This window comes from Lepeophtheirus salmonis, chromosome 6 (genome assembly GCF_016086655.4).
Source record: "Lepeophtheirus salmonis chromosome 6, UVic_Lsal_1.4, whole genome shotgun sequence".
In the NCBI taxonomy this organism is placed as follows: domain Eukaryota; kingdom Metazoa; phylum Arthropoda; class Copepoda; order Siphonostomatoida; family Caligidae; genus Lepeophtheirus; species Lepeophtheirus salmonis.
In genome coordinates this window covers 53,028,766-53,172,944 of record NC_052136.2, presented here as the reverse complement: position 1 = coordinate 53,172,944, position 144,179 = coordinate 53,028,766, and the positions used below count along the sequence as shown (strand labels likewise).

Here is a 144,179-nt window from a genome sequence, read left to right as displayed (position 1 = left end):
ATATGGAGTTACTTGTGGTTGTATGTTTATTTTCCATCGAGTTGACTCTAAGTAAATCAGAAAGAGTAGTAAAATAAAATATAAATAGTCAAAGTATGGTTTTTAAAGACTTACCGCTCACCTTGGTGATGTCAAACACCGATTACACATTTTTTTTTTTTTTTAAGATAACACTTTTTTCCAAAATATAAAATAATTTGTTTTATTTTATGGTACATTAAAAAATACTTAGAATGTCCCACTTTTCAATGTTTCCAAATATGCCAAAATGATATAGGTTTTTATTTATTTGTTTTTTTCGTTTAACACTTCCTTAACATACGTTTCATTAAAAAATAAAATATTATTATTTTTATACTTATTTATATTTCTTAATTGATTTAAAATATGCTAAACTTGTGTTAAGATAAAATTTATATTTTCCGTCACAAGACCAATATAAATAAAACAGACTTTCTTCTTCAAGTCAACTTGAATTTTGAAAAAAACAAAACTTTATGGGTTGAGAGGTACTATAAAGTACTCATTTTATTACTTTCTGTTTAGTATTTCATACTTCCTTTCTTGTTCTTATTTTCTTGTATGTTCTTTAGTGTATTAAAGTACTGTGGTTTACGTAGTATAAATAGTCTCGTATTGTGTAAATAATATAGAGTATGGTTTTGTATTATAAAGAATACATATGATCTTATAAACAGTGTAGTCTTCTTCCTCCAGGCTATTTCATCTTCTCATTTGTCTCTCGGTCATCCTGGATCTCTCCACCTTATAAATAAGTTTTACTCTCTCGTTCGTCAAGACGCAACACTGGCGACGTGGATGGGATCAGGATCACATGACCTCCCTGCTGTGGGATTGTCGGCGAAGCTAGCCCTGTTGGAGTTGGGTAGCCCTTTTTGTCGATAGGGAGAACGCTCGTTCGTCTGCGGAAGGCGGAGCAATATGGACTGTGCCTCTGTTTGGGCCTCGTGAAGGAAGGAAGACAACCTTGGTCACTTACAAGAAGTGAAGTGTGTGTCCGGGTCAGGGACCACATAATTAAAAGTGGATTTAGTCCTACGCAATTTTGGTTCTCTGCTGTTCCTACTCTCCCGTTCACATCATTGGTAAATGGATGTGGAACGGTCTCTCCTCTGGATCATCCCGAGTTGGATGAGGGTACATCGAGCAAGATGTCTCCCAGGGACGAGCAGGGTGCTCGTGTCTCTGAAACTTTGTTAAGGGTTAAGGTTATTTCTCCCAGGGACGAGCAGGGTGCTCGGGTCCTTAAAACCTCAATAAGGGTGAACGGTATGTCTCCCAGGGACGAGTAGGGTGCTCGGGTCCTTAAAACCTCAATAAGGGTGAACGGTATGTCTCCCAGGGACGAGCAGGGTGCTCGGGTCCTTAAAACCTCAATAAAGGTGAACAGCTTGTCTCCCAGGGACGAACAGGGTGCTCAGGTCCTTAAAACCTCTAAGAGGAGTATTGTCCTCCTTTCTCCGGTGCGCGTGCTGAGAGCACGGCACGTCTATGGAGATAAAAATTTTATGTGCAAGAACATGGACATGGATGGAGCGGATCAATAGGCTGCTGTTCATGGAGAGGAACCTGTTTAAGCACCGCCATGAATTTGGTGCTTGGGGGTGATGTTATGTATTTCATACTTCCTTTCTTGTTCTTATTTTCTTGTATGTTCTTTAGTGTATTAAAGTACTGTGTTTTACGTAGTATAAATAGTCTCGTATTTTGTAAATAAAATAGAGTATGGTTTTGTATAATAAAGAATACATATGATCTTATAAACAGTGTAGTCTTATTCCTCCACGCCATTTCATCTTCTCATTTGTCTCTCGGTCATCCTGGATCTCTCCACCTTATAAATAAGTTTGTGTCTCTCCCTCGTCAAGACGCAACACTTTCAAAAAGAAAATGGACAAATATCACGGCCAAAATGAGTTTAATAAATCAAATGAAGTTTTTAAACTTCAAGTCCACATTCTCAGGTATCTCAAATTATTAAAAAAAAATTGAATACAAATTTTATAATTGAATAAAATATGTCTATGAAATATTGGTGTGTATTTATTTATGATGTAAAAAAAATAGACATATTTCTCTTTTTTTGATAGTTTTGTGAAAGATTATTTTTTTGTTAACTCACCGTATATTTGAAAAAATATTTGTAAATTACATAATAAATGTCAGAAAAATATAACAAAGTAAGGCAGCCTAACAAAATTATCCTGTTTAAAACTCTGAATAATTTTGTACAAAACGATAAGATATCGTACTGAGAGTGACTTATGAAACTTTATCAGATCTCTATCAAATTTACGAGTAAAATGTTATCCTGTGGCATTTTAATAATATATTGAGCAGCTGCAGCAAGACTACAGAATCTTTTTTTTTCTTTTTACAGTCAAATAACCACTGGTTGAGTTTCATATTAATTTTTTGATTATAGACCAAGATGTTAATATTATTATATTTAGATCAGCCATTATAATTGAACCGATATAAAACATCATGGATGACTGGTCAAAATTTTAAATTCCATTATTTACTTTTTTACATAAATTTGAACATGGATTTTCTTGGTTAATTTGATTAAATAAAGCAGAGGCAGGATTTTTTACCTTACTGTTTAATAAAAAAACATAAATTTACCACCATGTTTTGTAACATATGCTCATGGTCAATTTTAATAAGTGGGGTCGGGGGAGGGGGCGACTGTTAAAAATGCAGACAACCCCCCAAAAATTACTTTTTCACCCATGAATGTGTATTTTTTTAATCTATTTTCAAAGTAATAAGAAGAAACTCGGGAATGTCCAAAGCATTAAAGCCTTTTTATGCTTTAAGCAATAGCTAAATAACATTTTAAGTTTAAAAAGTCTAGTTTTAAGGTCATATAAAAGGTCAAAGGTTACAAAAAAGCTCAACTTCTTCTTATTTTAGTGTGTGCATTGGGGTGTTTTTTTAGGGTCACCTGGTGATTCGATCTTCTGTGGTATTTTAATGAAAAACTATGTATTTAAAGTTTCAGTCTTCACATTGTGTTTTTTGATCTCGATAACAGTCATTTGAAAGTGACTCCTTTTAATGGCATTCTCTATTTGTAAAGTAATTTAGAAGTTTGAAGTTGAAAGTTATTTTGCTCAATTTTCAGAAGTTTGAATTTTAAAGTTATTTTACTCAATTTTCAGAAGTTTGAATTTTTAAGTTAAAGTTCCCTTTCTCAAATGATATATACGAATATAATAATTTTATAAAAAAAATTAGCCCAATTCTTTTCACCTGATATTTTTTTCCAGAGTGCTTAAAAGATCATTTTGCATCGGAAAAATTGACACTAAAATTTAATTTGCTAAATTTTCATGACTTAACCCACCCCTTCGTAGTTTTAGCGAGAGTGGGACCTGGGGCAAAGATTATCTGTAAATAGTTAGCCAATTATTCCCAATTATTGAATGATTATTCAACAATTTTTGAAATTTTTTCACTGCTGATGAAAAAATAATTCAAATTCAACCAAACTTGTAAAAAACCTCAGCAAGGAGGTGACCAGAGCCGGCTCCCAAATGGGACCGGTTCTACCCCAGGATAACAGCTAGGAATATTTCATACCACCCAACAGCCACCAAGGAACTCTCGCCCCACATCGAGGATGGCCTAGCGGCATTCGCAGGCTAGGTTCTAGTTGATGTGTTCCTAACGGCAAGACTAGTGAGAGGAACAGGACTGGAGTAGGCGTAGAACCCTCGAGGGTCGGAATCACCACCGTCGAGGAATGCACCAAACCCAGATCCTGAGCCTATATCACCAGCTTCAGAGATGTCTGAGTCACAAAGTAACCGGGCCCATCAGTAGGTCGAGGTTTTGGCCCTCTTCCCGACTGTTCCCATCGTATAATAGACTCCCGCGAACAAGTAGCAGAACGACCTAAAGGGATTACCTAAGAAGATCGTGCCACATAGGCCGTGTTAGTTAGGTAACGCCGTGATATATATATATTACTAGCTAAGGATTACCCGGTGTTAACAAAATGTTCCGGAAATTGAAAATATTTCACTAAACAGATAGAATCTAAAATTTTATGTCCAAAATTTATCGTTTTGTAGCATTTCTTTTAAAAATATTGGAAATTGCATTTTGATGAAAAAATGGAAGGAAAGAGAGAAAAAATGAAAAAAAAATTGAACTTTTTTTTTGCATCTGAAATAAACCAAATTTTCACCGTTGTTTTTTACCATAACTTTTTTCATATGGAATAAATTTAGAAAACGTAGTTGTTCGTATAGTTGTTGTTTGAAAACCCTATCTCTTTTTGATAAATAACTCAACCCCCTATCTAGTCTCTATGAGCTGCAAAAAAACGGCTTTTGTGTTTTGGGCATTGTCTAAGCACGTCCGAGCTTAAAAAGAGGGACCCTTGCAAAATTTCAGTACCGAGTTTCAACGGTGTGGGAACGTATAAAGGACATCTACACACGCATACATAATCTCTCTTTTTTATATAGATGGAATATAAATGATGTAAATCTTTAATTCACCTTTTTTTTAAATAAGATTAATACTTTTTGTTTTTATAACGGTCTTTATTATAACAAAAATAGATCATTTTTGTCTCAGTAGATATGTTGTGTACTAGATACAAAATGTAAAAGCAAATTGTAGAAGTTTCAATTACTTTATCTTAAAATGCATTATTTAATTTCAACATTGGTCATTCAATGTACGAACTATATTTTAATATAATCATTTCATTTTGATAGCTACAAACTACATGGTTATTATGTACCGAGTGGTCCATTAAAATCTGAACACTTTGAATTTTAAAATTCAACAAAAGTTAATGTATTATAGAATTTCAAAAACGATAGTACTATAGATAGATGTATGTTCATTTAAATTCATCGATCACTCTCAACTGTAATTTTCTTGACTTGAACGTAAGCTGGAAAACTCTAGCTAGTTTATCTTGTTATCAGTTATTTATGCTTTAATAAATTGAAATATGAATTAATTTGAATTTCTCAACCTTTATTAATTTTTGAATTGGTAAGGGTTTAGATTTTAATATACTAACCAAGTATTTATGAGTAATGTGGGCATTTGAAATTTATAATGCGCAACAGTTTACTTATATTTTAGTAATTGTTATAAAAATATTGAAATATTAAACTATTAATTAATTGACAATTCAGGGAATTATTGCATTATCTTCACTCCAAGTACTCTAAATCTTTAATTTAATGTTTATATTTAATTTTGAAAAGTTTAAAATTTTCAAGCATAGTACCCACATGCAGGATTGGGAAGATCCCCCAATTCCCTACCCTAAAACCGACTTTGTATATGCTACTTCCTTTCTGGGAATAGACAAAGTCTCTAATTTTGTTATGTAAACTTTATGCTGATTTCAGTTTTGAATAAGTTAGAATTTTAATTCTAATGAAAAATAAGGCTTTGTTTCATCAACTACATAAAAAACTATAAAGAAATAAATAACATTTGTGGCTTATAGTTGTTTTATTATTTATTAACCCTCTACTATCACCTGATAAATCTCCTAAATAAGCATAGTCAACAACGAATATATAAATATTGTATGTATATATATAGTCTTGATGATGGCATTAAATCATGAAGACCACCCAGTTAGACCTAGATGGTGATGATTTTAAAACCTAATTTGTATGTATTTTCATGACAGATTTGTATTATATTTATGACAAAGAGACAGATTGAATTATTGTAAAACAGAGAATATAGCATATGTTGTATTCTTAATCATATTTAAAAAGTGTAGTATCGACGTCACAGCAATAATATGAATGTAGTTTATTTTCCAAATTTTTTACACTATTACTTAATGAAATAATATTCAAGATAATGAAAGTTTGTTATCCTTCTTTGAAAAAAAGTATTATATTTCAATTTTATTCTCAATGTATTTATATAAAATATCACCTTTGATTGTTATAACATTACACAATTTTTCTTTTATCTCATATGTGACACGTCAACTCAAAAACAAGCTGGGAATACTTTTCTTATAAAATAAACTTAAATTACATATTTTGAATTTTTTGTTTTCAAATGTGCTGCAAGTTGAGTTTAAAGGTGACTGGGTCACAACAATAAAAAAACAATATAATAATTTTTATAGTTAGAGTACGATATCGGTGCCAAATAGAGCCTCTTAACTAATGGCAATTAATCGAAATTGGGTGCTTTTTCTGGAATTGGCATCAGGGAAAATAATGTTTTATTTCCAATTCTTATATATTGTTATTTATTACATTTTAAGTTATGAAAAAAAAAAATAGGCAATATATCCGTCAAGAAAGAAAGGATCTAGGAAAAATCGCCTTTATAAAATTTACCTTAGGAAAGTTTGCCATAGGAGTTTTCGCCCTGGGGCAATTCGCCCTGAAAAAAGCTGGCCAGGCTGAGGAAGTGCCTTTTTTTATTTAATATAAATATTATCTATATATTATTAAATGCGAATATCTGTGTGTAATGGTGTGTTTTTCTGGCAGTCATCCCCAAACCAAGCCAATGGATTTTTTGAAATTTTGTATGTAGGTATTTAAGGCTAAAAAAATGGCTTTGGTAATAATTTTTTGGCTTTGAAGGTCATGGCAACCCTAAAATTGCATTTTTATACAAACGATTTTTTTGACAAACAAACGACTAGTTTATATTAAAACAAAACTAAAGACTGTTAAATTCTAGAAAGTTTTTTCCAGTATGTAGGTATGTATCATTTCACACTTTTTTTAAAGAAATTTAGTAAGTTTAGAGAAGTGAGAACAAGACAAAGGAGTTTTGACAATAATATGAAAGATGAACGAACAACAGTCCAATTTCTTTATTTTTTCTTCTATAAATCTTAGAATCTCCTTTATAAAAGTGTTCAAAATTCATAACAACAGAATAATACCTTATTTATTTCTTTAATATGAACCAAAAAAGTTTAATAATAAATTTTAATTTTGTAATGTTCGGACAACGGTGGTCTCTATCTTCTTTTAAAAAATGTGTGCAAAGTTAAAAAAAAACATGCAGCGAGAATAACTCTTTATTTTTTCTTTCATATAAAGCAGATGAGCTAAGAAATAAATCGTAATTCCTTCATTTCCAGGCAACACCGTGCACACTAACTCTAATTTACATTAAATAAGTAACACTATTTATTTTGTGAATGGTAATTTTTAGAAATTTACAGGAAATTACTGGTTTTTAACTATTATTAAAAATATTAAAGAATCTACATTGGGATTTTTTTTACAAGAATTGCATCAGAATCGGTAACAGGATTTTCTTTTAATCGTTGTATCGCTACTCTAAACCCAAATGAAGCCCTAAAATTAATTCCAATATTCCTGGATATATCATGTTTTCCTAGAAGTTTGAAGAAAAAGCACATAAATGACCAAAGTGTTAAGATGTCTTCATTCTAAGGGATATACTGACATATTACAGGTGGTGCCCAACTAACCCCCATCTTTCATATCTCTATTGATCATATCATTTACACATGCACAACAGCTGTTAAATATAGAAAATGCCGACTCAAAACATTTCCTCCCATCACTTTGACGCCCTCTCAAGCGTGACATTCAGATGTGGCGCAATTAGTGCATAAGAAATTTATGCACACATCTCAACAAATTACATATTTTATGTTCCATAGCAATATTGATTTCATTTTTTTTTTTTTTTTTTGATATAGTAATTGCTCGAGGTTGAAATTAGAACAAATAAATACTTTATTGTTTACCTATTAATATTTGGATTTATTTGTTTCTTTTTTTTAATACATTAACATAATCATGGAAGTTTCTGCACTTAATCTCGATTAATTTCTGCATAACAAATACCAAGCAAATTTATTTTACTACTCATCTAAACATACTAAAAAAAATACATGTCAAATACACTACGAGACAGCATTTTTGCTCCCGGCTAAAACACTATTTTATTACTGTTATCAGCAATAATATACGAAAATGACCATTAAAATTTTAACTTGCAGAAGGTTTGGCCTTGAGAGTCTTTTTTATAGTCACATTTTGGGGGTATAATTTGGCTTGAGAGACATTTTTTTTTTTTGCATACTCCAAGCAGCTGACGTCTCCAGGACAACCGTCTACGCTGTCAGCAAGTACGAAATGTTGGAGAGGAAGAAATACTCTGCCAAAAAGGCCAAACTGGTACCAGAGGAGTTAAAGAAAACAGGCCAGTCTAATCTACTTAAGTTGATGAGGGTCCATGCAAGAGATGTCGGAGTTTCACACCAGATTATCCAGAGAACTATCAAAAAAAGTGGGTAGAAAGAGCCTTGTGAGAGGGAGAGGCCACTTTTGACACCAGCAATGAAATATACCTATCTCCTCCGTTGCAAGACTCTTTTTAATGAGTCTTTTGAATTCTGTTGAACTCTTTTTTATCACTTTTGGCCCCCTAGCAACCCTGATGCCAAACCCCTACATCTTTTGGGTGCGTGTAGAGGGGAAGGCCTGCAGTGTCCTTCATCCAAACACCTAGACCACAAAATCACTGTCAGCCAGTACTGGGATTACATGACAGAGGAATTTGGTAAAATTACATTCTTAATAAATAAATTATATCCTTTTAAAGTTCCAACACTTTAGATTTTAATGGACCTTGGTAGCTAAAATTTAGGAAATTAAAAAGATATTTCTGATAAAAAAAAAGTAGGATTTAGATTGATCTTTTCAGTTTAACTTTTAACTTTCTTAAAGAATATTTGTAAAATAAGCAATGTAAGGTTATGCGAAAAGTTTCAAAATTAAATATAATTAAGTTGATTATTTGACTAGTTGTAATAAGTTATCAATATCTTAGAGTTAGGAAGATTAACCACAATATAAATATGTTTCCTATTCAATATATTTGATTAGTATTTATCGATTAAATGTAAGTAATCAAATCGACTTATTTTTATTTAATTTCTTAACTTTGCCTGCCTCTAAAATAAAAATCATTAATAATCCGATTTGACACAGAAAAACAAATTACATATTTCTCATTTGCACATCAATAAGTTATTGAACTAAAAAGATTCTTAAAAAATTGAAATATAATTTTTTTGGGTAATTAAACGAAGAATTTATATTTGTGAAGTAAAAAAATAGGATAATTTGTTAATATTTATCCTTTTCTTGATTTTTTTGAATATAATTAATGTACTAGATGCATATAACTAAAGAGGTGTCAGTCTCCAAATTTTGACCCCTGGGTTCATCTTAAATCTACAAGGAGCGTCTGAAATGGACAAAAATGTTGTCCCATAGCTCAATCTTTACAAAACGACATCATCATCAATAAATCTTCAATAATTATTTTAAAGAATAATAAATACTTTCATTAGGCCATAATTACGAATATTGACAACCTCTTATAGAGTTTGAAAGATACTCAAAGTTTTGCTAAACAGATTAAATTGGTGAACTGAGATACTTAATTATAATTGGTATTACAAAGCATGACGACTTCCAAAGGGCGCTCTTAAATTTGGGATATTTTTTCTACAACCCATAACAAGGACGGAACGTGATATAGGACCACTTTTAAGTACCATATTAAGGACAGATAACAAAAGGATCAAATCCCAAACTTCCCTCACATATATTGTAAATTATATTTATGGTTTTGCACTAAAAAGTTTTTTTATTATAATAATGACCGAGTCAATATTATGAAAAAATACGCATACATAAAAATAAAAATGATGATTAATAAGGATTTGCGGCATTTTCCAGAAAAAGTCACAAAAATTATGAGTTATTATTGTTGGATTGTATGTCACTTGAAATGAAATTCATGCATATATGTTTTAGCAATTTTTGTATAATTTCAAAACTCGTATAAGCAGATGGTAGGATATAATTGGAAAAATAATAAAGCATAATTATAGGAACTACAAAGTTCAAATCGAGAATATATTGGAGAAACAGGATATTTATACGCATATTTCATGAAGAGAGGGGGATTACTGTATATTTACGTATATGATACGTGTAAATTAACATTATGTTTAATTCATGGTTTGTATAGTTTCATTCAACAATGCACTTTTTTCGCTCGTAAAAATGTCTAATTTTGTGCCTACAAACTACGATGTGCAGACATCATTGATTTTCTGTTACCAATTGAAGAAAAACGCTTCTCAATCCCATCAAATGCTTGTGAAATCTTACGATGGACATGTTCTAAGCAGAGCACAGTACTTTAGGTGTTTTGAAAAAATCCAAAGAAGTGATTTTGACATGAGAAATGAAGAGCGCGGCTGGCCACCGAAAAAGTTTGAAGACACCGAATTACATGCATTGCTCCATGAAGATTATGGTCAAACGTAGAACAGCTCGCAAGACAATTGGGTGTTGACCATGAACCATGCTATTCACCAAAATGCCCAAAAATATGAAGCCAGGCAACACAAGGTAATTTTCCTTGATGACAACGCACCACCGTATCGCTCTATAGTCACCTGCCAGCTTGTTGAATCGTGTAACTGGGAACCTCTTGCTCATGTGGCTTACTCACCAGACCTGGCCCTTCTAGTTATCACTTCTTTGCACCGATGGGCCACACACTCAATGACTTACGCTTCGATTCTCACGCTGAAGCCAAAAAATAGATCAATAGCTGGTTTGCAGCAAAAAAACGAACAATTTTTTTGGAAAAGCATCCATAAATTGCATCAAAGATTGGAAAAATGTGTGGCTAGCGAAGTTGCATACCATGAAAATTAAATTTGTAATCATTTTTTCACAATAAACGTTCAAAATTAAAGAAAAAGAAGTCTTATTTCATAGACGCATACCTGATAGAATGTACAATTGAATATAGATCATGATAAGAAGATATCTTTGCATTTTCATTTATAATATATTGAATATCATTATAATTACCAAATAATTATGTTATCATTTTAATTTGATCTACCAAATTTATAGGTTTATAATGTAATAACAGCAGTACTTGGAATTGCTGGAGTAAGGGTCGGCTAAAGGACAAATATTTCTTTAATGATAAACGAGAAAACTCCCCAATAAATCCTCATTTTTATTCAATACTTAGATCAAGTGTTCTGTCCTCAAGAACAATGATAAGAGTTAACAATTTATTATGTTGGTATGACTGATGAGTACTTTAATCTTTAGAGTGCAAAAATTACACCATTAACATATTGAACATCTAAAAATTCGGTTAGTGCATTAGTCTGATCCTTAGTAATTTAAATTCTTCTGATTGGATAATTATCCATCTCATTTTTGAATTACAACTTGAACAATTTACTTATACAAGTTACAGCTTATACACGACATAGCTATAACCGCATTGACGTTATTTGAAGTACATTCTCCATTATTTATTATTTTTTATATATAAATACTTTTTATGAGTTATTGCATACGAAAAACAAATGAGAAGATTTTTCTTTTGTAGTAGACAGTGATGTGTATTGATGATAGAAAAATACATGTTTAAAGTACATTCCAAACTCATTCAAACAAACCTACCTGATTATGTTAATTGAAGTTCTTCCCGTGACAGTGAATCCACTGTACATAAAACTTGTTATTTATATTGCATAATATTCGACGTAATGTTGGATACTTAGTTGTTGATATAAATAGCTTCATGACTTGAAGTTATTACTCAAGAAATTTCTAAATAAAAAAATTATAATCACTCATTCACGCAACCTAAATCTACAAATAGAATATCTCTTTCCTTCGAGTTTGTTTAGTTATTACATGATTAAATTATCATAAGGAATCTTCATCTATTGGCTAAAAAAATGAGGACGTGACTTAACTATATTATAGAAAAAGGGGTTTTATTAAAATACCCGTGTTTGGTTGTTCATGATATTATCAAGATAATTTATTCACATAAGAATGAAGTCACGTGAAAAAAACTTCCTCAAAAAAAAATGAAATGTTTCAAAAATGAAAAAAATCTTTTGGTATTTTTTTCATTCTTACAATGTAGTCGTGGATGTCTCCAAATAAACACTTCCAGAATTCATAGGATACGTAAAAATGCAATACTTTAGAGGTATTACGTATTATCTGAAAGTTTTGTAAAAGAAGTAATGTATAGAAACGATAAAGGAAATATAACTTTCTAAAATTTTACTTAGATTATTTTTAAACTCACAACTATCTTTACAAGCTTAAGGAATTCTCCAAAAAAGTAGTTCTAAATGAATTTGATTTTATACTAACTTATAATTATATAATTTATAAGTAATTTTAATACTGCTAAAATTTGTATGGTTTTTTCTATATACGAGGGTGGTCAGAAAAGTTTCCAACCTCAAATTGAATATGGTAGCACTCGTAAATAAAACTTTTTTTAGCATCTGTTGACAGTTACTCCAAAAAAATTCAGCAATTTTGGAATCGCAGTTGCTATGTAACAGCCGTTTGACTGAGTTAATATGAGTATGTCTGTGAAGATGGACAAAATCGAGTATCTAGCTGTCACTAAATATTTGTTTCTTAAAGTGTAACCTTTTAATAAATTTAAACAGTGCCAAACATGTAAAGGCTTGTTTTTTGTTCAAATTTGACGCGTCAACTTGGAGTAATTGACCCAAAACAAAAATTGTATCGTTAACAATTATTTTGTGGAGACAAAACTCGAGTAATATTTTTATGGATTACAGAAATGGAAACATCGCTGGGACAAGTGTGTAAAGTTACAAGGAAACTATGTATGCTGAAAAATATAAATAAAATACAGATAAAATGTCATGCATTTTTGTTAGGTTGGAAACTTTTCAGCCCGCCCACGTATTTCCATTTATACCAATGTATGTAAAAAAAGTTCTATTAATTAATTATTGTCAAATTGTTGCTTATAGATAGTTGACAAAAGATATTTATTTATTTATGGTTTCATGGAGAGGCTAATTATCTAATTGGATACTTATGTAACAATAATATAATTTTTAAAGTAGGTATATAAAATATAATATTAAAATCACATTTCGGTAATATAAACTCTATTTTTTTAAATGTGAATAAAGTGCAAAAAAAATAAAAAATACAGTAATACGAATGAGGTTTATATCATCTCTTTGGTATTTTTGTGAAGCAATAAATACATTTTACTACTTTGTTGTTATAAAATATGGCTTAGTATAAAAAGGAAAAATGTAAATTTTTCGCAGATCCTAGGAGGTACAATGCAACATATGACATAAAAAATCTTTTGCAGAAACTCTTAAATATCGACTTTAAATTTGGAGTAATTTATGAGAGAGGTTGCATTATTTCTCTATTATAATACTTAGCTCAGACTAATGTTACTCAAAAATATATACAAGCTCTTATAGCCATACCTAACTGGTTTTTTGCTGCTTAAAAATTTAACATACAGTAAAAGCTCTTTTTGATGAAAGTTTATTTATACCTATGATATACATCACAAACTTCAAAGTAACTTCTTTTTTTTTATATAGAAAATAATTATTTTTTTATTTGTTTATGTACATTTTTAGAAATAATGGTATTATAAAATAATTAAACAACATCGGCCATAATGTAATGCAAATTTGGTATTGATATTTAAAAGTATTAAACGAACATTATGTAAAAAAAAATTTCTTCAAATATCTACCAAAATCTCGAGGCTCACAAAGAAGTAATCATTGAAAAGAAACCATTGCCTTAATAAGCTTAATAAATGCAGTTATTTTATTTACTATTTTAACATTGTCTATGATTATAAACTACTTTGAAATTGTTGGGGGTTTTTTCAATTGTATTTTTATGTGCCTAGTTAAGATTTAAATTGCTCTGTTAACATTAATTTCATTTATATCATTATTTTACAAATGTATGTCTTATTTTGACAACAAAATTATTTGTTATGGGTCTATCTTCACACGTTACAAAAGGAAAATCCAGGGACGTCCGCAGGGAGTGGGATGGAGGGGTTGTAGCCCACAAAAAATTAAGATTTTGTTGTTTTTTTAATAAATTTAATATTGGAAATTTGTTTTTTGAATTTTTTTACAAAAAAAATAAATATTTTTTTTGAAAATAGCTGTAGATTTTTAAAGTTTTTTTCAAAAAATTTAATTCTTGGAGAATATCTATGGATTTTTTTTTTCAAAAAATTTTAATATTTGAAATTTTTTGGATTTTTGAATTTTTATTCAAAAAAAGTTATTTATTTTGTGAACAACTGTGGATTTCTTAAATTTGTTACAAAAATTTAATTTTTTGTCAATAGGTTTTTTCCCCAAAAAATCCAAAAATTAAGTCTCGTGTGGTACGATTACGTCAGTTTGGGAGCCACTGGCCTAGATCAAAGGTTTTTATACCTTTATGGTGTACATATTTATTGGACAACTACAAGGAGGAAAAGTATTTTGTTTCTAAAAAATATTTTCTTATTTAGCATATTTTGTTTTTATATAGATACATTTTAATGTCACATATATACATTTATACAGAAATACACAATACTTAAGTATTTGTATTACATTCCTTGACCACCAACGACAGTTTATTTCATTCCAAAAAGAGTTGGACTAGAAGAGGCATATAATGTTTTTGTAAGATCAAAATTACATCATTAATTCACGACTCTTTTATACTCAATGTTGAACTAATGCATAAATGAGAAATGATAATAAACTAGTTTTATATGTTGCATCATTAATAAAAAAAATCGTATTTTTCTACGTAGGGGCATTCAATTTAATCAACGAACATTTCTTTTAGACACTATACTACTTATAATTTTAAAAATGTTTTATGAAACTAATGGTTTGAAAGGATTATTAAACAAAAGTCAGGGTCTCTCAGCCTATTTTTAGGAAAAAGTAATTTCATATTTCCCCCCAGTTTTTTTACCTATGTATACCTTGTTCATTATTGGGGACATCAGATCATTTGATAAGGGAATTTAAATATGGGAGTGTATATTACAAATGCTGTTGGGACAGTATTATGCTTTTCTGGTTTAGTCTTGAATTATTGTGCTGTAAACTTATTCCAACAATTAGGATCGATAAAACTACGACTTTTTCTTATATCTACCATGATCATAACAGTAGAATAATTTCGTGAATACTTTGGACGGGAGTCGTAGTGTGCAAATTCGTATTGGCGCTTTTCTTCTTGCACATCGATGAACTCAGTATAGATTGAATTCAAACCATAATTGAATTATGTATTACTAAATAATTATGATCCTTATTGAAACTTAACTATTTGTTACCTAATAATAAGTCTTAATATTATATTACAATAATTATCATTTGATTTTGTGATGATTTTATCGATCCTAATTGTTAGAATAAGTTTACAGGTTACTGTAATATTACAAAAATAGTAAATAAGTAATAACTAAAAAATTAATGTGTTTATTATCAATAATGTAATTTAAATTAAGTAATAACTCGGAAAAGTCCAGATCCTTCCGCTTCACTTCGCGTCTTCTCTTCCTCAACTAACTGTATTCTTTCCTTCACTTCGCGTATAAAATTTATTTATTTATTAATAAAAGGTTGCGAGCGTTGTATTTCAACTATCCTCTGTCGCTGTCTCCAACTTCGAGATAGAAAGAGAAAGTATGACGTGTGGGCCAACTTATACAAGATACCCAATTTATGTTTTTTTATATATCAATATATACAATACAATATATGATATGAATATGGATCAAATAAAAAGATTGTTTTTTTGTTGACACATTTCATGTATATATTTGTAATCGTCTCTAAAAAAATAAGATTTCTCTGGTATTTGTTAGGTTGCACAAAAATAGTATTTATAGAACTTAATCATGTCTTCAAAAATGTATTTGGTCGTAAGTAATAAAGTATTGGTTTTTCCTTAGATGGGATATTGAGCAAAAAATGAGGCCTGTTCATGCTTCCTGTTCATTTTAGAGGGATGAAAGAGGAAAAAATTTGAAAAATGAACGGAACTTTTTGAATGGCGTTCATTTAGAAGCATTATTTTCTTCCCAAAAGACATATTTTACCTAGCACCGAAGCACAATCCAAATGGCAAAACAATGACCCAGTGATTTTTTTGCTTCCATATTTAATTGGTTACAATTACATTTTTTGTCCATTAGGGGCACTAATGGTATAATAACTTAATCTATACTGGCTAGATTTCTTCCATTTGATTTTAAGCACAACTCTGGTGAGTGAAAAAATTTCTTAATGACGTCATTCATCTTGTATTGTTTACTATATGAAAATGTCGCTGAAATGAACGACACTGAAAAAAAGCTCGCCCAAAAATTAATTGTTAAAATGAACGTTGCTAAGATAACACTCGCCTAAATTAAGGTTGCTCACATGAAGAGAAATGATTTTTTTTTTTCATTTAAAATATCATTAGCGCAAGGAAAAATTATAATTATATTTAAATTAATATATATGTATTTATATTATGATGTATTTTTTAAATTAATTTACACAAAATATTGGCGAGATTTCTTCTTTTAGAGGGAGATCTTAACACGCCTACTCCTTATTAATTTATGAACAAAAAAGAAGAAAGAGTACAAGCATCAACCGTTTTTCCTTTTCACTTCACAATACTTAGTTTTTTCTCTACACATATCCCTTCATTATATATAACATATTTCACGAGGAAAAAAGAAAAACTAACGTTGATCTGTAGTACTTCAAGAGTGTCATCTAGTGAAAAAATTAGTAACTTAGTAATTTCTAACAAAAAAAAATGAATGGAAATATATTATCCAAGATAGCCGGAAATCATGGATATAAGAAGGTATAAGACTGAACTGTTATAATAAAGTTCCATCATTTAAAAAATTTTGCAACTTCATTTAGTGTAATTTATTATCGATTTATTATTTTTCTAGGAAGCTATTATAATTAAATAAGTAAATGTGGAATTTCTCGTGAATTTTTCGTTGATATAAATCTCAGGGTAAGTGATATCCTGTGGTAAACCCCCTATTACCTTCAAAAATTATCTATTTTAAAGTTGTTTTTTTTTTAAAGAAGAAAAATTGTCATAAATGATGATACAAGAATTTTCTCAGGTGGGCTATGAGTATAAGTCAATAAGTAAGACACTATGTATGTGTATGATTTATGACATTTATTTTAACAAAAATGCACATAAAATAAATTAGATCAATGAATACTTAAATAACATGCCTTACTTTGTGGATCTCACATCCAATTTTGGAAGGTACATTCATTGTAGAGATGACTTTTTGCATCAAGGTCTGCGACAATGACTTCTAATTTCGTGGAACATCGCTCAGTGTTCAATGACAATTTTCAGTTACGTTAGTTCAATTAATAGTTTTTTTCAATATTTGATTCCTTAGATTTAGTTTTGCTGTTGCATTCTTCTTATTTTTATGTACATTATCATTAACCTCTGGAACAAAATTTCTGGGCATCAATTAAATATTTAACTTATAATGAGATGCATGTATTAGTGAAAGTGATTATCATCATCACATTCTGAGTCCAGAATGTCAAAAGAATGTGATCTGCTAACATTTTAATAAAAATTTTTGTAATATTGTTTTTAAACATTTTGAAGAAGTGATGCCTTTTAAAATTGGCTTATTTTTTTAATTTCCAAAAATATTTCAAATGCATAAGTACAAATAGGAAATATCATGTCAAATGGAGGAGTTAGTCCACCACAATCAAATTAATTGAAAAGAGTCTGCGTTCTTCACCACCTTCATAGGTACACAAATTTAAATTATTTCCCCCCTCCTTGATATGTAAAGATATTTTTACATGATCTTCTTTAATATATTAATCATTCAATATAAAATTCAAAAACACAATACGAAATTGAAGTAAGCTTGTTTATTTAGGAATGCATTGTAATTTTGATTACAATTGTTGGTAATAATATGCAAATAAGCGGTGAAATGGAAGCTCATTATTTTTGTACCTAAAATTAAAAAATCGTAAATACTAAAGCAGAAGAGTACTCTAAATTTTTAAATCTCTTACCAAATTTGAATTGAAAATTTAAGATCGACTTAGATACTAAATCCCACAGTTACACTCACAAATGTCAAATTGTAGAATATTCATTTAATAAAAATTTTCATTTTTTTCTTTGGCTAAACGAAGTCAATCAAGCTTCATGTAAAGTTATTATGAGAAAGATACTGTGCCAATCATCTCAAAGTTCGTATTGTCATTTAAAAAATCTCTTTAAGGACCCGAGATAAAGAAAGATAAGTTTGGGAATTGATTTAGAGTAATAAATGGAAAAATTTCGAAACTTGGATGGAATTACACCTTTTCTTAATATTTTTTTAAAACTAAGTTAGGATCTTTACGACAATTTTTTTTAGTATCCTCAGACTCAAGTTTATTATCAGAGGAAATAAAATGACGTTCACAGAGGGCAAAATATTTTGAAGGTTCCGAATTTTGGTTTGGTACGGCTTTAATCCAAAGCTTTCTTAATGACTTATCCTTAATAAACATATAAAAATATAGTTATATTATGTTTGCAGGCCAGTTTTGATACTATCGACTTAGTTGCTCTGTATTTACAACAAAAACCTGGTGCAACACGTATTTTTCCCATGATTATATACTGAAATAAACCAAACATTGTATTTTAAGTTAAAATATGACGCTTCCTACTTAATGCTATGTTACTCATTATAATTTAATATTTATAAATTTATATATTGTTACTTGTATATTGAATCTCTTTAAGACATTGGGTGATTTATAAGTTGTAAGAGCCTTTCTATTATTGGTTGGATAAGATATTATTGATTAGATTATAACAAAAAATGATAAATCGTTCAAAAATTATGTTAATAGGTAATAACCATCATTGTTAGTAGAAGTGGAGTAAATTTAATTGTATACATAAAATATAAAAAAAGGTAAGTAATACTTTAGCATATAACTATTTTGGCTCAGGAACTTTTCATCTAAACTATTTTGCCTTAGTAAATTTGTCTTAAAGCCATTTGACCTAAGGGATATTTCGCCTTAAAATATAAATAAATTATCATAGAATTATGGACAAAATTTAAATACATAAATACTATCGAAATTTCACAATTTAATAAGTTCAAACCCGAGATAAAACTGGACTACGGTTCGAACAGTATAAGTTCTAATCACTACTCCATTATTAATTATCATTAAACATGTTAGCTTGTTCTTACCAGAAAAGGCTCATGGATTGACCAACAAGTATAATATGAGGCAAGAGCTTAATTCATTATTTTTCCAACCGGAAACAAAAATATAATGAATTTTATAAAAATAAAATATTAAATTTTTTGATTAAAAATTTAAAGGGAACATCAATTTTAACCAAAAGTTAAAACAATAACAAGGTATTAATCTCATTTAGTTCTATTTTAAGGCAAAATATCCTTGAAGCAAAAAGGAGTTAACGCAAATTGTCCTGAGGTGAAATAGTTTAAGGAAAGAGTACCGGCCCCTTATTAAAAGCTTGAATTTTAAATAATGTCTCCATCTTAAAGATATATTTATCTCTTTGGTTTTCGTTACATACATTGTACCACTGTTTTAAAACAAGGCATATCATTAAACTAAACGAACACCAAACAGATAAATATATCTTTAAGAGTTAAATAATGTCTCCATCTTAAAGATATATTTATCTGTTTGGCGTTGTTGTCTACTTTGTACTATTTTTTTAAGCAAAACATATCATTAAACAAACGTATATAAAATTAGTTCTAAATAAAATACTTAAATTTTTATTTATGGTCTAAAGAAAGGGTAACTCTCAACAGTTTTTGGGTGTTAGAAAAAATGAAAAAAAGAAGTTACTTCATAGGCCACACTAATGAATCATTGGGTTTAGTTTTAATTTAACAGTAAATTATATAAATACTATCAAAAGGTTACCAGGCGTTGCTCGGACTAAAGAAGTAGCAGAAAATGACACTGACGATGGTTAAAATAATTGAAAAAATATTCAGAAAATATTGCTATATACTAATAATTATAATATGAATGTAATTTAGGTTTATCTGTGAGTATATAATACAAACGCTTTTTGGATAGTTGTGCATGGCTGGTTCAGTCTTGAATTATTGAGTATGGAGTTCTCAAAGGAAGAAAATTCACCATGTTTTACATTTTTACTACCTGAAAGGGGAAAACTCGCAAAAATCGATTTAAAAATTGGCGATGTATACAAAGTATTTACTCTTTCCGTTCGTATTGTAGAACAGTAGTTCGGACAATTCCCCCAACCCACACAATTCTGCCTTCTAATGTAAACAACTCAACTGTTTGAGGCTGGCGATCGAACGGAACCGGCCAGCATTGGTGAAGAGAAGACAACAACAGGCCGCACACATCTTTTCTGACGCAACAGAAGTTCCAGAAGCCTATGTCGGAAGTTATTTTGTGTCCAACTTAAATTCCTGGCAAGAAACTAAGTAAATACCACCTGTTCCTGTCTATGTCAAATTCGTTTGGGGGTACAAATTTGGCTTCAATAGAAGCCTATGAAAATTGGTTGTGCAAGTTTTTTGCCAAAAGGAACAATAGGTTCTACGACATGGCCATTATAGAGTTGGATCTCGTTGTCAACAGTGATATCATATAGAACAGGATAAACTTGGATTTTTCTTTTTGATTTTAATACGGATAATAAAGTATCGAAATAAAGCGAAAAATACTAAATTACTTTTTCCCAACCTATTATTACAATCAACAATTTAATTTCAAATATATTGACTTGACTATTGTTGATAAAATAATTACATGGTGGACAAGGGAAACGGCATTCATTATATTTTAATTAACCTAAATATTAGTTATTCAACACAAGTTTCTTTGGAATATAAAAAAAAATTATAAGCTAAAAGTTAATTTTATTATAATATTTTCTATGTGGCGAATTAACAGGTTAAAGCAACAAAAGGAGGACTCTTAATTAATGTTTATTTTCTCATTACTATGAAAATTTTAAGTGATTATTTTTTGATATTATCATTATACCTTCCTTTTTACATATACAAACTGTACTAGTCATTTAATCATTTCACCATCATAAGCAAGTAACAAGCAAAAATGCAGCGCATCCTAGATTTTCTAGATGCTGGAGTTGATGTGATGAAGATAAGGGACATTTTTTAGTGGTCTAGGAGCTTAGTTTATAAATTGGCCGAGATGAAAAACCTCTCCAGGATATGGGGAAGAGGAAGGCATAATTTAAAGAGGTATACGAAGTTCTGGTTAAGCTTGGAGAAAAATATAAAGGAGGATCCCACTAACTCGATGAATCCCTCGCCAACAACTTATCTGGGGCTCCTTAGACCATCAAGAGGGCTAAGAAGCACAACTTGGGATAAAAGAATCCCACACCCCCTTCTGACAGGGGGCATGAAAGCCAGGAGGCTCGAGAGGTAAAAAAAAATCCTCACATGGATCAAGGCAAATGGGTAAACTGGGAAAAATTACTTGGACTAGAAGATTTTGACAGTTGATCAATTCCACAACCTCAGGAACAACGACTGGCTTGCAGAAACATATGAAGATATTTATGGGATTTATCACACCAAATATACTGCCCAAACAATGATCCTCGGTGTAGTTGCCTCTGATGGATAGAAGATACATCCGTTCTTTTTCAAGGCAGGACAGAAAATCGGCCTAGAGGCCTGCTATAAGGGGCTTTGTACACCATCTTGCCATGACTGAAGACCAATTATCCGTAGGGTAACTACGTGATGTAGGACGGTGCTCCCTCTTACATGTCCACCAAGTGTCAAAAGTTATGTGCAGATAATACGGCTCGATTCTGGTCCAAAGGGATATAGCCCACTTCTTGACCTCATAGTTTATGGATGAACCACTAAGTCTTTGTTATTTATTTCATCTGTAATTTTTTTTAAACCAAATCATCAAAAACAGTTTTTTCAAGTAGCTTTTGCTATGTCATGCTATAAGGCTTTAAATAGTATTATATTGTACATTGAAGAAAAAACATACGAAGATTTTTAGAATGTTATTTTTTTTCACTATTAACGTTTTGCAATAAGTGAGGTTGCGCGGCAATTCCAATTATTGCGATAGATTTATAATGACTTAAATCTACAGAGACCTTGAAGTAAAAAGGAGTCGTGTACATCTATCAAGAATGGGGTTTCTTATCTCTAACTCTGATTGTCTAAAGTTCAAAGTAAAGAAACTAAAAAGGGAGAAGAGACAAGATGGTTGAGATAAAAAGTAAACAAAAACTATACATATATGTATTAATTTTATTCAAGATTTTTGTCATTATGATTCAGATCCAATAAACTATATTTTTAATTAATATTTTATGTTTCTAGCTCAATCTAAAGAAAAATATATAACATTTTCCCAAACGTTGACATCTATTAAATTACATTAGATTAATCTTAGTCAAAAGATGTGATAACAATGTACTGTGTAAGACATGACAATAACGCATATACCCAAAAAATTTAGACAAATCAGAACTAAAGAGAAGAAAAAACTTTCTTGATTTATATACATGACTTTTCTTTCCCTTATAGTCTCTTTAGTTTAAACTATATTAAATATGTTCAGTAAATTTTTTTGTACAATTTGTAACTTGTAAAAGCAAATTGTACAAATTAAATTTCAACATCTGTTAATTGATTTATCAAAATTAGTTATATATAATATATTTTTGAGTAATATATTACAGTTATTTTCATGAAAATAATAAATTATTGCAGCGTTAAATATCGACCATTTTTATCCATGGACTATTTAATTATTGCAGTCTTCATTACACGTGTAATATATTCATCATATAAAATGATTTGCCTCATTATATTTTTTTATACTGACACAATATACATATTAACAATAAGTAACTAATATTTTATGATTTCTAAAAAAAAATTACTACCATTAATTAAACATCATTATACATATTATTTAAGAATTGATGTTTTTTTAAGGTTTTTTTTTTTTTGTTTGTTTTTTTTTTTTTTTTTTGAAAATAAAAGTTTTCATAAATACAATTTGTATATTTTATATAGAATATGCATCTGTAAATATAAAAATACAAAGTCTTTATGTCAATCAAAGAAAAGTTAGTGAGCATTTTGATGTGTATATTGTAAAAATATATTTGATTCAAAAATTATAAAAATTATTTTCTTATATTTTATTAGAAATTATTGAAAGTAATCATTGTACGAATAAATGTGTACGTCGATTTTAACTAAACAGATGAAAATCTACAATAAGTAAAAAGAGTTGTATGAAAGATAACCTAGAACGTGTGCGACATTTTTTCGAGTTGGCCATATGAAAAATATTTTTCTTTTTTTCGAATGCTGTTATCTTCTTATCGAAAAGAGAAAATCTATGTATAAAGTATCTACGTGTGAGTGTGTGATCAAGAAATACATAGAGGAACATTAATGATTATTAAGAAGTGATTAAAAGCAGTATTTTATAGAATAGGTAAAAATAATAGAATCCGAAAATGAACATGGTACGAGGTTTCTTTTGAAATTTCCATGCAAAGTACAAGACTTTCGCGTATCGAGGCTATGTTTAGTTATTAGCATCTCTTTGAAGAACACACACAAAACTTTCAGCCAGATTAGTCTATTTCTAACGGTTTGGCATTCGTTTGAATCGAGGATTAGAGTGAATTAAAAAGAATTTTAGGTGTTGATTAAACATTACTTTATGAAAGACAAAGAAAGTCTCAGGAGACTAAAAAGAAGCTTCATAAACATTTTGGGGAACTCTGCACCTTTGATTAGAACAGTTTTTAAGTGGTTTCAGAGTGGGCATATGTGCACAAGTGATGCTGAACGTGTTGGAGGCCTTGTTGAGGTTACTACTCCAGAAATCATTGACAAAATCTATGATATGGCGATGAATGACAGAACAGTGAAGGGGATTGAGATTGCTAATGCTGTGAGCCCCTTGAGTTAGTACCTGATTTTCATTAATTTTGCGACCACAATTGCTAGGCTGTGATTGAGTGCATTGTCGTGATGGAAAATGACTTTTTTTGGGCTAATCGTGGGGATTTTTCTTCCAGCTTGGTTTTCAAACGGTCCATGAATAATATGCATTTGTATTAGTGTTTCCCTTTTCCTGATAGACGATGAGTATTATTCCTTGGGAATGAATCCGAAAGACAGTTACCATAATCTTTCTGGGCAATTTCTTAGATTCAAACAAATGTTAAATAAAAAGAAATAGACCGAACTGGGCCGGATATTTGTTGTGGTAACCTCCCCGGACCTCTTCTTTTGTTCCCACTGGCCAGTGGTCGTTCTTGCTGTTATAGAATTGATTAACTGTGAAAATTTTATGTCCATAAATTTTTTACAATTAAACAATTTGCCTTAATCCATGTGAGGATTTTCTTGCACCTCTCGAGCCTCAATCAGAAGGTAAAGTGGTGTTTTTGGGAAAGAAACTAATCCAAAGTTGCTCTTTATAGCCCTCTTGATGGACCTAGATATCCACAGAGAAGTCGTTGGCGAAGCGATTCATCGACTGAGTGGGATCCTCCTTTATATTCTCCTCAAAACTTAGCGAGAACTTCGTATCCCTCTTTAAATTATGGACCTCACTTACTGATATCCTGGGGAGGTCCTCGTTATTTTATTTTTTTTCATCTCGGCCAACTTAAAAACTACGTTCCTAGAACACTTAACAATGTCCAGCATTCAGCATCTAGGAGATCTGAGATGCGCTGTCTTTTTGCTTGCTCATGATGAAATGTCTTCATAATTAGTATAGTGTGCATATGTAAAAAACATGGCGGAAACAAAATATTAAAAAATAATCAGTTAACCTTTTAACAACAATGAGAAAATAAACATTAATTGCCAGTCCCCGTTTTGCTCTCCTACTGTCTCATGGTGACGTCATAGTCTTGTAACCTTACAATTTTATTTATAGCTATTTAACTTAGTCTGAATTAGTTGGGACAATGGTCCTTGGCCCATATGGTTCCCGTGCCACTAGTAAGCTTTCTTAGGACTCAAAGTAAAATTAAAGATCAACTTAGATTTTTTAGTTATTCGTATACAGTTCGTATAAAAAAAATTACAACGCTATTAATATACATTCGTTGGGAAATTTATACAAGTTGCTAAATACAGAGCCAATATTGGCTCCACACCTGTGTAAGTTATTCGTCTTTTAGAAGTCTTGTCTCAAAATATACTATCTCCTCTCATTCGTTATCATTCAAATGTTTTAAGTTGTACATATGAAGATAAATACTACATATACTCACTGAAGTAACAAAATATTTCGTTATGGATCTCATAAATTCATTATGTGTCGTCTTAAAAGGGAGAGAAGAAGGATGGCTATAAATTTTCAGCTAATTAGGAGAAAGAAAAATTTGAAGGAAAAAAAATCTAGAAACATTCCTTTGTGAGCATTTTTATTTTATGATTATCATTTTTAAATGATTTTTTTTCAATCAAGGATGAAATTTTCCATGATGGGACAACTAATAAGTGATTGTATGTCCCATGAGAACTATTGATTCAATGGGATGGCTACAATTTTTAATCTTCCTTAATAAATTAATTTTATATGTGATAAATTAGTTACATGTGGATGAAGAAATTTGAAAGAAAGAGAAGTTATGTAGGTCCAACATAACCCATCACAAGCCCCCTATGTTAAACTAATTGCATGAGAAGCGTTTAGGTCTCCCTATGAGTTGGAAAAGACGCATAGTGTCTACTCTGAGCGGGATAAATGACGATAAATTTTACCGTGCAGTTACAAATTTCCACAGATTATAATATGTCAGGCACTACCAGGACTTTTGAAAACTCTATAATAACACACTTTTTTCCATGTATATCCTTCCATATTTTGTATCTATCAACATAAAAGGGTTGAAAAATATGAAAGAAAAATACGTTCAAGGTCTCGTTCTTTTTGGAATTTCAAAGAAGAAGAATCGAACTGTTGCGGTAAAAAGGGGTTAATTCTTAATTTTTAAGCCCTCTTTACAGCTGATAACAGCCTATCCCCCTATTCGGGAAGATGAGTTCAGAGGTATCATCTTGGCAATTTCCGCCCGCTATGTCTCTCTCGCAATGAAAAATTCTTAAATCCGTTTGTGAGTCATGGAATTTTGCAGGGAAGAAATTATGTAACTTACATTGACTTCACGTAATAATAAAAATATTTTAAAAGTGTGTTGAAAAATTTTAACAAATATTTATCGTGATTGTTAATTTGATTATTATTAATTTTTTTTTTCATGATTGATTTTTAGAAAATTAAGAATATTAGTTCAAATTCCACACTGCAGTTATAAGAATAAACTATAGGGGTTATTTATATCATTGTTATGTAATTGCTCTGGCTTATATATATTTGCATGATCTGAATAATAATAAAAAACAAATCAAGAATGTTAAAAAAAAAACTGATTCCTTAAGGCCCAAATCCTAAATTTGGTACGTATAAGGGTAATAACTGAGTTAAGGACTGGTTTGCATATGACTGGCCCTGATACATAGGATAAATATGCGTGGTTTTTTTTTTTTTTTTTTTTGGGGGTTCACTCCTTTCCGATAACTTAAATTTAACTTCGAATTATTTTTTTAATAAATAATGAGTCTTTTTTATGTGAGAAATTTCAAATTACCTATTTTTTGCAAAAAAAAAAAAAAATCTAATTTTTCTGAAATTACTTCTTTCAGAAAAATAATAATGTGACCCTGCATGGCCGCCTTAAAGAAAGTGGGGGCCCACTTCATGGTTGAATATCCCTAAGGTCAACTGTAAGAGTAACACTACTTTTTTTTTTTACATTTAAAAGTATGGACTAAAAGTTTAAAAAAATTTACGACCTGGACAAGTAACCTGGATGAATGGGACTTTATGTACCTATAAGGTACAAAGAAATGGACCACCAGGGCTATTATATTTATAGATATACAATGTAAAGTAATAACTATATTGAGACACCAAGCAATTGTTCTACTTCCACCTGATGAATATGTGTCGTATATATTCATAGTCCTTGAACTCTTTCTAGTCAACAAAAGCATTTTTTTTCTACTAAAGTTATTTTTTAAGTGAGTGCCACTTAAATGGAAGTAAGACATTTAGGATTTTATGATTTTTTTAAATGGAAACTTGGTGGATGTGTGTATGTTTTTATGTACTCAATTAAATCAACGGTCACTAGGTATACCATTAGTATTATTGAGACGTAAATATGAGATAACAACTTCATAATATTTGATAGGCTTGAATTAAATAAATAAACCAATTTGTTTTTATTATTTTGGTTTTTTGAAGATACTAAAGAATTTATTATCTATAAAATAATGTAGCGATCAAGTTACATTAACTAAATGATACCTTAGCTTACAGGCACCTGAAAATAAGTAAAAGAGTTTTGTTTTAATATTAAGATTGGAATTGTACATTATTGAATCGTGATTCGATACGTTAAGTATGATTTTACGGTATAGTAAGGTAAACTAGTAAAAAAAAAAATTTAGAATATACTTTATGTTAAAAGATGATAACGATTATTCGAAGTATTTTTTAGTTAGTTAGCTCTTACTTGATCTGAATTTTCTACAATTCTTTTTTATTGTATAAAATGTAATTCTTTTATTTTTTAACCACCAATTCGTAAATCAATTACGATCATGTACAGAGTTGGAAACCAAAGCCTGCAGTAGCATGACTAAATTATAAAAAAATAAACTTAGGATGTTTATGGAATCAAGAAAAGAACACTCAAAACCAGTTTGTGATGTGTTTAAATAATATATGTATTTACCTAAATTTTTTATTCAATATGCCCTTTTTTACAAGTAATAGCAGCCTCAACACAACGATAAACAGATTCGCAGCTTTTGAAGATGAAGGTCGTGTGCATGGCATATCACACCATTATGATGTACAGCTTGGAGCGAATCAAAATTTATATGACGGACATTCTCTACCAAGACACTCCAAACTGCAGAGTCCAAGGGTTTGAGGCCAGGACTAGAGAAGAGTTATATGGAGGAAGGGTAGAAGTCAACCATATTGGTGCTGTAGAATTTAGGTTCTTCTTGAGTGTAGACATCTATTTTAACACCATTCCCATTCTTAATGTTGTAGGAAGTACGGCTGGAGATGTCAATGGTTTTTACCACCTTTTTGGCACTGACGCCGACGTGGAGGAGATCACACACTTGTGTGTTATGATCTTGCTCCGACATTGTTACATCTAGAGATTTGGGATGAAAACAAAACTTTTTTTTGTTCTAGCTGTTATTTGGCAGTGTAAGGAAGCTTAGTTATTAAACATAACGTAAATAAATCCATAATTAAATGTTACTGAAAGTTTTTGATTGTCAATCTGTACATTACAGTGAAGAGTCAGTGTTGAACCGTGGAGCACACTGTATCCTGAATTTGCTGTATCATCATAGTCCTATTCATACACAAGCAAATTTTTGAATGGTCGCGTATATTTTTCCCAAATATATAAAATTGTATTATGTGTTCAAAATTATATAAAAAGTTTTAACATGAAAGGAAGGAGCGCTTTTTTATTGGGAAAACTTTGTATATTTGTTTCCCGATATCATAAAAAAAAGATGAATTGACGCAACCATATTACTTTTAAGGTATTACGACAATAATCTTCAACATTTAGAGCTACAAAAAAGAGACACTTAACATAATTTTAGGATAAAAATAATTTAATTTCAATAAATAAATAGTTATGTTAATAGCGAAAACTATACGATATACTTGTCTATTGAGCTAATTTTTTTTCTTTTTTTTTTAGGAATAATATGAAATGGCTATTCTTTTTTCTTTTTGTAATTTGACACTTTTTGACTGAAATTCTACAATATTTAGCAGAATTGTTCATGACTTTTTATCTCCTTGCAGTCACGGGGGTATGTGTAAAAATATGTGATTTCTCCAATCTTGATTCAATTACACCATACTAAATTAAAAGTGCTCATTTAATTCATTTTGTCACTTTAAGAAAAAATGAATTTTTTAGCAATTGGGTTACTTTGGAAATATGATTACATTTTTTTTCTTAATACAAAATTTATAATTACTCTTGCAAATAAATAGGTATATAATCAATGATGTTACCCCCCCCTCCCTCCCCCGCTTCCATGAAATGTCATGAAATGTGATAGTCTAAAAATAGTAACTCGCAATTTTTGTTTATTTAGAAAGGGAAAAAAATAAAAAATGAAAACGACAAAAGCCAGGAAAATGGACTGGAAAGAGTAAGAAAAGATAAATAAAAAATAAAATAAGTATAACTTTAAAATAAAAAACCTCATGAACTGAGTTATGTAACAAAATGGTCTTTTATTATTTTTTGGCAAAATTGGACGGCCCAATCTATTTTTAATTGAAAAAAAGAAATGATATCAAAACCGGGGAAAAGGAAAATGTTAGTAGGATAATTGGGTAAAAATATTCATTGAATCCCCCAAAGAAAAATCCTAGCAGCAACCCTGATCGAAGTTTTAGGATTTTAAAACATAAAATGATTTTCTATAAAAGCTCCGAAAATGATTTTACATTTATGACACCATAATAATAAATAGGTTATGGAGATTTTGTTGATCCGATCTTGTGTATGTACATTCATATAAAAATACATTCAAAACAAGTGAGAGACTCAGGAAGCATGATCTTCATCATCCCTTGCGCCAAAATGCCCCAAGCAAGAAAAAAAAATGGAAGAAGACAAAATAACAACACACTTATTTAGAATGTTTCTCGGCTAAAAATATGTACAAAGACTAGGTAATCAATCAGTCCCATCTCAATCTTTATTTATTATATTTTGCACGCCCATGGGGCAAGACCTGGGTGGTCCTACTCCAGAAAATTATACAGTAAGTCAGATACATAGATACAACAGTAAAAATCAATTTTTCCACTCTCTTTCTCTCTGTATCGGATAATGTATCTTACTCTCAGTCAGTCAGTCATATCTACCTATTATGTTGTAGTATGTATGTATTTAAAGGAGGGCGTTGCGTTTTTTAGAATTAAGGAAAAGTTGAGGGATCAACAGGGTGAGACAAAAGGTTTTGTGTGCAAATGCAATTAGTCAATTAAGCTGTGGTAGGTCCTGTTTTTCTAGTTATTTTGCTATTAAGGAGATGATTGTTTATGGCGTAGCGTAGAAATCTCTACTTAGTGTTTTAATGGGTAAGTATGTATAATCCTATGTTCTATTCTTTTTGGGGTTGTGTTGGCTCGAAAAATTATCCACTTGCTTCGACTCAGGGCCATCACATAGCGTTTTCTTTTTAAAGTAAAATCTAACAAATTAACTTTATTTTAGAAGGGAAAAATTTATACAAATTTATTTATTATTTTCAAATCATAAAAAAATGTTATATTTTGAAAATATCCATTGATTTTTTAATTGGGAAAAAAAAATCCCCAAAAATTTAATATTTGAAACTTCTTTTTTTTTAAATTTAATTTTTAAAATTATAATTTTTTTTTTTTGGACAGCTTTGGTTTCTTGTAATTGTATTCATAAAATTTATTTTTTTGGAATAGTTTTGTATTTTGAAATTGTTTCTGGAAAAAAATTAAAACTGTTAATTTTTTTGTGAAGATATTTTTGGAATTATCAAAAAAAAATCCAAACCCCCCTTAAAATATAATACTCCAATGGTCCTTTCATAACCTCAGTCTATAGATGAAGTCCTTTTCATCAATGATAAACTAAAGCAATATATTTTTTTTAAACTGTCAAATTATAGTATAAAATTATTCAAAATTAATATACATAAATTAATTATTTGTTTTTTTTTTCTTTATTTTTCTTCTAATTTATAAACTCACCCTGATAAAAGTCACACAACACTATTTTTTATAATAAAAAAAGAGAAACTCATTAGAATATTATGATCCTAGTAAAAATATATATTTTATTACAATACATTGTAAAGATGGATTTGGTCATTTTTTTTTTTTTCTTTTTTTCGTAAAGACTATAATACCCCCAATTAACCAAGGGAGGTATACTCCAACAACCTTTTTAGATGCTTTTATCTTTTGAGTGTGTCCTTCTATACTATGAGTATAATGAACATTTGTAAGATAAACTTTGTTCTTTTTTTAAAAGCGATAGTTTCGTTGCCTTGTAAAGGATCGCGTTATGGGGGGAGTTGGAAACATTATATAGATATCTACCTATATCTATCTACCGAAAGATAGATAAAAAACCCTCAAAATGACTATGTACGTATAAGGTACGTATTGTTATTCTTTGACTCCTGGATATGGGTTTTTCTTATTTAATGTAGAGTATTATATGTAAATGTACCTAAATGTAGAATTCATGTTAATTTGTAGTTATTTAACATTTTCTTAATAAATAATGTATTTTCTTCAAGCAGCTTGATTATTTATTTAAGCTTGTTTCAAATACAGTACAAGGCAAAAAAAAGTTGATTTCAGTTGATTTATAATTTTATAACAAACCTCTAGAACTTTCTAGGAATATATTTTATATGAGATAATAATTTCATTGCTCTCTTTTCACTCAACTCTGTTTAAAAAAATTATAATTAGTATGAATTTCTACTGGCCAATAATTTGTGTAAACTTACAAATAAATAAAAATGCTGAGAAAGTGTCAGTTACTGATCAAAAATTAATCTAAGATTATCCTATTAAATGTTATTATGCAGAACTGTTGTAATCGAGTCCGGAGTAGAATCATTTTTTAATGGACTTGAACTTAGCTTGGACTGGATTCCATGAGGACTTAGTGCCATATGGACTCAGAATCTCAATCACTTGGTCTTGTAGCTTTTAAATAGCTCTCATTGTAACACTAATGTTTAGTGAATAATTGAAATGTGCCTGAATTTACATATTTTTCAAATAGGTACATAGGTCCAACTTAGGTATTCAAGGTAAATGGTTTTCCCCCTTTTTACCTCATATACCGCGCCACTAGAGACTAACTAAAGCATATCTATATTTTTAACATAGTTGTAATCAAAATAAAATTTTAAATATGTAATTGAACATAATAATAGCTACTTATAGCTGTAGTTCTTGAGTCTGGACTTGGACTCAGAAGTTGTGCCTGCCCAACATTGTTTTTTCTAGTAGCTATAGGCAAATATCCATTTAAAAAATATTATAGTTCTTAAAACTTGTTAAACGGCATCATATATATATAAATTGTACAAGTTTCCACTAAAAAATTATATGAACAATTTCAAATGAAAGATTTAGACTGGTTGAGATATGGACAACACTAAAATTGAATATTCCATGGATAGTCTATATACTATTGATGTAATGTTTGTAAATTACTAACTGATCAGTATTCTGGGGCACATTGTGAAGTTTAAATACCCACAGTTATATTACTCATAAATACATAATAATCTTATAGTCTTAATAGATAAAAATGAAAAGATAGGATAAATTAATAGTTGGTAATTAAAATGACTAATGTTGTAATTAAATAATCTATCTAACACCTATATATCATCAGTATCAACGTGTTGTAGCCTGAATAAATTATAATTGATATTTGAACTATGAATTTAGAAAATAAAATATGCAATATCGTAAACACAATGTAGAATTGTAACTTTCCCTGCTTAGTTATTTATGTACAATCTGGCAAGACAGTTCCATAATCATATATATATCGAAGGACAAACACTTTGACTATAATTTTTCTTTTCCAGTTTACTATCGTGAGATGACATTTTGTAATGTTCCTTTAGTTAGTCAGATGGAATTGCATTGATTAAGTATAAGTAAACATTACATTATTATAAATACTCCATCTTACTAGAAAATAGTATTTGAAGCCCATATGGATAATGTATATTTCCTATTCTAGGAGCAACCCACATTGAGTTAAAGTAAAAAAATTATCCTAAAGGTGTTGTCCACTGAGCTACTTCGCTTCGTTATATGACATTTTGAGTTGTTCTTCTTAATCATTATTATCTTTCTACATGTACAAAGTTCCCCCTAAAGATCAATAGTTTAAATTATAAAATCAAATCTATACAAACAGAGTCTTCACAAGTTAAAAAAGATATCAAAGGTTCCAAAGTTATTACAAGGATGGGTTAACAAGGTGAGTACTTGAGGATGCATGCCGAAAGTTAAGGCAATTTATTTAAGAGTTATGATATTACTAGCAAGGGTTTGCCCGGTGTTGTTCGGACCAAAGAGGGAGCGGTAAATCACAATAACAATGGTCAATAAAATTTCCTTAATGTTCAACCCCCTTTGGTGTGGGCAAGTGTTAGGGTTTTCTATAATACATTATATATAGCACCTGTATATTATATTAAATGTATGAATTTAAAAAAAAAGTGTTATACACATCAAGTAACATATATGCGTGAAAAAATTGGTATAGATGAGAAGTCCATCATTTATTTTAGTCAAATAATTGCCAAATCGAAATTCCCGACGACAATTACAAAAATATGTTTTACACTAAATTTGCAATAAAAAAGTAGTGGTAGCATTTATTGGCATTGTAAAGAGGAACACAAACCCACATATAATATACATAAGGGAAACATGTTTTAATAAACTACTGTTACGTGCAATAATTTATAATGTACATTAAAATTATACAAGTTTTAAGAAAATATGCTTTAAAATTATTGTACAGTGTGGGGATAAAATCATTTTTTGGGCTGGCAGAGTCCTCATTTGCCGCCTCTAGTCACGACACTGTGGCCAAACCTTTTTTTCAAGCTATTTCCAAATGGATTATTTATTTTAAGAAATATTAATATTATTCGCAATGAAGATTAATCCAATGTCTCAATATGCAAATATACATTACACATGAATACAAGGTGGCATATTTTTTTTTTTTTGTAAAAATATACGTACATATAAATCATGCATCAAAAAAATAATGTGCTTATTAAGATGTTAAATGAGATATATCTAGAAATTTTGTATGTGTATGTATAAACAGACAAACAGTTCCCATGAATAAATTATTTAAATTAATGATCATATATGTATACATTGCTATGTACTTATCATAAATTATTGTTTAATATAGAACAGAAACGTTGGTAACTTTTTCATATTAATATTATACTTATATTCATATATATATATATATAAATAAATAACAGTAGGCTAACATATTTTTTACGGTCTTTCTCATTCAACGTGATGGAGTAATTATAATTATGTACTTGGAGGTTTCTAAAATGGAAGGTAGGGGGGTTACAGGAATACACCATGAAGTAATATCTAGTAGCATCGTTAAATATCTTGATTAGGGTGAAGCTTGTGTTTTGAAAAAGACACATTCTCCGACTGAAAGACTTTACCATCTCATTTTTCAGAATAAAAAATATTAATAAAATATTTTCTTCTTTTTTTCCGTTATTATGTTAACATTCTAAATTTTCATCTCACGTTCAATTTTTTCCAACCTAAATACTATAATAGTTAGGCTGTTAGGGTTTCGTATATAATGGAATTAGGCGGGAAAAAAATGAATGTTAGGACGGTTAGTTTGTCAACTTTTTTCGAATTTTGATTATGGCTATTTCGAAAAAGTTTTCGTATTGTATGGAGATAACCTATACCTATTTGCATTGCCCTATAATGTCATCTTTAGGTAGCACATCTAATTCAAAGTTTGAAAGGAGGCAAATTTATTTATTTTGTCGATGAAGATTAAAATACAGAATTAACTGCATTGGTTAATTATGATAGACATTGTTCCAACCTATAAAATATATTCATAAAGTTTTTTCTAACGATACCCTATAGAGCAAAGAGAGAGACATTAATATAAGGAAGTTTTGACCTTTCCTTACTGAAAATGTAAAAAAAAAAATAATGCACGTTATTTTTTATAAGTTAAAACAATGTTAATCAAAATTATCTTATGCAAAATAACTAAAAATGTCATTTCAGTTTATATATTCACTAAGTAATATATGTTTTTGCCTTTTTTCATAATTTGATCGACATGTGCAACCTAAAGATGACCTCGTAAGACAATGCAATTTTGCATAAATAATTTTCGTAACATATGACAACTTTTCTGCACTAGTTGTAGTCAAAATTTGAAAAAGTTGAAAATCCAACTGCTATAATGAACCTTCCTTGTAGGTCCACAAAAGATGGGAAGAAAAGTGACGATCCGGAGAAACCTGCTTTGCATTTTAAAAAAGCTGATAAGAGAAATGGGAAAATAAACGATATACATTGGGGTGGTAAAATATCAAATAACCCTAAATCTCATGGGGAATAAAATGAAGAAAGTAAACTTTTGGAGTTTATTCCATAATACTCTTCTGAGAAAGTCAGTCCATTCTTAAAATCTGGTTTTTTTTAAGTGTACAAAGATAAACACTATCATACCGAAAGAATCATTCTTAAAATTTTACTGTGTTAATTTTTTGTTTTAAATGAAATAGTCGTTTGTTAGTCAAAAAAAAGTTTTTAGAAAAATGCTATTATAAGGACAGCATGGCCTTAAAGGGCAAAAAAAAATTGTTACCAGAATCCTTTCTTTAGCTTTATGAAATATCATAAAGAAATTCCGGATAATTCATCAATTATTTTGGCTGTAATTCAAGGCTCACGCACTTTAGCTTACGTATAAGTCGAGAAAATAAGAGTTGAACAAAATCAACAAATTTCTTTTCGCGCACTTCAAGCAGTTGGTCGTCTACAGGACCGCCGTCTACGGTGTCAGCAAATCCAAAACGTTGGAGTGGAAGATGGGCTCTGTCAAAAAAAGGGCCAAACTAAATCCAGAGAAGTTAAAGAAAATTGCCATGGCCAATCCCCACTAGTCCATCTGTGCACATGCAAAAGATCTTGGTGTTTCACATCAGACTGTGGGTGGAAAGAGTCTTGTAGGGTAGAGAGACCATTTGGACACCAGCAATGAAATAAATCCTATGCAAGACTCTTTTGAATGAATCTTTCGAACTCTTTCTAGACACTTTGGCCTCCCTAAAGCCTGATGCTAAGCCCCTCAACTACACAATTTGGGTGCATTTTGTGGAGAAGGCCGGTAGTGCCCGTGATCCAAACACCGAGGCCCTCAAAGGCACTGTCTGTAAGCACTAGGACGCAATGTCAGAGGACTAGATCCTCAGCGGGTGTCAACCCTCCACCGCAGTCTGAAACCCATCATTGCCCCTAAGGGTGGCTACATTAATGATTAAGAGAGCTTAGACACTCATCTATTTTTAGTATTAATTTTGTTGAAATTCTATTGTTCATTAATAAATTATATCTGGTTGAATTTTAAAATTCAAAGTGTACAGATTTTAATGAATCACTCGGTACAAATTACAAAAAGGGCAGATCTTTTTTGTACAAAGTTGGGACATCAGCCTCACCCTAACCCTTATATGTACCCTATTACTATCAATCGATTCTCAAGGCTACTCAAAAGAAGAAGAGAAAGACCTAGAAATCCGATTCATAACTCAATCATTGTGTAATGAGATTCTGCCTTTGAGTAAGATAGTACCAAATGCAAAAAAAAAAGCCCCAAAAAAACACTTGAAATGAAAATTATGTAGGTGTTGGAGAGGAAATAACAATAAAAAAAAGAAAAAGAACTACAAAGAGCGTCTTCAGATTTTTGTTTTGTTTCATTATTAAAGAACCACTTAGCCCTTATTTAACCTCATTATCTAAATGTTGTTTAAGTGGATGAAGTCATCTGTTGAATGACTTTTTTGTTAGAAAACGTGAGACTCATAATTTGTTCGTTTTTTGGTGGGTTAGAGGTTATAATTGGATATAAGATATCGGACCAAGATGTGTAAGAAAATGAATGACTTGTATGAATCAATTTATGTATGTAAATAACCTTTCAAATACACTTTTTTTTAATTCTAATTGACTTAACTTTATTTATAATTCTGGCAAAAAATAAAACATTTTAAATTAATAAAATACAGTTCCATTATATATCTGACAGGGGTAAAAAAATAATAGGAAAAACAAAACAAACCGACCCTAAAAATCACAGGGTTTTTTTTTTTTTTTTTTAATAAAAATATTTAAAAGTCCAAATTAACGACCATTGTCGGAGAAATTTGCCAAAACATAAAGTACTTTCTCGATTACAGCTTCCAAATTTGTTGGAATGGGTGTTATATTGCATCTGGCAGAAAAAATTATTGTATGCACTTAGCTGATGATGTCTTCCCCTTTAAAAGCCTTAGGAAGATTAAAATCCCTGGTTTTTGAGGTCATGACTTCATATACACTTCTTAAAGTAACTACACCTTCATCTTCATTCTATGTATCAATCCCGAGCCGTGGCTATAATTTATCTTTAGGGTTTACTTTTTGACAAAACTTTTAAAATGTCTTTTATAAAAGACATCTTTTGAATTGCCTTTCTTTTTAAATACAAGTCTTTTCATGACCTTTTTTTTCATAAAATACATTTAATCTTGAATTAGGTCCTTCGTTTATTAAGAAACATTGTTTTACACAAGATATTATATTTTTGTGTACATCATATCAAATTTTTCGACTGTTATCCCATTTTTCCCGAGTGGCACAATACAAAATTGGGAGTGTATATAATCGGGCCTAAGCTAAACACTAGTTTTATCAAGCAATAACTTCAAGCAGAACTCGTACTTCTGTGGCAATAAATCAAGACTCTAAATTGTCTCTTAAGTATAAATCTCATAAAAATTACTCATTAAAAACTCATATAATTATGAAAATACTTTTTTAAAGTGAATTTCACTTGAAATGTTAATAAAAATAAATTATTAAACTTTTTATTCATAGTTTTCCTAATTCTCAAGAAATAATAAAAGTTTTGTCTTTTTGTTCTAAATTATAAGCACATATGTATACATACTCGTATATACGAGTGCAAAAACTGCATTTGTGGCACCTCAACGCATAAACACTCTTGTAGAAAAATCAAGAAAGTGAGACATTCTCATATAGTTTTGTACTTCATAAATACTATAAAAGTTCCATTACGTTGGTCTTTGATATATTTTGGTCAAATATGAGGTTTTTAGACTTGCTCTTATTTTACTGGCGTAAAGTTCATCATGATAACTTCACTTTGATCAAAGCTATAGATTAATTAGGAACTAATCAATAATCACCAACTTTGCCAAAAAAAATTAAGCACTGTCAAATTGCCAACTAAAAAAAATACTAATAACTTACACTCAGTAACTATACTCAAAAAAACAATATGAGCAAATACAAAAAATGAGCCTTTATTAATTGCATTTGTATGAGAATGGACGATAGCATACATAACAAAAGTAAAGAGAGACTTTTCAAGAGAATTGTGCAAGTTACAGTTAGTGCAGAATGGGCAATCTGTATCTGCCCTGTCTGACAGCTAGAAAGTAACTAAATGAGGGACTGTGAAGGGCTATGGCTGTGTTGCCAATGAGATTTTGCAATGTAATAAGTATTAATTCTATTTACAGGACATGTTTTCACTTTGTTCCGCCAACTAATCAGTATTTGCGTATCGGATCATTTCTAATGAATGTTCACTTTGAGGAAAATTAATTTTTAAGAAACTTTATCGTAAATATAAATATTATTAATTGTGATTCATGAAGTGCATATTCCAATTTTTATCAATATAAAAATTGAATTATTTTTATGTTAATTAAATAATAATTATTATTATATTATCTCCTTTTGAATATATTTACAATTTGTATTAAAATAAATGAAGAATATTACGTTAAATATTTTTTTCCCACTAAATAATTTCTTGTTTGAATATATTTCATACAGAATAACTTTTAAAAGTTTCTACTAAATATTATTAAACATGGAATTTGGATTAGTGTTTCTGAATTTAGTCGAGAAAATGACACTTAAACGTGATCTACAAATTTCCTCTCGTACAATCTTACCAGTTGGGCGTCTACAAAGCCACTGTCTACGCCGTCAGCACCTCCGAAACATTGGAAAGGAAGAAGGGCTCTTTCAAAAAGGCCAAAATAGACCCTTAGGAGTTAATGAAAATAGGTCAAGTTTATCCTCTCAAGTCGACGAGTGACCGTGCAAGATATCTCGAGTTTCACATCAGACTTTTCAGAGAGCTATCAAAAAGTTGAAGGAAAAAGAGCGTTTTGAGGGTGGAAAGGCTACGTTTGACTCCAGAAATGAAATAAAATCATATTTTCTATCGCAAGACTATTTTGCATGAGTCTTTTTAGCTTTTTTTTATATACCTTTGGCCACCCTACAGCCCAGATGCCTAGCCTCTCGACTCCAACATTTGTATTGTGTCTAGGAAAATGCCTGCAGTTTCCGTCATCCAGACACCGAGCCCTCCAAAAACACTGCCAGCAAGCACTGGGACGCCATGCACGAGGACTACATCCGCATCAGGTGCCAACCCTTCCACTACCTGGAAACCATCATTGCCGCTAAAAGTGGCTAAATTAATTACTAAGATAGCTCAGAAACACATTTAATTTATAGCATTTATTTTGATAAAATTATATTGTTAATTAATAAATTATATGTTATTGAATTTTAAAATTCAATGTGTTCAGATTTTATTGGACCACTTGGGAGATGTTGAAAAAGTTATTATTTAAAAAAGTACGATTTATGCTTTTCAGGTTATAAAGGTCATATTTATGTGTCTTGACTTCAAAAAAAATCAGGAACACACCATTTTAATTCAAGAACCAAAATAAAAAATAAAAATTTGCCAAGTGTAATTTCAGTGACCCGTTCACCTCACATAAAATAATTAATATTCCTAGTCTAGGCCGTTCCAATATAATTTATCTTGTTATTTTCTTTTAATTATGATCGGGAATTTTTGTGAGGCCATTGAAGGATTAATGCAAGAAATTTGTATGAAAATTTACACCTTACTTTTATGTTGATTCCCCACATATGTATAGAATATTATTTAAATAATTTTAGGTATATTTCAAGTTTTGAAACACTGTAAGCAGTTATTTAATTCACAGTTAGTTTGACTACATATTTAACATTGAAAAACGTGGGAAAGTTTATATGTACCTATGTCTGGCCATTAAAGGCCAACAACTCTTGAGATTTATCATAATTTCCCACACGTGTAATATTTTTTCTATGTGTATTGAAACTTAAGACTCTTGACAAACTTGCAAACCCCCGTGTTCGTCTTTTACTATTGTTTTTCTTTTAGCTTTATAAAGAAGGAAAATAAGTTCAATTTTATTTGTTTGTAAAATAAAACTTTTTCCCATTATGAGTATTCCATTCCTATAATTAAATTTGATTTAATAGAATTAGAGAATTAGAATAATAATATGTATGATGTGATGATTTGAACAATTATTATTTTTTTTTACATAAAGTAATTATGGTGCTATTAACATCAACAAGGAAAATTGGAATCATGGGTAGAGTTGTAAATCGTAAGTTTTTTATGCATGTAAAAAACTAAAATCAACTAGTTAAATTCTGATACTTTGAAGAACGTTTTATAGGAGAGCACCTTAGCTGTCATGACTTTTTATTCGTTAGGTTTGCTGCAAGGAAAAAATAAGAACAAGTTCTACTCAGTACAGGACATACTCAGAAATTACTCCGTTGTGAATCCATCATGCATAAACATTTACACTCCTGGTTACACTTTCTACTTGAATGTTCCCTCCTCAAGAATTAAAGAATAACAGTTTTAGAAAATTAAAAAACACTCTTCAGGTGGCCAACAACATCAACAAAAAACTTGCAGGTTAAAAAATGCTTAGAATTTTCAGTTCTTATCATACGTCTAGAAGACGGAACATCATCCCATTTTGAACAAACCATACAATATTTGGGCAATTACGTTATTTTTACATACTCCTGAATGTGGGACCAAAAGTTTTGTTGTCAAAGATTTCTTTTTTAAGTGCAGTGGTGACTAAATTATTACATTCAATAACATATTAAAAATAATGTAATTAGAAATGAAATGAAACGAAATAATCATAGTCATTTTGGAAATTACATTATTATAGCTTCATTTTCCTAAAAGGTTTCTTATGCAATCAACATCTATGTGAAATAATAACCCTATGTGTGTTTTTTAAGACAATGACTTTATTTATTTTTAATATAAATGCTGAATCATTTTCAACACAAAATATTCAAAATACGTGTATGGTATTTATTTTATGTAGAAAACATTTAAATTTCCAGCCAAATGGAGAATAAATATGTTCAAAAGTGTACATATTATAAAACATTTATATATACCTCAGTATTTGATTGTGTTTTCATTCGACGTCTGCATTGTTGATTTCAGCCATCTTGGAGTGCAAAATAACAACGTTTTAGATTAATAAACTTTCCTTTTTTCATTAATTTGAATGCCGTGTATTTGGATGTAAAATGTGACAAAAAAATATGTGTTTATAAATATTTTCTAAATGAATGCTTATTTACATAAAGTTAATAAATTAGCCATTGAATTTGTAAGGATAAGATGATTTTGCCAATTTTCCTATTTTTTTCATCCTTAATGGATCCAAAACAGATATATATTTTTTGAACCTTGACCTTTTCTAGGGATTTTCAGTGTCTCTTAATTAGACTGATTTTAATAACACTGTTTTTCTTTAAGATAAAGTATTAATCAATATAGTTGCTAAGTGTTTTATTATTTTTAAAGCCATTTGATGAAGTAAATATTAAAATTTCTTGAAAATTAGACTGTTAAATTTTGTAAAAAATATCTGTCCCCATTTGGAGATTCTGTTTTTATTTCAAAATCCCAAACTTGGATGGTAGATCCTGGGTCTACGCCTTTGAGGTGATTAGGTATCATATTTATGATTCCCTCCAATACTATTCTACGTTGAAGAGGATCGTCCGACGGTAAGAACATTTTATGAAGACATTAACGTTTTAAATTAAGGAATTTTCCCCCCATTTTTACATTATGTTAAGCTATAACACTTATTTATGTTTTGTTTTCTTTGTAACGCAATTATCCCTTACATTTTATATTGTTTTAATTCTATATGTACATTACGAGCAATATAAATAAATACCTCATTAAAAAAATGTACTTTAAGTTTTATTTCAAGGCTTTATAACAAGTGTTATAATCATCTGATTTAAGCAAAGTATGTTCTGTTCTATTTGATAACTTGTTTCCAACAAGAATCCCAATTTATAATTTCCTATTCGTGGAAGTTCATGTCCCATTGGCAAAAAACTCCTGAAACCAATTTTCATTGGCCTCTATTGAGGCCAAATTTCTACCCCCAAGAGCATTGGCCACAGAAAGGAGCAGGTGGTAGTCACTTGGTGCCAGGTCCAGACTGTAGTGTGGATGCATAAACACTTCCAATCTGAGTTAATCCTTAGGTGCGTCTTCAAATATGTCTGATGCCTGGCGTTGTCTTGATGAAGTTTTCTTGTCTCCTATTCACCACTTGTTTTCGACGACAGCTTCAAACAGTCAAGTTGTTTACATAAGAGGGCCGAATTGAGCGCTTGACCATAGAGGAGCAGTGCATAGTAGATTATTCCCTACCAATCCCACAAAGCACACACACCACCATATTCCTAGTAGTCTTTCCTGGCTTGGCCACGGTCTGGGCTGTTTTGTTGGCTTTCCGATAACAATTTTAGTCGCTTGACGTTGATGTAAGTGATCCATTTTTCAGTGACAATCTGCTTCAGAAATGACGCATTTTTCCTTTAGATAGTAAAAATGTAAAATATAGTGAATTTCTTCCTTTAATACCTCCATACTGGACGCACGATAAGTCACGACTTAACAGGTCAAGCACAATACCGTAGAAAATCGTTTGTGGTATATACTCACACCTTTACAGTACTGTATCGTATGATCCGATGTGACCAATAATAAACAAAATACACAGAGGCAAAACAGGACGTAAAAAAATTAATACGAAATTATTTTTCTCCAATATAATATTAAAATCGAATTTGATTGTAAAAAATCAATAAAAGGTTTATAAAAAAAATTATAAAAATATTTCCCAATGGTTTTTCTTTTTGTGTAATACAATCCGATTTTCATCTTGACTCTTATCCCTTCCTATAAAAGAGATAGAAAAAGGTCCAAAAATAACTGTTAGTCGGCCAATTACGTCACACTTCCCCAATGTATTCATTATTCTCTATTTAGTAATAGATACATGTTCACATATTAAGATGCAATAGTTTGGTTTCATAAAATCAACATTCAGGATACAATTAAGGAGCAAGAGTAGACAAATAGACAGCTGATGGGATATACAATCATTTTATACTTTCATATTTATAGAATAGCACCGTGATAAATAATGCCTAATTTACATAATCATTAACTATAAATAATATTTTGCTTTCAAAAGATTAACTCGATCTATTTCTGGAGAAGTATTGACTTGATTACCATTTTATTTTTTAGGAACAAATCACTCAAAATACAGAATGAAATAATAATCATTCTTTGAAAATGAAGGAAACATAGAAAATATAAAATATAGCATTTTTGGAAATGTTTATATTAGTAAAAATATATAAAAACATCATTTGCTTGTATAATACTAAGAACCTTCTATTTTCAGAAATTTACAAATTTGAAGTTTACCAAAACAATGCACTCCCCTTTTTTTATATTACATATCAAAGTATGTAGGTAATTAAATAATGAAAAAACTTTAATACGTGTGGGATTTATTAAAGTAAATTTTGAAATAACTAAATGCATAAAATTGCAAAAAAAAAAAAAATAATAATAATTAATGAAATTTGTATACTCATACTAAATACATTTCCTTATCTAAAACCTTCCATTAGACTGTAATATTAAGGTATATCAAATTTTCTAACCCTCTTCTACGCTTTAGATAATTAATTGACAGTTATAAAATATGAAATTAAATAAGTATTCAATATGTACACTGATGCTTATATTATCATATGTAACAACTACTAAGAGTAAATGAAGTTATATTTTTTTTAAACATAAATTTAACATTGGGGGAGTAGATACTTCAGAAAAGTAGTCGTGTTCGGATTTAACAGTAAGTAAAGGTCTGTTTAACTTTTCTTTTTTTTTTCAATGTAATACTAGTTTCTAATGAGTTTTATATTCAAAAATTATTTTCTTCTTTTTAAAAAAAAAATCAATAAATGCAAGATATGTGAACAAACATTAGATATGAACGATAAAAAGTTTAGATAAACACAACAAACGGAGATTATATCTAAAATGTCTATCTATCGATATAATCGAATGAAAAATACCATGAAGAATTCAAAAATATGATGAATAATTTGTCAACTGCAAATATTCATAAACATTTTGTTTGTGAGTGTCATGTATAAAGAGGGAACATTGTTATACAAAAAGAATAACAAAATCATTTTATTTGCATATATAGATACAATAAGAGGGTGTTGTGTCCAATATCCTCCTACCCGAGACAAGTCGTTGACTTTGAAAGAACTATACCACTAATGCCTAAAGTACATATTGAGCACTTTGGGCCTAATAATGGCATTTATAAATTTGGGGGTCTACATATTAAGGCAAGTCTCGAAATTACGCATAACGCAAATTTTTCATCAATAGTTCTAATAATAAATTAATACTTTGTATATTTATGCATAAATATTATTAGCGTTGATTAAAATTATTTATATGCTTATTTTATTTGTGATGTGTTTTTAATGCCTGTATTTTTTTTGTTTTTCCTTAAAATTGATTTATTGGAGAAGAAAACGAGAAGACATGTACTTTCCCAATTTTTTTTCTTCCCAGGTTTTGATCTACCTCAAACATTTAAATGTTGTTCATGCAGATTTTCAAACCAGGTTGGGTGATGCATTGACTATATATATCATCATCAGGGATGATCAAACCATACGATGAAAATTGAAGAAAGAGATCTGTTATCTTACTATAAGAGCTGGTGAGAATACGCTGTTACGTGCAGTTCAGATAACGTTTAGTCGTTTATCCTACTTTATTGGCTATCACAATAAAGTTATTAAAACAATTCATTTATGTTTTCATACCTGGTGGAAAAGGAGCACTGTGTAGACTCTCAAATACATTTAAAATTACTAGATTTAAGAAAGGGGTCTACGGGGGGAAAAAATGTGGACAAGTGGTATATGGGCTAAAAATATTTGAGAACCTCTGATCTCTACGAATAGAAAAAATGTTCTTGATTTTATCTTAGAAAAAAAAAGTTATTGATCTCATTACTTTGATTTTGGTATTGACACTTAGACAAAAACTTGAAACCTTTGAGACAAAAAAACAACTTTTAAAATTTGTTATCGAGACTAAGACTGATTTTAAGAACCATATTAATATAGTAGAGTGTCTTGTTTTGAGAGGGATATGTTATCTTGTCTGCACAAAAAAAAAATGCTTTTTAATTAATATAATATATATTTAAAAAGCTATGAAGGACTAATTTTTTATAACTTTTCATGCCATTTGAAATTTGAAAGATAATATTTTCAGTAGAAATTTACTATTTCAAAGAGCTGTATCATTTTCAAGGATATAAGGTCCAATTTTTTCATGTGACTTAATTTTCCAAAAAAGGATTTGTCCAATCTGGCTAATAACAATATTATTTTTAATATACAACTTCTAAAGAACAAAGGATTTGATCGTTAAGAATTTTCTGATCACCTTTTTTATCAATTTTTGGTATATCGGTATTGTAGTTCCGTAGTGCATTTAAAACGGAACGGTGTACTAAATAGGTATTGAAACTGGAACATACAGTGGCATTACGCCTTTGAAATATTTTACTGTCAAGAACGTCATCAGCAAATATATGAGCTAGACTATGCCTTTTATAAAAAGTAAAACAAATCGTCATTTATGTAAAAGAAGCAAGAATATCTTATACAAAGTACTGCAACCCCTTCTGTAATTGAACTGCAGATTGCCCTGTTTTATATTCCATAAAGTACCATAATATTGATATCAATTTTCGAATCGAAATCAGTACAAAAATACGTATTGGTATAACTATAACATTAGTTAACAAGAAGTTGTTGTTGAAGAGAAAAAATTGCCTCGTTGTATAGACACAATAGTATTATCCCTAGAGAAAAAATAATCCAACATAAATTCAACATGGAGACATAACTCATTCTTGTTTTGAAAGGCTACATTAGTTACGGAGTTTGTATGTTTGTATTTAAGGGAAAAGTGATTTTCAAAACATTTTACAATGTCCACATATGTACCCTGCTAATCTTTAGCATTGTTCACTTCTATCATGAATTGAACAATAAAGAGATGATTTCCTGTCTATATAATTTGTTCTGAACTACATCAACAAATAATAAATAGATCTTTTGAATATTTTAAACAAATTGACATTCTGTTATCAAAACATGAAGAAAAATGATTTAATAGTATATAAAAAAGGATATTTGAATCAATAGAATCTTATTTTGAATGTGTGTTTTTGTTTTTTTGTAAATATAAATGATCTTATAATAAGCTTCGGATTTGTAATTCTCTTAATTACAAAATACTTACTTTTTAAATATTTTTTCCTGACTTAAAAGGATAATTTATATCTTATGGATGTTAATATACATACTTGTTCCGTCAACATAAAAATATTATTGAATAACTATCAAAAAGCTGAAAAAAAATCATAAATACAGAGTATAATATTTCATAATGATATTTTGGTCAATAATTAGCTTTATATTCCGATTTATGGGGTAATTTCAAATACACCATAGTTTTAACTAAAGTTTAAAACATTTATTTGGTTTTTGTGACTTTTTTTTATTACCCGTACGGTATTTTGAATCAAATTTATCCTATTATATATTTAATTATATCAGATAATTTTTGATAACTTATGAAAAATTTAAAAAAAAAAGGTTAAGGATTAATCCAAATATTTATTAATAGAAATAAAATATAACTAGTTAAGGAATAAATGTACCAAGTGGTCCATTAAAATCTGAACACTTTGAGTTTTAAACTTTAATAAGATATAATTTATTAACTTACAATAATATTTCAACAAAATTAATACTATAACTCGATGTGTGTCTGAGCTCTCTTGATCATTAATGTAGCCATCCTTAGCGTAAATAATGGCTTCTAGGCGGCGACGGAAAGCCTGACACCCTTGAAGATATATTCCTCTGTCATGGCGCCCAGTGCTGGCGGACAGCTGCTTTGAGGGCCTCGGTATCAAAGATGCAGTCCTTCCCCTCGCTCATGCAACCAAAAGGTGTAGTTGAGGGGGTTGATATCAGTGCTGTAGGTGGCCAAAACTCTCAAAAAAGAGTTCAGAATAACGCATATGACTCATTCAAAACTAATTCAAAAGAGTCTTGCAACGGAGGAGATGGGTTTCTTTCATTGCTGGTATAAAAAGTGGCCTCTCTACAATCACAGAGCTCTTTCCACCCACTTTTTGGATAGCTCTCTAAACAGTCCGCTGTGAACACCTGAGATTTCCTGCATGGGCTTAAGGGGATTGGCCTGGGATGCTTTCTTTAACTCCCCTTGGTCAAGTTTGGCCCTTTTGGCAGAGCCATTCAACCTCTTTAACATTTCAAACTTGCTGACGGCGTAGACGGTGGTCCTGGAGATGCCCAAATGCTTTGAGTTGGTAAATAGAAATTAGTCAATCACGTTCAAGTGTCATTTCTCAACTTGTAGAGAGCTCAGATTCGTTTTGTTTATAACTAATTGTTCATGTCTTAATATTAAATTTTATTATTAAATTAGTAAGTGTTCAGATTTCAATGTACCACCTGTATTGTCATGACTCCATTTCTAGGAAAATTGTTCTATCTTACTTTAGTGTTAATGTGAGACAGGGATTTTTATGCTTTTTGAACAGTGCTCCCCTATTCCAGAATTAGTACATTGATGCTTCAATCCCCAAACTCAAATAACAATGATAAATGTAAATTTACTAGTTGATTATCTCTATCAGCACACCCTGAATATGATATAATATTTTTGTTTTTTTTTACTTTACTTGATCTTAATAAGGCCTGACCAGTAAAAAAAATTATCCTTCAAAAGTCATGTTTGAGATATATTAACATATTCTACTGTAAATAGAATTAAATTAGTTATTTTTTTCACTGCGATTATTTTGTGACATTTGTCTTTTTTTTTCTTTTCTTTTTTGTAAATTTAGCTTTTTTCAAAGTTCAACATGGTGTTGTTTTTATTATGTTATTCAATCTATGACGTCCGTCAAAACGTTCTGTGAAACCTGCTAGGGTCAAGGATTTAAGAAAAAAATTCAGAATACTGTTTTGCATCCCTTTATGTGACTAATTTGGGTAGATAAATTCTCGGACCAAGTCCTAGAGTCTAGCCTGTTAGCTGTATGTTAGATATTTAATATATATGAACTATTGTTGAGAGTCGGTGTAAGCACGAATTTTTTCCAGTTTTGGTCTTAAGTCTTAGTGCGATTTGTACTGATATTTTGGTCCAGACGGCGAACTCAAACTGTAGTCGCAAATTAAATAGTTTTCAAATTGTTGCCCGATTTTTACAGCCTCAATATATCGACTAGTCATAGAACGATTCCCCAAAAAACAATGCCGATCCGACTCTTTAAATTTTTAATAATGTTTAAAAAATACCATTTTGCTATGAATGACTATTTATTCAAATAGAGTTTTTTCTAGTGATTACAGTTGAAGTGTAACAATGATTAATTGATAAACACTGGATGTCATTGTTATAGAAATATATATATTTATCCATGAATGGAGATCCAATTATTATAAATTAGTAAACAAAAATCAATTATTAAGCTTTTATATATCTAGAGAATTAGTGCTGAGTTAAAAGATAACTTTTACATGTTTATGCAAGTTTCATCTACATATAACTCTAAGGATTGACAAATCACAAATGAACACCAACAGGATAATATTCAATGAAATGTTATGCTAGTTTTAAAAGGTAGCTTACCCTTAAATACCAACTGGGTGATTTTGACTCATTTTTTAAATTCGATTGGTCCCGGGCACCCATATTTTTGTAACTTTGTTCGTACCTCAAGCTTAAAAAAAATTTCATTTTATTTCCTTAGTCTAATATTATATTATACATATATAAAATCCCAAAACATATCCAATTTGTCCAATAGACGAATATAAAGCTTATACACTTACCTATATAAAAACTTTAAACCTATTATGGAATTAGTAGAGTAATAGAAGTATCTACATTTTAAAAGGAACAAGGGTTAACTTATTCAAACTTTGTTCAAATTAGCTACTAAAGCTCATTCCAATGTTGCTTCCCCAATAAGTAATTAACTACTAACAGGGTAAAAAGGAACATCTATTTACTTAATTTATTTTTATTTTGGATATGAATCCGTTTATCTAGATATACATTAAATAATCGACTTTATTTCTTATTATCTTTTGCTCAGGAAGACACTTTGCAATGAAACCCATATTTTGTGATAAAGGCGGAAAAAGATGCCAAAGAGTAAATATGTGTCCTATAGATCCAGGTGGCATTAAAAGTGAAGTAAATTATCAGATATATTAAGTTATAAATGTGGTATGTGCGATAGGTTCATCAAGAAAAAAAATTAATGTTAAAATCTAGAAAATTCTACTTTTTTATATATGAAATATGTTACAATATACTTTTGTTCTTTTAAGCAAGAAAGAACTTATTTAACTAGTATATATATATACATATATATTGGGATAATTTCATGAGAAATTTTCACTATACAACTTCATTTATATAGCAAAAAAAAGTTTCATCGAACATGCGCTTTCAAATGAAAATATAACAAAAGTACAAAAAATACTATATAAATGAAGTTATAATTTTTATAAATCACACCGTTACTCCTAATTCCATGGGGTGTTTACTTTTTTTTTCTTCAATTATAAGGGTTTTACTTTTATATGACTAATTTTTTTGCAAAAATCATCGATCTATTTTCCTTAAAATTTAAAGGTCATGGATTAAATTTTTTTATGACATAAATTTAAAAAAATATACCTTAGGTTTTGGTAAGCTAACTGTTAGATTTTTAATGATGTTATTATACATGTCAAGCATGGATTTGATTTATGAGACATCATTAAACCAAATATTCAATAAAATTATAATTTCTTTATCTTTATCATAACTCAGAGTAGTATCGAGTTACAGATCCAAAGTTATATATCAGATCTATCTAATTTCAACAATACTATGAAAATTTATCAGGGATTGACCCATATATACGAGTATAACATGTTAATTTGTTTTCAATAATGTAAAATAGTTTGTATAGAAAGCCTTGTTCTGCAGTTAACTATTGATTTGACGGCAATTTTTCAATATAAATATTTAAAAAAATCATAAATATGAGAAAGCTTTATCGATGTTGCAGGAATTGTTTTATAAAATATAAATTTTCAAAAACATTTTTCATTTGTTGAGACGTAGTGCTCCATATTTGACTTTTTGATTTGAGAAATAGATTTTAGTAAGAAATTCCATTTTTTATACACAATTTATTTACAGGGAGATTTATAAAATACGCAAAAATCATATACAATCTAAGGAATGTCTTTAATTGACATTATTATCAAGATGATTGTCTATTTGAATGTTCTCTCTATGTATAAGGTTTTATGTAAGATTGGTTTTTGCGATTCTTATATTTTCAAGAATAAGAAAAAAAGTAGAAAATATATCTACAAAAATGAATCATATTGTATTTTTTTTTTGTCAAAAGAAGCGGTACATACATCACGGCCTTACCAACCCTGTATTTTGTTGTCAGTTGACAATTTTTTTGCTTCGTTTCCCCTTATTAGTGTTTGTAATGTTGATTGGTTACATTCAAATTAGCTCTTACTAAGTAGCGAACATTTACAAATTACATATTATTTAATGTTAATTCTATAGTTGGGAAGATTTGGCTAACTATCAACTGATTTTGGTCCTTTTTCTTTTTGGATAAAAGATTGCGAGATCATGAAGATCTTAGGGTGCTCCCAGAGTATTTTTTATAAGATTAAAAGCATATTGGCTTCATGTCAGCCCATTGACAAGTCTCCTGGCAGCGGTAAAAGCCAGAAAATCTGGATCCTGAAGGACATGGACACCGCGATTACCAGAAGTCCCCTTCAAGTCGATGAGGTATCATGCCAAGGCTTTCAATGTCAGTGAATGGACTGTGAGAAGGTATGTAAAGGATTGGGGCAAGACCTCGTATGTACCACGGCATCAACAATTGCCTTCAACAGCAACATAGGCCAGCTGTGTCTAGAGACGCCAGAAATTTTTAAGTTGGTTAAAGCATAATCGTCAGTTAGCCGTCTTGCTCCCCAGACTGTTCCCCTTTCGTGTATGCCATTTAAGATGTAGCCGAGAAGAGAGCATGTGATACCCCTCACCAAAATTTGAATGACCTTAAACCTCCTGCGTGCAGTAGTGGGTGCGCATGTCAGATGCCTACGACAAGAAGTGCTACTGCACCTTTATTGCATGGTTGGAGTCCTAGGTAGCAGCCAAGGGAAATCTTGTTGAAAAATTGAAAGATATATCAATATAAAGAAGTCTTTGATAAAGCCTTAATGTTGTACTTATTTTCATTCTTGTAAAAGTTTAGCATATTTATTTGTTAACAAAAAGTCCACCATTTTAACTTTCACACTGTAGAACGCTAATAAGTGGCAAGTGTGTTAGGGTTGAGTGATTAAATATGCATTGTAAACTTTCATGTCAGTTTGGGATACCGAATGCTGTTGTGATTTAACAATCCTAACTATACCTAAAACCAGTTATGGAAAAGTTAAATGGCTTATAATGTTTGTTTTTTGCTCAACGACATTTTAAGAAATATTCCTTATAACCGTTGGTCTTTCAGAATCTATTCAAGAAGAATCTCCACATAAAAAGATCGTTGTTGTTGTTGAAAATTGTTTTTCTTTAGAAAAAAGAAAGTAGCATTTTAGACGGGTTTACCTTCCTTAGACAATGGAACATTCTAAAGATTCATTAAATCAAAATTTGACAATACTTTTGTACGTTTACATAACTCAATTTGACCTCCTTTGGAGGTATTTTCTTTACCCATACACACATACAAATATTAAGTAGGTAGATAAGTATAAAAAAATAAAGACATGTGCATTGTAAGTCAACTGAACCATCTAGATATTCTTTTTTATAGTTGTCTTTTCCATACTCATAAATGTAATATGATAAATATGTATATTTGTAGGGTTTTATGAATAGGCGTGTCCTTACAATTATCATAAATTACCATGAGTAAAATGTCAAAGAAAGGACGAATGATGATAGTGAAATCGATTTTTCAAGTGTTTGTCATGAAGTAAAAAAAATATTTCAAATAGAGGTGGGAAAGTTATTAGTAATAATAGAACGTCGTATTTTTTGAGCTAATGGAATGAATAGGATTTATAAATATACCTCCTCTATATACAGTGAATACAATTCTAATTCAAAATTTGTTTTATCTAAATCTATTAAATAGGAAAAAATTAGATTTCAAACGAAAATGCATTGACATTTGTACAAGGTAAGGAATAAGTTCGTGAAGATATGTTGATTGTTATTTTTTATAAACTCAATATACATTTCATAATTAGAATAGACTTATGTGAAAATGATCAAATTATAATATAAATTAATTTAAAAAAACTTTACTTCTAAATAGCCCCCTTTGACGGAATTACATTGAAGGATGAAGAAGCACTTGGGCAGAGGCAGCACGGATAGTTTTTTCAGAGATTTTGGCTCCTTCCTGAATGAGAGCACGCTTCAGAGTGTCTTTAGTGGGGGAGGTGGGGTACGAGCCCTGCCCTGAAGGATTCATCATATAGAAAAGTCCATAGGATTCAGATCAGAACTGCTAAGAGGCCACATATTATCTTCCCAAGAGCCCTTGAAATTTGCTTATCACCCGTCTAGCGCACTTTTTGCTTTGTGAAAGGGTACCTTGTTTGACTGATTATGTAAAGGGCGTCATTATATGTGTCCTGAAGCCAGGGAACGATATTGTTAACCAATATGGCAATGTAGACGTGTTGGTTGATCTTTACACCCTCCTCCGTGAAAATGAGGGCCATCTTTTCCCTGTCTGACATAATACCGACCCTGACACTAGGCTGCTTCTGGTGCGTGATGATCACGCAGTGCTCCTTAGGGAAGCTGTCAATTGTCTTGACTAAAAAGATAAAAGATTTTCAGCAGAAGGGTGTACAAAAAACTCCAAACTGTTACGGAAACGTATTCTGCAGATAAATGTATATACAAGACCATTTCAATCCATGCTGTCTGAATCAAAAGGTGGATCTCCATGTTACGAAATAATATTTTATTGTTTTAATATGTAAATGGTGTACCATTTGTACCATAACAAATTTGGAACTGATTGAAACTGTACTAAAAGAAATAAAGCTGTACTTTAAGTGTATCCCTAAATTTAAGTCATTAATCCGATTCAAAAAATTAGCTTAAGTAACATATAATCAGGGGAATTTGCAGGATTATATATATATATATATTTTTTTTTTAGGGTTGGGGGGCGGGGCTTTATTTGTTTATTTTTTTGTCTTTTAAAATCCAAAAAATAAATTTCAAAAATCAACAGTTGTTCACAAAAATTAAATTTTTGGGGAAAAAAATTCAAATATTTTTTTTTTTTTTTTTGAAAATTACATTAAATTTCAAATATTAAATTTTACTGTAAAAAGCAAGAATTCCTTCATTTGGAAGGGAGCTACAATCCCTCCAGCTCACCCTCTGTTGACGCTTCTGATAATATATAACAGTATTAGTCTATTTTTAACTTAATATAACTTGTTCTATTAGATTAATTAATTATGAGAAAAAAATATTCAAGAAGTACAATTTATTAGTACATTTTTTAATGTCTCTAATTTCCAAAAATAGCTTGTTGTATTAGATTTGATTATTCATTTTCGTAAATATGGTAGACTGAAATAAATATTTTATGTACTCAACTTTTGGTAAATTCTGTCATATAACAACAGTATATTGAGAACTGAGGATTCAACTGATACAAATAAGACAGAATCATGGTTTAAATTAATACTCACTCATACAAATCTACTAAGGTGGAGTTAATAACCGTCCTTTTTTCGGGATAGGTTCTTTCTTTACATCTTGCCAAAGGAGTTCAAGTACTTTCTTATAAATTCATAAAGTGTCCGATTTTATATAATTAGTATTTCTTTGGACAATATTTCAATATTTTTTTGAATATTCCTTTAATTGGTTAAATGGAGTTGCACCCATAAAGTATAAGTAAACATTTTGGGTATTACATTTACTCCATCTAATAACCTAACCTAGGAATCCAGTGTGAAATCCATATACATAAAGTATATTTCTTTTTCTAAGAATGACCGGGGCGCGAACCTACGCACATTGAGTTCATGAGAATAATTTCTCCCGAGCGTGTTGTCTATGAGTTGTCAATTCCATTATTTATTTATTTGTTAAAAAGAATAGAAGGGATACTAAAACTCTTTGCAATAGAAAGAAATTCTAATATAGAAGAAATTGTATTTTGTTTCTATATTACCATCCAATTTTTTTTTTTTTTTTTTTTTTTTTTTTAATATACAGTCTGTTGAACTATGAAGATTCGATATAATTCGTCTCTTATTACTATAAAGTTAGGTATTATGTACATAGAACATATATTATTTAGTTATAAAACTTTTTATTTTAACTAAAGAAGCAAACATGAAATATATTGTTCAGGTTATAAGGCATATTTGAGTGAACTTTTAATCAGTGAATGGGCCCATGCTCTGAATAAAATTTAAAATAAATTTTTTCAAACATCAGTTTGGGGAAAAAATAAAATTATTCTATATTTTTTTTTTAATCAAGTAGTCTTATGGGCTTCAGAATATATAGTCTGATAGTATAGAATTTGAAATTTATTTTTTAAACAAACATTCAAAATCCAAAATTTATAACAAAGGGCTCATTTAAAAAAAAATACACTTGTAAATCGTTACATGATCTCATTTGTAAAAGGCACACCACTCTTTCAATAATTCAAGTTACATAAATTAAGGATTAAGGAAAATGTGTTTCCTTTTTTTGGAAGTCAAAATATGTTCACCATACTTCTGGAATGTTCAACATGTTAACCATTCAATATTTTAGCAGACTCTCTGCTCCCTCAAGTTATAATTGAAATTGCTATAGCTTAATTAACTTTGATAGACAATTATGATAAATAAAATCTACTCCAAAAGAAATGAGATTAAAAAGTTTTAATTACTCAACTAGTAAAACAAAAAAATAACCAGTGATAGTTTTGATAGTACCTATACCCTTAATTAGTGTTTTTGTGATTGATGTGGTATCACATTGAAATGTTATAGTTTCCATGATTTTTTTGAAAATTAATGATATTTATTGTTAAAAAGTATTTATCGTTTTTTTTTCTTAGAAAATAGATCAAAATCAAAGATTTTTGAGGTTTTGGTTGGAAAATATTTTTTTTGTTTTTGTGTTACAATTAATTGACTGAATTTTCTTGTTGAAGGTTAAAAAAACATTTTCTCTGAAAAATATCTCCAAAATTAGATTTATTTTATTTATTTTTTAAACGCGGGTTTATGACTCTTTTGACGAGCCAATAAGTTTGCAACGCTAAAAGGTCATAAGTAAGATATTCGATTTTTTTTTCTGTTAAATGATCCATTGAGTATATATTTTTAATTACATCCATTTAGCTTTGGAGTCCAAAAATTTTCAAACTTCTGAAATCGAAGGTATTAAATGGCATTATAGAGTAAATTTATCAGGATAATGGCAACGTATCTGAATTTTTATAAATATAACGAAAATTTAGACGTAGTTGACCACTTGTGTGATTATATTTACTTTGGTTTTCAGGCAAAATCTGAAGAAAAAATATCGGAAGATGAATGGATTATTGATTTTTCAAAATTGTTAATAATTTTTATGAGTGTTCCACCCAAGAATTTGTTCCAATAGGCTTGTACACAATTATAAAGTGAAGATTAGATCCTCATTGAAAGCCGTCGTAAACATATATTTTCTAAAAAACTATCCATATCAATTTTTTTTCACAGTAAAAAGTGACTTCTAGCTAATGACATCAGTGGTAGAGCATCTGAGAATGAGTCAACTAAACGATGATAACAAATTAGATTAAATGTAACATAGACATTAAAAGACATATGACGTAAATAAAAATAAAAATAGCACTGTCATTATTTTTAAGGTTTTTAGTTAGATTACACCCTCAATATTTATACTTTTGATTTAACAGAGTGATATGTTAAATTTCTAACATTTTCATAATTAAATAGTTTCATCAACATATTAGAAGTGGCTATACATACAACATTCCAACAATTCATAAACTGAGATTCTATACTATATGTTTATTTTAGTGTATAAGACTTAAATAAATTTTTTTGTTCTTAGATTCCATCAGTTTCAAATGGATCTCACATGACAATAACAACAATGGGTGCACATTTTAGATATGCATCTAAAAACAGACAGAAATGTTGATTGCAGACCCTTTTTTCCAAAAAAAATAATACGATATATTATTGTTACACGACACTTGGTAATCCTTTCCTTTTTTTAATCTATACTTTTCATCTCTTTTTAGAGAGAAAAAGAGTCAATTGTTTTTCATTTGTTTCAATATATTTTTTCTGTCTTTCCTTGCTGTATATTTTTAAATAATAGGATTTTTTTTTGTTCGTAGGGGATATGATAAGATAAAACGTATATTAAAGTATATTTAACTTCAAAAAATGAAATGCGATTCTTTCGTGCAATGATTACAATTTTTTTATTATTATCATTTAATGAGCAATTAAGATAGAGCTTCTAACAAATAATTAATTGCTGAATTGCGTATTAAAGTGTATCAGCAACACAACATTTTATTTATTTTGAAAGTTGCCTATTGGAAAAATGTGACTTTAGAAAAAAAAAAAATCCAGGACATTCTGTTTAACTTTTAACATTCCAAATGCCTTCAATGGACAAGGTGCATCAATATATATAACCTTCTTTCTTGAAAAGGAAATAAAACAAGATTTATAAATTAAAAAATTATAGTTTTGTTTTATAATGATAGTAAAAAAGTAAAGCTTTGTTTAACACTGTTTTAAAAATCATATTGCAATAGTGAATGTTCCCTTTGTTAAATAAACCTAACATTGGTATTTGAATAACCGGTGATTCATTCTTTTTTTGTTTTTTTTTTCACTTGTCATTCAGAGATTTAGTAGAAAAATATTTTATACAATATGTAAAATGCATAATTTGGATTGATGAGCAACCATGATATGAGGCAAAATTTAAACTAGAAATAAATAAATGTCCTAAGGCTAAATGATTTAAGGTCTAATTACCTTATAACATTACTCGCATAGAGGGCGCTGTTATTTTTATTAAATTGAAAATTAAGAAGAAATACCCTTTTTAATTTATTTATGCTCCCCGCCCAAGCTACAGACTCTCATACTACATTGTGGATGATATTTTTTTTATAGTTTGCTCATGTCCAATTAACTAATTTTTATAAATCACAACCAATATAAACTCGGAAGCTAAATTGCAATCTGTTTAATTTTAGCAAACAACTTGTCAAACCATTTTTAGACAATATTTATTTTTCATGCACGTACCTCACTACTCCAACGCATGTTAGCAACTGACTGTATTTCCCAGAAAACTTTAAAATATCGTCTCTCGAATAAAATCACACCCACTGAGCTACTACGCCTGTAGCCTGATTGCCACCTATGATAATAAGAAGATGCTGTAAAAATGAGAAAATCGTTTACCCTGTCTGATACAACTAGATTTTGATTCAAATACATATAGAAAAATTGTAAAAAGAAAGCTACAAGCTTTGGGGGACTTTACAGAAAATGGACAAGGTTTACTTTCATCTAGTCTTGCCGGTTTTTTAATTCATTAAAAGTTGTATTCATCTTTCTATACGTCTTGACATATTTTCTACCTAGAAGAGTATTCTCTTATATATTTATACTTTTTATCCAGCTTTTAATGGACCCTTTTATGTCCTTTTATATATACAAAAATTTGTTAACAATTTTTATATTCATTAAATCATGTTAATATATTATGGTGAAATATAACAAGTTTCTTCAAAATAAAAATGAACCTTTAACATACATTAAATATAATTAAAGTAAAGTCGTTTCGTGGTCATTTTGGCAAATGTATACTATTCTTCATCACCGTGAAGATAAATTATCATATTTTTTTTGAATAAATCATGGAAATTTTCCCAAGAAATAGTGATCTCACATATAATTTAAATTATATCGATTTTCAGAGTCCAAAAGGTAAAACAAAGTTAAAATAACTATAAAAAGTTGCCACAATTGGGCTTTTAATAGTTGAGTAAGTACAAAAAAACATTTAATCTAATTTTTCTATTTAGAAAAAATTGTTGATTACACTTTTTTTATTTAAAAATATTTAATCATGTTTTTAGTAAAATAAAACATGAGTAATAATCAACAACTTGTGTCGATTATCAATTAATGAACTATTTAATATATTAATTGTACCTTAGTTAATACTATAAAAAAATCAACACTAGAAATTAAGGAATCATAATTATAAGTCGTATTTTTAAGAGTTTAATTGACAGTTTTTGTATTAATGAGTAATAAAAGTGAAGAGAAACATCAAAATACATGCGCGTAATACACGGTACCGATAGATAATATTTATTTATTGGTAGCATGTTTGGAATTAAAATATTCCTATCATGAGGCGAGTTAGAGAAAGATTGTAGGATATTGTTACAAACTGTATGTTTTATCTATACTACTTAATAAAATAAAAATTCTGTAACTGGATTCAAATCTATAATTTTTAATATTAAGATGACTAGAAAAACCATACTTTAAAGCATTTTAATTCAAATTATCGTCATAATTATAACAATAATCTGTCCTATATTTAAGTAATTCAGCACTTCGTAAACACTTGTCGCTAAAATTGCCTCCATAAAGTCTGCCTTGGGACTTTATGGAGAAAATGATTTGATTGGTTGGCATCATAAAGTCCAAAGTCGGCTACCAAATCAAATACTAATACGACTATTCAGTACATTAATAATATATTGGCTTATGTATCTAAAGTTTTGCTGAATTAAATTAAGTTTTAACTAATAAAAATATATTAATAAAGCAAGGCTTGTCTGGATGTTTAAGGTTTAGCAACGGAAGTGCTTAGCTAAAAGCTCAGCATATAATATTAAAAGAAAAAATTAAGAGATGAGTAAATATGTCTTTAAGGCTGTAAATTTTAAGCATTTTTCGTAAAACATTTTTTTTTTTTTTTTTTTTTTTTTTTTTTTTTGCGGCAACCTAAAAATATAGTATTTTTTTTTACTCTCTCAAAGTGTTTTAATTATTGTTTGATACTTGTGGAGAGAATTTATCATTATTGAGTAACTACGTGTGAATCTGCTTATGAAAGGGGAATCATCTTTATTAATATAACTAATAACTAGTGATGGGACGATTAATCAGAATCAGGAATCAGAGAATCGGGTGGCTTTTTTTTGGAATTGGCATTGGGAAAATAACTATTAATTAGTTTTTTTAATTGATGAAAAAAAATATCCCACCCCCAACCAAATTAAGGTATTTTCGGGTTTTATACAAGAAAATTTTATTTTATTTTCCAAATTTTTTTCTAAAAAATTTGATTTTGTTTGAATATCTATGGATTTTTGAAATTTTTCGTCGAAAAATTGAATATTTGAAGGTTTTTTTCAAAAAATTTATATTAAAAATGTATTATTTTAAATTTTTTTCAAAAAAAAATTCTTTAGAGAACAAATAAGTATTTTCGAATTTTTTTTCTAAGAAATTTAATATTTGATTTTTTTTTTTTTTTTTTGTGAACAGCTGTAGATTTTGGAATTATATCTCCAAAAATTTAATTTCTGTGAATCGATGACGATTTTGAAATTTTTTTGAGAATATCTATGAGTATTTGAAATTATTTTTATAAAAAAATTCATTTTTTATGAATAGTTGTATTTACATTATTACAATGTTTATTATTTTAACTAATAACCACCGCTAATTAATAATATATTTAAGTTACACTGCAGAAAAATGAAAAGTTTCGTGATTAAATTTGCTTATGCAATTTTTGCGTTGAAAAGTATAATTACAATTTACAGCCCTAATAAATTATGAAATTTAATGTATCAATATGTGTTTGCAGTTTATGATAAATATTTTAACATATGTACGTGAATAGTTATATAATCTTTTGACGACGCTTCATTTCGTTTATTGTCATTCGCAACTTCCCACGGTCATTTCATGGTTATTTCTTATAGGAACTCGTTTCCAAATTTACCCTACTCAATAAAAAGAAAAATTGTGGCTCACAATGATGGAAAATAATCTTCTTTCATTTATTTATTTTGTGTGTAAAATATAAGAATCATCGTTTTGAACATTGTGTAAGTCTATAGATATATATTTAACAGAATTGTCATCGCTCTGATTGTTATCAATCTCGTATACGTACCTTTATTGTGTAGGTACTCATTTTCAAATTCAATTCCTCAAAAAAAAATACAAAAATAAGACGTAAATTTTATGATGATGACTGTCGGAACTTCTTCAAAAGACCTATCATTTGAATAATTGAATTGGAAACTTTTATTCCTTAAAAAGGTGTCGTTTTTAAATACATTATACATATTGTTGTCAAAAAAAAAAGAAGGAAAAGAAATGTGATCTTTTGAATGAGCTTGGAAAATGCCGAGATTGTTATAAATTAGCACCTTCAAGCATGTCAGTCCAATAATTAGATCCTTATACAAAAAAAAGAAAGAAAAGAAGAAGAATCGTTAACTATGTAGTTAGTTTGTTATTTATGGAGGAACCATTCACACAATATGGAATGATCGTTTGAGTCCTTGGATTGATTAATGTGTGAAAATATACAACTGTGCTTTTTCGTGTTTTGTACAACAATTAGTCAATGAGTGAAATAACAATGTTTTTTGGGGGAGGGGTTCTTTGTTGTCTAATAAGATGTATCGGTGGCCTAGGAAACCCGGTGGCCCGGATATAATAACATTAAAAGTGTTCTCCCACATGAATATCAAAAGAGATTTGACTCGGATTTCAATTCTTCAATATAGTCCCATAACCAGACCTTTATCAAAGGAGGGGTATAATCAAATGATACAGGACCGTTGGAAGCTCTCAAACGTGAGGGGCAAAAAAGTAAAAAAAAACGGCGAAAATGAGACTTTGTCCAGAAAAACTTAACCTTATTTTGGTTCTGTGTTTGGACCAAATAAATAAATCTCTGCAATATGATTGAAATATATAAGTATTTAGCTCAAGTACAAATTTGATTAAAGTTTGGGAAAGTGACATAAACTGTACATTTCAAATTATTGTTTTTTGAACCTTTTTTTCCTCGCAATATCTATTTTAGGTTGAGGTACAATGGTTAGTAAATACTAAATATCAATACCATTCTTTAGAAAATAATTTTTTTTTTTTAGAAAAGACAATTTATTTAACAATTATATTACTGCAGACAAAGGTATGCAAACACGTTTATGTTTTTTATTATTAATAATTAATTATAGTTCGTGATTCATTTTAAGAACATAGATGGTCCTTAATTAAATATTGAAACAAGCAAAAGTTGTTTGAAATCTCCACAGTTTTATTTTTCATCAATAAAAAATTGATGACTTTTTCAAGATGATATATTGTGACCCCATTGAGATTATTCGGATCTACAAAGTGGAGTTAAATAGATTTATAATTGTCCAATCTTTCATTATTAATTGATTAAACATTTGGTTCATCAATAATAATAAAAAAATAGGTTAAAAAAAAAAAAGATATTTCCTATTTTAAGGATTCCTTTCCAAAAATTAACGACTTTATTCTAATTTTGATACACCCAAATTTGGTTTAATGCCCGGAGACATATTTAAAAGAAAACGATTGTTAAACTCAATAATCTGTATTGTTCTAGCAATTCTGTAGTTTTAAAGGAATAAAATTTAAATTATCTTTATATTTTAGTTAGAACCTACAAAAATCGTTTTGTTAGGACCACGCCCCCTTAAACACCCCCAACTTGTAGTTACAAAACTGCTTCAAATTTTTGATTTAACCTAGATCCTTACATCCTTGTTATGACAAATACTTAAGCAACTAGAAATTTTTAAAAATCTTAATTGAATAAAAATATGATCTTTTTTTTCGATACCGAATAGCCTGGCCCTTGACACGTAAAGTTTACACATTTTAATGTTTCAACAATTGGGTAACAGAGTACAAGTTATAAAATTATGGAAACTCGTAGACATACAAACAATGAGCAAAGAGACCTAGTGCTGTGTCGGTCCTTATTTATTCAGTCCCATCTAGTCCATTATTAAGACGGGTCCCATGAGTTCTTGGGACAGGTCCTTAAAACCATCGGTTCTTCGAACTGCCAGTACAAGAACTTATTTTTAAAAAATAAGTTAAGTGACGTCATCAAGTACCAAGCTTTATAAGCAAAGATGAACATCCAGTTTAGAATGGACATCTTAAAAAAAGACACCGAAAATCAACATGATAACCCTGACAATATGAAGCATGTTTTGGAGGCAAGAAAGAGCGTGACGTTTCAATAGATCAGCTACAATCGGATATGACAAGAGAAGAAGGACAAAAGGATTTAAACATTTGGCAGAATTAAATTGATGTCGATCCCCAATTCTACTCTCAGTCCAATAAGAATTTATAACCCCGCCACAAATCCTCAGGGTTACACTCTGTCTTTTATGAGCACGCACCAACGTTCAAACAGGTTTTGAATATAATTGAATATATTTAGGAAAATATTTTCACTACTCATGAATTAAATAATAATGAAAACTGCTAAAAAAAAAAGAAAATTCCTTCTATATATTACCATTTACAAATTAACGGGCTAGCTAAAAAACACAGCGGATTTAGATCATTGTTTATAAGTTTTTAGGACTAATATGCAGGACTGTATGGGACTCGACCGAGACTTAAATGGACGGGACTGCAGTCTTCAGTTCTAAATAAGGACTGAAGCAACACTAACGATACCTACCTCTAAGGTTATAGATCATTAATCCTTTGGGTTTTTTTATCTATATTAATGAGTCCTATTAGGGAGACGCTCTGTGGTTAGAGATAAAACGGATTTTATGCGTGTGTGGGTATCTACCCTAAGGGTTACGAGCTAGAAGGGTAACTCGTATTATTTTTTAAATATAATTATTATCTGTGAAGAACCTTTGTACTAGGGTTTCCTTTTGTTGGTGGACATTAGATCAAGGTACAAATTATTTTAAGGAACGCCCAGTTTGTGGATAACACCAGATAACTAAATTTCTGCTCAAAAAAACACCATATTGCAACGGAACTAAACATTTTACAACCAAATACTATTTTGCAATAAAAATGAATTACTTAAATGCAGAAACAATTTAAACACAAAGGTGAAATTTCTTTTATAATATGATGGTTTCTTAACCTTTGTATTTTCACAAGATTAGGTAATGGCAATTAATATATATATATATACATATTTGAAATTTGTAAAAAAAAAAAATTCTAAGAATAAGTTAATTTTCACGTAGCTAACTGATTTTTTCTTGCTTAAAAGTGGTCTCAAACTTATAAAAATGGTTAAAATACACTAAAAATTCAAATCGAAAATTTCCAAAAATAAGATTTAATACTGAATATAAAAGATTTTTTTTTTTTGTTGTTGTTGACTTGTGTGATTCAATTAAAAATTAAAAATGTTATTTGATTATAATTAACTCAAATGAATACTTTATTATTATTTTTTATAGGTATACAAGTACATATTTGTATAAACTGGTACAAAAATTAAAAAACTTCTTGTGAAATGATATTTTCGTAAATAATATATAATTAAAATAGACAACATTATATAAAAAACTTCTAGTATATTTCATGTTTCATGTTTCTAACACTGAATTATAGATGATGAATTTTTTGAATTATTTGCTTTGAAGTGAAAAAGAAGAAGTCTCACAGTTACAACTTACGAGCACAAATACTACATTTGTACCTAGGTATATCATCATCCTGCCTTTGATGTCTACAATTAACGTAACAAATGTGTTCTTCATTCATAAATGTATCTTTACAATTGAATTATGGGGAAATTACTGGAATCTCCACAAATACTCATTCTAATGTTGGCTTACAACATTTTATCCTAGCCGTGTGTGTGTGTATTAATAATTACCAGGTGGAAATTTGAAATTTCCACAATGGTATTATATTGATTTGAGAGTTTATGTGTGAGATAATTAAAACTGACTTTAATCGAATAGGTAGCCATGTATCTCAAGCCCCTGCTGCTTTTTGATCTTTTTTTTTTTTTGGACAAGAAATTTCATCGCAGCGAGATTCAAGGCTTAGCATATTGACTCTTCTTTATGCGGTTCATACTCAAACAGAGGCAGCCAGACTGATGGAGATGGCTTTTAATACCATCAACGATGTTAAGAAGAGCTTAGACTAGAACGGGACCATAGAGAGAAGGAGGGTTCCGGAAAAGTACCAATCATTAATGTGGGGCCCTCATAGACACATCCAAGGCCATGTACATCAACATTTTCAAGGCCAATCTGCTCCCCTGGTTACGGCCACAATTCTAAAATTAGTCAGACCTTCTTAGCTAACAACATCGCCTTCTAGGACAGAGAATGTGGTCACCATACAGTCCGTATGTTAATCCCCTCGACTTTCGTTTCTGGCTGCACATCGACAGGAGGTCATGATGCAACTTTCCACCGAACGTTGATGCAATGAAGGTTTCCGTCGACGAGAAGTGGGGTGCCATGGATCCTAACTTCATTTGCAATACATGTAACTCTATTCGCAAGAGGCTTGTCGCCATCTCTGAGGCTAATAACGGCTGAATATAATAAATAAATTTGACATTGGCTATGTATCAGAAAAAAGTTTACTCGAGATATTTGTTAAAAATACAACTAAAAATGGCAGGATATTACATTTTTTTACTCCGAGTGTGTAAGTTTTACGTTTCCACTCGGTATATTATAAATTGTGGACCTCAATTAAATATTAAATTGAGATGATCAAATTTTCCAAATCCTTGCGAGCGTAAATAAAAAGAAGCATAGGTTGGTAAGTTTCAGAGACGACAATAGGTGTGGATTTTAAATCATCAGCATTTTTTAGTGTAAGTTTTTGTTGTTATTAGAAACCTCAAAAATATTTTTTTTATTTTCTCAATCTGCTATTTTTATTCTTTCATTCTTGTAGAGAGAACATCTACGTGTAAAGAGAAAACCATGAACTACAGAGAGTAACATATAGGATTTTGGGGGGTTATAAGAGTAAGTCCTTGTTGAACTCAAAGTAGAATTAAGGATCAAGAACATAGTAATTCCTGCGAATACCGGTCCATTAAAATCTAAACACTTTGAATTTTAAACATCAACTAGATATAATGTATTAATTAACAATAGAATTTAAACGAAATATTATAGATAGATGTGGCCTGGCAACGGCTGCAGATGTCGTCTCTGTCATGGCGTCCCTGTGCTGGCTGGCTAGCAGTGGATTCAGTGTTTGGAAGACAGCCAATGCAGGCCTTCCCCTTGACATTCACAAAAAATGTGTAGTCGATGGGGTTATCATTAGGGGTGTAGGGGGGGGGGAGTGTAAAAAAAAACAGTTCAAAAGACTAATTCAATAGAGTTTTCCGAAAGGAAAATATGTGTCTCTTTCATTGCTGATGTTAAAATGGCCTCTCCACCCTCACACTGTTCTTCCCACTGACTTTTTTGATAGTTATCATCGAGATCTCTTGTATGGGCCCTCATCTACTTGAAGGGCTCGCCTGAACTCTTTTATTTAATTCTTATGGGTTCAGTTTGGCCTTTTCGACATAGCCTTTCTTCCTATCCAACGTTTCTAACTTGTCAGCGGCGTAGACGCTTGTCCTGAAGACACCCAACTGCTGGGAATGTGCGAATGGAAATTAGTCAATCCCTTTTAAGTGGTATTTTCTCGCCTTGTATGTAAGCTAAAGAGCTCAGATTTGTTTTGTTGCGTAATTAATTGTTTATACTTTAATATATTGATATATGAATTAATTTCAATGACTTAAAGTTAATTAATGAGGTAGTGTTCATATTTCAATAGACCATCTGGTATCCTTACTAGATACGGAGTGGAACTTGTGTATGCTTCTTTCTTTTCATAGCTGGTTGTAGCTTATCTAATTAATGAACCGCCATGTCAGCTACTCTACTCTTCTCCAAATATTCTTAAAATGGTCAAGATAACCATGATAACTTTCGTTTTATTTGTTTTCTACATACCCAAAATGGCATACAATTTACAACCCTCCACAATATATTTGCTGACAGAGATGACAATATAAATTCAAGTGATCCTTGCTTACTAATAGGTTCAAATTTTCAAAATAGGAAGGAATAATGAATAAAACACTGATATTTTCCAGATGACCAATATACATAGACCATTTTCCAAATGTATGTTCAAAAGGATTCCGACGATTTTCACATATATCAGACGTAGCAAAACAAAAGTTAGTCATTTTTTATTGTGGGACAAAACAAGACCAGATTGTTCCTAACCAAGCTTGCAGAGAATTCGTTCCATTATTTAAATATTATAGCAATCTCAGTCAAATAAAAGATTTCCAGATCAAACCTACCGCAACACTCAAAAGTCATTATTTGTCTTTAAAAAAAGTGTATCATTACTTCATAAAAATTATATTAAACAATTGCAAAAAAAAACGAAAATTTAAATTTAAATACTCAGTAAACACGCAGAGTAATAAGGCATAAAAGACCAAAGTCTCTAAGGAACAAGCACAACTAAATATGCAATTATATAATGTACATAATTAAATTATTTTGCTATACATTTAATAGTAGCATCAATTAAGTTCAATTTTGATAATTTATTATTTAATAGTAAAACCTCAAATTAGATAGATCAACGAGAGTTTTTAACTATAATATTACATGTAGCTTTAATAAAAAAACAATTTTGGTTTAGTAGTATTTTCCATTCCTTTCATCAGAGCATAAAAGGCAATCAATCTCATTAGCCTATGGTAATGATTAATTTTTTTTTCAAAATTAAAATTTAGTTTCGAATTAAATTTTGGAAACAAATGAATTTCGTGTGGGCCCCTTCTGCTAAACTTTGAGCAAGGGGTGTCGATGACGCCCTTTAAACCCGACATTGACTATATATATACCTCCTTACCACTTTTAAAACGTTCCATTCCACCCATTTAACAGTGGTTACTAAAAGTTGGGATGTTCGTCAAAAATTATGGATTATTTTGAAGTGACATCAAAAAAATTTCTATAAAAATACTTTCTATTCATAGATGAAAATATTATTTTGTAAAAAAAGTTGTTTATCTAAAAAATGATCGTGTCCTAACATAGTGAGTGATTCCCAAGCTTTTCATTACTCCCAAGTGCTTAGACATAAGTCATTTTAATTATATTTTACTCGATTATAAAATTAGACCTACTTTATGATCTTATTTATAAACGATATCCTTTTGAGGACGATTTATTTTTAGAAAAAAATATTTCTTACTAACCCAGCGGAGTTCCAGTTGGGTATCAGCAGGGTTGTCTGCTGGGGAAGGGCCGTAGCCCCCCACATGAATGATTTTTGTATTGGACCATAAAATTATCGCTTTGAAAGGAAAAATTTAATGAGAAAACAGGAGTTAAAAATTTATTTTAGGATTTCATTTCGAAAAATAAAGGTATTTTTGAACAAATAATATAGCGGATTATATTACAGATACATCCAAGATTGTTGTTGGAACGATCAAAGAACTCAATTCGAGTAGAGTAAGAACATAAAAATACGAGTAAAGAACCTGAAATTACAAAACTTCTTGAGTCAAGGCAATATTACGCTTACATAATATATGTAGAAACACAACAAAAATTGTACTATCCAGAATACGTCATGTCCAGAATTAATTCAAACAAAGAAAAAAAAGTACATTTACATAAAACATAGTTGACGTGAGAGTTGAGGGTCCATAATAATAACTCTAAAGATAAGAGTATAATGTGTACTCCTATCCAAGAATATGCAAATGGAAAATGTTCCAAGAAAACAAGAAGAAACTCGTATTATTATTATCTGTATTATTAATATGATTCTGTGTTTGTATTATTATAATAATACTTAGTTATCGGGGCGTCCGCAAGGGGTGGGATGGAAGAGCTGTAGCCCCCTCCTCAAATAAGGAATTTTTGCTTTTTACTATATTTTTTTCCGTCATTTGGGCAAACTATGCAGTAGAGCAAAAAAGTTGATATTTAAAAAAAAATTCCAAAAAATGTTATTTTTGTTAACAGGATTTTTGATTTTTTTTTTTTTCAAAAATTTAATTTTTTCTCAATATCTGTGGATTTTTGAAATTAAATTAGAAAAAATTTAATATTTGAAATTTTTTGTGAGCAGTTGTGGATTTTTGATTTTGTCTTACAAAAAATTTAATATTCGAAATTTAATTTTTGAAATTTTCTTACAAAAAGTTATTTTTTGTAAATAAATTTGTAGATTTTTAAAAGAAATTTTAATACTTATGATTTTTTTCCAAAAAAAAAATATTTTTTTGTAAATATCTATGGATTTTTGATTTTTTTAGATAATTTTTGGATCTTTTTTCCAAAACATTCCAAAAACAAAATATAATCCTGCAGACGCCCCTGTGTATGTATGTAGAATACATCTAAGTATTTATTTATGCTAAGAATGTCTCACAATAAAGAATTGCACATATAAGGGATTTTCTCCCGGTATCTCTTTTTGCCGGGATTTTCCAAAATTTTACACCAACGAGAAATCCTGGAATTATTTATTTTATTAAATACATATATTGAATAATCACTCAGTTTATGTTGATATTTCATGTGTTTCATATTTGTATTAACAGCTACCTGGATTCTTGTGATGCCCAAGTTAACATTAATCCCGCGTGTGGGATAGTGTAATTCACAATTACACAGAAAATAAATTTAACATGATGTGATGAGTACTTTAGTCTCTAGAGTGCTCACTAACAAAAACCGATAATATATACAAAACGCATACAAGAGTCAATTTTTACATACCAGTGTTATATTTTATTCAAATCTTGACTTATACTTAATTATGAAATCCAGTGTAGAATGGGCATGTTAAAAAAGAGAGACCGAAAATATACATGAAATCCTGACCATTTGAAGAATTTTTGGAGGAAAGAAATAATAATGCATATGACGTTTCATAATATCAGCTAAAATCCCCTGTGACAAAAGTAGAAGGATAAAAGGATATAAACAATGACATTAGGTAGAATTACTCCAATTTCGATCCCCAATTCTACTCAGATTCTAAAAAATACTGACAATTATAACTCTGCAACAAATCCCCCCAGAGTTGCACTCTGACTTTTAAAGACACAAGAATACTCAATTAGATTGTGAATATAATTGAAATGTTCACAACTTAGGAATTAAATAATAATGAAAACTGCTAAGGAAAAGAAAATTCATTCTCTACACTACCGATTCCAAAATAACAGGCCAGCTAAAAAATACACGGGATTTTTATCTTTGCATATACTGAAAATGCATATGAATTACGATATACATCAGAGAGCAATAACAAAAACAAATACAGACTCTGCTCTTTGTATGCATGCACACGTCTGCAATATTTTCCAAAATACGACTATATAGTTATTTCTTAAATCATAAATTATTTTGATTTATTAATTAATTAATATAATTATCATGATAGAAATGAAGAATAAAAGAATTGATAATTTAGGAGCAAAATTAGCTTGAAATGTATTATTTCCCTTAAAGTACATCAAGAAATAAACATATAAATTACAGAGTATTTATCATTTACTAATGTAATCCTGTTATTTCCCGGGATTCCGAAATTTAAAAAAAATATTTCCGTGGAAATGAGAACCCCTTGTGCCTACTTATTGAACTATTCATCTCATTAAAGCTGCAAAATAGGGTATGGATCGTTAACAAAAAGAAGAGAGTCTAAAAATATAAAGCTTAATTGAGCCAAGGCATTTCAAATATAATGATTGAAAAAAAATAATCAAAATAACAAACTCAACATGAGATAAAATTCGACCAACTAATTTTATTTTAATTCAATTTCATACATCAATAATTTTTATTATTATTTTGATATCTTTATTAAATTAAATATTATTTAAAAGATGGAGATATCTGTAGATAAAATAATATAAGAGTAAGAATTTGCCTTCTTTTGGGAAAAGACTTGATTATTATGTGAGCAAAGCATTGCACTGTGTTCTAATAGAGAAAAATTGAACGATTAACGGCAAAATTCATTGAACGGGATTCATTTAGCTGTTCATTATTGTTCTCTAAAGACATATGTCTGCATAGGGAATTTTGAATAAATAATTTGGTCCGTAAGGCCGTTGAGTGTATCATGAATTACTTAATTAATTAGCTTTACAATCTCCATTAATGTCCAAGACGAATTTTGAGAAGGGGGAACATTGTTTACATTACGGGAAAAAACGATACAATAGCGTCATCTGTGGTACCTCATTAGTAACGATGGGATTTTTGTAAAGAAATAATTAAGTATAGCGATTAGACATAAAATACTATAAGCCTGCTAGCGAAAGCTGAAGTGCGTCCGCTACAAATGGACTACAAGAACTGAGGAATTACTATGAAGACATAACATAATTTCTAAGGCCATTCGTCCATTATTATTAAAAACACCAATTTATTGGATTCAAATAGTCGAATGTATACCTATATTTAAAAAGAGGCATGTGATAGGGTTAGTATCATAATTAAATAATCTTATAAAAACTGGGATTTAGGAATTTCACACGTCTGATTTTTTTATAGGTATATGTCTGACAATTTAAATTTAAGAATTTATTTTTTTCCCCATAAACTATATGACAAATTGTCGACAAATAGCCTTTTGAACTTCATTGGAATTTCAAAGTTCTTCAACCCCATTTATAGCAGGCGCTCTTAAAGCTTCGCTTACACGATTTTAGTATTACAATGCTTATAAAAGGAAAAAACGGTTTAACGTGTGCTTTTGCTACTTTTATGTCATTATTTATTCAGTCGAGGATGAGTTAACATCTCCCTTTAAAAGAAGAATTCTCGCATACCTTTGGTTTAAATGGTTTTTGAAATGCATAATAAATGAATGTATACGTTATTAAATATAATCAAATCTAAAAAGCTCTCTTCTCTAAAAACAAAGCTTTTCTCCCCTTCCCCCCGCCAAAAAAAAAGAATACAGGCAGCTGATATTATCAATGGTAAAGTTTAATAAAAACATATTTCTCGATCCTGCCTTCTCCTCGCACTCTTGCACAAATCTCATCCCTCCAGTCATTGGTGATATCTTTAGAGGAAAAAGTTTTTTTTTGCAACTAAAATTGGACAAACATTGATCTCGTAGCTATTGTTTTGTTTCAATAAATGAACGAATAAGGGGAAATAAATTTACTATTGAACGAAAAAATTTCTGAAATGAACGAATCAAAGGAAAACGTTAGAACGGTCTCAAGGCTCCTATGTATTCGGTGGCTCTTTAGCACAAAAACAAGCTGGAATAATTTCCTAAGAATGGAGTCTTGATTACATTTTTCCCAACTATCGTTCATTTCTACCAAAAAATTATTCTGATTTAATCTTTGGGAGACTATGCGATTGCTAATTTAGAATAGAAAAAATACTCGTCAGAATTAAATAATAAGAAATTGATAAATTTTACGTCATAGGATTACATATCAGTAGTTTGGCCATGTGTTACAACTTGAAATGATGTAGGAGATGCTTTTTATTCAAAGGTCTTCCATTACAAAAGACTAACGCAACCTCCTGCATTATAATGATCACGAAAAAAGAAGACAGAGTTTGTAATTTGTGGCTGAATGTACATATGTATTGAATTCATGAGGTATTCATAGCCCAGTTGGCCTATAAAGGTGAGAAATCCTCATCCCTTCTATATTTCTTCTTTTTCCCTTGTGTATGTAATGTTAATACAATGAAAACAGAATGGTAAAAAAGGAAAAAAAAGAAGAGCGTACGTGAGGGAAGAAAAGGAAGAAACATAAAAAGAAGAACGCTCCCATACGCAAGGAAGGAGGGTCCGTGATTGTTTCTACTACTGCTGTTGGGAGTGTGCTCCTTTTTCTTCTTCTTTTTTGAGTCAGTTTTGAATGCTGTTAACATGTTAGTTATTAGATATATCTCCATCAGATGAGGTCCCCCCTGTTATTTTTTTGTTTTGTGATTGTTTTTATATATATTATACATATGTAAATATACACAACGTAGTACTTAATAAATAACCAGTGATGAGTTCCTATAATCAATAATAATATTAATAGTTAAATATATTTTACCTTATTGACAAATTATCAATCAAGAAAATATCAGCAGAAGATGGTGTCTGTACAGCATAGTGCCTCACAAGTGGGTACATCTCATAAATCATACAAAAAGAGGAAAAAATCATCTTCCAAAGGTGGAAAACAGCAGTCACAACACCACCCATCCTTACAACCTCATGAATCTCTGGTTACGCGAACACCGTGGGTGGATGCGGCTCTGGCCTTGGATCGAATTCAAAAGGTAATGAATGCTTTTTGTCTCCAATTCTCAATTATCTTCTGTCAACGGACTTGTGAAATATTAATGAAAAATTGTGAAATAAATAAATAATTTTTTTTTGTCATTTTCCGAATTTCATTTACTATTAATTTCTTAGATTGCTTTTTTTTCTGATCGTTCAACTTCCTTCCCCGAGTTACTAATAGTATTTATTTACACATTAAATGACAAAAAGTAAAATAAATAAATAAGCATAGAAATTGAGTCATTTTAACAAAAAATAAATACGTTTTTATTTTTATTTTTGAAGCTGTAATGTCTAAATCTTTTTTTATTATAAAGATATAACCATTCCCGCCTCTTCTTTTCTTATTATTTTTTCTTATTAAATGCGTTTCTTACTACCTGGCTATATGTGTATATATCTCTACTCGTTTTTTTTTTTGGTACCCTCCCCATTTGTTGAGGAGAATAAGAATAATAATAATATCACAGACACTCTTAGGGGTTGAACTTCTCCTCTTCTTCACACCCTGTTTTCCATCCCAATGGAACCCTAACAATCCCTAATGGGTTCTTTTAACTCCAAATAATAAACATAAATGTGCTCTGTGTATGTTCCATGCATAGATTAGCAAAAAATGACCTTAGATAAACACTTGTCCGTATATATAACAACCGGTTTGACTATTAGAATAATTTGCTGTATCTATTCATTAAGTATCATACATGTGTATTATCTTAGTGATGATTAGGTATACCATGTCTCGGTTTGAGATCGAATTTTTGTTTCAGTTTGGTTCTATGTGATTTTTATAGACCAATTTGGACTAATATTTCGCTACAGACCGCAGTTTGAAACTGCAGACTGAAATTAAAATCATAGACCGAAATGTCATTATGCAAAAAAAAAAGATCACACAATCACCTTGAGATCAAGGCCAATCTAAAACGAAGTACTGAATTAGTTAAAATTATAACCGACTCCCAACACTAGTAGTTCCAATGTAAATGCAAATATATCTACTCTGTACAAAAGACAAATTAATTAATTATTTTAAAGGAAATTCACTAATTAGTATTTATATGATAAGGACACATTTTTTTAATAATAGATTATTTTTGTTGGTATTTTAAATATTTATGACAAATAGACTTCTTCCCATTTTTATTTGTTATTTTGATACTATTTTAATACAGTTGAATATTATTTTGAATACTTGCTTACATAGTTAATGCTTCTTAATATTGCTTCTAAGAAAGAAAATTTAATAGTTTAGATGTATATATATCATACTAATGTGTGTGTATTTTTTTTCAGGGTAAAGCCACCGGGAACAAGGGAGCCCTCTGGTTTCGCTCCAAGATACAAAAAGAACTCTATCAGCTCGGAAAATTTATTCAAAAACATCCAGGGAAAGTGCTTTTTGTGGGATTTTTAATTCTTTCAGCACTCTGTGTTGGCCTTAAAAGTGCTAAAGTTGAGAATCGTGTTGAGAAACTCTGGGTTGAAGGTAAAGAAATAATTCTTTTTTGTTTTGTTTTATTATTATTATTAAACTAAGGAGAAGGAGGTTATTATGATTAGTGTATATATTGTGATGAGGCTCTTCCGGTCGTAGTGGTATGTTGTAGTGGTTTACTGTTTTTCTTCTTCAATGAGTGTGGATATTATCCATCATTATTTTCTATAATAATAATAATTGACTCCTATAAACCATGCTATTATTATTATGTTTTTCATTCATCACATCCGGACCTGATTTTAGTGGGTTTATTCTAGTTATGTTGTTTTTCCTGGCTCCTCCAATCTCATGAGAGGCGGAGTAGTAGTTCCTTGGATCGTTTCTGAGTGCTAAATACAAAGACACACATATTTTTTGTGTTAGTAGTGAATTTCACTCTTTATACAAATTGCTTCGTCAAAGAAAATCTGTGTTTTTTTTCTCCTTTTGTTACTTTCCTCATAAAAGTTGCTATCAGCAGGACGTCTCAATTCTATGTATGTCTATAGTAGAGTTAGTAACTTAAAGAATTAGCAATTTTTTACCCTCTCCCCCCCCTCTTTTGAGAAAAGTATATTTTTAATGTTTCTTCAAACAATAACAACATTCCTTTCGTGGTTGCTCACATCTCTATTAACTCCACTTATCAGCAGAAGCGGCTCAAAAAAGTGATTTTTCTCTTCTTAAATGTTGGTACAAAGAAGGAATCCCCGCTAATAATCTTGAACCCTCGTTAAAAACAAAATTAAAATTCTACCAAAATTTGTTTTGTGTTTATTATTTTATTTAATAATCTCTACATGTTGTGACTTTTACCATTTGACAAATTTATTTATCGTTGTACGGAACATAAATATTAAATAGATAAATAGAACTTGTACGAGAGGTTATTATTTTACCTATGGGTAGAAGGCCTTAAGAATAGTAGTACACATCACCTACCTTCTACCAGAGTAGAAACTTCTTAAATACCTTGAGGATATGATAAAGATCTTAGTGCTGATGATATGTGCGACTATGTAGTTCTAACAACATTATAATATGTATAATGGAGATGTTAAAATACCTTTGTAGTTGTTCAATTCTTTGTTCTATATATTATTATATACATCTAATTTCCACAATAGGTATTTTTTGGCTCTGAGGACGCCATTTTTTGTATGGAAAAGTAATAAAATCATGTCAACAGTTTTGTATTTTTTTACTTGTGGAAATATCATAATTTATTTCACTTTTAGTGCTGAAACTAACGCCTGAGTGACTTCCCTCCACACTCCATAGATATATGGATGTATGTATATAAATATCTTCATCTTCATATCCGCTTAAAGTTTTTTTTTCTGTGTCTGGTGAATTATGTACATACTATGAGGGAAAAAACCCCGTCTTGTCGACACATAATGAGTTTTTTTCTCTCTCGTTCTTTTGACTAATAATCATGTCTTGTTCTATGAACTACTCGGAAAATGGAATGAATCTATTTATATACACACATACATAATTTAGGGAAGTTAATTTAGTAGATGGAAAAGTAGTAGTAAAGAATTTGAAATAAATAAATAACGTAGTAATTTTACAGATTTTAATTTAATTTATTCCATTTTGGAACATAGTTTCCTCCTTTTTGTTTTATTAATTTTTGGAGTAGAAGTAAATGGTTTGTTTGCATATTCAAGTTCTATATATAAGGGTATACTTATGTTGTTATGATATGCCTTGACCAAGAGATCTGACTTGATGAATGGGCAACCTATTTCTCTCTCTTCTTTGTTTTGACGATATTTATGAATGTTTTAAAACAAAGAATAAAGAGAGAAGTTACGATGTTTTTTTTTTGTATTCTTTAAACAGCAGCTCCACCAACACCATTTGCTGCTCCTTCTATCTCCTCCTTGTGTGGTCCAACTGAAAATTGAGACGTGAAATTATTATTACCAAAAGGAAAACAAAACGAAATAAGTGTCCGTTACGCTCTTGCTTTTTTGTTTTTGAATTAACAATAAATAAGAATTTATTTTTATATACATATAATATATTTATGTATACAGCAGAAACACTTATCTCTTAAACAAGAATAAGTTAGTATTCAAACACCATCCCCTCATCAACAGCCATAAAAACATACGTATAACTATAGGCAATTTTTTTTACAATTTTTTTAAATTATCAATGTAATATCCATTAACAGAATTCAATTATAATTATGATCTAATTACCTTAAATATATGATATTAAGCCCGTGAGCGTACGTGTATAGTCGTGATTAAGAAAGGGTATATTTCTGAACAATATCAATGATAAATTATAAAAATCTAGTTGTTTATTTTAATGTAAAGTACTTAAATACATCGGATAATTCTATGTGATATTAATGAGAAGCATCCCATACTGAAAATATGTTTACAAAGAAGTAGTCAGTTTTTTGTCTCCAATTCTTAGTATAATTATATTTCAAGCCTGAAATTTTGATTATTTTACTTATAATTAGTTGTAAATGACACTGTTTAATACATTTCTAGCAAAAAAATAATATTAAAGGGGTTTAATTTATTACTCGTAGTAAAATACGCATTTAGACATAAATTCCATTGCTACAAACCTTTTTTTTATATCAGAACACAGACCTACACAAACTATAATTAAAAAATGTAAAGTAAAAAACTGCTTATATTTTCATTAGAAAACTTGAAATCGATGTTTGCATCTTATAAAATTACAATTCCCCGACATTTATAAGTTTTGACAAGAAGTATTATTTCATACATTTCGATGATAATAGTGGAAGGTGTCGAGGTTATCGGATCAAAACTACGTTTGTTTGTTTTAAATGCAGTGTAGGGGCACATCCAAAATTCTTTGAAAGTTATCGCTTAGTGTTAACTAAATTCAAAATTGTTAAATAGATTAATTCAAAATATATGAAATACTATGTAAATAATCACTATTTGTAAAAGAAAAAATATTTTTTGACCTTTTCCTTTTGGTTTTTAATATGAAATATTGTTATGTTGATAATGCCGAACGCATATTCAAATATGGTATAATTATCTCGAATATATGGTGTCGTACAAACAATGAAAATGAAAAATGTAAATTAAGGGATTTACATAAGTATGTAAAAAATATTGAATGGATTCTTGAAGTATGTCACCCTACTGCTCTAATGGGTTGACTGACACAACCTCATATTCGTTCTTTTGCGTCATCCATCGTTTCTAATTGATTGATCAAAATTATTTTTCGATAGTGTTTAAACATATACTTATAAGTTATATACATTTTAAATCAACATTGCTTGGCATGACTTTTTTTTTTTTTACTTTGGGCGTCCTTAATTGCCAAGTTTTGTATATCTTTTTTCATATTTTATCAATTAAGAACTTTATTCTCCTCTGTGTCTTGATCCAAAAATAACAACCAAGTTTACTCTCTTGTGTGTTTTTTTCTTATTTTTTTTTTTCTTTGTAAATGTTCATCATCATGTCATGGTGATAAATCAGGAAGAATCTGTCAAAAATTGGATTATGCTACTATTTGATCGATTTTTTATTGTTGTGCTCCTTAAACCCTTGAGGGAGTTTCATTGTTAGTTTTTATAGCATGTACCTTCTTAAAAATATATTTTTAAAACAATTGGCAGTTTCTTATATCAAATTAGACATGTTTATAGTCATTAAAATACGCTAGAAGGTCACGATCATTGCAACAACATGATTAAATTATGACTCCACAATACTTTATTTGTTACTACTTCAAGATATTGTTTCACCTCTCTACCCCTTCAACACTTATATGTTCAAATACCTTAATTGATATATTCTAAAAGTTACCCCTAGTGGAGTTTTTTTTCTTTTTTGTTATTTAATTTCGCATTGCGTGTTATGAAGAGGTTTATAATTACCCCTCATATACATATTTACACCTTCATTTTACGTTACTGAAAATGATTTCTTGGAAAGGAAGAAAGGAGCGGTTGAATTTGTATTTTTTTATTGAGGAAAAATAAAAATTGAGGGTAGTAAATGATTTTAAAGACATATATTATTATTAACAGTCAAACTTTGTCTAACAGCCACTTGTTTTAAGTGTGTCACCACACTAAGTGGCCATATCTAGTTTTCAAATTTATAATTGTTACAAAATAGATAACATTTTTTAAGCGGTCACGTTTTCAGTTTATCTAGACTAACCGCTTAATACAGGTTTGAAGTTATAACCAAAAAATGAAATGAATGGAATACTTGTGATGAGAATAATGCAATAATTGAATGCTCCATAGATGGTCAATATATTAACGGTTACTAATTGATAATATGTATATATTATGCGGCACATTATCAGAGTTGAGCAATTTAATCTAACTTAAATTAGATAAGTTAAGTTAATTGTGTAAACAGTGTTATTTTAACTTAAACATAACAAGTTAATTTTTAATTTATCAAAATTAACTTTTAACTTGTTAATTTTTTAAACTGCATTATCCTAATTTTAACTTAACTTGATTAAGTTAATAAGTTAAATTAAATTTATTTTGTTATTCTGAGTTAAAATACTTTAAGTAACCATTAGTTCTCCGATAATTTAGTTAAACACTGTGATGACACTATCTGTTTTATTAAACTTTTTAACTGGGTCATTCCACATCAAATAGATAAAAAAGATATTTTCTCAGTGTCGTAGAAAATGTCGTTTTTATATTGTCTCCGATATTTTTGTAATTTTACATATAGTTTAAAATTAGATAGGAGCTCAAAAAAATGAAATTTTAGCTGTCTTTGACTTCCATTTTAGTAGTAAGTTGAATTTGTATTTTTTTTCTTGATTGTTCCATTGGGAGTGCAGAAAATTTCAGGCAGAGAGACTGACAGAATAATCTTTATTATAAATCCTTGATAAAACTCTCAATGAAATAAATTATATAATTATTTTTTAATATCAAAGTTAATTTTAACTTAATCAAGGTTGGGTGAGTGAATCTAACTGAAGTTACTGTAAAGTTAATTAACTTAAACTTAACTAGTTAATAAAAAATAAACTCAAAATTACCTTTAACGTAACTAGTTAATTTTCCTATAGTTATAATAGTAATTGATAAAAATGAAATGACATCATCAATTTAAGATATTATTGGCTCTGCTTGCACAATTTACAACTAGTACAAAATCGCAAATTGTACACAAGGTATAGATATATCGACATATCAATCTATAATTTCATTTTTATAGACTTTATTTGTTCTGTATTTGTGTGTGTAAATTTAGTCAGAAGATCTTATTTTTTTGAATAAAATCAAATTTGTATTTCTTTTTCTGTAACCTTGAAGTTTTTTAAGTAAATCACATCCTACTGATTTTATAAAGTTGATATATATATATATTGTGAGGCATTTTCTTAAACTCCAAAGAGAGATCATCTAAAGGGATTTTCTTAAGTCTTTTTTAAGAAACACAATTTAACGGATTTAAATTCTATTTATATGCTCCTCTATCTTTTATATTATATGTGTATAATGTATACATTATTATTTCATCTCTTCTTACATACATATGTATGTACATCTTGAAATGAAGAAGAGGAGGAAGACATCCCCACTTGGTGTGGGGAGGGGAGGAGGTTGGCGTTTTTATGATTATTGAGGTCTTATTTTTTACGATGATTCTAAAATCGTTTAATATATATACTATGCCTTAAGCAGTGTTGCTATTAAGATCTTATTATTCACTTGTTAAAGCACTAAACAAAAAAGTAAGCATGGCTTGTAAGAGTAGTATTGAAAGTAACAACGTAAGTTTATCCGGGCGTCATATGTTCTCTTTCTATTTCGAAATTGGAGACAGTGACAGCGGATAGTTGAAATTCAATTATCGCAGCCTTTTAATGATAAGGAAATATATAAGGATTATATTATATTATTGGAGTAGGAGAGAGATCTCGACTTTTCTAGATTTTCGGACAATTACCACTTTGGAGGATCATGAAAGTAAATTGAAAGACTCATTATGTGGAGTACTTTGTGAGTTTGTCTCTTATAATATATTCTGGGGAGCTCAGAGTCGATCCGTGATCTGAGGAATGAGGCTGTATGAGATTACATCTCATTAAGTAAAGCACAACGAATTGTTCTTGTACCATTACAGTATAAATATGGGATGAACGTAATAGGTATGTATCATGGAGATGAACTTCTATGTCATCAAATCCATTAACTATAAACATACATGAATAGAAATATAAAGTGCAATGATTGGCTAATCCTACGTGAAAACTTATTTGAGTAATTTTTATCGATTGAGTCGAAATCCCTCTCCTCCTACTCCAATAATAAATCCTGAATTACCTTATTATTAAAAGGTTGCGATAATTGAATTTCAACTATCCACCGTCGCTGTCTCCAATTTCCAGATAAAAAGCGAAAATAATACCTAAGAGCAAACTTATACAATGTACCCGTAACAACAACACCAAATAGTTTTTTAAAAAACTTGTCTAATTGATGATGTTCGTGCATGTCTCGTGCGTGATTCCAAAAAAAAAAAGACAAATTATCATTTTTTGGGCGTTTAAAAACCCAAATAAAAATATGATTCACACTTGCTACAAAAAATATATATATATACTAAAAAGTAACAAGTGGACTGTTGAATTTTGAACCTTCATGTTTTTTTTTTTTCTTCTCCTAGTACAAGTTTTGTTGTTCATTAAGAAGTTAGTTACGAAGAAATAAATAAGGATTTATAGTAGATCTTATTTTCTTCATTACTAAGGCTTTACATATTTAGTAATGGTTTTGATATTATAGGTATATTATGTAGGTAATTCTTCTTTGCAAAGAATTTTTTGTAGGTTGAAATGTACATTTTGTTAGTCTTCTGGATGGACCACCAAGAAGTGAAGGCATGTTTAATAAGTATTTATTTCGTTATAACGGCCATTTTTTTTTCTAAGAAAAAGAAATAACATAATAGAAAATTGAATGAAGGTCCTTGGAAAAAATAGATATTTCTTGTTCTTGGGACACTATTTTTTTATTTTTGTCTTCTTTGATATTACTAAGAGATGACACATTCCATATGGTTTACATGCAAGGACGCCCTATAGACCAAATTTATTATTTTTAACAAATAAATGATAAAACCTACATATTTTAAGAAACAATAAACTTGTTTAAAAAAAGGTTTTTTTGGTTTTTTTTTACTTATAACCACTGCGTATGATGGATACATTACAATTGTTTTAAAAAGTAAAAGTTTATTTTACTTCTTTAAATGTAATACATTTTTTCTTCTAGTTTCATCGGGGACATCTCAAAATTGTACTAATTAATTATGTATTTCTTGTTAATGTTACTCTGTAGTCGTCAGGGTATGTATTTTTTGAAAGGAAATATGACGGTTTATTATAGAAGACGATCCCTTAAGAAAGATATGTGTTTTTGTTTTTTTTATTCTTCTTTATGGTATTATAAGCACTATATCACAATCATCTTAAATACACAGAAGAGTAAGACCACACAACGTGGAATTGTTATTAAATTGACGCCCCTTCGTGATCTTTTCTACTTCTTTTTTTAGGAAAAGAAGTAGAAAGAAATAGGCATTTTATCATAAACGTTCTGTGCCCCCCCACATTGTATTGTTGTAAGTTACTGTTGTATTGTTAGTCTAGTTTAACTTGATGATAATGTCTGAGTTGGAACGTTGTCTTCTCTCCTTGATGGCTTCATTCCTTCTGGCAGGAGTGAATCTACATAATACATTTATCCTTATCTTCCATAGGTCAACTACATACTTTTTGTATTTGACCCTATTTAGAAATAAAAACGTAGATGGATAGAAATTCCTTCCGTCTGATATATGGCCACAGTTTTTTGTAGGCATATTCCAGTATTTAAAGGATTTTTCTTGTAACAAGTCCTTTAGACCAGGGGTGTAAAAAAACAAAAAAACAGACCTGAACCTCGTTTTAAGTTTTGGATCTGTTTGAAAAAAAAAAAAAAAAAAAAAAAACTTAATTCCACATGAATTAATACATTTTTTTTTTCAAAATTAAATAAAACGGTTTCATTGACGACACAGATTATATACCTAAGAGTAGGGGCCATGCTAGCCTTCATCATATGGGGGGAGGGGCTTAGCCCCAAACATTATCGTCACCTTAATATAATTTCTTATATGAATAGGTTTATTTTATATATGTGTGGAACTGTTGTAACCAAAAAATGTGATAAATTGTTATAAATGAAGAATTTACAGTGCTTGGGATGAGAAGAGGGCAATAATTTAATATTCTATGGATGATTTATATATAATGCTGTACATTTTGACTATTTTAATACAATTTCTACCATACATGGAGACATTGTAAATCATCTTCCTCGAGGCTCTAGTGAGCTCCCCGATGGCCTTCCCGCGCGGAGGAGGGTTGCTATTTCAATCCACTTCTCGTATTGTGTGCTCATGTGGTGACTAGGACAATTTTTTTTCTTAACAATGGATAGCTAATTATGTGTTCTACAACATTGTACATAGAAAAACTCGTAACGTCTAAAAAATTTCATAATAGAGACAAGTAAATAATAACGGTTGGCCTGTTAATAAATTTGTAATTTTAATGGATCCAAATGAAATGATAACTTCAATCAATAGTTGGTAATTAGAATAATATCCAATGTTGTAATCATATAATGTGGTTTAAGACAAAGAAATTACAGCTGATACAGGCATTGCAACTTGTACATAACATCTGTAATTTAAGGATAATTATTAATAGAGAGTCCATTTTGGGAGCCTAAACAACTAAGTTTTATATCAATGAAAACCCTTTTTTCATTGACATTTAGAAAAATTGTGAACTGTTAGATGTTAAAATCTGACCAACAAATTGAAGGTCTTACACCTTACCATCTATCAAAATTTTATCTCTTCATTGCTTAGTCTTATTAAACATCTTAACCATAAATGTATTCAAAATACAATAAGAAAGAATAAGATATTTTTATCCGACTATCCTACTTTTCTCGTCCCTAATCGATCAAAAATAAAAAAAATGTACAAATCTAGACATTTTTAGGGATTTTCAGGACATATTTTTTTGATTTAATTCATATATCACTGTTTTATCATTCATATAAGTATTATTCAATGCAAGGGTCAAGTCTTTTTTAACTCATAAAGCTATTTTATAGAGCTTTAATAAGGTTTACTAGAAATTCGTCCACTTTATCTCGTAAAATATCAACTCTGAGCCACCAAGATGGAGTCTCCTTCAATTATGATACAATTTATGACGTCACTGAAAATCCTATATATATATATCGTATAGTTCAGTTCTTCTCAAACTTTTTACATTGTGTTGCACCTGAGAAAATATCAAGACCGCCTTTGACAGAAGTTATGCCAAATTAGAATTAAAGATTACTGTTTTTCTTCTTTCTTTTTTTACTTACTCTCTACTCAAGTCTACAAATGGTTCATACCTCTAAAGGAGAACTAGTGTATACTAGTTTGAGTACCATTTGTTATACATAGTTTTAAAAAAATGGAAAAATTCAATTTTTTTATTTAAATCTCAAGGAAACTTGATGTTAATGGCTTTAAAAATGAATAAAAACTTAATTTTTAGAAGCAAGGATTTTTATACTCATAAAATTTTGTTGTTTATATCTCTTCCGGAATGGCTAACTTCCAGAATGATCATATCAGGTGAAAACATTATATACTAAAGAAGCAATACTTATATTTTTTTGTACTGGTATTGCCCATTGAAAAATAATTATTAAGAGACAAGTTATTTTTGATGGTAGTTAGGACTTGTGAGCAGACCCCTTTTTGAATTATATAGGTGGAGTAGAAAAAATTAAGCTACTATATAAGAAAAATTAGTAGGGATGTCCTTAAACATCTCTAGTTCTCTACTTGAGTGGTCTTCAAACTTTTTTGAGTTCGACCCTTAAAATATGTGGCTATACAGTGTGTGACCCCTACACCTCAGATTGAGAGATGAATATAACATTTAGAGTGCATTTTATGCAAATAGATTACTTACTTTAAGACCATATGAAGGCTATAAAGTTCAAGCCAGAAGCAAATAATATACGTTATTTGACCATATTGATCAAGAATAAAGATCTTCAACTCTACATACATATATTCAAAAATATAAGAAATACAACGAAGAAATAATCGAATATATAGTAAATTTAAATTTAGCGAATCAAGGTCTTAATTTGACGGATGTGAACTGTGCATTGAGCAAGGCGTGTCTATTCTATATTTAATTTTCGACACAGCAACTCAATAATTATCCTCTACTTTATGCAACAATCTGTATTTATTTTGGATATGAGTTAATACAGAAAAGGTTTTTTTCACATAAATAAGTTGAGCCAAATTATATAAGTAAATCTAAGCTCATTTAGCCAATATTGAGTACTCATTCATCACATAAATTCAGAATCCGTCCAGTGTTTTAGAATCTTAATCTGTTTTTAGTATATGCTCATATGAAATTCTATGAGCGCATCTTCCATTTCAGAGGACAGATGATTAGCTGTGGCGGTAAAAAGGTTGTAGCCAGTTATGTTTTTGTAGAGTACCATCTTCCTTTGGAATACTTTTAAAATGATCCAGAAAATGACTTATAAAAAGTATCATTATGCAAGTGTTGATACCACGCAATGTAATGCCAATTAAAATTATATTCGTCTTTTCTGGAAAATATCTCGCGATCCCTCTGTTGTATCCTGCGACTCCAACTTGGCGATTCTATATATTTAATTATGTATGGTCTAGCCCCATTGAGATACGGCAGAGCAAAATCAGTTATATACCTAGATATTTCTTAACAGAATCAAAGATATCTACTTGAATTTGACATTTTGATACTGTTATAAAAAAAGTTATCCACTTTTCCTTTACTAATGATCTTACTAATTCATATTTATTTCAGAGGGTGGAAGGCTGCAAAAGGAACTGGAATTTGTTCAAAATACACTAGGTAAAGGAGCCGGTTCCATTTCCGAACTCGTAATACAAACCCCTAGGGATGAATCTGGATCATCCTCCGTTCTCTCTGCTGAAGCACTTCTACTACATCTCGACATTCTCAAAGAAGCATCCTCCGTCTCTGTAGAAAGAGATGATGTGTAAGTCTTTATTATTATTATTATATAAATGTGTGAAAAAGTAATTTGAATATCAAGATGCTGATAAGAGATCACAACATACAATTTTTCCATGTACCATAGTTTAAGTGAAGTAAGTAAGTACGAAGACAGAATCTTTAAATAAAAAATTCCTGTTTGTTTTTGTCTCTCTTCTGACTGTTAATATATATATTTGAATATTTATATATCTCCCCCCCCCCCCTCAATGAATGAGTAGGAGGTTTTCCGTGATTTTAATCTTGATTGTATAATTTATTATGAACTGAAAACATAGATTGTAATAATAAAAATGTCAACGAGCTTAATATTTATATGAAATTGATAACGATCTAATTCTATTTATGTATATGTATTTTATTACTTTGAAAATTCCCTCTGTGTTCGTAAAAAAAAATAATAAGATGCCATTCCATGATATTTGACTTCAAAAAACAGTACAATGATAAAAAGAAATGTAGTCTTATGTCTTTGTCTTAAGTCTTATGCATACCCATAATAAACATTATTATAAACCATTTTTCATATTGTCTTGATTCACAGGTATCCTACTCAATTTAATCATTTTTAAAGCATCATTGGTACACTAAAAGCCCTGTCACTTACTTATTCACTCATATCCTTTGCATTGTATTTTTAATTTATGAAGAAAAAAATGTATTTAAATAGTAATAATTAATTACTAAAGTAATTTCTTAGTCTATATATTATGTATATAAAATATTGTTTAATAGTTTTGTCTTCATCTTTTAATAGGACTTGGAGCTTCAAAGATCTCTGCTATGCACTAACCATTCCTATGAATGAAAATCAAGTTATTGCTGATGTAAGAAACTTTCTTCATTTAAATAACAACTACTCCTATTCATGATTTTTTTATCTTTTTCAATGTATTTATAGATATTGACGAATTTACTACCCTGTGCCATCATAACGCCTCTCGACTGTTTTTGGGAAGGCTCAAAACTCCTTGCATCCGATCATCCAGTCCCTATTCCGTAAGCAAACTTTCTTATATAGATGCATACTTATAATTATACCGGTAATATATTGGTACCGGAATACTGACGAACTTAAAACAGTACTACATATATTAAACTAATATAACTTTGTCAACGATGACGTACCCCTTCATATTTCTTACGCTCCTCCCAAAACAATATAGAACATTTTCACTGACGTCATAAATTGCATCAAAATTGAGGAAACTCCCCTCTTGGGGGCTCATAGCTGATATTTTGACTACATATAATGTACAAATTTTCATAAAATCTTGAGGAAAATTAATTAAATATCTTTAAGAATAAAAAAAGGATTCCTATCTTTGAATACAACTTGATGTAAGTGATAAACACTGATATTTGAATTAAATCAAAGTAAAATGTACTTAAAATCTTTAAAAATGACTAGATTTCTACAATTTTTATTTATTGATTGACTGATTAGATACAATAAAAGTTTGAATAATTAGAGAAAAATGTCTTATCTTTTCCATTGTAATTGTTAATTTACTGTTTACAATTTGGAAATAATATGTATATCGATGTAATAACACATTTTTAAAACTTATCAGGGTCAGATATATAATAAAACTAGGCATTAGGTTTTTGATTTTGAATTTGTGGGTCTCATTTTGACATCCAATAGTTAACTATTTTTCTTAATATTACGCCTTTGTAAGGGATGTTGATGACCCTTAACGAGATTTTGTTTTATATTTAGTCGAAAAAGTGTGGAAAAGTACGGGAACCAGTACGAAAATATTGGTATTGTGACAATACTACTTGTAGACATAGATTATTCTTCTACAAATTTATGTATTATAAGAAATGCAATGATCTATAATAATAATAATAACAAAAATGTAAAGATCTTGGCACACTTTTTTGTAAATCCTGTGGTCAAAACAAGCCACATAAAAAAACCACTGCTAAACTGGACCACGTCTTTATGAAAAAATTTCCTTTACATCGGCTTCAAATATGGTTTTTTCTTTCCCTTTCGTATTTTTTATCATGGAGAAGGTAGCCATTATTATTACTACAACGTATTTTGGTTATGGAGTACATATTATGGATTGATGATGAATATATACATCCAATGATTTGTTATATCAATCATTCATTGTGCTTATCATACATGTTACATACATACTCGTAACTATATATATATAGTATTCCTCCTCTTTTTATAATACAGGATAGTAGCGCAACTTCATTCCATTCTCGAGAATGGTATTTTTTTTTTTTTTGCTATATTAAGTAGATTTTATATAGGTATATAAACTTAATAAATCCATGTGTGAGGTCGTTTCCCAATATATATTTTTCATTAATTTTTTTTTTAAAACCTCTCCGATTATGAGTAGTAAAGTAATCATATTAATATGTTGTTGATAAAATATATCTATAAAAAACGTAGATATATATTTTCTTATAGTATCATCATCTTGTGGGGTCTGCTGCTGCCTTGCTCTATCGTCATGATTGCTTCTTTCTTATTTATTTATTTTTCTTTAGTGATGTTTCAATAATATCTTGTGTGTATCTTTTACTCAAATGATGTTTAGATATATACCTATATATTTGGACAATGATATTATGATGAGGGGTTGTTGCTCATTAGTGGTGTATGTGAAAGACCTATTAAGCTCTCTCCATCCCTCCCTAACTCTGGCCACCCACTCATATTTTTTGACCATTGCCTGATGAAGGCTTTTTCTTTAAATACCGCTTGCAAAATATTCTTTTTTCAGATAAAAAAACGAAAAAATATACCTTTATAAAATGATAATTCCATCGAGCTTTTAAAATAAAACATGAGCAATAACTTGGATATTAGGTACAAGATTTTTTTATAAGAATTTTTTTTTTTTGCTTCATAAAAGTGTACATAGAACAGTAAATCAACTGAAAAAGTATATTAATTAATTTATAATATAATTAGTTATAAATGGCATCAAGAGCAAAACTTAGTGCTTCATATTATTTTTTTGTTATTTGTGTTTATTTGGAAACGCCGACTTACACGTAACAATTATATTGGAATACATTTGTATTATATTTATTTCAATTCTTAGTACTACAACAACATAGTGTTTAATATGTATATATTTTGCAATTTCTTATTTCTGTATTATTATTATTATGAAGAAAGGAAAAAGTTTATTATAAAAATCTGTCAACACCCACAAGATTTTTCACAGACCTCACGCGAATAATATTATATTACTCTTTAACAAGTTTGCCATTTTTTAATGTACCTATATGTATATTTATTCATGTTCGTTTTATTTTACAGGACTGGTAGTGATGGTGGAAGCATGTTTCTATCCTGGACGTCATTGAATCCTCTTTTACTCCTTCGTAAAATGAGTTCCATCTTTCATTTTCACAACTTTGAGATTTTTGATGAGTTTATGAGAGGGGTAAGTAAATTGTGTGTTCATGCGTAATGATACGATACATCATCATATTTTACTACTTCATTCCTTAAAGTCTAAACTTAACCTTCCATTAAATAATACTTAAAGTAATGTGGGAGGATGTTCGTAAAAAAATACAAACAAAAAACTTTTCCTTTACTTTGAATATTTTAGGAGAAGGAGGGAGAAATACTTAACTTTAGCGTTGTTTTCTTTAATTTCCATCTTTACTCTTCTTTTATTCTAATCATTCTTACTTGGGGTTTCTTTTGTTTGATACCAATCAGAAAGTAAAAATTTGAGTAAGAGATCAACTCAACAATTAGAGAGGTCACCATTAACTCGGTTGTCATCTCATACTCTTGTTTACTTTCAAATGTGATGCAGTCACACATGATAACACTTTGTCAAGTTTTTTATTAACTTTTGAATTTGTGCTACTTTTAGAAAAGAGGGAATTTAATAAATAAAATCTACACATTAACCCTTTACTTCCCAAACTTTATGACTTTCCTCTCAGAGTGTACTTGATCTTTTGTATTCAAGTAGATCATTTTTGAAAATGTGTGTCTGAATAATAATTTGCCTAATTAGCAGAGATCGTAAATTTCTCTGCATCTTAAACTTTTGACTTGCACTCCATCCTCAAAGCTGCTTTGTCCCGCACTTATAAAAAAGTAAAAGAAAAGTAGGATACTTGCTGAAAACCACTGGTGTTACTTCATACATTTCGTATGCGCCATTCCTCAAAATAAGGAGCAACGCAATGAGTAATCTATTCTGTGGATTATAAAGTAATTATAATATTTGCCCATCTAATTTCTAATTTTTATATTATTAATCCAAATAATTTTATGCATAATTAAAAATAGCAACTTAAAAATGAGATGAATAGTTTAACAGGAAAAAAGTTAATCATATGTATTTGCGATAAAGATCATGCAGAAATTTAATATTCATTAGATGATTAATTTTTAACCTTTTTTATTGTAAATTACTAATCGATAAGTATCCTACAGCACAAAATAATTTTAAAATGCTCACAGTTATACTACTTGCATATACATAATAAATGCGTTATTTAAAAAAAATAAGAATGAGATTGATTATATACAGCGTTTTCATTACGTCATAATTTGCATTATAGGTGAAATAGACGCCATCTTGGGGGATCCGAGTTTGTATTTTTACTACATAAAATGCACCAATTTCCAATATATCTTTATTAAACTCGATCAAATGAATAAAAATGAATTAACTTTGCATTAAATACTACTTAATACGAATGATATATAAATTAAGTATAAAGAATATGTATTCAAAATGCTCAAAAATGATTAGATTAGTACCTTTTTTTTAGATCAATTAGGGATGAGAAAAGGGAATGATTGGAGAAAAATATCTTATTCTTTCCATTGAAATGGTAAACTTATTGTCTACGATATTGAAAGCGTCCGCAGGATTATATTTTGGGAGTAGCTATCTTTAAGTATTTAAAAAAATTCCAAAAATTAAATTGTTATGGGGAAAAATTAGAAAAGTTTAATTTTTTGGGAAAAAATTTCAAAATTGACAGTTCACAAAAATTAATTTTTTGTGATTTCACAAATTAAATTTAATATATTAAATTTTTGAAAAAGAAATTTAATTTTAAATATTTGAATTTTCTCAAGAAAAAAAATCAAATGTTAAATTTTCTAGTAAAAACAAAAATCATTAACTGGGGGTACAGCCCCTGTGGACGCCCCTGGATATGGAAATAAGATTTGAAACATATTTTAATATATAATAAATAGGCAATAGTGGAATACATTTTTGATTAACAGTGGAGTATAGGCCCTTTCATTTAGTTCACTAATTTCCTTATAATTCATGGAAGAGTTTTTGATGTTATGAAACTTTATTGTTTAGCCCCCAAAATGGCCAATATGATCGATAATGTAGTTAAATAAAGGCTAGTGAGATATGAAAATTATAATTTGTACACAACACATATATATGTAATAAATTATTTATCCAATGACTTTGAACTAAATGAGTTGAGACTTGGATTTACTGTAGGGTAAATAAATATAAGTGTGAGATACTTAAAGGCATAGTCTAACTTGAATACTTCTCTGTTTATCTTTTCTTGTATATTTACATTCCCGCTGTTGTTGTTTTTAAAGTACATATGTACATTCATATCTTAACTGCCCATTAATATCTTTGTTCTTTTATTGCAAATTCTATTATATTTATCATAAGGCTAAAGGCTATTAATAGTTAAAGAGATGATAAAGCGTTGGAGTATGCTAAATATATTTACCTAAATAATCTTTTGATTTATCAATTACTTTTATTTTAGGGTGGAATAACAACAGGCTATCAGGAAAAACCTTGTTTGGACCCATTCGATCCAGACTGTCCAGTAACTGCACCAAACCAAGACTCAAAGACGGTAAGTCATCAAAAAAAGTCTTTTTAAAAATAATCAAAAAAGAAATAGTATGCGTAATGCTAAGTTTTTTGCTTTTTTGTAATTTATAAATATATATGCACCGCTGTAATTGATAATCTCTTCCTTTTTTGTTTTCAAAAAATATCTCCATCATTCTGTTTTCCTTCTATTTATTCTTATAATTAGAAAAGTTTTAACATAACCATTCAGAGTCTTTCTCCAACCATGACTTATTTAATATTCAAATAATACCATCTCATTGATGAAAGGAGTATTTATAAATTATACTTATAACTGATTTTTTTTTCTTTATTCCATAGAATCCAGATATTGGTGCAGAATTGACTGGAGGTTGCTATGGTTTTGCAACACGATACATGCATTGGCCAGAAGCACTCATAGTCGGAGGGACAGCCAAAAATAAATCCGGTCATATCACACGGTAAGAAATCCTCCCAATATATATTGGCTTTTGTCTTTATTTACATTTTAATTTCCTTTTTGTTGTATTGTGTAACGATGTACGAGCGGAAATTAAAATATAATTACTACAACATATGTACATGGCTGGCTATATGTTGATGGTTAGTTACTAAATGAAAGAGAAAAAAAGCTATCTGTTATTAAAAATTGAAACTATTTGTTTCATTTGCTTTTTCTGTGCTATTTATTATATGTGATGTACACTACAGTCCTTTATTTTTTTAAGTGTCATTCCTAACAAAAATATTAGTTTTTTTATTTTTAAAAAAAAAAAACCCAACAGAAAATTTTATAATATAATATGTACATACTTAAAAGTAGTTACGTACATATTCAACGTGATGGATGAGTTCAAATAAGCAAAAAAAAAAAATGCTATAAAAGTCCCCAACTTATCTGCCCAACAACTAAAAAAAATAGTATACAAAAGGACCTCGATTTGATTTATTGTACTGACTTTGTCGTGATCGTGAGGAGGTTTCAAATGGGTGATATTTCTTTCCTTCTTTTTTTTTCAAAAGAAGTCAAATATGTTTCTTCTTATTATTCTTTTTTCACCTTCTTCTCCTTTTCCTCCTATCTCGAGAGGTATGTACATTTTTAGTGTCTTTATTATTAGTACATACATACATAATAGGCGTATAAAACATACCTATCTTTTTAATCCTCTCTTCTCCTTCTTATGGTTGCCTTTTAACCGAAATTACATTTGTTGCTGGTACATTGTACTAGATTATGTTCTATTAAATGGGTTGCTATGTTTACAATATATGTACATACATGCTATATTATGTTATGTATCAGCTAATGACGACAGTAAATTGTACCTAATGAATGTGTTGGTTCAATTTTCAAATTGAATTAGAAAAAGGAGAAGACAGAAAATAAGTGTTGTATGTAGTTGTACACAACGTGAGCTCACTATTTCAAAAAGTGACTCTGTATTTTGTTATGAGATGTTTATTTAGCTGCTTCTTTTCCTCTTATCAGTGTTCCGAACGGTAATGATTTGTTGAACTCCAATTAGCTCTGGTTAAGCTCGAAAAATTGCCTAACTACGAGCCATATGTGTATGATATGAAAAATTTTAGAGGGGCAACTTCAATATAACAGGAATGCCTTTTAATGTAATTGGCTGCATTGCCACTTAAAGTATTTTAATGGGCCACATAACCTATTAAATTAAATGTTATAAAAATGGCTTTATAACTATTTATTTCAAATCTAGGCCAAATCTAATTTTAGATGGAACGACGTAGCTCAATGGACAACGTGCACACGAAAAATTATTCTTTTGAACTCAATGAGCAGAAGTTCACTCACCTTCTCCTTCCTAGATAAGGAAATATTCTATATGTACATGGACTTTAAAAAAAGTTCCTAGGTCAAGTGGAGTAGATGTAATACTATAATTTTTACTTATATTTAATCGATGTGACTCCATCTGACCAATTAAAAAAAAACATTATAAAAATAGGCTTATCTTGGAAATAATTATCTTTCTTAAATTTTTTGAAAAAATTTTTAAAAAATAATCCCGTACATAATTTGATCGAATGAACTTTCTTTAGAAAATAAATCCTTAAAAAAATTATCTGTTTTCTCATACTTTTTTTTTTTTTTTTTTGTCACAGAACGATAATTTTTCAAAGGTACTAGTTGAAATGAGAATGAGTAGTGGATTGCAGGCCACGTGCTGAATATTCCTGGTCTAGACCGATTCCATAAAATGTTGATGACGTCATTGAAGTTAGATGTGTTACATAAATCATATTTGTAAAACTAATAAATCAGGATAAGCGAGAAAATCGTTCCATAGATTGAGACGGAAAAGTCCGTTTACGATTTTAAAACAATTAAATTTTGTTCTACGGTCTAGACTGAAATATCGATCCAAATTGGTCTTGAAAAATCAATTTGAGACCAAAATGGAAAAAAAACTAATAACTACTATCTGATTTTTCGCCATTTTTTTGGATGAAAGGTTGCGATATACTATGAAGGTAGTTATTTTTAAAGTGGGCTGTTGAGCGGTGTTTTTGCTTGCTTTACTTGTTTAGCGGGTTAGTTGACTATTTATTATTGTATGTACAGTGTAATGTGACCCCCATCTGCACATGAGAAGGATTTCTGGAACAATGAGAAGTGTGTTGTTGTTGTTTAGTAATAATGATTAGAGAGGGAAAATACAAAGTTATATAGGATTAATGATGTATTTCAACTTAAACTCGAGTCAGATTTCAATTTTTTGTATATATGCGTATAAATTTAGAGATGCATCGGATCTCTCATACATGTTGAAAGGTTATTTGAGTGTTACTTGATCGAATGTTGTAACGCTTGAGTCCATCTCTGATGTGCATTAGTATTTAAGAACTTACTTATCATGGTGGTTATATATGTAATATTCATGGGGGTTAAGTAAAGTATAGGTTGTATTTTGAGGTCAAAATTGTTATTCCTCTTCTATCCAATATATGTAACTCAAATTTTATTAGTACCTCACTCCCTTTTGGAATTATACATTACATTATTAAAAACACATGCACAGAATTGAAGTACTGCAGGAAATTATTTTTTTCTTTTCTCCTATTTAAATTAAAATAAATTGCCTTTAAGTAATACATTCTACAGATTTGAAATTAGGTATACCTTACCGTTTTGCCAAAATGATATCCCCTCCCTTCCCCCCTAAAAAATCAATAAAAAAATCAATTTATCCATTAATAAATTTTACTCATTTCATGTTTCAGAGCCAAGGGTTTTCAAAGTGTAGTGCAACTCATGGGAGAGAAGGATTTATATGAGTTTTGGAGTGATACGTATCGTGTACATGCATTGGATTGGTCCATTGAAATGGCCTCTGAAATTCTACTTGAATGGCAAAATAAGTTTTCTTCACGTGTATTGGACCTTGTGGAGAAATCAACAAAGAAATACAAAATGAATGCCTTCTCTACATCTCGACTCGAGGAGATTATTGACAAATTCTCAGAGTTTAGTCCTTATAAAGTCGCAATTGGTTATGTGTTTATGGTAAGTCATTTTGTATTATTATTTAATCATGTCTTTTTTTTTCTTCTTGTGTGTTAAGGATGTGCCATATTAAAAAAATGACGTTGTTCCTTTTTCTTTCCATACATGTCTATGTTGATACATAAAAAAATTCATACATATAAATGCCCTATTACGAAAATTTCGATTAAATCCCGCTACAAATAAACAATTGCATTATGTATTATTAATGTCTAATTTGTGTGGGATAGTGTTTTTACATATTTTGAAAAATAAGTTTTATGATTCCATGAATGGATAAGTACAGCAAAAAGAAATTAATAAACTTTATTTTGAACAAAATTTGTTAAAAATAACTTAATTACTATCAATCCTTTCGATCCTATTTTATTGATATGTCTGGGGAAAAAAAATCTATATATATATTCTGCAATGAGTTTGTCGAGTTAAATAAATTATTCTTTCATTAGTTTTATGTAGATGAATTTGAAATTCAGTATGAGTACTACTTTTTCCCCCTTATTTGGATAATCATTTATTTTTTCAAGACTGAATAGAAGTCATAATGTGGGGGAAAAATGCTTTTTAAAAGTCCAAACTTTTTTCATCCGTAATTGTACTTAGATAATGTTTTATATAAATTTACTCCTTTTTTTTTTGAGTAGTTTAAATTGTTGTCAATTATTATTTAAAAATAATTATTTCTCTTATATATATATAATTCAATATGTGTGTCTTTTATGGGTGCCCACGCCGTTGGGCCTGGGAGGCTGAAACTTTGCAGGGATGTCTCCCAAAACACAAAAATTTATAAATGAAAAAGTGACTGGCGTATCAAAAAACAACTATACGAATAAGGACGTTTTTTTTTTAAATAAAAGTTATGGGCAAAATAAGCAGTCGGAGAAAGTAGCAATTATTTTTTAGGTACAAAAAAAATGCAAGAAGACGATGGAATATTGGATTTGTAGATAAAATATAGTGTGTATAAATTTGTTTTGGAAATTTGTTTGCATATAAATTTGACACATTAAAAATTATGTTTAACTGAAATATTTGTCATTTTTAGATATTTTTTTCCTGTTTTTCATTAAACGTCAATTTTCAATTTTTAAGAAGAAATTCCACGAAACGATGGATTTTGGTAGTTTAAATATATATTTTAACTTCACATATTCTCAATTTCCGAAACATTGTATTACATAATTTTGCAATATTTGCAAAAATGAACCAGTTATCTAGAGTTATTTTTTCTACATTATTTTCCATAACCTTTTTGATTTTTGCAAGTACGAAAAATATTTTGGAAGGCTTGTGTTCCTCTTTATAATGCCAATAAATGATATTAACACCTTTTTTTTACAAAATTAGTGCAAAACAGTTTCGCAAATTTCGACTTGTCATTTTTTGATGAAAATAAAAGATGGACATCTCAACTATACACATTTTTTCATGCATATATGTTAAAATGTTATTTAAAGTTGATAATATTTTTAATTAAATTCATATGAATATATTTTTATTTATTATACAGGTGTTATATTATAATGCCTGTAAGAATTTTCTAACGCTAAACTGAGCTACACCGGGTAACTTTTTGCTAGTATTTTATATAATTTAATCATCATATTTTAAATATATATATATTTTCGGCTCTAATTTTTTTTTTTAATTTAACCATTCTGGTTAATTTTTTGATAATTAATAATTTAATTTGCAATAATAGAAAAATAGTGATGTTATTATTACTATATACCTACATTGTATATCTAGGTATTATTATTTGCCGTAATAAAATGTTCAAACAAAACTTCCATGAAGTTCATTTTCTCTCAACGAAAAAAAAAGATATATATTTATGATTTATTTCTTTTACTTTTTATATTTATAATATACGTAAAATTTATTATCTTCGTAATAATAGGTACATACACCTAGAGACTCTGTATCATGATTATTTTCCCTTGAGGAACTCTTATTTATTCTAATTAAAAGCTAGTTACTGAATCTCCTACACACACCACTACGTACTAATGTAGATATTAATACTTAGTTACATGTACTCACTACATATGTATATCTTTAGGTCATATACACGTGTATAACGTTATTTCGATGTGGAGACGTTCTTCTATCCCTTGCTGGACTTGGATTAGGAGGAGTGATCCTTGTTACGTTCACAGTGGCAGGTGGATTGGGTCTCTCTGCTCTACTAGGGATCCCATATAATGCCTATACGATTCAAATTATTCCATTTCTTGCCCTTGGGCTTGGAGTAGACTCCATATTTCTCCTTGCGTCCAATTATAGGGAGTCTTTGGAGTCGAATGAGGATATTCATACTGAGGTAAGGTTTTTCTATAATTATATTAATAAAGCAAAGCTTGTTTTGATGTTAGCCGTTAAGTATTTTTGAATGTGCGCTCAATATATTCTCAGGGACTACTTGGTCTAAGAAATAACAAAATAGCAACGGGTGTATGCAGCTAAAGCTCAGCACGGTATATTAAAAAAGAAGAAAAAAGTGGAGTACATATAATTAGGGTTGTAAATCCTAAGGGTTTTTTAGTGTGCGAACTTTGTTTCTGTTATCAACAATTTTTTCTTTTTTCTCAAGCTGTTTACATTATTCTTTTGTAATAGAGGAAGTAAAATCGAAGTATTGAGTAACTACGTGTGAGTCTTTACGTCATGAAAACAGCGAAGATTTGTTGGGGAGTTATATTCCATATTATTAAAACAAAGTTTGTTTGTTCGTCGACGCCATTAACTCAGAGTAACTGCTAGTATATTAATATTACATACTTAAGCCCGAACGACTAATTATTTCTTCATGTCTTGTTTTGTGATATAAAAAATTGTTCGAAAACATTTTTAAAATGACATTGGAAAAATTATGATTTGATTTAGCTTTTTTAGTTTATTTTCATTTTTTAAATCACTCATAGTTAACCGAATATTTTTGTACTACTTTTTTGATATGATTAATTTTACAAAAAAGGATGAGAAAATAAAATAATTACGCTTTTAACATGCTAATACAACATTTGAAACAACACTGGACCATATGGGGTTAACTTGAAGCAGACAAATTTGACTGCTAAAGTAGTATCGACCAAAAAAATTAAACATTACTCTCCTATGCTATGTATTTTATCCATTTATTTATATTACGATGTGCCCTGAAAAGTGTCCTTATTTTGTAGGATTTATTACACATTATATTATATATATTAGCATAAAGAGACGGTCAGTCATTTTTTTAAATAATGAATATTCTATGGTATGTTTAGATTAATATTAATGAGAATTCATTTTGCGGGAGAGGAATAATTGAAATGGTTGGTGTTTGAATACTTAGTCATTATTAGCATATTTTTTGTTTAATATTGTGTATATGAAAATCTCATTAACGCCATTCTTTCTTCTTCTTTTTTTATCTTTTTGCAACAAAATGAGCGCTAAATTACACCAAAAAAAATTTTACCAGCTGTTATATTAATAACTTTATTAACAAATATATATTGGATCTTGTTCAGATAACAATATTATTCAACGCTACCCTTAGTTATATAATCACATGTAATGAACTTATACCAATTAAGAACAGACAATACGGGTTATGAGAGTACCGATTGAGCTATAAAGGTTCTTTGTATATATCGATTCTAGAGTGAAACTAGTGCTGTGTCAGTCCTTATTTATTCGGTCCAGTCTAGTTTTAGGACCATTTTTAGCACTAAAACTGATTTTTTTAAAAGAAATAAAGTTGAGTGATGGTGTCAAGGACCAAACTCTAAAAGTTCTAGGACGCAACTGGACCGTACTAGACTGCAGTCTTCAGTCCTAAATAAGTACCAAAACAACACTAAGTGAAACTTTAATTCAAAATAAGACAGTTCTATCAGTTTTAGATTCAAATCAATCCTGATCCATTTTTGTTTGTGAATGAAGTATTACAATTATGGTTTCTTATTTTCCCAGTAAATGACCTTTCAGAATATAATTATGATATATCCTTGGGAACCATTTTTTAAATTTCTGGATCCTGCTTAATTCTGGTATTAGATACCTTGAAATTTGAGTAATTTATTTTATATTTTTGCTTCTTAAAATCTTATTCAATTTACCATTTAATGAATTACATCATTAAAGCATAAATTGTGAAATAATTAAATCTAAGTTTCCCTTGAATTTCTCGTAGGCTCAAAACTCCCATAAATTACGGGAGAGAACCCCTAATTACATTATATATGAACATATGGCATTTTGATACACTCAAAACATATACTTAATTAATTATTAGGTAACATACTGAGTTCAGTGATGGAGGGTAGATGATCGGGAAATGATATTGTAATATAAATCCAAGATTAAATTATGTTCTGTTAATTGAACCTTACTTTCTTAATGAATTATCATTTGTCGATCCCATATAGGAAAATATATTACAAATCTTTCTCCGAGGCCCCATTTGACATTTTCAATCGGAATGATGCATAAAGGAAGAAAAGCAAGTAGAGGGTATCACTTTTATATAAATGTGAATGTTATACAAGTACCATTTAAAAAAAAAAAGTTGAATTCCTTCTTTATATTTTTATAAATCTTTTTATAACATGTGTTGTTTCTCACAAGATTTTACTCTATTTATTATTTTTTTGAGTTCACTTTATGAATAAGAAACAAAAAGATCACTTAAATAGCTTAACAGCTGTGCAATGCAGATAAAATAGTTCCTACCCAATCCATTGATTATAATTAATTATCATCTTCAATTTGACAATTGTTGATCATAATATTTATTTTGCTCTTTCTTATTTATACCATATGAACATGGATAATTTGAAAATAAATAAATAGTAATTGATAGCTATGTATGTATAAACATATACATATATGTATAATGCTTGAGAGGAAGGACCACCCAGTTTATATAGGACCTGGTCAATTTGTTGTAGTTATAAATTATACGTACATACATTATAGGTATGTATATGTTCCTAAAAAGAGTGAAGTTTGCTCAGGACCCATTAGTCACATTATGTTACGTGTGTTCCTTATAATTTTTATTTTCAAAGACTTCAAAGAGTCACAATTGGGTTTAATAGTGGGGCTTTTCTCAATTTATTCTCAGAGATACATAAAAAGTACTTTATTTTTATTCACTATTTTTTATATAATTAAGATTTTTGTTTAATATTTTCCTACAAATGACATAAAACGATGATACGCGAGCTCCCTCAGTGACTATGATATCTTGATATGTACTTTCTCTGATGTTATACTGTAAAAAATTTAAGAATCCTAGTGATCCCTTTCGTTTGAAAGTTAAACAGAACCAGAGCCTTTGTGAATTATCATTCATAATAATTCACCTTTTTTTTAAGTACTTAAAACTGGAATATGTGGACAATTTCTAAAAAATGTGGCGTAGAATTAAAAAGTTTACTGCACTTCTTAGACGGAATATCATATATGATCAGACCAGCCGAGATTTGGAGCTGCCTTTTGATTTCTTGTCATCATAAATATTATGGAGTAAAAATAAATCTTTTTTTAGTCCTGGAGATCTTTCAGTCTTCTAAAATTTTAATGCATCTTAGTAACATGACGATCAAAATTTCCTAAGTATATATATTTATTTTTATATGGACAAATGATGACAAATCTTTTGGCCCTTCTATAATTATTGATGTTTCTTTAAAGGAAAATGACATTATGATTGTGCTAGGCATCTACTTTTATTTAATTGTTGTATAAGGATTAGGCTCACGACGTAGCTTATTTGGTTAAGTAGGTTTGAGTTGTCAAATATTTTAACACGTAATGCTCTGCACGAGTCAATGCATGTTATTATGTTATATTTATGCATCATATATGCAGTGGTGTAATTGGAAAAATTGGGGACTGCCTGCAAAATAAAAGAAATTTAAAGAAATCTCAGTTTCCCCCTTGATTATGCTCCCTCGTTTGCCCAACTGTGTTTAGGTACACATTATATAAATATGTTTATCTAGAATGTTATTAATGTTGTTGTAAAGTGCACATGTATATTCACAAAACTCTCTTTAACAACTCATTTTCTCATGTAAAACATTTTGCCTTGATGCACACATATGTTTCAACATTTACTATCACTACTACTATAATTTGCTTTTTTGTTTGCTAAACGAAGATGGTTGCAAGAAAATTATAAATAATAAGGTGCTGTTATGTAAATATTTCAATATTTGTCTAGTCTCTCTCTCACTCACACATTAAAGTAATATTTGTTTAATATAAAATGATTAACTGCATACAATTAAGTAATTGAATGAGCTAATTATACTTTTATATGAGGGGGTCGTTGGATAATGGATGTAACATTTTTTAAAGTTGAAAATCTTTCAGAGACGGATATTTTTTCCAGTTCTGTCATAAGTTGTTTTTTTAGGATGAGAGCTCGATATTTTGTTTTTGTACACCGATTTTTACTAAGAGGTCGGTGCAGACCAAAGTTGGACAGAATTAGTTAAAATTACAACGATCTCATACCGATATATGATTTCCTTACAGAACCCCAGTAGTACATAATAACTATTTTACATGTCCTATATCCATCTATTTTTACAAATATGGCTGGAGATAAAAAAATATATAATTTATATGATAGAACTGATCTCGACTTTTCCTTAAGTGATTATATTGTAGTGCCGATATTGCAGAGTAGAGGTATTACGTATATATTTATGAGCATGTTACATGTACTTACATTAATTTATAAGCGATTAAGTTGAATACTAATTTTATTATTATTTTTTCTCCTTTTGTAGGATCGTATTGGAGAAGTATTGAGTCGTGCTGGAATGTCTGTTCTATTGACTGCAGTCTGCAATATTGCTGCATTTGTCTCTGCTGCTGTCATTCCAGTACCTGCTCTTCGATCCTTTGCCTTTCAAGCAGCAATCCTCGTTGCTTGTAATCTTCCATGCTCACTCATTCTTTTTCCGGCCATCATGACGTGGGATCTCAAAAGAGTTTCTGCCAGGAGAAGTGACTTATTTTGTTGCTATTCCGCAAAAGATCCCGAGTCCAACAAATTGGAGGATGATAAATTAAATGTGAGGCGATTTAAGTATGATAAATGGACACTCAAGTATTTTGCGAGTCGTTACTATGGTCAATGGATATCCAAGACACCAGTTAAAATCCTGGTTTTAGTTACTACTACTATCCTTACTTGCGGAGGACTTATTGGACTTGCAAGGATGGAAGATGGATTGGATCTGACTGAAATTGTTCCTAAAAATACTTCTTTCCATGACTTTTTACAGGCTCAAAATAAATATTTCGGTTTTTATAACATGTTTGCTGTTACAAAGGGGCATTTTGAGTATCCTCAAAATCAAAAAGTGCTCTACGACTATCACAATTCCTTTGTAAGAGTTCCTGCTATACTCAAGGACGATAATGGAGGACTTCCCGACTTTTGGCTTTCTTTATTTCGTAATTGGTTAGTGCGATTACAATCAGCTTTTGACAATGATATAGCAAGAGGGAACATAAATGACATTGAATGGTTTCCTAATAACGCCTCCGACGATGGCATTCTTGCCTTTAAACTTTTAGTTCAAACGGGACACGTTGATTTTCCCGTCGATATGAGTTTACTACCTCGTAATAGGTTGGTGGATATACATGGAATGATTAATCCATCTGGTTTTTACAACTACTTGACCGCCTGGGTATCCAATGATGCCACAGCCTACTCCTTCTCTCAAGCTAATTTCGTTCCTACTCCCAAAAAATGGATGCATGACCCAAGAGATTCGGATCTCCGAGTTCCAAAATCACAGCCCATTGCCTATGCCCAAATTCCTTTTTATCTTAGTCATGTCGGAGGACCGGACACGAATGTCATGGTGAGCACTGTCTCTCAAATTCGTGAAATTTGTTCAAAGTTTGAAGAACAGAGAGGACTGCCGAATTTCCCTTCTGGTGTACCCTTTTCATACTGGGAACAATACATTAGCCTTCGTTTTTGGTTGGCTGTCAGTTTAGGAGCTGTCATGGCGGGTACTTTTGGAACAGTGAGTGTTGTTTTTGCAAGTCCTTGGTTGGGAACTGTCGTTGTCGTTGTGCTGACAACCATATTAGTTCAACTCATTGGTGCCATGGGACTTGTACTCGGAATACATTTTAGTGCCGTTCCCGCTGTTGTACTAATTCTTGCTGTTGGGATAGGCGTGGAGTTTACTCTACACATTTGCATTGTAAGTATTTTCTTTTTTCCTCATATTTTACATATATAACTTTTTTTAATCACTTTTCATGCTTTATTCATATATTTATAGGGGTTTGTAACAAGTGTGGGAAGTAAAAATCGACGTATCGTCCTTTCACTGAAGCATATGTTTACCCCAGTGTTCCATGGAGCAGTTTCAACATTTTTGGGCATCATAATGTTGGCCTTTTCTCATTTTGACTTCGTATTTCGGTAAGATTTAATATAACCTTTCTAATTATTATATAACAGTCTTGTTTGTATATGATAATTTCCCATTCTCTAAGAAGAGTCTTTGTATTCATGCGTTGAATTATATTATTATTATATATTTGTTTGTTCTCTGCTACTCTCTGAATTGGTGCCCTCCATCAATTTTTCAAAGGAATTTTTCCCTTTTATAAATAAATAGATATCTAGATATATATTTATATTTTACAATTCCTGGAATGTATATTGTATTTCAAATATCATTCATTGTGATTTGATATCATTATGGGATATATTAATATACATATATACATCCAAAAATTTCATTTATATCTCCACAACAGAGAAAATAATGGATTGCCTTCTTTTGGAATCCATCATAAATGTCAAAGACAGTACAAATTGCATTTTTGTACATACAATATTCAGTTTTCCTAATTAATTAGATTTAGAATTTATGCTCTTCTTGTTTGTTACTCTTTTTTATAAGTAATGGTTATTTTTCAATTTATGATTGCTTATTCCCTTATACCTACTCTGATATAAATCTATGATAAATGATGTATATAAAATAATAATCGTAGGGAAAAAACAATAAATAATAATATTTTTCTTAACGTTTTTTTTCCCCAAAACGAACAACATATATATTTTTGCTTTTTCTTAATGATTTAAAATTGAAATTTTACTCGGGCTCTTCTCATTATGTGAAAATAAAATAAATTACTTTTTTTTAAAGGAAAAAAGTCAGTGTAATTATTTTTGTTTTTGCGTCTAAGGTTATGTTAGAATAAGAGGTCTCCTCCCTATTGATGTTTTAAAAGGAAAAGGTTGAAAATTATACTGAAACTTCCTGTGGACATATCCTCTTCTTTCCCCTTCATATTAAAAAATATGAAAGACATAAATCCTTCATTAAATTATTATGTCTTTTTTTAAAGTTGTGGGGACATTTTTTATATATACTTTATTATCTTATTTTGTTTCAGATATTTTTTCCTGGTTCTCAGTTCCTTGATTCTCCTGGGTCTTTTCAATGGCCTTGTATTTCTTCCAGTACTTTTACTCATGTTTGGACCACCAGGAGAAATAGTGCCTCATGATGAGGCCGATTTCCTAAACTCCAGTCCGGAAACCTCTCGGCATTCCTATAACAATTTAAACTCTAATGGTCTCCATGTCCGCCTCAATAATTCCCTGGGATCCTCTGGTTCTTCTGTGAAGAAAAGTTCAATTTCCAAAAAGGCTAATCACCATCAGTCCGATCTTTCTCTCAGCACGATCGCAGAGGAGTCCTACAATTCTCAAAGTGAAGAGTCCAAAGACAATACTCATCATCATATCAACTTTCAACAACAGAGTGGAACGAGTGTCTACGTTGAGCCACAAGTCGTTGTGGAAACCACAACCTACCCTGCCTCTAATGTAAGTAAAATAAAGCTTACTCTTGAATTGCTCATTAAAAATGATTCATTGGTTACAGGGCTCACACTCTAGTGGCAGCTCACGAAGCTCCACTCCAACTTCTCAAATCACCAAAGTCACTGCTACAGCAAAGTTTAAAGTAGAAGTTCACGCTCCGGCTGAGGTCATCACCTCTAGCAGTCTTGGAAGTAATTCCTCCTCCTCTTCCAAGCAGTCGCGCCGCAAGCGTCGAGGAAGTTTAGATGCTTCTTCTTCAACAACTACCGCTAAAAACACGGAAAAGACTTCTACTACAAACAACACAGCTCCCTTAGAAAAAAGTCATAGTGTACATTCCAGTTTGAGTGATTCTCTACGCTCGAGCATCAATTCTAATGGGAGTAGTCACGATGGAGATTTGGGTTTTTCTGAACGATGATAAAGCCACCCCATTCTAATTGGTGCAAACCAAAAAAGTGGTGACTAATACCACCATAGGTTATAAGACTATGTGCGTACATGACTTGTTGCTCTTTATCGAGGGCGAAGTTATTAGTGATGATGATGAAAAGTCAAGTAGGGCCAAACTTATCGAACATGATGTACCTCATTGTTATACATATATATTAAAGCATGTTACTACAACTAATTAGCAGACTATTTTTATTATTATCTTATTATAATATTTACCTACTTATTCATTAATTGCTCACAAGTTCTATTATTTGGGTCTCAGATATGTTATAATATCTCAATTCCGTATACAGTATCATATCAACCATTATTTTCTCTCAAAGGCGGGTCCTGAATATTTTTACTACAACAATTATAAATTAAATGTATTACAAAAATATTGATGTTTCCTATTTACAATATTTATTTACCATATGCATAGTTAGCCATATATTTATATATATATTTCTATTTTTGTATTCCCTCTACCCACTCTACACACTTCTTTTACTTTTTTCTAATATTTGTTTTACTATTTACTATGCTAATGCAAAAATGACGTGTTGTACTCAAGGTGTGTTTTTTATATTATATATTTCTTCTTGAGTAAAGAAATATGCAACTTTCCTATTATATATATATGTGTATATATATACAAGAAGTATTTATAGTATAGTTACCAATCTCCATGTTACTAACAAAAATTATCTTTTTGAAACAAAATGCATTCAACTCACTTTTAAAAAAAAAACAGCTAAAAATCTCTATACAATTGATATTTAATTAATATGTATTAATATTATACTGTGGTTTTAACAACCTCCTCCAATTCCTTTATTTTTTTAAAGGCAATGTATTTTTATGATTTTTTTCATTTATTAAGGACTGTTGAGGTTGTAAAACTTGACTTGTTTTTTTATATATCCATTCATACTTTATGAATTTTCCTTAATCGCACTTAGGCTCAAATAATGAAAAAGTTGCGTTATAGAAATGGCTGTGATTTCGAACATACAAATGAACATATTTTTTGTGTTTCTTTTAAATAAATGAAAATTAATTATCTGTGATAATAATTAAATGATTTGCAATTGTTTTGTATAAATGAATAAATAATAGAATGCATAGATATCTATCTATTTTAAATTGTACTCATCATACGTTGATTTTATTATATTGCCTTATGTTTGATTACAGTTATTCTTTTGTTAATATATGTGTGTTTCTTATTATTTCATTTATTCGTTAATTATATAATTACTATCATATCTCGCCCATTAATATTGTCAAAAAAATATAATTCCTTGAATAATAAATTAAATATATGTATCTTGAATTGTCATTGTGTTTCATTCAAGTTGTGTATTATGGAGGTCTGCTCTTAATTGCGTTCATTGAATGTATGGATGTACAATGTACATACTTGAAGATATTTAACGATTCATTACGAATTATGAAGAGTCAAATGTTATAAAAGAGCCCATTAAAATGGCACTAAGTTAATTATTATTGATGTTTGTTTTTTAACGAGCCTCAGACTTCTACAATTAGACTAGTTTAAATTAGGGAGGGGACGATTAAGTGGAATTGGAGAATCGGTGTTTTTTTTGTGATTGTCATCGGAAAAATAATGTTTAATTTACTATTCCGATATTTATTTATTAATTAATGGTATTTAACTATTTATTACTTTTTTAAGTTATGAAAAATAGCCCCCCTTAATTAAGGATTTTTTGCTTTTTACAATAAAATTTAATATTTGGCATTTCTCTCCAAAAAATTTAATATTTAATTTATTTTCCAAAATATTTTATTTTTTTAAGAAATCTATGGGGCTTTGGAAATTTTTATACTAAGAATTAAATTTTTTATGAATAGCTATGGATTTTTGGAATTTTTTTTTTTTTTTAAATAAACTTTTTGTGAATACTAACGGATTTTTTTTTCAAAAAAAATCCAAAAAACAACCCCCCCACCCCCAGAATATAGTCGTGTGGACAACACTGATAGCAAAATGGTATTTTTCAATAATTATTTAAAATATGAAAGAATCGAAAACGCCATCGCTAATTTTTACTAGATTCGTATAGGAATCGGCTAGGGATTTTTTTGGAATTGTCCCATCACTAGTCTAAATATACACATTTTTAATTCAAAAAAATTATTAAATTAAAATTTTTTTTTGTTCATGAAAAACATTGAATCACTTTTTTTATACAAAATTTTCAGATGATGTTTTTTAAATTGTTTGGTCAAAAAAAGTGCTACAATATTTCCCTTTTGGTGTTTATCTGGTAAAATATTTCGAATTTGTACAAAAAAAAATTGGAATCTCTGGTTAAAAATTAAACAATTCGACAACATAATCTCATTTTTGTAAACATTTTTCTTGTATGGAAAATATTCAAAATTTGACCCCCGAAAAATTGTCGTGGACCCCCTACCGGTAGTCACTTTCCTGATGAAGCACGTTATTAATTAATTATCTTTCGAAAAACATTCAAAAAGTTTGACGTTATTTAGAATTTTTTATCTAAGTCTTAAAATCACAGGACTCGGATATTTGTCTAAATGGGTTTCCTTTTAAACCGGCTCTGGTGGTATGAATAAATGGGATCAAGCCTATGTTATTTCATGCTCACAAATGACAAATATAAGTATTTAAAATACATATATATATATATTTATTTTTTTGTCTTTTTTTTTATTAACTATTACATTTTTACTACAATTATTAATTAAATAAAATACCTAGAGGAATTGCATTTTAATAATATAAATAAACATTATAGTTTAAAATTAGACCTCCAGGGATAGACCAATTCATCCATTTTTTTTTTTTTTTAATATGTCTGAGTTTAAAAAAATTTATATAAACATAAAGTGTTCATTTAACAATATTGGAAGTAAAATAAAAATGAAAATAATTAACAAAAATATTGAAAGAATGGACACAACCACTAAGAAAACGATAAAAGTTATAATAAAAATTTCCACAGTTATAGCTCATCTGAGAGACGATGATGTTTTCTAAAAGTATTCACAATATGTTATAAATTTTTCAGGTGACTTTCTGATTTAGAAGATATGTACCTCACTATGTCAGAGACAAAGTCCCCTAAATTTACATAGACTCTTGGTATTTTGATATTAAAAGCAACATATCTTGCTTTGGCATCAATTAAAATGCATCTAAAATCTTCTACTCTGATCGGCTCTCTCTCAAAGTGTGTTTTTTTGTCAATATATGCCTTGGAATTTAAAAGTCCATTGTACAATGCCTTAGTTTTTGGAGGTTAATTCCTTCTCACGTATAATCCAAAAAGAATAATGGCCGATAAATAACTTGACTTTGTATTTATGAGACCCTTTACAGACACAAATAGTTTAAGTATTTCCAGACGGGGCACTCATACCGAGTTATACATTTTCCCACAGTATTTACACAGTTCTTAGAAGGACATACATCCTGCCGAGATCTGTAACTCAGCCGTAAATTACGGCCGTCCAAGATTCCACTTGTGGATCTTAGTATTCTTTCGATACAGATTGGTGGGAGTTTTAGTAGTTTTATGTATTCTTTGGCCACCTAAATTGGTTCGTTTGATGTAATTTCTCCATATTTCAGTTTCACTGGCCAAGGTGCAGGGGCTTGGTTCAGATTGTGCTCCTTATTAACGGATATAGTAACTTCCCCTTTGAGAAACTATTGTTTGAGAAAGCGTCATGGAAAGAGATAATATTTTTTCTCCACTGCTTCCCACTCCAAAACTGCTGCATCTTCTTGTTGCTGAAATAAGTATTTCTTTTTATAATTTTAGTGGAGGATATCCACTGTGGAAGTCGAGTCGTACACTGGAGAACTTCTCCACAGAATTATCCCCTTTATAGACAATTATTCTGATTTATCCATAATATGATTGTTTGATAAATTTGTACCAAACAGAATCCACTAAAGACCTCCTTTGAAGAGATATATCATTTCCATTCAGCATCTTGACTTTTTGTGAGATCAATGAATATTTCTTTATAAATTTTTGGCACAACTTTTCCAATAAAACTAGGCCTCCACCTAGATACTTCTTCGGTCATTTAAGAGTAATTTTTTTTTTCTGGATAGAATCGAGTTCGCATTAGAACAATAAACAAATTTTAGTTTGGTCGAGTTAGTATCGTTAATAATTTCCACATATGCAACGTGGAACTCTTATCTTTCTTAATATACATTAATGATTGCTTTGATATATACAAATTATGAAGTATAACATACCCCCTAATTTAATAATGTTCATACAAATAAACAGTACATTAGATCCATATTTTCATCATAAGTGGAGTTTGAAATTTGTTCTAAGGGGCCATATTGTATTTATTTACATACTAAGGAGGTATGTAAAACATATGTTACGGCAATGAAGAAAATCGAGCATATTGAAAAATGGCCGTCAAAGCTGACAGATAGGACAGGTTCCGAACCTGAAGACGGTATACTTAAACTTGTATAATCCAAAAATATACCAGACCTGAGACCAGAATCGGCTTCGGGTACTGGAACTTTTACAGATCGTAAAAAAGATCCGAGTGATTTTTCTTAAAAAGCATCTGTGTTTTGATAACAGACACTACAGCCCTTCTCCCTCGACATGCACCCAAAAAGTTTAGTCGTGGGTGAAGTTATCAGGGCTGTTGGGGGCCAAAAGTATCAAAAAAGAGTTCAAAAAACTCAAAAGAACCAGTTAATATAGTCTTGCCAAAGAATAGGTGGATTTCTTTCATTTCTGGTGCCAAAAGTGGCCTCTCCACCCTCACAAGGCTCTATCCAACCCCTTTTTTAATAGCTGTCTTGACAGTCTGTTGTGAACCCCTGAGATCTCTTGTTGTGGCCCTCATTGACTTGGGAGGATTGGCCTGGGCTGTTTTCTTTAACTCCTCCGGATTTAGTTTGGCCTGATTGACAGAGACCTTCTTCCTATCCAAAGTTTCGTACTTGTTCACGGTGTAGACGATGGTCCTGGAGACACCCAACTGCTCGGAGTGCGCGAATGGAAATTTTGTTTAAGTATCATTATTTCGACTTGTACATAAGCTATAGAGCTTAGATCTGTTATGTAACTAATTTTTTATGCTTTTATTACATCGAAATATGAATTAATTTCAATTACTCAACCTTAATTAGTTATTGAATTATTAAGTTTTCCAATTTCAATTGACCACCTTGTATAATTTACATTATTTAGGCATCTTTAAACAGTAAAATAGTAACCTTAATCCGGATTCTTTTTTATTTAGGTCCGAACTACAGGTAAAATATAAGTAAAATTTGAGAGAAGTTTCAGCTTAATTTTGGTTTTAAATTTAAACATCCAACCGACCCAAATCCAAAAACATGTTGATCCGCGAACTTTCTTTCTTCAAGATTCTTTATTTTTTGTCAACAATTATAATTCCAAGTGACTCTGTTCTTTTGCATGACGTTTATTTTTGATTTACCATGCCAACAAATCACATCACGATATTTTCGAGTGCAATAAATTCTTTGTTGTAAACTTTTTTTTAATAAATCGTTTATCTTATTCATTAGAAGCAGATTTTTCATCTTGATAAAACCAAGTGCTTTATTGGATTTCTTCACAATATTAAAAATATGTAGAAGGAACTTCATATTAGTTCAGTCAGTCCTTCAGGATCCTTAAATACTTTACTTAAAAAATCATGGCTTTATCTTTATAATGCCATGAACCTACCATCTATATGTATCCACAGAATTGACTTATGTTTTTTAGATGACTTTACACAAGCTAACAAAATATTCAAATGTCCTGCTTTATCATTTGTTTCATGGCCAAACATAACAATCTTTATTTCTATTTTTAATCCTTTTGGACAAAAAAAGAAGATAAAAATTGTTCAAAGCTACCCTAGAAAGTAATACCAGTTAAGAACACTACTAAGAGACAAAACATATAGAAAATGGACAACTGATAAATAGATACTTGGCAGATTGTTTTGTAATATAGATCTACAAATCATTTGTTTGCATTGTATTCAATATACATAAGTGTATATCTATTCCCGGAAAATTATCTTTGAAGAGATCCCGGAAAATTTCGGGAGTATGTAAGTGAATAATAAATACTCTTATTTTAAGTAGTTTTTTTTTATATTTTAAGAAGAAATGATAAATTTAATCGATGTCTTGCTTTTTGAATTTCGTAATCCGATCCGACCCGCAACAAAAACCAACTAGTATTTAAGAACAAACAAACTATATGTTTACACAGAAGAGTCCGCAAGGGATTGTCTGTAGCGCCCCCCGCCCCAAAAAAAAAATTAAATTAAGAAGTTTTTGTATTTTATAAGAAAATTACATTATTGCTATTTTTTTTAAATTCAAAATTCAATTTTTTTTTCCAAAAATTCAAACTTGAAATTTTAATTTATTTCTCAAAAAATTTAATATACTAAATTTAAATTTATTTTCCAAAAGTTTCAATTTTATAAAACTATTTCCCAAAAAATTTAATATTTGAAATTTTTTCCCAAAAAAATTTATAATTGAAATCTAATTTTTGAAATTTTTATCTAGAAAATTAAAATTTTCGAGAATAGCTAAAGGTTTTTGAAATTGTTTTCAAAAAAAGGAATATTTGAAATATAAATTTATTTAAAAAAAAATTATAATTTGAAATTTAAACTTATTTTTCAAAAAATTTAATAGTTGATATCCAAATAATTTTATTTTATAAAAAAATTTCCCAAAAAAGTTTATTTTCCCTCAATAACTATGAATTTTAAATTTTTTCCCAAATATTTAATATTTGATATTTTTTTTCAAAAAATTTATAAATGAAATTTAATTTTGAACTTTCTATCCAGAAAATTTACATTTTAGAGAATAAAAAACGATATTGAAAAAATTTAATTTTGGAATTTAAATTTATTTTTCCAAAAAATTAATAATTTAAATTATTTTTGACAAAATTTAATAGTTGAATTTATTTTCCAAATGTTTAATTTTATATAAATTTTTCCCAAAAAAATATGTTTGCTTTGAATTTATATTAAATTTTTTTTCGAAAAAATGTAATATTAAATATTATTTACAAAAAATTGAACATTTGAAAATACTTTAATTTTTTTTTATGTGATAGTAATATCATATATTTGACTGCAATAATCATCCGCAATACTTCATTAAATTATTATTTACATATTACTCATAAAAATCAAATCATAACCAATACTCATCTATTTTACAAAAAAAATAATATTTGAAATCTTTTGTGAAGAGCTGTGGAGTTGAATTTTTTTTTTTATTTTTCGATTTTGTTTCCAAAAAGTTTTTTGGGTTTTTCTTTTGAAAAATTTCCTCCCCCCCCCCAAAAAAAAAAAATAGATATATAAGTCTGAAGACGCTCCTGTTATAATATTCATATATGTATTTAAAAATTAATCTAATGAACAATATAATTAACTGAGGTTTATAGTAAAAAAATTCAATGATGTATTTTCCAGGAATTTGTTGTAGGTGTTGAAGGCCTAGAATTCCTGCAAAAAGGGATCCCAAGAGAGAAACTCTAATGAACATATAACATTTGTCCATTTTTTTGTATTTTTTTGTATCTAAAAAAGTTTTTAATTATTAAAAATTCTTTGATGTTCTTTATAGTATAATTATTTTGTGTGTTCATAGATTTGTAGGACATTAATAATTCAAGCAAATACACACATAAATATGTATGAATATTCAACAAAAAATGTACATATACCAAAAAATAGTTCTATGGATAAAGGATATGAAAGCAATCATAATACTACTTTTCCTCAAATTTTGTTCGTTAAAGACTTCAATCAGTAAATAATGTGTATACATAATAGTAATGGACCAATTCCGAGAAAAATCCCAATGTCGATTCTGATGCGGTTCTCCTAAAAATTCCCGATGCCGATTCTTTAATATTTAAAAAAATAATTAAAAAATACGAATTCGATAACATTGACGTCCACAGAATTATACTTAAGGGGGGAGGGTTTTTTTTATATTTAAAAAAAAATAAAATCCCAAAATTAAAATTAATTTTGGAAAAAAATTTCAAATATACAATTTATATTTAAAACTTTTTGAAAAACCCATCGTTATTATCTAAAAATTAAACTTTTTGGAAAAATAATTCAAAAATTTACAGCTGTTCACCAAAAATTAAATTTGCAATATAAATTTTTTTGCAAAAAAAAAGATCAAATATTAAATGTTTGGAAGAAAAATTTCAAAAATACATAGTTATCCAAACAAAAATATTCGGAATTGAAACATGAATTTTTTTGAAAAAAATATTGAAAATGAAATGAAATATTAAATTTCAAAGAAAATAATCAAATATTAAGTTTTTTAGTAAAAATTAAAAAGTAATAAATAGTTAAATACCAGTAATAAATAGGAATCGAAATCTCAAATGAAACATTACTTTCCTGATTCCAATTCAGAAAATACACCCGATTCTCCCATTCCGACTAATTGTTCCATTACTCGTATATGGATAAGTAAAATAATTCATTATGGTACATGTATGTTGTATAAGTAAAAAAATGTTAATGAATTAAAAAGTGAGTCATAAATTAATTATATAGTTAAATTACCACCAAAAATTAACATTTTGATTATATTATTAATGCATAAATATGTACATTCCTAGGTTAGATGGAGTAATTGTAATACTTTAATGTTTAAATTTATGTTTAATCAGTGCAACTCCATCTAACCAATTAAAGGAAAACTAAAGGGGGGAATGTACATAATATGGATATTTAAATTAAAGCAGTGGTTCACCAGCTATGCCCCATAGAATGTAGCCAGATGCATCAATAAATTTATATTTCTGCCATCTAATAGAAAAAATTTGTGGGTTTTTTTTTTGTTCATTTGAGTAAAGATTTATTCAGGCGAGCTTCTTTTGAGTGGGGGTGTTTAATCTAGTGATTAATGAAAAATATTTTGAATCATAGAGCTGTGTGTTTTTTCGGGAATTGGAATCAACATCAGGAAAATAATGTTTAATTTCCGATTCTGATTCTTATTTATTACGAATAACTTAAATTTAACTTTTCTAAGTTACGAAAAAATTAGCCTCCCCCAAATTTAGGAATTATTGCTTTTTACTAGAAAATTTGAATTTGATTTTTGTTTTTTAATAATTAAATATTTTACAATTTTTTTTTTTCAAAAATTTTATATCAGAAATTTATTTCAAAAACAAATTTTCGTCGTTTGCTGTAGATAAAAAATCATTTTTCTAAAGTTGGACGCCAAATCCCTCTTCAATCATGATTTGTATGCCACTATAGATATCTCTTAATCTGTGCATTACAGAGTATGTGGTCTGTTATTTTTCTTGTTAAACTGCAGGAAAAAAAAATCTTCTCACCCGTCTTTGTAGTGTTTTCCGGCCGTTTCAAGAGTCGCCCAAAGTACTATATTCTTAAACCATTTCACAGGAACGGATAGATACTTATTTTTAATGGGTTTGATGCTTTGCTGTGGAGTTCTTGGGATTTTGCAACAGCTTAAATAAGCAATGAAAGGCGCAAGTGTATGTTGTGTTAGACATCTTCTCAGGTACCAGGTGGGAAAAATACTGATCTTGATTCTAAAAGGAGATATTGGTCGCTGTACGGGTAAAAAATGTTCTAAGACTGATCTAGAGAAGGAAAAATCTTTATGATTTACAAGAGAATAAAATTTCAACTATTATTTTTATTTCTAATATACAATTTGATATCTAAAATTTTTCCAAAAATCTACAACTTTTCGGAAAAACTTCAAAAATTCATAGCTATTCACGAACAATTAAATTTCAAATATTATATTTTTGGAAATAAATTTTTGTTATTTAATTTCCTAGTAAAAAGCAAAAAGTTACTTAATTTCGGGTCGGTGTAGGCTTTTTTTTCTTAACTTAAAAAAGTAATTAATAGTTAAATACCAGTAATTAAAAAAAAAAGGAAACGCAAAATAAACAATAATTTCCCGATGCCGATTCAGATTCCAGATAAACACCTGATTCTCCGATTCTTTCCCCATCACTAGTAATGACGATCTTATAATGGTTAATATATGAAAATGTCGATGGAAATAAACATACCCAAAATAAATCTTTGCACAATGCAGCCCATATGGTTTTGATTATCTCATTAACGCACCCTGGGATAATACGAAACAGTTTGAGAAATACTGAACTAAGATGAAAAAACAATCAAATTCATCGGAAATATTTTGGTATAGACTTTGATATAAAGGTAGATGTCTCTCTATCCACTTAAATAAAGTACATATGTAGAAAAACAAAAAAAATATTTTATAATTTTTATGAAATTATCCGTAAATTAAGTTTATATTCATATATTATTAACAGCAATATATTTTCTTTAAATAAAATTAAAAAAAGATATTTTGAATAAGTATTGAATGTAATTAAAAATATTCTACAAACGCTTTTTTGAGAGTATTACACCTGGTTGGTGGAGTCGAAAATTATTGGACGTCCAGTATGGATATCTCAAAGGAAGAAATTCGCCATATTTTACATTTTTACTACCTGAAAGGGAAAAAGGCGTCGAAAGCGATCAAGAAAATTAGCGATGTATATGGGGCCAATATTCTTTTGGTTTACATAGTACAACAGTGGTTCCAGTGATTTTGTTTCGTCATCTTGCAAAAAAACATTTGTTGACAAATATATACGTCGACTCTAACAAAATCAACACTGATCTCAGTTGAATTTTAGTTGTAATATGAAATAATTTATTGTGAAATTTCTAGGGAAATATTAAGTGTCAAATATCAAAAAATTCTGAATAACTGGATTCTGAGATTGGGGGAGGAACCCATCATATGTACTCCGTCCCTCCTCCACCATTTTTAAAAGAGAAGCTATTGTTCTGCGATATTTAGTAAAGATTTTGGTAGGTTTTTTAGTTGCTACTAGCTTCCTTTTGGCTAGTAGTTTATAGAATCACTATGGATTTTAGTGCGTGATAATGTAACCACAATTTATGCATGAAAAACACACAAAAAAAAAAAAGATGTTGACTTACAATTATTAATATTTACAGATTTTAAACTGAAGTGAAACCGATTTTAAGACCTCAGTTTAGGGCTCAATCGATGAATGAGGCGATTATTTTTGCTGATTATATAATTAGTTTCAGAATATTATTTAGTGGAACTTCATTTACTAATTAGTATTAATATATGGCGAGCTAGGTACTTTCAACTTAAACTATTTTACTTTCAACCATTTTGCCTTAGGACACTTTGCCTTAAAGCCACTTCAAGGATATTTCGCGTTAATATATAAATAAATTAATCTTATACGTCGTTATTGCTTATTTTTGGTTAAAATTAATGTTTAATGTTCCCTTTGAATTTTCAATCAAAATATGCATTATTTATTACTTTAAAAAATATTAAATGGCTATATTTTGTTGGAATAATGTTGAAATTTCAATTCATGCTATCGAAATCTCATTATGTTATGAGTTCGTACCATAGACAAAATAGATAATATATTTATTAATTAATTTTATAAAATTTTTTTACTAAAACGACAACGATTGCAATGGAAGAAGTGCTCATTACTTCTTCGTCATCATTCACCAGACATGATGGATAATTCATATTAGAAAAAAAAACCTCATTGATTAATGAACAATCATAGTTTGAGGCTAGAACAGTGATTTTCACTGTGTTATGATGCAAAATCTGTCAGAAGAATAGACCGTGGTGAGGTCTGAGTGGATACAGGGAGGTACTCAAACGTCCGTTCCTTTGAAAGCACAAGGAAATGAGAGACGTAATTGTGGAATACTTTAAAGCTCAGTACAGTTGGAGCAATCTGGAATCGGAATGGAAAGATAAGAACGATGGTCTTCGTGAGACTTCTTTCCTGCACAATCAAAATTATCAAAAAATACATTCCTTGATTATTAAAAAATCAAGGGGAATACAAATTTCGACCAAAAATAAATAATAATGACCTATAAATCTTATTTGTTTATTATTAAGACAAAATATTCTTGAGGATAAATGTACTTAGGGGAAAATGGTTTAAGGCAAAATGTCCTAAAGCAAAATAGCTTAGGTAAAAGTACCGGACACCTTAAAATATGTATCTTTTCTTTTGAAATATAAAAAAAAATCGATTTTAAAAGTTATTGAGCATACCTATGTATATGAAATTATTTCAAATTTATATTTTTGATAGTTTTAACTTTTTAAGTGTTCGAATAAACATATTAGAAATCATGTTTTAAATAATTTTTTACCTCTATTTTAATTTGCAATATTTTACTCTCTATCAAAATATCTAAATTTACCTTCAAAAACACCGAATGCAAGTGCTTTTTTATGTTATAGTTAATCAAACTACCAACTATACTGATAAAAAATGTATAAATATGACAATTGAGAAGGAGCAATGAATAAAAAAATGTACAAGTAACCAAAAATTATCGAACCATTGTTTGTCATAAAATTAGCTTTTCATACCTTACCAATTACGATTCATATAGTGCAAATATAAATAAAACGCTGCACCATGGATCCCTCGCGTTCTATTTTGCAGTAATTTACAATGTGAAAGTTTATTTATACAAGACAAAATGGATCACAGAGCTCAAAGGCAAAGATAAATTAGAATCATATAGAAGGATCGCATAAATAGTTTGCTGATGTGAAAGAACATCATATTATAGAAGTCATTGATTTAGTAGAAACCTAATCAATATGAATTTACATATCTAAATATTTAAAAAGGAAGTTCTATGAGCTTAAATTTAAATATCTCAATAGAATATAAATTAGAAGGATATCATTTTTTTTATTTCCACCGTCGTTTGAGAGAAATAATAATTCCCTACGTCATTCTTGTGTTAACACACAAATCATTCAAAATTATTTGCCGATAATTACAGATGCTTCTATCTATAAAAAAACTAAATCAACAATAATTTACTAAAAGATACGAGCTCAATAGTTTTTAATGCAGATATTTTAGACCATGGAAAAAGTCTTTTGGTTCAGCAAATAAAAGATCAGGAAAATAATTGATAAAAGGGAAAAACAGTTGGCAATAAAAAATTTGGTATATTTTCTTATTAGTGGTAAATAACTAGGTATATAACATTGCACTGGAATACAGCTGAAAAATAACCTCCCTCCCACAAAAAAAAAAATAATAAGTCTAAACCAGATGAAGAAACAATCTATGATAGCATTTATACCCAACATGATTGGCTTATATACTTTTTCATCATAATGTAACCAAAGTAAATTGATTCAATTTATAGTGCTCTGAAGGGACCAACAACATCCTTAACCTTTATTGTTTTATTTTTTTTGCGAAATGCATCACCACTAAATAGGTTATTAATAATTATAAAAATACGTTGTATTTTTTAGCTGATTTTCAGTTTCTTTCTTTTAACATACCCATTCTATACTGGATTTTCATCATTAGTCAATGGCATAGCCAGGTTGTTCCGTACCAAAAGTGCACTTCAGCATCGATACAGAACCTAAATATGATGCGGATATACGGATACGGAACCATCTAAAAAAATAGATCAGATAAAAGGTACAGACTAATGTGAAATAAAGTCCTTCTCAAATCTATAAATATTGCATTTTAACTATGAAATTGTAATCTCTCTCTCTATATATTAGTTTAATCTCTCGAAACCTCCAATAATTAAAAGAAGTTATGGGTCATAAGTTTTTTAGAGCTTCAGTATATGGTTTTTATTTAGTAAAACTCGTAAAATAGGCCCATAAGGCGAGTTTACTCGCGATACATCCCTGATAAAAAGCGAAGGAATATATATAACGTCACTAAAGCCCGATAGTTTTTGGCTTGCTTACTGCAGAGCTTTAACAGAAAAGTTGAGATTGCAGGTAAAGCCTCTGAGGTCTGCTGTGGTTAATTTTGATCAGAGTAAAAGGATAAGGAAGTGCGATTTTATCCATTACGGAGGTGCAGAATCGGAATCACACAAACTCTTGGTACAGATACGGATTCCAAGAATTAAAAATATTACGCTATCTAGATCTAGTCATTAGTACCTTCAATATCACGAATGAATGAGGGTTGAATGGTTGCCTGTTTCAAGAACCTAAACTTTTATGATTTAGTCATTATGATGGTATTTAAAAATTTGAGTCTTTGTGGAGTAATCTCAATGGTATTTTCAGTTGGTTAGGAGTAATGAATACCTCTAGAGAGCTTTTTCAGACATATCTCAACGAATTTATGTGGAGGAAGCGTCTCAAGGATATTAGTCATTTTTATAGAATTCTTGACGGAATTATGAGCCAATATCCGATATGATGCTCTTCCATATTTTTCATTTATTTTTTTAAAGTTCCTTCATGCTCCATTTTTTGTTTTGGTTCATGACTCAATGGATTTGATGGCATATATATGTTCCTCATAATGATACCCATTACTCTCATCCAAGGAGGAGAAAAAGTATATCTAAAATATTATTCCCAATTAGACTTGTTTGATAGCTTTGGATCAAAGCATGAATAATTTATTTTGAAGGATTGCAAATTAAACGAATTGGAAATTTGGACTGTGTTATATATCATTATATCTGTTGTTTTCTATAAATTTTAGTGTTATTTGTTATATATTGTATATATATATATTTATTAATTTCTTGTGATTGCTCTATTTTGTTATATGTTGATTAATTTCTGTTAATTTTTTTGTAACTCCTATATTTTTGTTAACTGCTAAATTTGTTGGTTATTAAATGTTTATATATTGATTAATAGAATACATTCTTTTCTTTATTTAAGTATGCGTCAATATGATGAAATTTGATTTGTTCATATCTTTTAAATAAGAAACTTAATTTAAATTACATTATCAATAATATATATGTTTATATTTTAGTTATTGCTTATTTACTATTTTTGTAATATTACAGTAAAAGCTCTAATGATTGTATAATCCTACCTGTAAACTTATTCCAACAACTATGATCGATAAAATCATCACAAAATCAAATGATAACTAACGTAATATAATATTAAGACTTAATATTAAGTAAAAAATAATTAAGTTTGAATATGTACCATGATTATTTATTGATAAATAATTCAATTATGATTTGAATTCACTCCTATCAGAGTTTATCAATGTCTAAGAAGAAAAACTACGACTCCCGTGCAAAGTATTCCTGAAATTAATTCTACTGTCATGGTCATGGTAGATATAAGAAAAAGTTGTAATGCCTTACATAATTAGATATGATCTCCTCCGGCTTCCTCACTCAGTCAACAGATGGACTCCGAGAGAACTCACGCCCCCCTCCAAATACTCCATAAGAGCCAAATTCACAACTTCTTCCACACAATGAGACCATCCATCAACTTCCGTGAACTTTCGAAGTGCTAATTAACCGAATAATTCGGAAAAGTAGAGATACTTCTTGTCCGTGAATGTATTCTTCGCTTCACTTAGCGTTTTCTCTTCCTCAGCCAATTATAGATGGTCCCAATGGTAGAGAATCAAACCACTCTAAAGTACAACTATAAATTAATAAACTATGTACAGCTTTCTAATCCATATAAATTAAATAATCTAGCAGTTTCTCCAAATAAAGAAATAATTAATGAATTAGGAATATTGCAGGAAATAAATATAAACTAAAAATAAGTTTTTAGGTAGAAGGAGTTTAAATAGGTACATACTAGAGGGTATAAGACTAACATTACATACATTAAATTAATAAATCAGTATTTTAATAAATTAATTTAAACATAGTCAAAGTATAAAACAAATTACAGTCGAAACGTTAATAAGCGACCAGGCAAGGGAAACCTAAAAAGTGACTGCTTTGTGCAGGTGATCTTTTACACCAAATACAGGGGGTTCCAGCATATAGTGGTTTTTGGGAACAAGAAAAATCCACTTTTTAGTACTAAAACCAATCAAATGGTATAAATCATTTTCAAAGTTCATATTTTTTTACAATTTTTCTTTTGTTTTTTAGTATGATTACGACAAAAAATTCCATCAAAAATTATTTAAAATAACGTATCCCAGAAAAGAAACATTTAAATATACTTGTAAAATTTAATACCGATCTCGTATTCACTTAATTTTTAATCCAGTCATTTGAATAATTGTGAGATTTATAATAATCAGAACCTAACCGGTGTTTATTCTGCAACCTTTTTGATTGGAAGTTTGTATAATAGCCAAGAGTTCTAATTCTAGGTATCAAATCAAATAATTACAGAACACCCCCCCCCCTATGAAAAACTATACACGTCTATTATATATAATTAAATGAATATTAAAAAATATTATTGGCAAAAAAAAAGGAAAATTGTTGTTTTGTTTTTTTAGGTGCGAAAAAATTTAATTGAATATGGGATTCATAGAAAAAATAAATCTTGTAGAAATTTGTCTGGAATTCGTTTGAATATAAATATGGCATATAAAATTTGATGTTTAAATGAAATACTTGTCATTTTCTGAATAGTTTTTCTATATTTTTCTCTTTTTTTCATGTAACGTAATTTTCAATTTTTAAGAAGATATGCCAAAAAAACAATGCTTTTTTAACATTAAAATTGTTAAGCCCCGAACATTAGTAGATAGTATTCTCAATTTTGGAACATTTTGTTCAATAATTTTTGTAAAAATGAACCTGTAACTGAGAATGATTTTTTCGAAGACATTTTTCTTCGTAACTTTTTTTAATTTTTCATGTACGAAAAAAATCTTGGTAGGTTTGGGTTCCTCGTTAGAATGCTAATAAATCCTATTAACGTTTTTTTTTTAAATTAGTACAAAACAGTTTTTATGCAATTTTCTTGGCGAATTTCGATTTAGCAATTTTTTGACAAAAATAAAAGATGGAGTTTCAATTTGGGAATTTTTGGAAGTATTTTTGAAGAACACCGCTTCTTTGTCGTAGGTCGCTCATGGAAAAGTCCTGCGCTGCCCCTCTCATCCACACACTGTGCAAAATGTCCAATAGTTCAACTTTTTCTGGTAATAAAAAAAATGGTCAATATAAATTTTAAAAGTTTCTTCAACTTTTAGTTCTGTGACCCCCCCCCCCTCCCTAAAAAAAAAAAAAAGCCCAGTTGTATCTCTCAACCTCTTCTACAGAAAGAGAAAGAAAAAAGGCATGAAATCAGTTAGTTGTTAGATACTCATTAAAAAGTGTTAAATATATCAAATGTCTTCGTTGATTCGTCAGGTCTCTTCTTGCAAATTGTCTACAAATATTTCAAAAAAGGCCTTCAAAATGATATAAAGCCTTGAAACTATTAATCTTCTAAGAAATCACCAATTAAATAAGTGATTTTTTGACAATAATCTTGCTTCTGGTCAAAATTGGTAGATTTTGTATTTATGCAAACCTAGAAATGGGCTATATGTATATTTTGTAGACGATTAGTTTTATTTTAAAGTAACTTTCTAAAATCTTTCATTTTCAAAGAAAAACAATGAAATTTCTCAAATCTACAGGGTTGCCTAGATAAATGGGGACAAAATTCAATTGATAATAACACTGGTATTTTTACACTCAATTAAGAGGTTGCAGTCTTGCGTATAATATTCTTCCGTTTTTTATCAAAATAAATGCTTGGAGTCATGGACTCTCTGACTTTTCACGGACTTTTTAAACGACCCTCGTATGTGTAGGTCCCTAGTGAACTCTGAGTAGAATTAAGGATAGAAGACAAAGTAATTTGTGCATTTATTCTTGTTTGATATAAAGTAATTATTTCCTTACTCGCAGCTAATCTAATAAGACATCATAATAGCAAAGCTGATCGACAATGTTACAGTGGCTCTCAGGACAAATTAAAACTTAGAATAACTGAAAAAATGGGTGATCTATTTACTTCAGGTGATGAAATAGACGAATATTTCCGAGAGGATATAGATAGGAGTATAAAGCTACAACGTCTCTATCTTTAAGTCTAACACATTCAATATACATCAACCTCACTACCAAAAGCAAGTGATCTTTTCCACCTAATGTGAAGCCATAAACAAATCCCCTAATTACATATGCAGTAAATTTGTAAGTGATCGTCAGTAGTAGTATTTCAAAGGATATTATCCCATTGGAATACTTTAGTCAATCTTTCGATATTATTTTAGATCAATAATTGAATCTTCTACAAGAAATATATTATTGTTTTTTCACTGATTCACCTAAATATTATTATAGTTTAATTTTTTAAGCATGGAGATATGATCATTGTTTTTTACAACAGATTTCATGGGATATCTCCTCACTTTTTACAAATTTGATGTAAGGGGTAATCTATCATACTCCTAGTTTTCATCATTTTTCTTCTTTTTTTTTGGGGGGAGGATTAGCCCCAAAAAAATATCAACACTGTAATATAATCATTTATATAAATAGGTTTGTTATATATGTTGGTATTTAAAAAAAAAAGAAGCTAAAACCCCTCTCCTCTTAAAAAAATAAAAAATAAAAAAGGTCTAGAGACACCACTGGTGCTCATGTCATAATTAGATAATTGTAGAAAAGTAAATTTACATACGAGGCTGAGAAAAGGAGAATAGGGAGATATATGCTTTGGTAAGCATCTCATATACCTTAAGTAAATAGAGAAATAGCCAAACTTCAGAGGGTATGTACAGGGGGGATAACCTGGGTTGATCCAACAATTTTTAGTATTCTTGCACTCAGATAGACTGTTTCCATATTTAAAATAATTCTTCCCCCCCCCCCATGGTTTTACTGATAATAAATATATCTTAGAAGCAATACCAATTGTTTTTTTCTCCAAATTCCGAATAATTTTTTTATCGTAGCCTTTTAGTTGGTCATTTGAGCAGGTTAGTCGACACACTAGCCTTTAAGCTGTCTTGTAGGTCATTTAACAAATCTTGGTTCAATTTCAGATCATTCTTCTTTATCATTTTTGTATTCACTCCTGTCAATCGCGCTTACAGCCTCGAAATTGATTTCAATTTCTGCGTGGGACTGAGCGTAGAGCAAGTCGGGGGTTGACTACCAAATTGTCGTAACAATTTTCTATAATTTTACAATCATAAAATCATTTCAACAGTCTGAATTTCTAATAATAGGTGAAGTAAAAAGGTCTGAGTATTTTTTTGCTTTTTTTCACAATAAAATTAACATAGTTAGAACTATCCGATTTAGATGGGTCCAAACGGGTTTCTTGCTAATCTTCAGTTCCTGAACAATACAATAAGTCCTCACACACCGGTCCAACTCAATGATTACTATTATTTTATCGACATCTTCGATGCACATATTTCCAGGACTAAAAGCACAATTATTGGGCCCACTGCTCCGCCTTTTCACCTTAGTCGTAGCGATACTGAAGAGTATAGAATTTTCTCTTTTTTTACTTCTACTTTGGACCACTATAACACACAACTGGCTTCACCTAACACAAAACTGTGAATGAGTTTTTTTTTAAAGTTTACATTAATCTTTAAGCTTTTTTTTTTTGATGCATTGTATTAATCGTGAGATATAGCTCACTAAAGACATCTAGCAAAAAGAAACCTGTCAGAACTTCTTATTTAACCTAATATATTAAATTATAGGATGACGCTTTTTAGTATACAGGTTCCTCCGAAGTTAGACAACCTTACCAAAGGCTAAGGGTAGCAAAAAAAATATCTCTATCATAAAAAACATTTGGCCTATATAAAAAATCCAATTTTGGACTTTAAAGTGAAGAAAAAGACCAAAATAACGTTCCTTATTTACTAAAAATTATTTTTTTCCAAAATAAAATATTTTATAGTATATTTACATTTTTGAGGAAAGCAAAAAATTATTGGACACCTTCATCAACATTTTGTTTTTAAGGTTAAATAATCTCTAAATAAAGGTGGAATAAGGACGAAATCATAATTTTACTTAATTATCAACTATCTGACAAAAAGGTGTGTTTAGTGTTCGCAATAGTGAGATGAAGAAGGAAATTAATTTATACCAAAGATGGAAAAAATGTTTTTTTAAAAGAGGGCCCATATTTGTGCAGTTGTTACCTGAATCAGGGAATATCTCTCTGTCTAAATATATTTTTTTATTGACAAAGCTGTGATTGTTATTCTTTTAATCTTTTCTATTCTCACTACGCAATCACAAAGCAAATAGAAAAGTAGTGTTCTGGAAGATTAAGGAATAAATATTGGGAAATGATATCTTGCCTTAGACGAGAGTGTAAGTAGATCCGGACATTACAAACTTTTCCGTGGACCTGTAGCATATGGAGTTGTACTCGAAAACAGATAAATCCGGAGCATGAGAACTTGGACTTGACCTGATCATTGAAAAGGTGGACTCAAATACTATGAATATCTGTTTCCGATGATATAGTAAGTATTTACTTTTTAGTAATTATTTATGGAGTATTAAGGGGATCTATAATGAAAATATGAATATGGGTAGATACGAGTATAATATTAAAAATATATCTAAATATTTAGTTTTTATAATGATTGTACAATTTACCAGATGTAGAAAAAGTAATGCTATTTTCTAAAAATTGTTGTTAAACTCTGGGATTCAGTGAAACGTTCGTCTGTAAGACTAGGAGGGAATTTGAGGCCTTTAAAGTTCTTTGCTCCATGCAACACATCGCAAAAAATTATCAAATGGCTCCAAGGTAATTTTGACTACTTTATCTCTCAGGGCTTTTGGCCTCTAAACTTGGAGATCTGAATCAGATGGATTTTTTTGTGTAAGGTGTGATGGAACGTCAAACTAACTGAACCCCCTGCAACATCTAATACAAACTTATCATTCAGATAAAGAAAGAATTCCTGGATTTGCCAAGGGACCAATTTGGCGAATGCCTGCTTGCATTTTTGGCTATAGAGACTGGATAGTTATTTTATTAGATTAAATAAATCAAAATCCATCAAACTTTCATAATTTGGCTTAATTATTGTTGATTAAATTTTAAAGTTCCGATAATTTTAGAATAGCTTAGATTCTAAGCCTTTGATTGATATACATGTTGTAAGCAAAAATTATCTATATGTCGCGATAGAGGCAAAAAGAACCATCATAGGCAATTTAATCTACGCCCAGAGGATGACCTCGGTCACCATGGAGGCCTTAAATGGCAGCAAGGCTTCATTGTGTCGGTTCAAAAATCGTTTGGCTGGTGGGTACAACCTCAAGGACAAACCCAAGAGTCGAAGACGCATCAAAATGAAGCTGGAAAACATTTTGGAGGCCTTTAAGGTCAGCCTTACGATGAATGTAGTGTCTTCAAGACACTCCATTTATAATTCACTTTTAAACATAATTAAATATATATTAATAATAATTAATATAACTTCACTCAGTCAGAACAAAAACACAACTTCTTTATTATTAGCAGTATATGTATAAATTAATAATAAAAAAGATGAAGATACAAACTAGTAAACACCAGAAAGTTATATGATAAAATGATAATAATTAGTAATGATTAGAGGCACCGCATACTTCCCCCCTTTGATTAATTTTGGTTTCAAATTATATACTGACATTGACTTTGGTTTCCCATTGGTTTCTACAACAAAATGTTTTGTAATTTTCTTGTTACTTTGAACGGTTAATACATTTACATAGGTAGATTCTTGAAGTCTTTTGTAAATCGAATTGGGTAATGAGTCATCCATCTTAGTATCATGTTAGGTATTTTTTTGTTGTGTTTAATTAGTTTATCACAAGACAAAACTTTACCACTTTTTTATCATCTATCTTTGGCCTAATACCTATCAGAGAAACGTGAAGACAAGAAAATCAACCTTTTTTTTTGAAAAATTGACTTTTTCAATCTTCAAACTCAATCCATTACTTTGTAAGAGCTTTAAAGCATCATCTAAAAGTTTTTGATGCTCCTTTTCCGTCTTTGAAAACAATAGAATGCCATCAACATAAGCAAAGCAACCATTAATAATTTCTAAAACTCTGTCAATCAACCTTTGAAACGAACTTGCGGCATTTTTTAGACCAAATGAAGTTATCATCGATAAAACTGAAATAGTAACGGGTGTAGAAAAAGTACTTAGACCTGCCTCTAAGTACTCATTAAAATACTAAAAATTGGCCAGAATGATGTTGTACATACTATAACAATGTACATTAATTATAAATCTGGCCACCATCAGCCTCAATGACAGCCTCCAACCACCTCCAGAACACCTTGCACACATTGGTAGCTTAGTCCTTTTTCATGATCCTCCACTGCTGGTTAGCGGAGGTCTTCAGGGCATCAGTAGTCGGGTAGTGGACTTAGAAGGCCTTTTTCTCAATTTGCCACCAAATGGAGTAATCCATTCAAATCTGGGCTCTGAGGGGTTCTTGGACCAGAAGCTCACATTGCTAGCCATCCACTCTTGTACACTATCAGCAGTATGGGCCGGAGCCCCGTCCTGCTAATATATGTACGTGGCTTTATTGAACTTCTTCATGGTCTGGGTGATCTATGGGACCAAATTTTCCTACAACACAATCAAGAAGTCGGCCGCAGTAAAGCGGTATCCAATAGGAAACCAAATTGGAGGCATATTTTGGAGGCCTCTCTCTTTTTTTTTTTTTTTTTTATATGCATGGTTAAGAAATTTCCCCAATAGAAAATATTTGCCTACGATTATGTAAGTCCAACAACAGTTCTTATAACAGCTTTAATTATTTTTGGATGTGTCAGAAAGCCTTCTGGAAGACATTATTTGTCCATGTTCAAAGTAATAAATCTTGATTACTTAGATGTCTACAGTTTGCTTAAAATATTTGTACGTTCATAAGTATTTTTGATGATAGTTTTTTTAACATTAGACCTACTTTGAACATAATAACAAGGTATACTTTTGCAAATATACAAAGTTCTTCAACACTGTGAATTTATTGCACAATCTCTTAGCCCAAAATAAAAGACTGAATTAATTGATTTATACTATTCGTTATGTATTAATTATACATATTTATCCTTTTACAAAAAAATAGTTTTTTCCTTTAGTTCCGCGTGTGAACTAAAGCTGCTACATAATTACTTTAAAAAAATAAAAATAAAAAGATAATTTACTTTCAAGATCTAATGCTTATTTCTTTACAAAATTATCCCTATTCATTGGTTAAGATGTGAATATTTTCCTATAATTATAAATAGAGTAGTGGTTCTCAAATGAGGGTACGCGTAAAATAAATATGGATTTTTAATTTTTTTTGTAAAAACTTTTAACTTTTGGATTTCTTTTTAAAAAAACGTTTTTACATGGACCAATAACAAGGACAGAACGGGACCAATTTTAAGTCCCTTATTTGGGATCAATCAAACTACTTATTTCATGCGACAAGACTAGAGAAAATTATTCGTCAACAAAGTTATTTTTTATGGGGAAGACTAAAGGAAAAATATCAATTTTACACTTTCTTTACGGAATATGGACTATATGAAGTGTGGTGAAACAAAACGTGACGAGACGAAAAATGAGGAAAGTGACAGGAGGCAAAATGTGACGAATTTAAAAATAGTTAATGAAATTAATATGTTGTAGACATATTAAACTGAAGAAATTGAATCGGATAAAATTTCTACTCAGGAAATTACTAAAGGAAGGACTCATGATGAATTTTTATCAATTGGCATTGGCTTTCCAACTCCCATAACTGCCTGGAGAGCTCCTCTTTGTTGATTAACTTCATCAAACGCTGAACACCGCGTGTGAGTTTTTCATGGCTATAAAAATTGCTCGCTCCTATCCCAGAAGAATCTTGAATCGTCCTGTACAAACATGTTGGGTGGTTCGAAAAACCGTTTTACGTGGTCCTAGAAGAGCTTAATCAAGGCCTTAGAGCACTTCACTCAATCATTCTTATTGGCCTGAGAGAGAGAGAATAGGGTAAACACACACTGAGGAGATTTTTCAAGTAGAGATCATCCTTCAGGATTTAAAAAAAACCGCTGTGGGTGGTAGGGACAGCTGGAGAGGTAACTGTCTTTTTGACACTTTCGGTACCCCTACAGCCCTGATGCCAACACTCTCGACTACAACTTTTGGGTGCATGTCAAGAGGAAGGCCAATAGTGTCCGTCATCTAAACACCGACGCCCTCAAAACCACTGTCACCCAGATGTGACACGCCATGACACAGGACTACATCTACAGCGGGTGCCAGTACTTCCACCACCGCCTGGAAGCCACCATTGTCTCTAAGTGTAGCTACATTAATGATTAAAAGAGTTCAGACACACATCTATTCATAGCATTAATTTAGTTGAAATTATATTATTTGTTAATAAATGACATCTTGTTGCAGTTTAAAATTTCAAGTTTTCAGATTTCAATGGACCACTCGGTACAAAATAAATAGTATATGTCCTCATTTTGTCTTTTTTCTTTGACAGACCAAGATACATTTTTTTATTTTGACATGTTTTTTTCTTTAATATCAATTTTAATAATGTGTCAATTTTTTGTGGCCAATATATGTTTTAAGTTCCAACAATTACTTTTATGTTTGAGCATTTATTCATTTTTTAAAACTTGATTAAAGATGAGACTCAATAATACTTTTTATTGAGGTAAATGTTTTTTAACATTAGACATTTGTACATAACAATGCAAGAATTAAGTCTAACATTCGAAGAAAATTAGATAATTCAATTAAAAAAGCTTCATTAATTTGTTTTTATGATATATTTTGAAATCTTTTTACCCAATCCTCAGAATTGATTTTAAGTTTGAATTTCTTTTATAATTAAAACCACCTGGTACATAAATTCACATGGATTGTTCTTCAGACTTGAATGGACCACTTGGTATGACGGGAGGCGGGAATTTATAAAGAATCAATTTTCTTGCTCCTTCCTTCTCTACAAAAGCCCCATCTTTAGGCTGCATTGTTTAGTTGGCGTTAAATTGTTGAGTTTATATATGGTCAAGAAGAGGTACCCAATCTTGTTCGGATTTTTAAAGTTTATTAAAGAAGTGCATTCGTTAAATAAATTAAGAGAGAACTGAACACTCCACATATACACAGTGATATAGTAAATTTATCAAATCTACAATATATTGATGTGTAAGAATGAGTCTTTGTAGAACTCCAGGAATTATATAATATATTTAATTTTGCCTTTATCTCTAGAACTAATGATAAATTTCATTTCAAATGTTCAGTATTTTCACAAATAAGTAGTATTTACATCCTGTAATAAAATACACTATTTCGGATATATGTAGTAATGAACCTTGAAGAAGCTTTAATAATGTACTTCAAAACAGTCATAAGAAATTAAATTTAATATGATTCAATAGGTACTTCTTTTTAAATTTTAGAAAATACCTCTGCTCGTATATTATTTTTGTGTATCCCCAAAAACAAAATATACCACTATTATAAAGCATTCATAATTTCCCACACCTCAATTTATTTATATACGATAGCGTTCCCAAAAGTACCCCAAATCTACTTTTTTGTGGTGAAACTTCCCTAAACACTGAATTGAAACTTCTTCACGACATTGTTTTTTGTTCAAGTATGCAAACAAGGGACCCATCTTGCACACAGCTTTCTCATGTCCAAATTTTCCGATAATATGCAATGTACCACACATTTGGAAATGCCTAAATTTGTGCCACAATTTCTGCCTTTGTCACCTCATTTGGTAGACCACTGTCTTAGAAGCTTATTAAACCACGTTGAAACTTAGCTCGCCAAAATTTAAGTTTTGTAAAGGAAGGAATAAACTCCCAACAGTATAATCCAGTTAAGCTTTTATAATGGAAGGGCTGAGGTCTTCTTGTATCACATAACGGTGACCAATTTTCACAAACTCACATGTAAAGCCCACTATTCATGTCTACCAAACACGAACTGTCTGACTAACAAACGACTATTTCATTCAAATAAAGACCGTAAAATTCTAAAAATAATTCTGGCTGCATGTTGAAGAAAAGAAGAGAGAATAAGACAAAGGATTTTTGCAAATAATATGAAATATGAGTGAAGGGTATGAATATTTCCCCCCCCCCCCTAAAACCTATAATCTCTTTTAAAAAACCAGAAGAGTTCAGAATTAATTGTAATTTCTTAATGTTATGAGAAAGGCCGGATAAATTTACTCTATCCCCTTATTAAAAAAAAGAGTGTAAGGTGCATTACCTACAACAACATGCACCGAGAATAATTCTTGAAATTATACTGTTTTTATTTTTTGTTTAATATTAAGCAAAAAAATTTTTATTAATTTTTATTTCTTAACATCCCGGGCAACGACAGGAAGAAAGCCTACTATAGTAAAATATTAAAGAAGAATAAAAAGTTGAACACTGCCATAAATATAATTCATCAAAACGTAGCAAAGAAACATTTTTTCGACAATACAGAGGATCCCAGCTGCCTAGAAAGTGTGGCTAAACATAAATCTATTTTGACTTTTCATGACCTTCCAAAACACCTTGATTCGGTATTTGTGAAGGATATTTTTATTTTCCTACTTTTTAGATTACTAAGCACCAAATACCTCCAACACCATTATATTTGAGAGATTTAAAGAGTAATGTTACTGTGATATGTGAAATTTTATAAGAAATTTAGATCTCCTGAAATCTTGGGGTAAAAAAATAAAGAGATCCTTACTATATATTTATGACGACAAAGAATTTAATACACTGTTTAAAACCTAGGCTATCCTTATTTTTTATAATAATCCATGTATAAACTACGGAAAATCTTTTAACTTCTCCATACAGACTTTCGTAGATTCTTATAAAGTTTTTAATAAAGAAATAGTCAGTCTACTATGGAGACTGTTGGTACTTTTAATGGTGAATTGCTTCTTATATTTTATTCTTATTTGCTCCTGTTTTTGTTTCTATTAGTTGCCTGTATGTGTGTTCTTAATTCTGTATTTTGAAGGATTTTATTTAGTTGTTTTTGATTAGTAATATGTATACAGTGTTTAGGTAGTTTTTTTTTTTTTTTTGGAAAAGGATACTTATAAACGAAAATGTTTATTTATGTGATCCTTTTTCTTTCAATTATTTCTTATGCAACAAAAATAACAAATACTAATAATCAGTAATTCAAATTATATAAGTTACATAAAAAACACTGAAAAATAAATAGCCTTTTTGGCGAAGAAAAAATTAATTTTACATCATAAAAGTCGTTATTTACTGTGAAAGGACTCTTCGAGGTTGTTTATTCACAGTTCTAAAAGTACTACAAATTTTGCACTTGGCGCCATTCAAAGAGCTGACTACAAGCTACAATTTAATGTTTGTTTTGTTTTTATGCGATCAAAAATGTCCGAGCAACGAGCAAAAAGGTAGAGGGTGTTGGATCTTCTCCGTACACAAGTCAATCTCCGACAACAAGATTTTCACAGTGGACCCTATTCTGAATAGGAGAAATAATCGCGTCTTGGCTGAATCAAGAGCTCCGGTTGAGGGAGCATTCAAGACCAAACATCCATCTAGGCGTTGTTGCATCTGATGGCAGCAAAATGCATCTCTACTTATTCAAGGCCAACTAGAAAGTAAACACGGACGTCTACTACAAGGTTCTCAGGTACCATGTCTTGCCATGGTTGAAGAGGAGGTTCCCAAGGGGCAACTACGTATTTACCCAAAACGGCGCCCGGCACACACTTCCAAGAAGCTGCATCTTGTATGGCAAGACGAACAAGACTTCTCACCCAAATTTCGATGCTCTGAAGGCCGTGATCCTGGAAAAGTGGATCAACTTGTCCTCAGACTGTATCATGGTTATTTGTGCTTCTCTTTGTCCCCGTATTCAAGCCATCATTCCGAATGGAGGGGAACATATTGAAGAAAAACTGTAAAAAATTGTTAAATTACTAACTTTATCTTCAAAAGTTTGCCATAAAAATGCCACAAACTAAAAATATGTAAAAGTGAAAACGGCTTTAAAAAATTTCTAATTTTTGAGCACTCAGCCGTTCTCAAAAATGATTTAATTTTTTACAATAATAATCTATACTATAATATACAATTGTTATGTTAGCTTCTTCGACGTTCGAGTAAATAACCATACCTGGTCTCCCCTATGTAATATATCTGAATATATATATATATTTTTCGTCCTGTATTTTAATTAACTCTAATTATGTATAATTAATGAGTCACAAATGAACTTATTTTCGTTATTTTGCAAAGTTACTTTTTCAATTAATATTTTCCTATTTAAAAACAATGTTTTTCTCACACATGATTAAAATTAATGAGACCTTGGAAATTGATTTATAAATACATACCTCTACATATTATTTCAATTTAAATATTTCACATTTTTTTAGGAAAATACAAAAGGATTTTAAATTGAATCCCATATTATATAATGGATAATGTGACAATTTATGAATGTATTAGTATTTAAAAATTATTATATTGTACGAACCAAAATCATTATGATACTTTGCCCATAAAGAAAAAAGGAATACTGTTTATTATGGACACGTATTAATGCTCTGAATTAGTTATTCAACCCTTTATTAGTGAACATTGCTTTTACAAGTGTATTTAGTGAACTGAGTAAAAAAACAAAAAAACTATAGAACGTTAGAAACAGTTGAACGATGCTAATAATTACGACATTTAAATTTTTTATGGTTCTATCTATTTTTCAAACGTCCATATAAATTAAAAGAAAGAGATCGAGAAAAAATGCATTTTTATTTCAAAACAATCTAACCAACATCAGTTTTTTTTTCTACAAAATATGGAATTTTTATTTTTGATAAATTTTTTACGAATCTTTCATTACTTTATGTTAATTTTGAGAATCAAATAGACATTACGAATACATCCTAAAAAAGGGATTAATAATAAAGTATTTATTGCTACACTTCAAATAAAATATACAATCAGTACGGTCACATATAAAAATAACTTTAACTTTTGGTGCTCTCCCATTAGTTTGACGGGTTAAGTATCCTACTGAAGTCTGTCCTGACCTGTTCTAGGGATGGTGCATTGTTCAGCTAGCCACCGATATCAGAATTCATTAAAAAACTGGAGAGGCTGGAGATGGAATGTCCTTGAAAAGGTTGAATTTTGTATAAAAGCTGTGTCCTCTCAATCATAAGTTTAGGGCATTCATAAACAAGACGAAGTGGTTCTTCATCCCTTAAACCACACCCACGACATAGTGGGCTAACTTTATAGTGCATGAGATGGTAGTGTTGGCGTAAGAGACAATACCCAACGATAAACTGAACCAAGGAGTTCAGTTTCTCTTTTGAAAAATCAAAGAGATGCTTCCTCCTCCCAAGTCTAACTCTTGGGAGCATTGCAAGGTCTTGACCGCAATAGTCTAGGCTCGACCAAAGTGTGTACCAATTTTCTATGTAATGTGCAAAGATTCCAACAATGCGGATAGGAGGTTGATCCAGAGCTCCAGCTTTGGCTAGCATATCGGCCATCTCATTTCCAGTGACATTACTGTGACCTCTTACCCAGCAGAGGGAGATAAGATGACGTCATTTATTAATACTCTCATCGTAGGTATTGACGATGTGCAGGCAAGTTATTGTTGCAAAACGCGGTGTCTCTAAGAAAAGGGGGGAAATTTAAAACAATATTTCGAACCTCCTTGTGGGCGCCGAAGGGATAGGATGACAGAGACCAAGCAATTCTAGTCTCTGGATTTTGTCAAAAAGAGTTTGTCGCCCTTACATAATATTGTGTACCCAAATAAGAGCTTCATATGTTAAGGCAGGTTTGACCACACTAAAATAAGTACAGAATGGTGGGCGTGGGCTAAGGCCCCAGGTTTGTCCAATAAGTCAATCGAGTAACTTATTAGCTTTGGACGATTTTGTTCTGAGATGATTGTGGAATTTAAGCTTTGAGTCCAATATAACCCCGAGATAATACCCTCTTGAGGGTATAGTATATTTGACCTCCCATTGAAAGGGTTGGCCGAGGTGAAAGTGAATGTTTTTTTTACGTGTGAAGACTGTGGCCACTGTCTTGGGAGAGGTTAGAAGCTAAACCATTGACATGACTCTATTGATTAGCAGTCACAAGAGCTTAATTCATAGTATGAACCAAAAAGGATGAGTAGGAAATCATCTGCATAGCCGACAACCCTGACCTTAGTATCCTCAAACTTGACTAAGATATCATTGATAGTGATATCACAGAAAATAGGGGACAACACTCCCCTCCCCCTGTGGACGACCCCTGCTTGGGCGGACTTTATTCGTAGTTCCTCGAAGAGTGGTGCTTACAATTCTACCTTTCAAGAAATTGTCGTACCAAAAGCAGTTAGGGAGACCCATACCTTGAGGTTGGAGTCCTGTTAAAGCACCAGCAAAGGAAATGTTATCAAAGTATCCAGTACAGTCAAGACTGACAGCAAGAGTATTTTTCTTGCCGTAAACAGACTCTTCAAGGAGGTCGGTCGCTTCGGCAAGAGCTGAGTCCGTAGATCGACCAACTGTAAAAGCGTGTTGTGAATAGAGATGTAGAGGCAGTTGTTCTTGAAGATGCTACTGAAGAATCCATTCAAGTGTTTTAAGAACAAAACTTGACAAAGCTATAGGGGGAAAAGACTTTGGATCAGCACAAGATTTTTTCCTTGGATTGGGAACGAACCTCATCTCTTGTCAAACATAAGGAATCTTATTCAATCATACAGAGTATACAAAGAGAAAGCGAAGATTTCTGGCATTTTTATTGGAAGATGTTTTTGTACACAAGGGGAAATTCCATCAGGAGCCGCTACCTTAGACCTATGAAAGGAGAGCACATACATTTCTAGGTTTTCAAAGGCCCCAAGAAGGTTGGAGAAAGAGATTCTCTGATTGGCTTATTTTTAACAAAAATGTAGTCAGCCTTGCTCAGACGATTGTCGAACGTTTCTCTCTGTGTTACTCGTGGGGGAACGTGAGTCACCTTTTCCATCGTCTTTAAGAAGCGCCCCACATCGGCATCTGCCTTAGGAATAGGAAACGAATCGAAAAAGTCTTAAGCCAAAGATACAGAGCGACTACTAAGTAACTGGAAGGACGAATATTTAGATCTTTGATCCATTGATACTGAATTTCTCAGTCCCCACAAAACAACAGGCAGAGAATTCATCAAATTTTCTTTCTCTTTTAGTATCCGTGCAACTAACCCAGTTTTTAGGGACCTGTGGAACCGTTAAATAAGCCCATTTGATTCAGGATGATATGATATGGTCGTCATATTTGCAATTCCATGTGTCCTGCAAACACACGTCCAAATAGCACTTGTGAATTGTGTCCCCCTGTCTGACACAATGATTTCAGGTTCTCCAAATCCTAATATCCAACCATCCAAGAAAGCTCCAGCCCCTGTACTAGAGGTAATATTTGGAATTGGGATCACTTCCGGCCACCTAGTATACCGATCTATTATAGTCAGGGCATTGCGCTGTCCTTTGACGAGTGTGAACAGGTCAATTATATTAATGTGGATGAAGTCAAGTCTTGCTGTTGGTGGATCGAAAGAGGAAGTGGGCTTGGATGTTCCAAAAGGCTTCGTTTGATGACATGTGATGTATTCTTCAGTAATTTTTTTTAAATATCAGATCGTAATTTAGGCCAAGTGTAAAAAAGTGATACCCTTCTTAAGGTGTGTTTGAATCCTGGATGATTCTCTTTGAGACTTGAATGAATAATTCGTCGACGAAGTTCAGGAGAGGACACTACGACACGAAAGAAGTTTTTGTTGCCGAAACCTCCAAGTAAAGTTCCTGAAACACAATTGAGATAAAGTTTAACTTTAAAATTTACCAATTTAGGGTCATGGAGTCTTTCAACTTCAATGACATCTTGAGGAAAATTGGGACTTAATTTGTTGTATTGGAGTCCAGAAGGGATTGTGGATGTTTATCGCCGACACTAAAGGTTTATGATCTGTGAATACTCTAAAATTTTGTCCATCCAATGCCCACAGAAAATGTTTAATGCTTTCCTCAATACTAAGTAATTCACTTATCAAAAGTTGGATATTTCTTTTGCGTTTCAGATAAGGCTTTAGACCGAAATAATAGTTGTTGGCTGCCAGTGCCCATTCCCTTTCTGTTCCAGAACGACTCCCATTCCAGTATCAGACGCATCTGTGGTAAGTGCTAAAGGTAACGAGTTGTCCCGGAAGGAAAGTTGAGTACTTTAGGATAAACTGTGTTTTATTCCTTGAAAAGCTCTTCCACATTCATCATTCCTTATGAGTTTAAATTTTTTCTTTAAAACAGGATATAATATCACTGTCCATTGTGACAAATTTTTGATGAATTGTAAATATAATTGAGCCATGCTTAAAAATCTCTGTAAGTCATCTTTCGATTTTGGACATGAAATTTTCGCAATCGCTTCAACTTTCATTTTAAGCTTTCGCATGATGAAGATCTACTTGAATTATATGGAATTGAGGTGACATATTTGTTAAAATTTGATAATTAAACCTCAATAGATGACTCCAAAGGTCCTTTAGTTTTCTTTGTTTTATCGTTCAGTCCCGGAAATGACATGCTTGAGTTACATTTTGGATGTTTCTTGTCAGGATTTTTATTTGGACGAGAAGATTTACTGAATCGAAAGCTATCTCGCCCCCTGAAATTTTCTTCTTCCATGGACTGTAGTTTTACTTCTTTTATCTCTTCCCCTTCCCAGTCCCTTCCTCTGCTTTGACTTCATCCACTTCCATTGTACCTTTTTTCGTAGCTACAATGTCTCGAACCTCCCTTACGCTTAAGATATTTCAACTTGTTCAGTTTCTTCACTATACTCAGAACTTTCTGAAACCAGGATTGATGAGGTAACCGTCATCGTATTTGTTTTCTTCGTATTTTCTCCGGCATCATACTCAACATTTATAGGAATTTTATTTATTCTATATCTTTCCTTTCATTCTCCTCATAAGCTACCTACGATATTCTGATGGAGACTTATATTTATTTTCATATTTTTTGAGTAAGTGACCAAAATGATAGTATCTACCACAATGTTTTGCACTTTTTGAGAAATAAAGCGGTCTGATCTCTTGATCTATTGGTAAATGGCTGGAGAAGTTGTTGTAGTTTGTATAACTCTAAGAATTACATGTTGAGTTTGGGTACATATTCTATCGAGGGATTTCTTGGGCCAATCCAATACACCTCTCTTGTTATATGCCTGGAAATTATCGTCGGATCTTTTCTATAATTTTTCGATCGACTCTACTTCCGTGAAAAGGCCTATAAAATGGAGTACAGTATATGGCAAAATAACTCCTTTGATTTCTGGTACTCTTACATCAAAAGGTACAGGGATATTCAACTCTTTCATGAGTTGTCTTGATTCTACATTAACGGCAAACTCAACTCATTTCTCAGTTAAGCAAATCAAAAACACAAGATAACTCAAATCTAGACATGACCTCTTCCTTTCAAATTCTTCTCACTGACGTAAAAAGAGGCCTGCGTGGGAGGCGTAAGCATATTGAGTCTAGGTCCTGAAGTCCTAGCCCTAATACTTTAGTCCATAAGGGTGCTGCATTAAGAAAGGACACATCTTCTGAACTCATGAGAGCACCGCCTACCCTTCTAACTAAGAGAGGTAGCATGAACCACCCCTTCTCATTATTCATCCCATCACTCCATGAAGTTCTCCTTTAAGAGTAAATTGATTTATTTCCTTATTTACTCCCACTCCGGCTACTTCATTATAAGGATTATCATGTTTTCTTCCTCTCCATTCTTTGGCCCTCCCTTTCGAGTAACGCCACAATTCAAAATTTCATCAACATTTTGATTCGCCACTTTTCATAGATGAGAGATTTTCTTCCAGATCCCAATACATCACTCACAATATTAGTTTTTGTATACATAGCGGAAGGTTTCTTGGTTTAAATTATTTCAATTGTTCCGTACCTACTCCTATAAAGGGACATTGATGAATTTTCTTATTGTGCAAACGTGAAGAGACGTCATCCAGCTGAGACAGGGGCTTCCAACACAATCCCTGTTTGTTTCTTCGCCCTCCGGCTGATCCATGATAGTATTTTTGCAGCTATATTCACAGCTTTAGATTTATATATGCACTTATTGAAATATCAAAGCACAAAAAAATCGAAAATAGGTGATCGATTTCCTGCACAGAAAGACGCGGTTTTAAAATTGAGTCATACTGGTAACCATTGAAAATATTACTAGGTGCAATACTCGGGGTGGTATTGCTGAAACCCCGAAAATGTTGGAGCTCTAACAGGGGTATGATATCCTGAAAACAGTGAGATGGTTTAAAAGTACCTACAATGATGTCCAAGTTTCGTATGTGCAGTCGTTGGATGAGATAGGCCAATTTTATGGGTAGTAAGGCACTCTCACTAATGAAGCAAGCCCACAAAACGGGAAAAAACTCATTGCACAGAACTATCACTTGGAAAAAGCACTTGTTGATAATCCTTCAAATTAAATCACGGGTAACTGGCAAAGTTTTATAATGTAACAAGGATTAAAGAATCTGACAAACGTCTTTACTCTTGGAAGAAGGTCATCTAAAAGAGGTACTATCAAGATAAATAAATAATTATCTATAATCAAATTTAACTTTTCAGGAACATAACAACATAATTGGTCATTCAAAGGAATTTGAAGTATTTTTATCAATCTTCTTTTTTTAGAGAAGTTAAGTACATTGAGGAATAATAAATTTGTACAGAAAATAAATTATTAAAGAATAAAATATTCGAAAAAATTAAAAAACTACATAAATTTTATCAAAACACCCATTTACTATTATATCGTACCAAGCTACGGTACTGTGAAGTGTCTGTCTCGGTTTGTACCAAACCGTGGTTTTAGCCATAGTATATATGCAGAATTTTATGTTTCTAATTATATAGATAAAAATGATTATTCATTTTATTGTATAACCCTGTATGTAAGTTATCTTAATACATTATAACTTAACCTCATTTTCTTGTTCCATATAATAGTATCAACTAAAAATTTACAATGTTAGAAATGTTAACATAATGAAATTTAGAATAAAATTGGAAAAAATTACACCACTTCATTATATATATATTTTTTTTAAGGTTAAATTTATTCACATTTAAAATTAGTCATATTCTAAATAAAACCTTGTCAGTACGTGAAGTTTTCTTCTTCTTTCCTTCCAGAGGTTGGTTTTTGTCCTTTTGTAAATTTATAAAAGACAACAGCAGCTTCTTTTATCGTGAAAACTAGTATTAGGTTAGGTTGAGCTTGTTACGACCCATTCTTATGATTGGGAGATTTTTAATATAGCTTCAAAGTCAGCAGAATTATTTTTTTTAAAGTGGAAATTAAAGTAATAAAATGCATATTCACACCACTTGGGTTCTATGGACAAAATAAAACTAGAATTGCTGGAAGTTTTCAAATACACATGATATATTAAGCTTATTCTGTCATTTATATGGTCGGAAAAGAATGTAAAGCCAGTCGAATAATGTAGGTCTATTGGGATTATAATTCACTATTACCAAAAAAAGTAAGTACAAATTTGGTGTCGGAATTTAGACTTTTAGGAAAATTAGAAAGGTAAATTTTGTATAGCACAAATTATAAGCAAAGTGTGAATTTTTTAAATTTATAAATGATTATTATTATATATTTAAAAAGAAAAATTTGGAATTCACAAATCACAACTGGAGTATTTTTTTTTTTTTTTTTGTTCACGGAACTTATGTATTAATTCAATAAGTCATATTCTTTTTGTTCCGTTGAGATTCTGCCTAATCAGGTTCCACTTAAGATAATTATATTCCTTATTTATGTCCGAATAATTTTTTAGAAAACCGATCATTATATTTTGCTTACCTTTCATTGTCTTGAAAATTAGCTGACATTTGAAGTAACTTCTTGAATTATTTCAAACTCAGAAAAATATATCACATAACTCAACCTCTGCCTGAGTTAGATAAAGGCATTGGGGCACTTGCCCTTGAATACACCCTTCTACATTAACTTCAACTCTTAAAAGTGGTAGATAAGCAAATATTAAAGCCCCTCAAATAAAACAACAAACAATAGTATTATATTTTTTAATGAATAACAATTAATGTTTTACTAATCAAAAGTAAATGCTCACAGTGATGGATAATATAGTATTTGAGGAACCCCTCATAACTGTGTGGTTCATTGAAATGTAAAAATTTACTGATTCAATAATAAATGAAAGTTGAGTGAGTGAAATTATATTTCGAAATATTAAAGCATAATCAAATGGCAACAACAACAAAAAAAAAAATATTCTGAGCTCTATATTCTGAACATGATTGACGAATTTCTATTTGCGCACTTCAAGCAAATGGGCGTCTCCAGGACCAACTGGTACACCTTCAATAAGTCCAAAACATTATAAAGGAAGAGGGATTTCACACCAGACTATCTAGAGAGCTATAAAAAAGTGGATGGAAAATCCTTATGACACCAAAAATGAAAGAAAAACATATATCCGTTGCAACACTCTTTTTGAACTCTTTTTTTGACACTTCCCCCTACAACCCTGAAACCTTCTTTTTCACCTTTTGAGTGCGTGTCTGCAGTATCCGTCATCGAAACACAGAGGCCCTCAAAACCACTGTCAGCCAAAATTGGGACACCATGGCAGAGTACTACATCAGCAGCGGTTGCCAGGCCCTCCGCCGCCTGGAAGCCATCATTGCCCTAAGGGCGGAACATTAATGATTAAGAGATCTTAGACAGACACCTATTTCTAGTAATAGTTTTGTTGAAATTCTATAGTCAATTAATAAATAATATCTTGTTGAAGTATAAATTTCAAAGTGTTCAAATTTTAATTGACCACTCGGTATAAGTTCGAGGATATCTTGTAATGACCAATCGGTGTGGGAGGGGGGGGGGATATGCCCTTCCCAGATTTTAAGTAACCCCAAAATGTCCCCCTCTTCCCAAATTTTCAATAATTAATTATCAATCTTTATTCCAAAACTTCGTCATTGCTGCCAACTCTTTACAAAATGGAAGGTTTAGCTCTTACGTAGTTAGTCATCTATTATGGACGTCTCATTTTTAACATATATAGTTGTCGGTCTCATAACCGTTGTCACCGTTGTTATGTTGGCGGATGAACATTTTTTTACAGATAACCATTTATATGTTTTGGAAGAGATTTTATATCTACCGTATTTGTGTTAAAACAATTACTGATATTTTTCATTGATTGAAGATTAAAAAAGCATAAAATTCATATTCCACTGAAAAAATTTGTTTCACAAATAAATAATCTATAATTCAATAATTTCAATATATAGTAATTTATGGCAACAAAAAAATGAATTTATTTCTAAGATACCCTTAAATTATTATTTTTTTTTTTTTTTTTTTTGGTCTGAAAATAATTTAATAGAGTGAAAAACGTTTCATAGATTTTGGATTTTTTTTCTCTATTTACTAATTAGTATTTACCTACTTAGGGTGTTTTCTGATGCAAAATTATACTAATATCTACTTGCCTATAGGATTTCTTTCAGATGTAAAAAAAGTTGCAATTTCACACATTTTATTTAAATATAATATAAAAAGGTGTTCTTTTGTATCTTGCATGTGTGCAACAATTTTTTTTTAATGGTCTTGGATTGGGGTTTCTTTTTGATTACTTGTTTTAAAATGGGTCTCTATATTTCAATGGTTGGCAACCAGTGTTTTACATGTAAGAATAAAACAAGTTACTTTGTTATAATGCTTAGAATGTTGCTACCTTCAATAAACCACTAATATGATATTAATATTTACCATATATTTACTTGTCAGTTTTTGATTTCTCCTCTCCTTTTTCTCCCATAGAGGTCATATTCAAAATTATATACGCAAGTCTTAGGAATTTTTTGCTTCCCCATCTTCAAATTTGTTATGCATATAATGTATGAACTCTATTAGAGCCTGTGTTTACAATTTCAATACACCTCTTACCTGCTTATGTAATTTGTACATTGTCTTTAAGCTGTTCTGAACATTTCACTACCATCAAAGTAATATTGTTCCAGAAATAAACTAACTCTTGTATAACTAATTTTGAGTATTTTTCCTTTCTGACCAATATTTTGATATACATATATTTATAGAGTCTATGTAATTGATTTAGTTAAGAATTTAATTTGGAAAATAGGGATAAAGGAGATAAATTTTTTTACTAGTACTTTTTAAGCACAATGTATACATACATTATATATATTATGTACTTATAATACTTGGATGAATAACGCAAAATGAGAGGTGAAACGCCATTGAATAAACGCTTCGTTCCTTTTTATACAAAAACTTAAATATTGATAATGTTAGCGTAAGTTTAAAAAAATATATTTATACTTTATGCACGACCATAATATAGATTCATAATTAAAGAGTGCTGTTCTTAATTTAAATCTGTTCTTTTTTTGATTAATTCAATGCAATCGTTTTTTCATTAGTAAAATTGTAGTGACTTTACTCCATAATGAAAGGAGTCAAGTAATATAAACTGGGTGTAAGCCTTTCACCCCCAGTTATTGCTTATTAGTTTTAGTTGTATACATATGTAAAATAAAAACTTCCAACATTGATCGATGAAGGAATTATATAGTACATGAAACATAAGGTAATTAATTAATATGTAAGTTATTACATGTGAAATCAAATGATTTTGTGGGGGATTTTTTCTGGCTTGTATGTGTTTTGCAATTTTGGCGTTCCGTTCATTTTTTTTTCGTTCCGTGTTCCACCATTGTTTTCGTTCCGTTCCACGTTCCAATAATTCAAGTACCAAATACACCGTACGGTAGCAAATCGCGACTTCCAGATTGATAGTATCATGGAGGCTTCATTTGAGAACTAGGTTTCTAGATCTTTTAACACAATAATTCGGTGAATATTAGCGTTTAAATGAGCTACAATTGACTAAAATTGGTTTCTTTCATTATTGAGATGGAGAGCAAA

The 144,179-nt window shown here is 30.1% G+C and overlaps 1 protein-coding gene across 1 annotated transcript; it reads left to right on the top strand.

Annotated features, from left to right (window-relative positions):
- The first annotated feature begins 72,418 nt into the window (after positions 1 to 72,418).
- Positions 72,419 to 106,522, top strand: ptc (protein patched). Its single transcript, XM_040714513.2, has 14 exons — positions 72,419 to 72,846; positions 74,147 to 74,339; positions 85,278 to 85,473; positions 86,248 to 86,317; positions 86,392 to 86,489; positions 88,792 to 88,918; positions 91,263 to 91,355; positions 91,676 to 91,797; positions 94,592 to 94,874; positions 96,940 to 97,200; positions 101,669 to 103,108; positions 103,190 to 103,332; positions 104,319 to 104,754; positions 104,813 to 106,522. Exons 1-14 carry the CDS (start codon positions 72,658 to 72,660, stop codon positions 105,170 to 105,172), a joined length of 4,011 nt encoding a protein of 1,336 aa, XP_040570447.1. The 5' UTR covers positions 72,419 to 72,657; the 3' UTR covers positions 105,173 to 106,522.
- Positions 106,523 to 144,179: the final 37,657 nt, after the last annotated feature.

Coding starts and splice junctions, on each gene's coding strand:
- ptc (XM_040714513.2), top strand. CDS start 72,658: ATGGTGTCTGTACAGCATAGTGCCTCACAAGTGGGTACATCTCATAAA. Junction 86,318..86,391: donor AAAATCAAGTTATTGCTGAT/GTAAGAAACTTT, acceptor ATGTATTTATAG/ATATTGACGAATTTACTACC. Junction 103,333..104,318: donor CATTTTGACTTCGTATTTCG/GTAAGATTTAAT, acceptor ATTTTGTTTCAG/ATATTTTTTCCTGGTTCTCA.